Source organism: Megalops cyprinoides, chromosome 4 (assembly GCF_013368585.1).
Source record: "Megalops cyprinoides isolate fMegCyp1 chromosome 4, fMegCyp1.pri, whole genome shotgun sequence".
NCBI lineage: Eukaryota > Metazoa > Chordata > Actinopteri > Elopiformes > Megalopidae > Megalops > Megalops cyprinoides.
The window spans coordinates 24822796-24966182 of record NC_050586.1 but is presented as its reverse complement, the minus strand read 5'-3'; the positions used below and the strand labels follow the sequence as shown (position 1 = coordinate 24966182).

At 38.8% G+C, this 143387-nt stretch overlaps 12 protein-coding genes across 15 annotated transcripts in view; 6 read left to right on the top strand and 6 right to left on the bottom strand.

Moving 5' to 3' along the window:
* The window catches only part of LOC118776919 (E3 ubiquitin-protein ligase KCMF1), a 12745-nt gene extending 9559 nt beyond the window's left edge, over window positions 1–3186 (bottom strand). The window contains exon 1 of one of the 2 annotated variants that reach the window (XM_036527564.1): window positions 3019–3186. In XM_036527564.1, the coding sequence (XP_036383457.1) occupies window positions 3019–3037 (19 nt within the window). In that variant the 5' untranslated portion in view covers window positions 3038–3186. Of the gene's footprint in view, window positions 1–1505; window positions 1627–3018 lie in introns of those variants that run through there. The other variant, XM_036527563.1, reaches the window with a different exon arrangement.
* Window positions 3187–8392: 5206 nt separating this feature from the next.
* On the top strand, window positions 8393–15208 carry lipg (lipase, endothelial). Its single transcript, XM_036526257.1, has 10 exons — window positions 8393–8630; window positions 10143–10339; window positions 10964–11143; window positions 11899–12010; window positions 12293–12517; window positions 12871–13113; window positions 13248–13368; window positions 13669–13893; window positions 14133–14237; window positions 14679–15208. The coding sequence occupies exons 1-10, from the start codon at window positions 8546–8548 to the stop codon at window positions 14689–14691; spliced, it is 1506 nt and encodes a 501-aa protein (XP_036382150.1). The 5' UTR covers window positions 8393–8545; the 3' UTR covers window positions 14692–15208.
* Window positions 15209–44559: 29351 nt separating this feature from the next.
* On the top strand, window positions 44560–49058 carry tor2a (torsin family 2, member A). Its single transcript, XM_036527358.1, has 5 exons — window positions 44560–44884; window positions 45282–45547; window positions 46414–46589; window positions 46984–47111; window positions 47609–49058. Exons 1-5 carry the CDS (start codon window positions 44734–44736, stop codon window positions 47842–47844), a joined length of 957 nt encoding a protein of 318 aa, XP_036383251.1. The 5' UTR covers window positions 44560–44733; the 3' UTR covers window positions 47845–49058.
* A 2416-nt stretch (window positions 49059–51474) lies between these two features.
* On the bottom strand, window positions 51475–57472 carry med27 (mediator complex subunit 27). Its single transcript, XM_036527691.1, has 8 exons — window positions 57257–57472; window positions 56368–56512; window positions 55694–55824; window positions 55035–55128; window positions 53261–53368; window positions 53083–53124; window positions 52591–52668; window positions 51475–51939 (listed from the first exon to the last, which is right to left on the bottom strand). The coding sequence occupies exons 1-8, from the start codon at window positions 57457–57459 to the stop codon at window positions 51805–51807; spliced, it is 936 nt and encodes a 311-aa protein (XP_036383584.1). The 5' UTR covers window positions 57460–57472; the 3' UTR covers window positions 51475–51804.
* Window positions 57473–60454: 2982 nt separating this feature from the next.
* Window positions 60455–63314, top strand: sirt4 (sirtuin 4). The gene is made up of 3 exons (XM_036527653.1): window positions 60455–60964; window positions 61778–62072; window positions 62509–63314. The coding sequence occupies exons 1-3, from the start codon at window positions 60480–60482 to the stop codon at window positions 62659–62661; spliced, it is 933 nt and encodes a 310-aa protein (XP_036383546.1). The 5' UTR covers window positions 60455–60479; the 3' UTR covers window positions 62662–63314.
* Window positions 63315–66116: 2802 nt separating this feature from the next.
* si:ch211-148l7.4 (uncharacterized protein LOC563603 homolog) lies at window positions 66117–69017 on the top strand. Its single transcript, XM_036527774.1, has 2 exons — window positions 66117–66183; window positions 66953–69017. Exon 2 carries the CDS (start codon window positions 66960–66962, stop codon window positions 68631–68633), a length of 1674 nt encoding a protein of 557 aa, XP_036383667.1. The 5' UTR covers window positions 66117–66183; window positions 66953–66959; the 3' UTR covers window positions 68634–69017.
* A 3222-nt stretch (window positions 69018–72239) lies between these two features.
* Window positions 72240–74574, bottom strand: LOC118776800 (scavenger receptor class B member 1-like). Its single transcript, XM_036527369.1, has 3 exons — window positions 74485–74574; window positions 74003–74149; window positions 72240–73127 (listed from the first exon to the last, which is right to left on the bottom strand). Exons 1-3 carry the CDS (start codon window positions 74506–74508, stop codon window positions 73029–73031), a joined length of 270 nt encoding a protein of 89 aa, XP_036383262.1. The 5' UTR covers window positions 74509–74574; the 3' UTR covers window positions 72240–73028.
* A 3178-nt stretch (window positions 74575–77752) lies between these two features.
* On the bottom strand, window positions 77753–92049 carry LOC118776799 (scavenger receptor class B member 1-like). The gene is made up of 9 exons (XM_036527368.1): window positions 91877–92049; window positions 87145–87305; window positions 85739–85880; window positions 84854–85057; window positions 84479–84574; window positions 83664–83779; window positions 82223–82389; window positions 81908–82026; window positions 77753–78701 (listed from the first exon to the last, which is right to left on the bottom strand). Exons 1-9 carry the CDS (start codon window positions 91973–91975, stop codon window positions 78624–78626), a joined length of 1182 nt encoding a protein of 393 aa, XP_036383261.1. The 5' UTR covers window positions 91976–92049; the 3' UTR covers window positions 77753–78623.
* A 1464-nt stretch (window positions 92050–93513) lies between these two features.
* Window positions 93514–96783, top strand: snrpg (small nuclear ribonucleoprotein polypeptide G). Of its 2 annotated transcripts, none has more exons than XM_036527400.1 (4): window positions 93514–93738; window positions 94072–94094; window positions 95585–95709; window positions 96582–96781. In XM_036527400.1, exons 1-4 carry the CDS (start codon window positions 93707–93709, stop codon window positions 96630–96632), a joined length of 231 nt encoding a protein of 76 aa, XP_036383293.1. In that variant the 5' UTR covers window positions 93514–93706; the 3' UTR covers window positions 96633–96781. The 2 variants fall into 2 exon arrangements, with proteins under 2 accessions (XP_036383293.1, XP_036383294.1); XM_036527401.1 differs by lacking the exon at window positions 93514–93738 and adding an exon at window positions 93790–93837 and having other exon boundaries at window positions 96582–96783.
* A 3212-nt stretch (window positions 96784–99995) lies between these two features.
* On the top strand, window positions 99996–110269 carry LOC118776958 (pyridoxal phosphate binding protein). The gene is made up of 8 exons (XM_036527617.1): window positions 99996–100129; window positions 104833–104940; window positions 106858–106893; window positions 106984–107059; window positions 108156–108296; window positions 108819–108961; window positions 109111–109209; window positions 109469–110269. Exons 1-8 carry the CDS (start codon window positions 100040–100042, stop codon window positions 109616–109618), a joined length of 843 nt encoding a protein of 280 aa, XP_036383510.1. The 5' UTR covers window positions 99996–100039; the 3' UTR covers window positions 109619–110269.
* Window positions 110270–113209: 2940 nt separating this feature from the next.
* On the bottom strand, window positions 113210–120725 carry tmed4 (transmembrane p24 trafficking protein 4). The gene is made up of 5 exons (XM_036526952.1): window positions 120417–120725; window positions 116718–116818; window positions 116198–116323; window positions 115382–115528; window positions 113210–115194 (listed from the first exon to the last, which is right to left on the bottom strand). The coding sequence occupies exons 1-5, from the start codon at window positions 120556–120558 to the stop codon at window positions 115045–115047; spliced, it is 666 nt and encodes a 221-aa protein (XP_036382845.1). The 5' UTR covers window positions 120559–120725; the 3' UTR covers window positions 113210–115044.
* A 3231-nt stretch (window positions 120726–123956) lies between these two features.
* Window positions 123957–142787, bottom strand: LOC118776801 (sodium-dependent phosphate transporter 1-B-like). Of its 2 annotated transcripts, none has more exons than XM_036527371.1 (10): window positions 142141–142787; window positions 141876–142016; window positions 138132–138217; window positions 133713–133809; window positions 128586–128705; window positions 127121–127322; window positions 125888–126379; window positions 124863–125048; window positions 124567–124651; window positions 123957–124487 (listed from the first exon to the last, which is right to left on the bottom strand). In XM_036527371.1, exons 1-10 carry the CDS (start codon window positions 142487–142489, stop codon window positions 124332–124334), a joined length of 1914 nt encoding a protein of 637 aa, XP_036383264.1. In that variant the 5' UTR covers window positions 142490–142787; the 3' UTR covers window positions 123957–124331. The 2 variants fall into 2 exon arrangements, with proteins under 2 accessions (XP_036383264.1, XP_036383263.1); XM_036527370.1 differs by having other exon boundaries at window positions 125888–126401; window positions 127125–127322.
* Between the last annotated feature and the right edge of the window lie 600 nt (window positions 142788–143387).

Below are 143387 nucleotides of genomic sequence, written 5' to 3'. Positions count from 1 at the left end.
CTTCTTCAAGGGGTGATAATTGTTAAATCGTTTATTTCACAATCTTTGTGAGTAACATGGATATCACCCATTTGTACAATACCCTTGAGTTCTGTTATTACTCAAAAGAACCAGGCACAGATCATTTAAGGGAGACAATATGTTCAACAGTCTTTAACAATACCAACAATTCAAAAACTGCAAAAGCACACTTCACACACACCACAGGGGTCTCAGGAAAACACCTATCTCAGTAAACAGGGAGTGTTTCTCAGTCTCTAAAAAATAAAAGGGAATGTCATGTATGTGTTCATACAAGTAAGCAATGTAGCTACAGTTGTGCTCCATGTCCTCAAAATGAACCAATGTTCAACACAAACATATCCATTTAGAACAGCATCCTTCCTACACGTCAACACAAATGATGGAGACGTTTTTCCTATGTAGCTGAGATTATAAGGTTCCAGTGTTCCTTGTTTTCACAAAGCCCACGACAAAAATCTGAACATCAGCATTCAACAATAATGGGTGGATAAGTGGAAGACATGTCCAGAGATGTTCATTTGTAGTGCTAACAGACATACATCAAACCCATTAAATGAGTGAGACATCTATGGTCAATGGAGTCAACAAAGTGTATCCATAAAGATCATAAACAAGATCAATCCATTGCTGAAAAGGGGTCTGGATCAGGCTGCCATCCACTCAAAGCTGCTATTGCAGACACCCACTAGCCTCAACAGGCAGCAAAATACAGGGCCAGGCTTTCATCTGCCTATGGTTGGTCTACCAGGGTACCTCACCATGACTCTACTCTGACTTTAACTCTTCTCTAAACTTCCAGCACAAAAGAACAGAAGTGCATCCATTCAAGTTGTAGATTTACTGATCAATTATCTGTATACACATTACCACGATCTAGCATCACCTTCACAGAAAGCATTCCTACAAACAGGCATGAACCTTTTCTTAACTCTAACTGTTTTTTTAACTAATTCATCACAAGTTTTCAGTATCAACAATGTCCTCTGAGGAGTGAGTCATTCTCAACATGTTTGTGAATTTAAGAACCAAATCACAAATATTGTTCTGTATATTACTGACAACATCTAAGATGTAAAATCAACTCACACAATATGTGTGTGTGTGTATATAACAGAAGCTACTTTGTATGGGTTCGATGCAATTCAACTTAAGTAGGCCTACTTTTCGGTGACAAGAAGCTGTTCAGTGCAAAGGCCTTGTTCTAACAGAACAGGGGGTGTCCTCTTCTGTTTCAACTGTTAGGAACTCGTAATACTGTCAAGCGTGTGCATCCGACGCGGTTTAACTATAAGGTTAGATTAGTTCTCTGATTCAGCAAAGATCAAACAAATTTCAACGTTTTTCTTTGCATGCCAAAGTGGACTGACGAGGAAAATTTCCACCTTTTCCTTGAATTAGGTTCTGTATGTTTTTTCGCGCACTCCAAAATGTCGTAACTTTCCATTTTAAACGGTGCTCCATATACCTCAGTCTACACACACCTTTTCCTTCCAACGCTGCCAGCTGGTCTCTGTTGGCAATTAGCTGCTGCCTTTTATTGTCCACATACTTCATGTTATATCCACAATAACTCAATTTTACGTTCTGTTAAAGACGGCAATTCTTACTTAGGCGAGCTTGCTAGCAACTATACTGAACGATTAGTTGATATTTACAGCGTATTCTTTAATCAATGCCCTTGTTAATGCAAAACTTTTTGCTACAGCGAGCTGACGTTAGTTCAGAGAAGGTGTACCAGGTCAAGTACGTGGATGTTACATATTTAGCAACCTTGCCAAATGAAAGCCTTATGAAATCAACAGATGCATTAATCCTGACAAAACATAACGTTAGCTATCAAAAATTAACTATGCAACACACCACACTAGGAAACTGGCTAACAACAGTTACCACCTAGCTAAGAGAAGCTTGCCAGCTATTACTGAAATTTCTTTGCTTGGAGTTCGCGTTAGGTTAAGTTAGTGAAAGCCAGCTAGCTAGCCAACAAACCAAGCAACTTAGCTAAGTTAGCTAACTTTCACGTCATTAGTGAGCTAATACTTTTGGGACAAAATGTACGTCTTACTTGTCTGCTGGCTAGTTAGCAAGATCCTAAGTTTCCCAACACTAGCGACACAAAAATGGCATTGACTACCCACCACAAACTTAGATAATTAGTTACCTAGCGAACCACACGCCCTGCCTGATATCGATAGCTTGCAAACTTATAATAACTATGTAACACCATTTAATGTACTTAATAACAACGGGGATTGGTAACTGAACGGTTGTTTGCGAAATCATGTTGACCATTATTATTAAGGCAAACACAGACAGCTAGCTAGCAAGCTACCTAGGTTCGCAAAAATATCCGGACATGACGGACCTTTAGTCAGCTAGATCGAACTAGCTAACGTTAGCAAGCCAGCGAGTAGTATGTGCCCTTTTGCTACAAAGGAAGAAGAGCAGCTAATGTTAGCTAGCTATCAAAGTTAACTAGTTGACTAAGTAAGTAGCTAACTCTCTTGCTAAAGAATTTATTTTCGAAGAAGGCCGCTGTCAGGCCTCATCCTTGCAACGGCCACCTTGATGACAGTGCATTCACCGCCTCGGTGGCCGAAGACCAGGGACATCAGAAATCCACAATTTCACCCGGTAGCAACAAACATTAAAAACGAATTTTACGCATGTCGAGAACCCGAAGAATATAATTCCTGTCCTATCCAACTAGCCAGCTAGCTAACTATGTTCCGCTAGCTTCCGGGGTTCTCCACGAAGCTATATCTATGTGTCGTCCTTGCGCTTATTCGGCGCAGTCATGGTTTCAGCTTGCTGGCTATAGCTAGCACGGCAGAGGGGGTTGGGAAAAAGTGGCAAATTGCATGGCGGCCGCCATCATGCGCCTTATCCAATGTATTTCAATACAAAACATGGCAACCCTCGGCTAAGAGCTAACAAGCTAACTACCGTCGTTGGCCACTTCGCCGCCACGGTAGTTGTGTTTTCTTCTCTTACCTTCATGTCGGGACATCATACAGACGCTGACACAGCCCCCTCCTCGGGCTCGCGGGCACGGATCACACAGGAAGATACCGCTTTTGAGAAGTGTAGCCTGGGCTCGCTCTCTCTTGCCTCTTTTCTCATGAAGGATCCGGAGCTTCCAGCTCTTTACCTCCCCCTCGCCGTCTGTCACCGCTTTTCTGACGAAGTGCTGCTGGACTGTACACCAACCGCTAGAGGGAGTCGCTGGCAACTTGCTTGCACGTTTAACGTTAGCTAATGCAGTGTCTGCAGTTGAATTGTCCGTTAGTGCTGATATAGGACCATTTTTGTTCATCTTATAATGATGAAGGTCGTTGGAGAATTCGGTTCTAGATCAGCACTAACGGGCGGAGTATGCACCGTGTAAGTGAAGATCTGAACATTTCATTACTTTTATTTAGCAGATGCTCTTATTCGGGGAGGCTTCCAGAAGTGTATCCGTCTGAAGTTAAACGAGCAAAAGTGTCAGATCAGACTTACAGCGCTCAAAGACTAGTGAGTGTGAGCACAACACCATTCAGGCACTACCACAAGTTAACTTGAACTAATCTGAAACCAGACAGGCTGGAAAACTAATGGAAGTGAAGTACATACACTAACATATATCTCATTACATTAAATTACATGCATTTAGCAGACGCTCTTATCTAGAACAATTTCCAGCACAAGAGAACAGAAGTGAATCCCTCAAAGCTGTATGCGCAACAGTGCCAATCCTGGTTGACAACACTCCCAAATCAGCAAGTGCATGAAAAGCAGCATTAAAGAATCACAAGTTAACTTGTGCTAATCTGAAACAAAGGCAGCCTACAAATTATGGGAAGTTGTTAAATACATACACTACCATAAATCATACATGATGCTAATAAATCACATAATATCCACAATATATGACAATAATACAAGTAGGTAAGTAGTTATTAATATAAGTAGTAGAAGAGGCAGGTGTAACAAAAAGCATCTGACCTCTCCAAGGCAGGCCACCCAGATCTGTGAAAGGCACTTAGGGATAAAATGAGGAAATAAAACCCAAAGAAAATGTTCAGTTGTATGTACCAAAGATTGATAAATTAGAACTGTAAAATTACAGCTCTCTTTGTACTCAGTAGATTAGCACTGCACCTGTCTCAGTCTAGTCATTTAATAATCCCCTACTTTCCTCATTCAGTAAATAAATTTCACTCGCTCCAAATCAGCTCAGCTGGGCCTTTTGGTGCTTAATGGAAACATGCAACCAGGCAAACATATAATGGCCAATGGAGCTTGATGTAACATTTCTACATAGTTGTGTATAACAATGACAGGGAATAACAATAAAAGATGATCACGAGCAAAAGCAAAAGTAATTAGCAATAATGTTTGCTGGTCTTTAGTTGCTCATTTCAGGGCAGCAGGTATAGGTGAGTGATTAGGTCACTGACAGACAGGATTGATTGGCACAAAATAGATTATAGTTTAATTAAATGTACACCATAGAGTATTCACCATTTGTGTGGTTAAGGAGTTAGCTGGCTAGCTAATTTGACCACATTTTAAAATATTTATTTCCACAGACATATTATGATGTGATGTCATGATTCAGTTGCAAGTTTGGTGCTAAAACAAGGGCAAGATAATGTAATGAAGTGAATTATAGAATCCAATTCAAGCTGAGCTCTGTCAGAAGAAAACAAAGGCATAGGCAGGCATTAATGGCAGCTACATTTCTCTGATACTAGGAATGAATGCATGTAATATCATATCAGGACTTAAAAATGACAAAACCATAAAACTCCAAGAGCACATTGAAAACTCTTTGGACGTGTTAGGATTGTTGAGGTTAATGTAGGAGATGATGACACTCAAAATCTCTACACCAAAAATTCTACAGTGGCTTTATAGTGTCAGACTTGCAAGGTTCACAGAGTCAGATTTTCTGCTATTTTGAGTTTTTGAAAGTGCTTAAACAACTTCTCGTGATCTAATTGACTAAAACTGTGGTACATACAGCTGTTGTCCTATATTCCATTCAATTAATAGTGGTCTCTCCAGTGATTCAGTTGGCAAAGTGCTCACCTTGAGTCTAGACTGAGCCCTTTCGCCTGGGTTTGAAACCGAGTTTACATAGGCTTTATTCTTTAAATGCCAATGATTCTGTAAGGGGATAGCAGTTGCTCAGATGACGTCACTGAAATAGCATCTAGCCTCCAACTAGCACCCATTTCACTGTGGTGCACTGTGGGACTTTTAGTGCAAGTGTAGCAGAGTTTTCATGTACCTCACTTCAGTACTCCCGCATGAGGCTGTCCTTGTGAGATGACCCTAATGTGCAACTGGACATTCCAAAAAAAAAAAAGCATAAAAATAAAGATAAAAAGTGAATACAAAAAAAAAACAGTCTGCAGTATTCACAACATGTCAAATTGTTGATATCTTAGAGTAGTGTTTTATATTTCATACTGACTGGAAATATAATTCAAGGACTGTATGTTAATATCATTTCATGATGCTTTGTGTTTTTAATTGATCCCTTGGTTGATGGCTTTGTGGGATTGACATGCAAACTTGATTAGTTTTGAGTACTGAGTTTACACTTAGCATTCTTCTTATTATTATTATTATTATTATTATTATTAATAATAATAGAAACAATATGAAGTAGAAGTGACATTTTTTTACGTATATGGTTTTCACTGTTAATTAGTAATTAGCTGTATTGCAACCTCTTTCCAGGGATTCAACAGCCATTGCCCTCTCTATTGTCCTTCTGAAATCTTACTTAAGCCAATTACTGCACTGTATAAGAAATGTAGAACCAATCATAAGAACGTAAAGTTTAACAAAGCCTGGTTAAGGGGATTAGTTATGGATCAGCTCTTCAACTTTTGTCTCTTCTTTTGCTGTATTAGTTAATGGATGCAGATCTAATAGCAGCAAAAGTGCGATACCACTGGAGAGTGTTAACTGCAGCATCAGGGACATTCACAAACATAAAATATCACACACACATATGCACACTCATGCACATCCACACACACACAAATACACTTGCACACACAGACAACCATGCTCACACATACACACACACATGCACACTGTGAGTTAAAACACAGTCACATGCACACACACAAGAGCAGTCACACACATGTGCGCGTGCACGCACACACACACACACAATAATTATTGAGCAGTTTTACCAGAACTGTCAGGACCTTGTAGAAGTAAACAGAGGTAAGTATATCACCACTTCAAAAAATGTCATGAAATTACTTTTCCTATAATCTAGAGGATGTGTTTAACAAGGTGTATTTTGTGTTGATTTACTCTTCTGAACAGTTTACTCGGTTCTGGATTAGGAATTCTAAAAATTATTTAAAGAAACATACACAGTAAACACAAAATGCATCTCAGGTTCAAAGTCTCACAGAAAATGATGCTGTGCACTATGAATTAAGCACAATGTCAAGGACATTCTAGGTGAGTAGGCTACACTAGACAGTACAAACACCATCTTATGCATAATGCACATTCTGCCCAGTTGTGATTTTTTTTTTCTTGTTAATTCTTTTTCCGTGCCCTTCGAATTCTGCTGTATAGGAGATGAGGTATGAAAAATACTAGATTGTAAAAGGAATTATTATTATTATTATTATTAGAGAGCCCCATATTGTGCAAATTTACGGCTTGAGTTTACACCGTTCAAAACTGCCACGAGATGGCAGTCTTTCAAGAGAAATCACGAGTCTTAGGGTATCGGAAGATGTTTTTTTTCTCTTTCCCTCTTTGATGGTCACCTCTTTCCACTACCTCTGTCAGGACGGATCTGCACTGAAATTCTGAACTGTGGTTTTGCCGTCAATATTCCATGAATTGATCAGCTAGAACATAATTACTTCACGCAAGTAAAATGACCTAACAGATGGAATATTCTAAAGCATAATTGGTTATCAATAAGATTGTATCTGACAGATATAATTGGATTATATAAACACCACTTAATTAGACAAAAAAAAATCAGGAAACACCTTGTAAATCTGTTTTACTAGTTGAAATATTGGTACAGTAGTAAATTAGATACTCATTACAATATTTCGCTAAATGTAATTTGCTTAGTATTAAAAATGGGATGTTTAGTTTGTTAGTATTGGAATATTTTACATGTACTGCAGATAATTTATAATCCCCCATTTTTAAGACATTAAAACAATAAACAATATTTTGGAGGATATTTTATCATTTTCCCTCAGACTTCACAATTTATCAGACTAATTTAAGATTAAATAATTTATCGCTAGCTGGTATAGTATCCATAGGTAAGACATTTCTAGAGTAACAATATTTGAGTCCATTTTAGTGTACTGCATTTGCATTAACCTTCATTTGTGTTAAAGCAATTTAAATTGTAGCGAGACAATACAAATATTTATTCACACACATATTTAGTGCTGCATTCCAGGAGAGATTATTGCAGGGACGTCACGTGATGGGGTGATTCTGAACACCAATGAAGGGAAATGAAGGTGAAGATCTTTTCAATAACACTGACAGAATTCATTCAAAGTGAACTAACAGTGAAGTCATTGTACAGATGCTTTTGCGTGAATCCAGCTTCCAGTTTTCACCGATTCAAAAAAGCCGAAGAGTTGATCCAATAATCTGGCACAGAGCCAACTTCGAAGCCTCTCATCCTTAGTTATTCCCCCCCCCCCCCCCCCCCCCCCTTTTCGCCACATTTTCCCATGGAAACTTCCCATGGCCAGCTATATACGACAGAGGTCATAACTAACACCCATGTAACATTTAAATACAAGTAAACAAATATATGTATGAATGTTGGATTTGTGAATGTCTAATGGTTCGTTACAAATAAACCGGGATCCTCCGTCTTAAAATGCATTTATTTACGAATTAATCTGTAAAAAATAACATACCCCTAATAACGACTGTGTTCTTGTACGCAGATAGTTACTCTCCACAGTCGGAAATCAGTAGGTTACATCGAAAATATGATAGCAGTATAATTTGGTCTTGAGAAAGTGTTGTAGCAGTTTCCACATTTTAGGAGTTGATATATTACGACTTATATGTTACTTTTGTCCTCTATATGTTCCAGGCCATCTAAGGCAAAGGAACATGGTGATAGCAATGTGTTTGTTTTCAACAACAGAGGCAAGAAGGGTTAAGGACGCAACGTGAGTACTACAAATTCATTCAATGTTCGTATGCCACGCCTTTAACGTAAACTCGGGGGCTTGACCAATTGGGAACTGAGGATCCTGTCGGAAAGATCTGCTGATGGTCAGATGACCGAAAGAAAACTATTTAAAACTCTAATGAGCAATACGCCGTATGTTCATGCTGAGGATTGGCAAGACGCTGAAGCGAGTAGAGTGGTCCCGCATATTCACGTCTTTAGCCAAATTCTCACAGTACACAGGACTGTGCTCAATATAACAATAGCCTACGTAGAAAGTGTTTTATTACAGGACGAGGGATTCGCATTTGTCCTTTTAAGAGAGAAATGAAATATAATACTTTGTGTATTCCTTTACTTTGGGCAGTTATAGTTTTCACCTCGGAAGTTGGAGGGAGCAAACACTTAAAAGGTAAGAGCTTGGCTGAAACGAGCAAATGAATGATCACGGCGAGTGCCAATAAATTTGGCACCGTTTATTTAAACGAACTTGTCAAGGAAGCGTGGTTCATGTGATACAATGGATTTAAATGATGGCAACATGATTTTCACTTTTGAGACAATATGATATTGAACTCTTTAGAGACGTTTACTCTAGATCCTTAAATAACACTGCATTTCATGGGAAAAATGGTACAGCATGAACGTAATCGCTTACGTGTAGGATGTTAAGGTAACTGAGAAACCTCGTTTGCGGGTTCCGCACTGTGCTGACCTTGAGCGTTTCTTTCGTCTGTCTTTGGTTCATTCCTGTCCCAGTCATTCTGAGAGCGTGAACTTACATGTTCTCTTAACGGAAATTCATCGAAAATCTACGCCATAGATTTCCACAATTTATAATTCAACTAAATCTAAACAGTTGCTCGTCTGAAACCTGAAAAACAGCAGTACATAGCATGCTTCACACTAGTCACTTCTGCTGTCTGAAAAAATGTTTATGTTGAAGTCATTTTGGGGGCTGATAAGTTTTACATTAAAAAAAAATCTTTTAAAGTGGTATAAGAGATCACCATTCTCTCTTGCAAGGGTCTCGCAGGATATTCTGTAACTTTCAAGTCTTTAAAGCGTTTCCCCTCCTTTGTGTGACGAAACGTATGTAGACTGTGTCGTCTACATTATTTAACGTTAGTCTTTATTTTCAGATAAATATTTAGTTTGATGACCATTGCTCTAGGTCTAAATGTAGAAGTCGTCCGTAACAAACTAAATTGAAACAACGGCTGTGTATAAAAACGCTAAAGACAAACTGTTACACCCAAGTGCCACAGTGAAGGAACACGTGTGCGGTTAGGTTTTCTTTGCTGTGTTCAAACATTGGGATGTGTGTGAATTTCTACGCGGTTATTTTTTTCCCCTTTTAAAACACTGGGGTATGTATTAATGGGATCAGTGAGCAGAACGGGATGCAGAATCGGTAGCACAATCAGAGCGATGCTTTTAGCGACATTAGTTCGGGTCAGTTAGAGAGACGGTGCGAGCATGGTGGCGTCTCTTGGTTATTGCATCTTGTCCAATATGCTATCCTTTCACAAATGTAATGTCGGCTGCTTGCATGAGCACTTTTCCTCGGGTGACCCTGCCAGAACGGCAGGATGCCACGATAGTCTGACCTTTCCCACAGCCTCTGCTGGACGACAGCTACTGGCAGGAATCCCGTGCACAGACCTGCAATTTGCTGTCCTCCCCTGTAGTTGTGCCAGGATGTTGTAACTTATTGTATGACCTGATACTTACAGAAGCAGAGAAATTGTGGGTTCCTTTGGCTTCAGTCAAAGAGCACTCTATCCAGAGCAATCTCAATGAAAAGGGAGAAATGAGTAATGGATAATGTATATCAGGTCAGCATATTCCAACTTGCGTAAATGCTTGTGTTTTTGATGCGAGCTAAACATAATTCTAAATGCATACATTTACTTGGTTGCAGATGATTTGGCTGAAAAACACCTGGGTATGGATGAAAATAGGGTCAATGTTCTCCAGTCCAAGATTAAGTTCAACATGAGGAAATTCCTGGATTTGGATGAGGAGGGGTGCTACCTGCAGCCAGGCAAGAGGGAATGTCTGGAGGAGTGTGGCTTCAATGCCACAGCCAAGACCATCCTGGTCATTCATGGCTGGACGGTGAGTGCTTGCTTGCTGTAAGTCGTTTTGATTGGGCCTGTTCTGAATGTTTGAAGGACTTTGCAAAATCTGTCATATTTCTTTGTCCTTAGTCTTTAGCAGTGGGGAAGAAGGTAAATACTGAAATGCATGAAGTGCTTTGTTCAAAAGTTGTGTATTGGCAATTCAGATGTACAGTTAAAGATATTGTTAGCCATTCCATGGAAGTGGAAGTGAATGTGTGAAGAAGTCAGTCTTGCTGAAAGGACAGAGTAAATGTCTCTGCACAGTGTTGGAGTTGGAGGTTTGAAGGAGGTCAGTAAAGGGCTGTGCAACAGTAGTTCCACTGCTGATCCCTCTGGTAATCTCCTTCAGTGTTTGCACTACATTCCTCAGCTCCTCAGGTTGCTCCTGAATTGAAACCGGAAAATTCTGAATTGCCTTTCTGTTGAAATGTGTAGTTATGCACTTTTGGTGCAAATTTGTGTTAGTGTGTATTTTGGATGCGTGTGTATGTTTAATGGTCTCTGTATAATTCCTCTGGTTTGAGCTATTTGTGGTGGTATTGCCAGATAACTGCAAACTGGAGGTAACTGATGAAGGGAGTGAATTCAGTAACTGAATTTTTTTGCCTCCTCTCTCCAGATGAGTGGTATGTTTGAGAACTGGATGCACCAGTTGGTGTCAGCAATAAAGAAGCGGGAGACTGAAGCTAACGTGGTGGTGGTAGACTGGCTCTCACTTGCGCACCAGCTCTACCCCGACGCTGTTAACAACACCAAACTGGTCGGCCTCAGTATTGCTACTCTGCTGGACTGGCTCCAGGTATGTCAGTGTGTTAGTGTGCCAGTAAGCTTCATGGAGTCTATAGTATCTCACAGTGCCACGAGTCTGCAGGCTTTGTTGCAGACCATTTACAGTTTAAAGGGACTATCTCTGCAATCAAGCAATGTCACTTAAGGCAATGTTCAAAGATTAAAACTCTAGTCTTACAAATTCTATGAGGACATGTTTGAGTTAACCTTCTGGATGCTGCACAAATTTAGACTGCTTTAAATATAGCACCCTGGAAAGGGAAGTTACTTTATGAGGTGCAGCCTTTGGGTAATTAATAAACAGATTAAGGGATCAGGTTTGAATTTAAGACCCAACCATAGAAAAACCCTCATCTGTGAGTTTCTGTCAGTGAAGCGGAGAGGGTCAGGGAACGATAGGATTTAATGACCCAATGCCAGGGAACTGCTACACTCCTTTGCCTCTACTTGGGTGGTTTTAAATGGGGTTTGTGTAATGTATACAGTTTTCCTTTGACTACCAGAAATGTCATCCACTCCCTAAACAAATGGTTTCCTGACATCCAGGTGTTAGCACATCCTGTAGCCTGCCTCTGAGGGGGTTCCCCAGTACCCTGCGTCACACTGTGTTCCTTCCCCAGTGCATGTTTCTTAGTATTGCGTTGCAGAAATAAGTGTTGTAAATGCAGCCACAGTGTGCAGATTAGATTTGTTTTATTCTTGTTGTATGGAGTCTCCATAAGTCACCAGGAGAAATTGCCTCACAGCTGTTCATACGCCTTGCAGGATGAGTCTCAGCTGCCCCTGGAGAACGTGCACATGATTGGCTACAGCCTGGGAGCGCATGTCGCCGGTTACGCAGGCACTTTCGTGCATGGAACAGTTGGCAGGATCACTGGTAAGAGGAATTTTCCGTGTTGCAATTCCTAAACCTGCCAGACTCACTGGAGCAATGCACACTCAGCCTACTTCTGAGTGCTATTGATAAGAATATTTGAGCTGTGGTGTTACATAAGAGAATTTGCTGTATTCAGCTCTGAGGATTTGCAGATATGGCTCAATACTCGGTTCATGGTCTGAGTTCTGGCCTTGCTGTGGTGTCCAATGGCCAGTGTGAGGTTTTGTGGCAGCTTCGTGTACGATGGGAGGGTCTGTCTGATCGTCTGAGTCTGACTTGCAGGATTGGACCCGGCTGGACCAATGTTTGAGGGAGTGGAGTCAGACCGACGGCTGTCCCCAGATGATGCTGACTTTGTAGATGTTCTTCACACCTATACTCGGGAGGCTCTGGGTGTGAGCATTGGGATCCAGCAGCCGATTGGGGATATTGATATCTACCCTAACGGTGGAGACGTACAGCCTGGCTGTGGGCTGGGACATGTGCTGTCTACTGCAGCTGCTGGAAGTGAGTACTTTCTCAGCTCAGCTCCTATCACTCCGCACCCTCTTAAATCTGAAGTGTTTTATTAAAGCAAGAGATTACCGTTCATCATTCAGATTAGGTATCCAGAGAAATACTTTTTATGGAAGGGTTGCTTTTCAGTATATACAACAGAGTTAAGCTGTCTCGGAGATTGCCACTAATGTGAAAATGTGTAAATAAGGTAACCATGTTAAAAACATCAGTCAGGACAACCCCTGCAGTGAAAGCATTGAATAGTCCTTTTTATGTTTTCCATTCATTTAGTTGGAGTTAAACAATAAAGCCTGGTGTCCATCCATCAAGATGACGGCTGTCTGACTGAATTTTTTCCACAGACTTCATGGATGTAATGGAGTGTGAGCATGAACGAGCAGTGCACCTGTTCGTCGACTCTTTGCTCAACAAAGACCACCTGAGCTTTGCCTACCAGTGCACAGGGCCAGACCGCTTCAAGAAGGGCATCTGTCTGAGCTGCCGGAAGAACCGCTGCAACAACATGGGCTACAATGCTAAGAAAATGCGCAAGAGGAGGAACAGCAAGATGTACCTGAAGACTCGAGCTGACACTCCCTTTGGAGGTACAGAACAGAACTTTTGGAGGTTTGCCATTTTAAGTCAAACTTCTCTAAACACAGTTTTGGTCCAGAAGGTAGAATGGCTGAAATTATGTCACAGCAAAGTTCTTGGCACTGATTCATCATTTCTCTTTTAGGCTACCATTACCAAATGAAGATGCATGTGTTCAACAAGAAGCAGGCTGATGACGCCGATCCCACCTTTACTGTGAAATTGTACGGTGCCCGCAACGACACTGAAGACTTAAGCGTAGACATGTGAGTATAAAGTATTTGAATGCTAAAGTGGTGCAGAGTACTACACACACATTGTGATTAGTACATGAACCCAAATCTGGCATATTTGGGTTCATGTACTGCTTCTCCAGCTGATCCATGTAAGCCTTGAAGTAAAATTAAATTGAATTGCACAAATGCATTTATCCCTTGTGAAAGTCCTGGAGCATTTTGTGTTCCATTTATTTTATTAAAGTGACAATACAAAGTAAGTAGTCTACGTCCAACGTTGTAACCTTTGTCTCTTGCCAATGGTGTGACGCTTGTGCATTTCTCTCCCAGACCTGAAGGAGTTGGCCTGAACTTTACAAACACCTTCCTTGTCTTTACGGAGGAGGACATTGGTGACTTGTTGAAAATTAAGCTCACGTGGGAAGGGCCTGTCCAGTCCTGGTCCTCCATGTGGAAAACATTAAAGAACTCACTCTGGTCCTGGTCCAGCCAATCCACTAACAAGGTGTTGGAGGTTCGTCGGATCCGCGTAAAGTGTGGAGAAACTCAAAAGAAGTGAGTGACAGGACATCTGATTTCTTCCATACCTGCAGTAGTTTAGCTTGTTTCAAAGATTAAATGGGAACAAAAACTAGAGAGAGAAATCCACATGGGATCATTTATACAATGATCTGTAATCATTGTATTGGTTGATCAATCATCGGTCCTGAGACAGTCAATATTACAGCTTGCTTTTAGCTTTGTTTAAAGCTGCTCTCACCCATGGCAGAATACTTAACCTGATCTTAATGCAGGTTCACCTTTTGTGCTGATGACCCCAACTCAACTGAGATATCATCTGGGAATGAGCTGACATTCGTAAAATGTCGTGATGGCTGGGAGGTGAAGCCAAGAAAAAGGTACAGGATGTTTTTCCAAGGCTGTGAACTGTTTCAACAGTGCCCCTTGCGATAGCTTTTAACATGTAACTATGTTGACATAAAAAGGATGTAACCAAAATATGATTTGAATATATGCCCGCAAGGAGTGATTACTTGGATCAGTATTTAAAAGAAAATCTAAATGTTGTCATTTCTCAACAATACTGATGCTGTAGGACCTAAGAAACATTTAATCTCAATTATTGATAAATGTGAGTGAAGTGCAATTTAATGGGTATTCCACAGCTCTACTGCAAGAACTCTTATCAGTCAAGATGCCTGTCTGTAGTTATGATGCCATTAGCATTGCCTTGTTGTACACCTTCAGGCAAAATTAGTCTTAGTTCAGTAAAGGTTGGGAGCCTAAAGTAAACACTGCAATGTTTAAAAAATATACATTTCCTTGAATCTGTTTTGCAGATTGCACTTTTAACTCCGAACTATGCACTGAAGAAAATGGAAAGCACCAGCCTGGAGCCACTGTTACTGAAGGGGACCTGTGTGAGGATGTGAGAACGCACTTTTAGACAGAGCTCTCAGTCAGTGGGGCTATCTCTGACATGGTCCTCACTGTCCAATTGCCTGCCTGCTAACACTGAGCAGGCCATGGGCAGTATGTCACATTGTCGTTATACTAAATTATGAAGAAGGAAGCACTGTAAGACCAAGTACATTCATCACCCGGGAGCTGTATTACAGAAACATCCTATCTCAGGCATACAAGAGAATCTGGAGAGGAATTTCTCTTGGAATGTGGTCCATGGAGCACACTTGATGCCAAAGCACAGGATTCTCTGTATACACATGTGCCTCTTGCAAGTACTGCAAAAACGTCAGTTACATACATGTGTATGCGGTATGACCAATTTATTTTTCGGGGGAATTAATTGAACAATGTTCAGTTTGAATACACTGTATTATTGAAGGACATATTCAGTAAAGTAAATGCACAGGACATGAGCGTTGATTTATTTTCATGTATTGTAATTTATTTTGTGCGCTATGGTATTATGTGGTTGTGTGTGTATATAATGTAAATACCTTTTTGGAAAATTAAAATTGATTTCTCATTTGTAATGGTCCAAATCAGAATTTTTGTGTTGAGACATTTGAATGCAGTGTATCAGTAACACATCCATCGACTCTCCTCCTGTTACATGGGGTACTGCTGAGTTGATAGTTCATTCACCCACTTCCAGTCCATTAAATATTATCGCTCAGAAATGGCTGTATATCAGTCAATGCTATAGTGCATAGAGCCACCTGTAGGGCTGGGCTAGAGTACATAGAGCTACTTATAAGGCAATGTATTTGGCAAGGTGCCATTGAAAGGTTTATTGTGCCAAGCTGGGAGAAGAGACTTCTGTCACCACTTTTGCCTGGTTGCACCACCAGATTTTGAAAGTCCTGTTTGGGTAAACCATGCGGGTGAGGTCTTAAATCCTCTGAACACTTTCCCAGACAATGAAATTATGCATTTCTCTGAAGACTGTCCTGTTTCAACATGCAGATTACCGCAAAATTCCTGTGTGAATCATCTCCATGGCATGTCTGTGAGCAGTTCTTTTTGATAGTCACCCTTCTGACGTGGACATGCTGACTCAGTTACAGTAGACCTTTCTTTGTGCATACTCTTGCCTTCTAATCTGAAATGCATTTTTGCTGCGCACGGGACCCCATCCAGGCCACACCAATACTGGGTGCCAGATGAGTGGTTGACATAATCATCATATATAAATGTTAAGCAGCAACATGGATAAAATGTGCAAAGACAAGGTCATGGTTAAAGAATACAGTGCATAAAGAAGTTTCCTTTTAGTTAAACATAAAGGGATGCTAGAAGAAACTAAATCATAACAGCTGGTTTTAAAGAGCAAATTTAAAGGCTGCTAGCTACAGGCACATCTATAGGTCCTCAAACTATAGCAGCACTTGCTGGGGAAAAAAAAACACCCAAGGAATTTGGTGATGGAATACACAGAGTCAGCGCACACATGTATGAATAATTGCAATTAAACAAATTTAAAAGAACTTCTCATTAAAAATGGTCTTTGAAGGCTCCCTTGCAACATAAGGTGTTCTCCTGCCTCTTCCAGTTACTTTTTCCCACCTATTATATTTATAAGGAAGTATTTTTCAGTCATTTCAGTTTTTACTGTTTTGTTCATTTACACAGTTTGTCCTGCCTAAGCAGCATAACATGTATATATACTATATTTCTGAAATATTTTAGCTATGTTCTTGTGCCAGAATTACAGTACTCTACTTTGTCACTAGCTAATTGCTAATGATGCTTCATTTGAAAAACTTTCCTGATGATCCTACTCTCTATAGCTGCAACGGTCTTACATTTGCATACCTATCATTATCTAAAGGAGAAGTTGCACTTCTCCCCTACAGCACTGTCACTTAGCCACCACGCAACATTCCTACGCACAATCTCAACATTTTCAGGAACATTCTCAGCGTTTTTTGGCAAATCACACTGAGTGAGTAAAGGTGATCTTCCACACAGGTGGACTGTGTGGTGATGAATGGAGACTAGACAGATCTCAACGATAGAAATATCATCACTGTAAGAAAACCAGAACCAGAAATGCCAGAAGCATCTGAGGAAATGCAGCAGATCATGGCAGCAGGGTATTTGCGAAGAAGCTGGGGGAGGGGTTGAGGTAGTTGTAAGGGCTGTATAGTTCTGGTTAAACATTTTTAAATAAAGCCTGTAGTGTAATCAGGAAGGAACACAGGGGAGTACATGTACCTCACATAACATGAAATTTAAGTAAAATACATCTGGAGGTGCCCAAGGGAGAAGCATCAGTAAGTTGTACCACCACACTCATCTGACTCAGGAACACACTCTCACACTGTCAACTGTTCAAGTGACTCAACGGGAGCTTTATGTAAATAGTTATATAACATACTTTACCTTTACCTAAATAGCAAAGAGACAGCTGTGGTTCTATAATACAACTACGGGCACTTCTCTTGCCAAGTACATGTTTACAGATAGACTTGCAGGGTTGGATACTTTTGCTGAAGAAAAGGTTTAATAGTAAAATTGATAGTGAACTTAATAGTAATTGGCATTTCATAATCCTCTGTCACCTCCACTGTATTCACAACCATTTCAATCCTCATACAGAATCTGCATATCAGAGCAGCCGTTTACAGAAAATGGCCTGGAGGAGTTTGCACAACAACCTAGGGAAACACTGGCAGGACCAGCCTTTTTTCAGTAGGCTTTTTTTTTTAAAAGACACTATCAAGAGTGATACTGGCCTAATTCTGAAACTACAGCTACAACTTTCAGTTACAGGGGTTCAAACAAAGTTTTTTCTGCAGTTCCTATTTTCAGAAATGTTCACACCTAATTTCATATCAGCCAGTTCTCCAATTTTCTAGATTCTTGTGATATATTTTATGCATCTCATAACTTACAGGATATAGTTTTCATATGTGACTTTATTTGGCCTGAAATACTGTGATCCTGAAAAACGTCTGTAGTTTCAATGTGCCTATCTGTCAACATGAGATTCACTGAGGTTTTCTAAGTTCACTTTCAGCATCATAGCAGAGTGTTAGGCCTCAATGGGGACTTCAGACATTCTCCATAGGCAGTTTTGTCATGTTAATTTGAGTTTAGTAGCTCCAATGTGGGCCAGAGAAGCAGGAACCTAACCCCTGACCTCTGTGGTGGGAGAAGTTCTACTCAGTAGCATTCTTGCTCCTCCTCCTGTCTAACCCCAGTCTTTTGTCTCTGCAGATGCAGTATCCAAAGCAGTCCATCTTGACTAGATGCACTCCACTGACTTCCACGAGGTCAGAAAATGAGTTGATAGTTTTGGGGATGAGAAATATTTTAAGGGACATGTGTGTAGGACATACTGGTGTGTGATATATTAAAAATGTTCCTTTAATACTTTGTGTATTTAATAAACCTGTGCTATCATTAAATTTTCACCAAACATATTGAGGACACTGGCCATCCCGTATGCTTTTGAGTGTGGCTTAAGTCCCATCCAAATGGGTGGGAAGCCAATGAAGATTCCCATTCAGACACTGCAGGGGATTGGTATGTTCTTTAGCAGACAGCTTACATAGCTCATGAGCTTGTGTATTTTGATATTTATTCAACCAGTTTGGATTAAATGCCTTGCTCAAATGTACTACGGCCCATTGAATTCAAAACTGACACCTCACAGTTACAAGTCAGCCTTCCACGCAAAAAACATTTATGAAAATTAATTTTGGAAATGTACTCCAGGTCCAAAACTCTTAGAAATATGAGCTACCACCATCCATCCTTTGAAGATGACTGGTAAAAGGCTGGGAAGGGAAGAGCACAGGAAACCCTGGAAGGCCACCACCCACCACTGCCATTTGGCAAGAGGAACGTGTCTACCCTGTTAGGCAGAAAGATGGAGTCTTATCAAAGCTCAATCAGTCATAACTTGCCTCTATACAACATCCGCAAGTATGAGTCAGAAAAGGGCCCGCCATTCTCAATGACAAGCAAACAACACACCCTTATCGTTTATGACAAACATTTCAGACTTTTGGCTTCAACATTTCCTAGTTCTCTCCTCACACAGTCCCCTCCATCACATGTCTAGACAGGTTATGGCCTTGCCAGTACACAAATATCCAATAAGCCATATTTGCAAAAATCGCATTTGGCTTTAAAGTTTTAAATATCGACAGATGATGACGATAACTTTCATTTTTAAACAAACTTTTATGAGGAGCTAAATATAACCAATTTTTAAATCAGATTTAATCTAAATCTGATTGAAGTGTAACCCTAAATATAGCTTTTTCTAAATCTTCAGTTGAAAATCACAGGTGACAAAAGATAATTTCAATTGTCAATTTAAATGTAGGTTTTAACAAATAAACACTTAGTGAAAAATAAATGGCTCACATGTTAAGTCTGGGATTTCCAAAAACTAAAAAAAAAAAAAAAAAAAAATCTGAGCCACAAAATTAAATATTTACGAAAAAATGATTTCTTGTACTACATATTAGATATGCTAATTGATGCCACCCATTGGAGACTGACAGCAGTGTGAGGCAAACAATGGGTGGGTGAGCTGAAGAGGGGTTGTAGGACTTGGGCTGAAACTGAGATATGCTTACAATAGCAAAGATGTGCAAAATGATGGATCACTGTTACTCACAGACCCTTTACTTTCCCATAGGGAAAAATAATTATAACTAATAACTAATAAGACTGATACAATACAATACAATACAATAGTTTAGACTGATAAGCTGAGAAATCTTTGAACAAATGAGGATGTACTGTAAAATGGCAGGATTCGGGAGACAATACCTGAATAATACATACATTTTTTCTCATATTTTGTCACATAATAGAGCAATACTTTACTTTTGCAAGTTATGTTACCTCATCATGTAATAATGTTATACTTTTAGATTTTTTTTAGTTTGGCAGCAATATACTACTAAACGTGGAACATTTGCCTCTGGAACATTTTGTCCATTGGCCTTGAAAGCAGTGCTTATCTATGCTGACATACAGGCACAATCTGCTGATAATCAAAGACACAAATAAACAGAATACTGCATGTTAGTGCATGATAATTAATGACACTGGTGTAGTTGATGGTACATGTTCTCCTTAAAACCCTTGGTGGGAGGGACAAGGTGGCAGACGGATCCAACGCTATGTGTAACAACCCCTCTGTCAGCTGCTTGTAGTAACTGAACAGTGGAATGTTTCACAGAGCACTGGCCATAACAAGGCTGGGCTGCTGACATAACCATGGTAATGGTGACGTAGTCTGGACTCGTTTCCAGTATAACTCATGTGTTCCTTTTGTTGCTCGTCAACACGACATGGTATCATGTGACATGTGACAGGTGTGTTGCTTGTCAGCTCTGTATACACGTTAATGAGAAACATCCAACAATGACCATCCCATGACCTTACCTATCAGGCACATACAGTCAAAAATCTGCCCTTCAAATCTATGAACATCACTGAGGTAGACATTAACTTCCGTTGTGTATTTTTTCAGGAGGCATTCATAACAAGTATTTATTATGCTGTTCTGTGGAGGCTTCACACTTTGGAGTAACTTTGTGTAGTGTTGTCTAATACCCAAATATCTTTGAATTTAAATGAACAAATAGCTCAAATGAAACTGGTAAGACTAGAGTTTCATTAAGAGCCTGAGGCTGAATACTGACATCAGTTGCAAAGGTTAGATTCTGCGGACCATACACTTCATGTTCTTCATGTTCTTCTCTAATCAGCTTGTACATCTGTTAGGCGGACCATAGATGATAGGGGTCTTAAATATGCTGGCACACACAGGTAGCAGTAAATAAATATAATTCATTGTCACATGATTTAGACTGTCTGTAAATAAGCGAGCACAGTGTGCATGCTGCTCTTTTCCCGTCCCATTTTTAGTGACGCACATTCTGTCTCTCAGTTTATGGTCACCTGAGCACCACCAGGGCAAGCAGAGCTTGCATGCGCATGTGTGTGTATGTGTATGTGAGCATGTGTATGTGTGTGTGTGTGTGTGTGTGTGTGTGTGTGTGTCTGTGTCTGTGTCTGTGGGTTTGTGTAAGTATGTGGGTATGTGTTTGTGTTGGTGTGTGTATTTGTGTGCATGTGTGAGTGTGTGTTTTGTGTGAATCTGTGGTCGTGTTTGTGGGTGGAAGCAGATGTGCATGTGTTTGCTTCCAGGAAAGTTCTCAGACATCTTGATACTTAAAATTCACTTTCCAAAATATTTTGGAAGGTTTATTCTCCTGGAGCCACCTCAAGATCAGCATAAACAGCAATTCAAACCTATCTGGTCTGTATACAAACAGTTTGGTCTGATAAGTAGAGATTTCAGGTAATGGAACTCCCCTGGGCTATTTCTTCCAGAAGCCCTAACCTCCACAGAGTTCCACAGTACAGTTTACATTCTGGCCTGCATCATGGAGAGGATTGTCTCTTTAGGAAGTTTTGCTGAGATGAGATAGAGCAAATGCAAGGAGAGTTAATACCTGGGATTTTACACAGTTTTGATTCTTTTGTCTCTGGAGCAACATTTCAAACAACAATGCAAATCCAGAACTCATTTAGATTTCAAATTCTTTTGTTTGCTATGTACTTAGAGGGTTTAGATATAAAGGACTAAAAATGAAAGGTTTTATTGTCAATCCATCAAAACCTGGTAAATTCTCTCTGTACAGACCAGCTGCCACTGCTTACAGTTCCTTTTGCTTCTTTGTTTATGAAGACCATTTCAAGGAACAATGCGTTCCACAGAGACAGAGGACAATATGAAGTCTGTGGCCTCTCTTTTTTTTCTGTAGTTTCTCAGTCTCAGTTTCTGGTGGATAGGATCCAACATAACATAAGAGACTCAGTTTTATATATTGAAAACTTTATAAAGTCGAGGCTGTATAATCAAGTGTTGATTAAATCGATGAAATAGAACCAAAATGAGAATTGTGACCAGCTATGCTGTGCAGAACAGAGAGAAACAAGGCAGAGAATAAGAAAACTGAGGTTTCATGAAAAGGCTGTTGAGTGAGTGTCAATCACCCATAAAGAACAAAGGAATTATTGTATAGCAGCATGCCACAACACTGACATTACGGCCAGTGCTGGATTGCTGTTTGCCCAGTCATAATGCAAACTTTCAAACATACGATTCCATGATCATAGTTCATGTTTTGGAAAAGGACAAGTAATAGACAAACAAACTTCAGCTAAGTGAAATATATGACATCCTCTGGGACTTCTGTTCTGGGGTCACAGGTCACAGCAGCTACAGATGGGGGGGGGGGGGGGGGGGGGGATGTGGGACATGGGACAGATTCTTGCCTGTTTAGCAGGATACTAACATTCTACTCTTTGTGCCAAATGTGTGTCACTAGAGAGACAGCTCACTGCATTCATACTGAACATACTGAACATACTGAAAAAAATTTAAATGAGTGTGGTGAGGTGGGGTAAATCCAGGGAAGGAACTAGGATGCTCTTGATCTCAATAGAACAATCTGGCTCAGTATGTAACCAGAACTCCTCCCCTTTGCTGTTGTGGGTGTGGCTTGATATGGCCTGACTGTGGCTGTGTTCCAATCATTTTGGCATTAGTACTTACCCTTAAAATGGCACCGAGTCACGTGGTTGAGGGTATCCCAACCTGCAAAAGGAACTTCCACTTGCCCTCAGGTGCTCCCTGCCATGCACGGTGAAGATCAGTGTGGGGAGGATATAATTTTTTTAAGAAGTATTGTTGAACGCTCCTTTCAAATTTGTGTTTAATATCTTTCAACATTATGTTTTTAAAGTTTATGATTCTGATCTGATTTCCAGATGTCACTGCAATGATTTTGTACAATTCCATTTTTTTAAATTGTTCTTGCTTCATCATAAGCCACGGCATTGGAATAATTACATCCCAAATCACACCCTTCCCCTCCCTCCTCAGGTATGTACTTGTGTGATGTCGCATGAAGCATGGACTCACTCACTTGTGGATTGGGACGCAGCCTGTGACTGCATTGTGGAGCCAGACCTCCTCCGCTGCACTGCAAAGGGGGTGTGGCCTGACTGTGGCTGCAATATCTTGCTCTGTCCAAAGAGACAAATTCTATCCTAATTTAAAGGAAGCTCTATGTAGCAGATTGTTCCTATTTGCTATTTTCCCTCTGGTATTATCCTCTCCAACACATCCTACACTCATTTTGCTCTATGAGGAAACCTAAATAAGGGTGGCCACCAGATAGTTCATGTTTTTCTCACAAAAATGTAAAAATATCAACAAATCAATCATAAATTACTGAGAACAATGGTAAATGCAGCCTATTTCACTGATGAATAAAATCACAGTGAATGCAGTGTCTAATGCAGAAGTTCCTTTGTATTCATTGGTTTTCTCATGTTAAAAAAACAGCCTGTCCCTAACTGAATGTTCTTGAACACTGATGTTGTTACATACACTTATCTTCATACATTTCAGTTACTGAATGTTTAGCCATTTAGTAGGAAAGCACTGATAATGGTTTTTCAAACACTTTTTCAGAACAGTATTGTCCTTCTCTATTTAGACATAACACAGAAGCACCCATAAAACAAAACAAAAAAAAACAGCCTGCAGTTCAGGCAGAGGAATGAAGAATGCCATAGTCCATTACAGATTCTCAACAGCCGAGTGTGTGTTCAGCAGAACAATGTCAGATTCATATTTCGGCTCAGAGATACTCAGAGACTACAATAGAATTTTCATGCTGACCTATGGAAACTGTTTCACATCACACCATTTTCAAAATGCAAGATTTTCTCATGGGAAACTGTCTGAAACCAAAGAAAGGAATGTGAGAAAAATGCATATTTGCTGAAAAATGTTAATCTGCAGTGAAAAGGCTTAATTATCACGTGTAAATAAAATATTCAGGTCAGATCCCATATGAAGTAGATGAAATTAGGAAATTACACTGAAATTGTTGTCATTGATAAACTGACAACAGGTAAATGGTTATGATTAGATTGTTAGTGAGACTGAAAACTGGCACTTTTGTTTATTTTGTACGTTGTTGATTAGCTGTCTTATGCTAGAATGAAATCAACATAACATGTTTTTATATTTTTGATTTTTGTGTCAGATGATAAAATGTTGTACAATTTTCCTATTTTCAATTAAAACACACAAAAAACCCGTACAAATATGCACCACTTGTCCACTAATAATAATGGCCACTAAAACCAGAATTTGTTCAATGTGAGCTGGTGTTGAGTGTGAACAAAGAAAGAGCCATAGTCGTATGGCCATAGTCATGGTCATAATAGCTTCAACAGCATGAAAATCTCATGTTGACTTCATTTGATTCAAGGTTGAAGATGGTTAGACACATTCAAACTTCAAGAAGACTTTAGACATCGAGAATCACAATTACTAAATTGATGTCTAGAGAGGTTGTTATGTTATTCAGAACTGGAAATACAACCTAGAAATATAACTAATATGTGTTTATAATAACTAAAATAACATTGTTAACAATAAGTTATAGGTGAAATAGCTTATTTTTCACGTCAGAAGTTCTCTGACATTCACTCTTTCTGACTTTGAAATGAACTACACCACAAGAGTGTATGTTTAAACATATGGGTTTATAAAATATAGTAACAACAGGAATAAGACATTTAAGAAACACAAATATGAAAGTTGAGGCCACTTAATGTTTAGTTACATATAGTTTCAGATCAACAGTGCAGTTTGGAACTGGGGGCTCCCGAGTGGCTCAGTTGGTAAAAGCACTCGTTCTGAGTGTAGACTGAACGTGATGGCCTTGTCACTAGCCGACAATGACCGGGAGCTCACAAGCAGCACACATTGGCTTCGTTCCGCGGGGATAGGGGTGGGTACATCGGCAGGGGCTTCGGTCAGCAACAGCGACCCCTGCTGGTCAATCGGGCGTCTGTGGTCCACGTGCCAAAGCAGCATACGAAATGTCTTCCTCCAACTCAACTCTGTGCTAGCTTAGCTTGTGGACCGCAGTGCGAAAAGAAGCAGCGGCTGACATCACGTGTCTCGGAGGAGGGTGCATTGAGAGTGGGGGTTGTGCAATGGGACCGAACAATGACAAATTGGACATTCCAGAATTCGGGGAATTGGCCATTCCAAATTGGGGAGAAAAAGGAAAATATATATATATATATTTCATAGCAGTTACTGCAGACTATTTCTACATTGGTTAGCTCCCTAGTCACCTACCATTTACCTAGGTAGGTAAATGATAATTTCACTGGACTCTATAATTAATAGTATAAATGTTCTACATGCAAACATGGAACAGTACCCAGCCCTCAAGTTTGGAAAGAGTGTGAGGGCATTTATATGAGGCACAAATATAGTTTGTCTCTTTCAGCAAACAGAGATAGGGTTAGATAGAGTTCCAGCATGGCAGTTATACCAACGTTATTTCAGGAAATGAGGAAATGAGGGCAATGTACAGTGAAGGAAGTATATTTTGGTTTTATATAGCAAAATTCACACTGAAGTATGTTGACTTCAATTTATAAAATGAGTTCATCACTAACTCAGGGCTGTAGTCAGCCTTACACCTTTCTCATCTTTTCATCTAAGTGTTCTAGTATCATGCTGTCAAAATCACTAATCCTTAACAATTGCACGGCATGGTCTTCTGTTGCTCACCAGGGCCCTCAGGAGGCTTTCATTATTACACTTCCCACTCAGCTCTTTCCCTGGAGGTAATAAACCCTATGATCCTTCCTAGAAATTTCAGTATTAATTTGCAAAAACCCCCTCTGTTTGATGGTTTCATTCCATTACTTTAGTCATTCAGTTTCACTCTGGGTCAGCCCATCACTACACACAAGGCTGGCAAACAACTCAAACTTGTATTAAATAAACAGTCCAGCACACATTGCCTTGAAGTGACCCCACTTCAACTCCCTGACCATTAGTATCTCTCCTTCTCACTCCCCTCAACTCCCACACCAATAGTCACATTAATTCAAAATATGCGACTCCTATCTCCCACAGCCTACTCAGATGAGGTGATGTCCTCTCTTCCAAATATGGAGGCATTTTCTCAGCTTCTCTGCAGTGTCCTCACTGGTTATGACAGTTTTATCCACTCTTGACTCATTGTGTACTTATCTTTAGGCCTTCAAAGCCATCCTCTATATCCATGGTTGACTGTAGCACTACATGCTGTCAGGAATAAAATGCAAACCTGCTCAATGACCTGGCCAGACATCAACACCCTCTGTCAGCATTTGACTTAACTATCTCCTCAAAGCTATCTCCTTTCAAATAAAAAGTTCAAGTGGCTTCCAGTAGCCTTCTGAGACTATTCTGTATCTGCTCCTCCCTTCTCAGCCCTCCCCCACCACCACCTCCTATTATCCATCTTGCTAATGAATGTGCATCCTACTTCAAATCTACAGTGACATAACTGGCCACTGGCCCCCAACCACCCATACATTCCCCTAGTCAGACTACAGATGACTCCAGTACCAACTTACCTGCTCTCTCAGCATTCTAAGTTATTTCCAATACCAACCTCCTCCTTCTCATAACAGCTAATAGGTTTACCATATGCTCTTTCCATGTATTTCTTCTTTGATGAGCTCATCTCTGCCCTCTGCATGTGTTCCAAGAGGCAGTAGTCACATCACTAATTAAGGAACCAATCTTGGACCCCTAACTGATCCAAGATAACAGACCTGCGCCCCCCTTCTTATTTTTTTCAAAATCCCTGGAGTGGGTTACATTCAACCAGCTATCACGTTTCCTTGTTCAACATGACCTACTTGATCCTAACTAGTCTAGTTTCAAAGTGGGTCATTCACCAGAAACTGTTCTTCTCTCTTTATCTAACGCACTCTGTTCTCTTACAGCCACATCTGTGTCATCTGTTTTAATACTCCTGGATCTATCTGCTGCTTTAGCGCATCAGATCCTTCTGGCAACGCTGGCCACACTAGACACTTCAGGAACTATCCACAGGTGGTTAGCTAGTTTAGCTAGGCCAAGGAGTGCTTCATGAGCATACACCTGTGGAAAATGAAGAATAAGCTACACAGCTATGTCTATTTCATCTTGCAAAATTTTGAATTGAACCAATTTCAGCTAAAGTAGTGAGATCATTTGGCATGTTTTCATCAGTAGTCACAATGGTTGTTCGCCAGTTTTATTTCAACTGTTGATTTAAACAAAACAATCCAACAATGTCAACCCACATAAGATTAAATGTCATGTGAAGGAAGAAGAAGTACATTGATAACCCTAACCTTAACCCTAACTATAACTAAAATCCAAAGCGCGATCAAAATCATAACTTTTAAAGTTACATTACAGTTGCTGAGCAGACCCTCTTACTCAGAGAGACACCTTACCATTTTTACATATTTTATACAGCTTGATATTAAAGAGGGTAAAATAGCAGTGCACCACCTAGACAACATACTGGCAACCTTATTGGTTAATTTGTGTTGAATATTTGCACCCTTACTACTATTAATGTAAAAGGAACAATCATTTCCTTAATTTATTGAATAGTTAAATCTTGTACCACAGCCTACATAAAATATACCATCTCTGGCTCTGCCCACATTTACCAAACTCATTTCCTGTTTTTGTTATTGTCTTTTCTTCCAAGTCAAATCCATAGAGCTTGTGTGTTGTGCTGATAACTGACAGTGCTCCGTAATGCAATTAATGACAGATGATTCAGTGAGTCACACATCCAGTTATGATATAAGAAAGAATATCAATATTCAGATTCAGGAGGCCTGAGTTGATTAAGCATACCTACAACATATCAACATAGAGAAATTACAATAGGACAAGTTTTTGTCTATTCCCAGATTTTATTGTGGTTCAGCACTGCAATGAAAGTACAAACCATGAACAGATGGAACAACTTTTTCTTTTTACAAAGGTCTTTGGCCTTTGAAAGTTCACTTGTGTCATGACCAATGCTTGCATATATTCACATGCACTTACTCACTCTGTAGTAAGTAACTGTGTCATATCTGGATCAGTTCAGTGCAGAAATAAACTGTCACAAATGTCTGAAATGTAACCCAATGTACACTGACAGATGTTAGCTGGAAAAAAAAAAAAACTTTCCGCTTCTGGGTGTTAAATTACTCACATGAAATAGTATTTCAAACAGCTTAGATGGAAAAAGGGTCTTGATTGGCTCAGAAGAACTGCCTGATTCTGAGCTGCCTCTGATTGGCTAAAAAATGTATGGCCTCACCTTAAAGAGGGTTACTAAAGTTCAGTGACATTCTGGGTGTGTGGTTTTGGTCTTGCACTCACTGAGTTTGGAAGAGATTTTCTCAGAGGTAACACGTGCCCCTCCTTACTTGTGGCTGGCAGTTACATACCAGCATCAGATTAGAGAGAACTGAAGAGGACCATTTTTCCTAGTCATAACCAGGATATTGACAAGAATTATCTTTCATTAACAAATTCGGTCTTTTTAAGTCTCTCCTTCAGCTAGTCAAGTAGGCCTACAGGTCTCTGGTCTAGAACAGAACAGAACCTTAAATGCTGAAATTAGTTAACATTGTGAGACTTCTGTAAGATGACTAAGGTGAGAGGCCTTTCATCTCCTCCTCTCACTCCATGCTTCATCATGTGTGCATACATACATGTGCTCAGATACAAACATGCTCACGCACACACACACATACATACACCAACACGCATATACACATATACACAGAGTAGACATCCTGCTGTTTCCTAAGGCCTAAATGCTCCTTCACTGCTCTGAAGGCCCCCCGGAAATAAACACTGAAAAAGATTGGAGCACATAGGTGACTTTGGAGGGACAGACAACAAGCCCAAAGCGGTGAATATTTGCCGAGAGATTCAGCACTCTGGTGCTTGTGGTCTGCTGAACATTTGGCATTGATCTGTTAATTCTTTCTACAAGTCTACTTCAAACACAAGGACCATATTAACAACACTGCCATGCCAAACTGGCATTAGTCCACGAAACCGCTGACTAAGCAGTCGAAAAGGCAAAGCATGTCCTGCAGGGACTGTGTAAAGCAGACAATACATCTGTACGGGCAACAAGAACTTTCACCCTAGAAAGGGAAATCTGGAGTACACTCAAAGCTGGGAATTATTTTCATGCTGTGTGCATCTTTATTCTACCTGAATGATGGTACTGACCTGTTAACCACTCAAGGGGATAATAACGAGGACACACCAAAGTGCCATTCATTTGGCAGTGTTCTGGGTTATGAAGTCGTCTGGTTGTCTGTTATGTCAGTATATCTCAGCTGAATGTAAATATTTTTATATAAATTGTTGAATGGGATTGGAATACTAATTTTATCAGTTTAGATTACCATACTTAAATAATTGAAAAAGTTTTTTTCCTGCTTCTTCACCAAATTTGGAATGGCTGATTGTGCACTTACAAACACCTCTATGCCTGTAGGAGAGTGCCTCTGACACCCTCAGATGCAACCAGGCCGCTACTTTTCACACTGCAATTCCCACAGGGGGGTGGGTACCAATCAGAGGGTTGACCCATGCCTGCTGACATAACCATGGGACTTTGCAGATCCCTCATGAGAAAATAAAGGGTGTCGCAGCAGTGAGACAAGGGAATCCTGGCTGACCTAACCACCCCTAACTGCCCTGCAAAACAAAGCCAGTCTGCGCTGCCCTCAGTCACACTCAGTAGATGTCTGAGTCACCTTGTTCTGAAAAATGGGAGACTGAGGTTTTGAGAAGGAATAACTCAGTCTGTTTACAGATCATGAATCACCAGAAAATTCAGCGTCAATTACGTTACATTACGTTACATTTAACTTTAGAAGTGTTCGACTATTTCATAAAAATTACTTGTATAGATTGCTATAATTCTTCCATCACACTGGGGTGCACAGAGACCAGGGGGCAAGCCCTGTTAGTGCACTGATGTGAGAATGGCAGAGCCCGTCCCGCCAGTGTTTGAAGAGAGAAGCCTGTTAAATCCAGATAAAAGAGGAGGCCAGGATTCAAGGCACAGCTTGGGTGAGAAATGCAGTAAGTGCAAACACACCACCACCCCCCATTACCTCCAGCTGCAGTGAGAGTGAACTCGGCATGTTTGGAAGCACTTACTGTGTACAATGGAGCAATCTATCACAAAATCTAATATTTATTCTATCTGTACTTTTACCTATATTAAATTGTTTGCTTCAAGGTCAAGGGGTGAACTATGGTAGAAAGATGCAGCAGAAAATTTTGTGGTGTGGATTATCTATCTATCTAGCTATCTATCTCTATGTGTCAATCATGCTTATTTAAAAATATATCTATTAAGACAACAATAATTTATGGTGCTTTCTGTGAAACATTAATTCCATGAAAGATACTGTGCTAGAACATTCTCCTTTTATGACAGAATTTATTGTGAAACCAAGGATGTTTTGCACTTAACATGCAGAGTTCTGTCATTTTGTTCGCATCTGTGAGGTCTTCAGTGTTATGACACACAATGTGTATAACATGTAGTCTTAATCAGACCGGCACATGAGACCTGACTAAAACCCCTTTCTGATCCTCTGGCACATCATGTGATCCACCCTGTGCCCCTGTTCAGCATGATCTGGCAAATGATCAACATCTGGATAAGTCCTCTGCTGTAGGACAAGTCCTGCCTGTATCTCCACTCACTGAAACACTGCCCTCCATTGAAACCACAGGTGTTTGACCCCATTCACTGCAGTACTGCATTCCACTGAAACCATAGGCCTGTGTCCTACTCACTGCAACATTATAAAGTTTATACTTCTGTACATCACTGAGAGTTAGGCCCTTTACCCCATACCTATATAGCACTGAGAGTTAGTTCGTTTAGTAATGTCTAATGAACTAAAAGATTCTGCCCAGTCAGGTTTGCGTCATTGCTCATTTTTTTTTTCTGAGGGGCTAAAAAAAGGCTTGTGCCATCTATGTACACCTCTCTGAGAAGGGCGTGTAAGTGATACACTCAGACCTTCACGGAGCGGTCAGCTGACACTTAAAGAGAAAGAATGTTAAAGATGCAGTGAGTAGCTGCAGTTTCATGCTGTTGAATGAGCAATATGATGAAATATTAATTTCAGTATTCTTGCACAAAAAGGTTCAGGAATGGGGCAAGAAGGTGGCTCAACTGATTTTGGCGCTTGCTAGAATCACACAGTTATACTAGGTTTAGAGTAATAACGTACAAAAACTGAATTTTGCTTTTACTTTTTTTAAGTTAGTAAAGTTATTATATATCAGTTTTTTTTCTGTTGAAACCAGCTAGCTATGATATTCAAAACTGCTGTTGAAGAGCATTGAAGGACGTGGCTCACATGATAGCACGACAGACCATCTGTCAGTAAAGTAAACCCTTTGAATACAATGAAGTGCTGAATATGTTCACAAAGGTTTAAAAAAAGCATGTGGGAAAATAAAAAGTGTATGTGTATTCATCATTGGTTCCAAAGGCCAATAATACATCATTAGTGTACAAAATTCAAATTCAGTGCATCCTGGTTTATATGAAAGACTATCGCTAAGATATAATACAAATACCTGGTTACATGCTATGCAAACACAATGTGTTTCCTACTTTGATGAGTTTACATAACAGTACTCTCAATCTTCTAGCCTGCTCTCTCTCCTTGTGATGTAGTCTGCACAGAAGAAGCAGTCTCCAAATGTTTACTCCTTAGAAACACAAACAGTTACCTGCAGCAGTGAATGGATGTTGCATGTTGACTATCAAAAAGTAGAGTAAGATTACATACACACTTACAACTGTTGGGCCAAATACTGTATCTAGTGGATGTATTTACTACAGCTATTGCTGGCATACAATGGAACACAGTGTATGACATCTTCCTCGTGTTCATGAAGCCACTTTTGAATCCATATAGCTTTGGGCAGGGGGGCATTTTCGTCTTGGAATATGGCAGTATCTCGAGGAAACAATGTTTGAACCATAGGGTGCACCTGGTCGCCTAAAAATTATTTCTTGACTGTAATTCTGTCATGCAGAGTAATAATTGGACACAATAACTCTAACAAGATAGCAACCCACACCATAAAAGATGCACCACCATGTTTAACCGTTGTAAACAGGCAATGTGGGTCGAAGGCTTCCTCTGCCTTTCTCCTAACATGAACCCATATGCAGGAAAAAGGATGAAAGATGACTCATCAGTCCACATTACTTTCTTCCACTGCTCAGAAGTCTAGCTTTGATGCTTAGTACACCAGGTTGTGGGTTGCTGTGCCCTAGTCTCAGTTACAAGCAGTTTCCGAATGGCAGCCCTACCATAAATATCTGCTTTGTGAAGCTCACAACAGACAGTATTTGTTGAGACTGGTTCCTGGTGCAGATTTAGTTCTGTGGTCATTTTAGTTTGTGATTTTTAGCAGCTATCCTGTTAAGTGTCCATCATTCCCTGTCAGTGAGGCACCAACCATTTTTCAGCTTTTAAAATCTGTTGCATTTCTCATGTTGCTTTCAAAACTCACATATAAAAGTACTGATTTTAAAACATCTTTTATAGCAGGAATATATTGGTAAGTTAATTGACTAATTGATGAGTTAATATATGAGATATTTTCTTTAAAAACACTGAAACTGAAAAAAATATTCCAAGGTGACATTTGTTTTATGTTAGAAAATATTTTTAAGAAGAAGTTTATAGAATTGAAATTGAAATTGAATTGAAAAAATGTCCAAATGAGGACACTATTGCCTTACTATTGCCCTCTATGAACCATTAAAGTAACTGTCACATTTTCTGGATAAAACCCTACTCTGTTTAAGGAACTTTGTTCAGGCAGGGAATCTGAAGGAAAGATTTGAAAATGAAGACTTAAGAGCATTATGCTGAAGTTAGAGATAAAATGCATAGTCATTCCCCAACTCCTGTCAGCTGTCATCTTTCAGCTCCCCATCTGGATCAGTGCTATTAAAAATTGTTGTGTATTTTTTGTGTTCTTGTTTTCTTGTTGCTGCCTTTACTCTGGGACTCATTGCGCTGTTTTGAAGTTGGATCTTGTTAGTTGCACTATACCCTGTAGTTGTATAAATTAGTTTAGTACTGTGTCCTCAAACAGACTCTGCTCTCAGCTGAGAACTACTGTCTCGTTGTGGAACTGTACACATCCTGTCCCTGTACTGTCGCTATACTTACTGTATGCACTTTTGTACGTCACTTTGGAAAAGCGTCTGCTAAATAAATAAATGTAAATGTAAATACTGCAGGAGAACCTGCTCTGCTTCAGTCTGCTAAAAACTGAAGCTTGGGAGAAAGTTTCAGCAGAACAATGATCACATGCACAAAGCTAAAGCTGCAGTAGAGTGCATTTGTGGGAATCAAGAACAAAAATGTTAATGTCCTACAGCAGCTCAGTCAAAGTATTGATCTCAATCCCATTGAGAATCTATGGCACTATTTGAAAACTGTGGTCCACAAGCATCATCCAGCCAACCTGGGACAAATCTGCCAAAAGGAATGGGAAAATATCACTCCCAAAAAGTGTGCAGGAGCTGGTAGATACTTACCCCGAAAGATATGAACCTGTTATTGCGGCAGAAGGTGGCTCTAATTAACTTAATTTGTGGGAGTGAATATTAATGCAAACAGTATATTTAAATTTTTTATTCTTCTCAAAAATATTGTCTAACATAAAATAATTACAAGAATTAATTTTGATTTTCAGTGTTTTTAAATAAAATATCACACGGACCAAAATGTAACATATTGTTTATAATTCAGTAAAATGTGAGAATTGTTTCTGTGGCTTGAGCTTGTGAACTGAATAACAATAACAAAAACAATAATACCTTTAGTTTGATGCACTCCCTGTTTGAGTTTTACTAAGATAATGAGAACAGCAGCTGGCATTCCTGGTTTTGCATTGAACTCTTAATATAATTGAGTATTTAAAGCTCAGCAGTGAAATCCAAGATTGAATTTAGTCATAACGAATGCAAGGGGGTATATAAAAATGTAAAAAGTAGAGGCCCAAGCCTTGAGCCTTGCAGAGCTCCATACTGCACTGTGTCCATTTCAGAACCAATTTCTGTTGCCTAGAGAAGGGAATTGGTAACATTTTGTGTAAATTTGTGTAGCTTTATCATTGCTGTCAATATAAAATGTTTTGGACACCTTTGTGTGTTGTGGCTTTTTCTGAATGACAACACAAGAAAGACAACTGTGTTCTTTCTATATGAATGTAACAATACCCACAAAGTCAGCGATATGGGATGGTAAATGTACTTGGATCCAAAAATAATTTGATGTGTGAATATTTCTTTAAAATTACTAAGGTCTACAAAAATTCTAGAATTCCATTCTCTACCTTTGATAATTCCTCAAAAAATTTCAGTTACGTTTTCAACCCCACCACAGCATGAAAACAGCTTTAGTCAGAGTGGTTAAGTACCTGCAGGTAAATTCAGATTCTGGCAGTGTTAGTGTTTTGGTCTTGCTAGACTTAAGTTCAAGGTTTGTCATAGTGGGTCATGATAGAGTGGGACTTTCTGGGATAGTGTTAACATTGTTTAAAGTCTTTTTGTTGCTTTAGGAGAATCTAGATCTAAAAAGTAGATAACAAGCAGTCATCATTCCATCCCCAGGCTCAGCGATGTAACAGACGGCTGGGCCCCAGCAGCCCTTGGAGCTGGGACAGAGGCAAGTCCTTCCCACACTGTTGCCAAGCTACCTGAAAAAAGAGAGAAAACACTGTGCTACATTTGTTTGGAACAGTGCCTCTATAGTGCGCATGGAGGAATGTGGGGAAAAACAGTTGGTTGTAACTTAGCATCATGTTGATATTTTTAAAATATAATTTTTAATGAGGAGATCTGCCTAGGTAGGTTCTGCCATTCTGCTTATAGTCTACAGTGTATATAGCACTGTTTCAAGCATCATTTTAAACACTTCAAGGGTCTCTGTTTTTACTATAAATCCTGGTACGCCATTCCATGCATTTATGACTGTCTGAGTGAAAAAATACTTTGTAATGTCACTGTGACATTTACCATGAACAAATCCACCTCTGCTGTCCTCTTTCCCTGCTGTTAGAAGTAATTTTTATAGCTTCTGTGGTCTGCTCATATCGCAGTCCAACAATTTGGATAGGTGTTTATTTGTCTGCTGGTACTGCTAACTCCTCTGCTGAAAAATGTGACATTCTTCCACGCTCTGTTGCTTGTGTGGGTACAAGCTGATCGCTATGCCTAGCACACAATGGAGCAACTTAATGAGCCAGCCTGCAGTCATGTCAATTAGTTTAATGAGTTGTAGTGAAGCACTCACCAAATTTAGGAAGTGTGGTCCCACATAATTAAGACTGAGAATCTTAGCCACAAGGTGTTTTGATTCTCTTCATAACTTATATGTTTGCTACCTGGAACCAGGTATATATATATATATATATATATATATATATATATATATATAGGAGGAAGAGAAAGACAGCACTCTGACTTTGCTGCCTGCTCTCCAATGCCATAAATGCAAGGGTGAAAACCACACCCTACATTATGCAAGCAGCATACATAACCCCCATACAGAATGGTAGGAATAAAAGAATGTAACTAATTATTGTCTTTCATTTTTAAAACTTAAAATGTGCTTATGATATGCTGTCAATTATTTTGGTGTCATAAATGAGTGGGAAGGCAACAGCTATTGATACATGAAAAGCATCTGTCCTCTTGAATAGAATCTATTTCATGTTTCCCATGAAGATGATGTGCATTGTTCACGATTGCCCCACTCGGTGAAGATGCTCATTCCAAATGTAGGCTACAGTCCAAGCCATCACAAGATTTTGTCCAGGCTGTAACACTAGCGAACAGAGACTGGGAGTTTGCAGCCAAACAAATTTGGCTTTGTTCCACTGAGGGAGCATGGGTTACATCAGCCAGGATACCCTCATTGCACTGCTCGTTAGCACCCTCTAGAGATTCATCTGGTGCCTGCAAATTATTCAGATGATGTCAGTGGAGATGTGGCTATTTTCTCTTTTGCAGAACTGAAACAAGACTGAAAAAAGAATGAATAGAGTCCACACACTACACTAATGCTCCCAAGTCCTTCTACTTGCATAGGGATGATGTTGGCAATGTTCCCTGGAGATCCTTGTCAGCCGTCTGTATCGAAAAACAAACCCCCAAAGGCATGAGAGTTCAGACTGTGTTTCTTCTTTTTCCTTCTAGCCACAACCATGACACCATTAAATTATATTACCATAAAATGTGGCTCTGAAACTGGAAAAGCATTTAATTGCTAAATTGGCCATGTTACTTAATGATTACTTGGATAAGCAGTTATTATATAACGGCATTGGGAACCCTGTTATGTCATCTAATGTAACACTACTTTAACTACATTGCAATATTAGGAGATAAGGAATGTTTATGAATTCCAAATTAACTTGAATTTAAGTGTAGTGTTGGCAGCGTTCAGTACAGTTACTGCATTAGGGATATTGCACATAAAAAATATATCAGTATTATTCAGATGTGACTTCTCTGAATATGGCTTAAATTATGGCTGAATAAATTCCAGATATATTCTTTCTATTCTAATGATTTTCCCTTTTCTTGAAGATTTTGACAATTTCTTTGCAAATAAACAGTAGTTTTACATTTAACATGCCTATCAACATTCCCCTCAGGCACTCAGAGCATTGCACATTTGCTTTGGTTGTTGTGATAGTTTGCAGCCAGTTCTGATCTGACATTTTACTTTGAATGCTGACTTCTGTTTCCAGTGAAAGCACAAGATGTGATTCGGCACCTCCACAGGTCTACAGTATGAATTGCCTGTGTGTCGCTGTGTGAAAGTGTGTACACACAGTACACGTCTGATGTTGTGTGTTGTGTAAACTCTCAGTGGGCGAGGGCTGGAAGGTGACACCACGTGCTGCTGAACCTGCTGAATGCCCCGGGACTAAATAAAGACCACGCTGCCGTTGGTGACAAATGCTGATGAACTCGGTGAACTGAAGACGCACAGGCAACTCCCCTTCCACGCTGCCCACTGGCCTGCCTCACACGCTGACAATACAGTCTCTTATTGCAGGAGGTCATCTTCTTATGCTGGTCAAGGTATGGCAGAGCAGTGGAATAATTTATACATCTATTGGCTCTCCCAAACATACAATTTTAATAAAGTGTGTTTTCCAAATGACGATTCTGGGACAACTGGTTAGTATGTTTGATAACTGCAATTCCAATTCAGAACAGTTTTTATCAATGCATATTAAACAAAGAAAGAAGGAAAAAGAATTTAAAGAAATATAAACTGCTAATATCACTTTCAACTCTTAATTTCATGTGAAAGTGCTGTGTTTGTGAAAGTGAGAATGACCATGAGCAGGACTGCTCAAAAGATCCAAGCTGAGAAAGATCCCATACATATGTCAAGGTCAAAGACAGACACGATTGCTATCCCTGTCTTTGACAATGAGGCTTATAATATCCTGCAGTAAGCAGCAAACGTGCCATCCATACATTGAGTTCAGCTGAACAGCAATTTCAACGATGTCATTATCAATATAAGATTTAGGTAAAAGTTCGAGGTGACTGAAATAGAGAACATAACAGCAGGTAAACCCCCTGAACTTGAATCAAAACATGCCATGTGAGTGATACTTATAATAGTATTGTTAAATAGACAGGGTAATAAGGTAAATGTATTTTAAAATATGTTGATGAATTCTTTGTCAGTTTTATCAAGAAAGCTTTTGCCAAAATATGGTTAGAACTTCAAAAACTAAAATCTCATTTCATTACTTGATTTAATTGGCAAAAATGTAACGAAACTGTATCTGCTTGGTGTAGATAGATATTGTGTTTCTACGGCATAGACATTTACATTTACATTTATTCATTTAGCAGACGCTTTTATCCAAAGCGACTTACATAGGTTACAGTTCTTTTACAATGTTATCCATTTATACAGCTGGATATTTACTGAGGCAATTGTGGGTTAAGTACCTTGCCCAAGGGTACAGCAGCAGTGTCCCAGCGGGGATCGAACCGGCAACCTTTTGGTTACGAGTCCTGCTCCTTAACCACTATGCTACACTGCCGCCCTCAAACCCAGGGCAGTATTGTGGTAATGGGAATGTTTTTCTTATTATTTTTAAAAGGGTGTCTTTGTCACCTCAAGTGTTCACATTTATGCAAGAGCCTGTTGACTCTACAGCCCATCAGCCAACATCTACATAATGAGCAACAAGCATTTATAAAATGAACATCAAGGATTATAGATTGACATGGTTAACATAAAGCACATACACGATGAGTATTAAGCATATACAAGCTAAGTACATGATGAATATTAAGCATTAAGCATCTAAATGATGAACATTCATGGCTAAGCAGGACATTCTCCCTGAATATTCATCCAACAAAGGTGAAATGACAAGTCATATTTCCAATTGTTTTTTTTTTTATTCAGTATGGATTTGTTTTGTTTTTAGGGTGAAAAAGATCATATTTTTTCACCTCTGGATGGACTGGATAAGTTCTTATTTCAGGTCACAATACCTTCTCAACGCAAACAGTATACAACCTGTGTAAAACATCAATTCCCACTGTATTGCAGTAAAAATCCAGGATCTGGATCTTAAGGACCAGATAAAGTTTTATCGAGTTGTATGAAGATTCTTGGTAACAATAATATTTATAACCTTGCTGAAGTGTGTGAAACACACAGGAGACTACAGTTGACTGGGGAACTCTCCAGCTTTTCAGTTGAAATACAGAGGAAATTTGCTTGTACATCTGAACTCTTCTGAGCATGCTCAGATTTATTCCCCTCAATGCTCTTTCAATCCCCTGTGAAAGTTCAGTTAGAAAGGCTTTTCTGTTTTGTTCCCCATCAATCAGAGAGACAGAGACCCTTTAGTCTCTGTCCGACACCTCTATCTCTGCAGCTCTGTAGCTGTTTTTGAAGGAGCAGAAGTTCTCAGCACCAGGATACCTAGAAACTGAGCTGTGGCTGCTGCCGGTTTCCATGGCTTCCCAATCAAAGGGCTGTTTTTTTTCAGACAAAGATGTTTGCAAAGTGCTGATGAAAAGACTCCTCTGTATCTGTAATCTGAGGGAAGATTTTGCTGCTGCAACTCCAGAATTGTTGATTTTTCAGTCTAGGGAAAACACACACAAAACAGCATGTCTGGAGCTGGCAGCATGCCATGTAGTGGTTAGGGAGTTCTCTAAAGAGGGTCACAGAGGGGTGCACAGAGCACACTGCACAGGGAAATGCTCATACACAGGCATGAACACACGCACACACATGCACAGACAAGCACAACACACATATAACTCATACACTCCCATACAGATATAGACACTCTGTTACAAATATAAACACAATTACAAACACACACAAATTAGGCTGAACACACTACCAGCTCCTGTACACTCTCACTCATTCACACATGTATAAAGCAAACTAACTCATACTAACTCTCTCTTTCAGTCACACACACACACAAAAACCATAAATACATACACAAATTGAACACAGATAATAACACAAAAATATCTGATCCATGAAAAAATGGGCAAAAGCACCATGACAAGGCTTTGCCAATGTGCAGGCTTTGAATGGCTGAGCTTATATGGTTCAGTGTGTCATGTCTACAACCTCTGGGATACATTCAAATTCAAATCAAATCAAATTTATTTGTTATAGTGCATTTTTACAATTTGGATTGTCACAAAATGCTGTACCTTGATTTCTGGGGCAAATTACAACACATTACATCTGAGCGCCTGGGTGTGTCAGCACACACTGTCTTCGTTTCCATGTCTTTACTCACCATTCAGGTATGCTCAGGTATTCTCTGTGCACCTGCCCCTGTGCAGTCTCACCACTCCCTGACGACACACAGGAAGAGGTCAGGATTAACCCCTATTCTAAACAGTCTAATCACTGTAGTGCCTATGAGATTGACGGTCTCTGCTACTACAAAATTAATCTTTATTTATTCACTCATTCAAATGCTTTTCCTCCTTTATGTGACCTTGTTTTGAATCAATTGTACATTAGACTTGTCTTGCTGCCACATTCTCTGCAGTAGTGCGGGAGCACTGAAGCAAGTTGAATGCAATCCTCTAATGCAATCACACAGCTAATGGCTATTTTTCACACTACAAGTCACACTAAACAGCGCACCACAATGAAATGGGTGCCAAGTGGTGGCTAGGCACTACTCCATTGATGCCACCCGTGTAATTTGCACATACCTGACGGATTGCACTGTGACTAAGAATGTTAAAATGAGGATTCCCTGGCTAACCTATTCCTGGTGGAAAAAAGGCCAATTTGTTCTGCCTCTGTGGGCTCCCAATCATTGTTGGCAGGTGACATGGTTCAAACCTGGGCCAAAGGGCTCAGCCTGCATTCAACACTAAATTAATCTTTGTTGTTGTTTTTTTATTTGTATGAATATTTAAACTTTTTCCTAATGATGAACACTAACAACCTTGGCCTGTGGCCAGGTACAAGCCCATTGTCGGACACTAAGCCAATACTAACCTGCTTTGATTATATGGAAATTAATTTCTATTTTATCTATTTGTACATGTACATTACACCAGTTGTACTCAAAGTAGCTAATTTGATGTTTGTTAGCCTGTCAATGTAAGTTTTGATTTTCTGTCAGAGTGTAAACTCTCAGGCTGTTTTCTCAAGTTTCCTCTCTCATGCTGGGGAGGCGGACCACATTACTGTGACGGACAATGGAAGAATTCCGGTAATCTGGCACCACCATGTGGTTCTACAGGGGCGAGACTGGTGTGCATCTTCCACTGGATTATTATCATGATCTGTTTAGAGGAAGAAGGTGATGGTGTCAAAGAGGTGCACCACAAACTCCCTATGGATAATACTCCCCAAACCTCAGACAGGACAACTGCAGATAATTGGGCAAATAGCTACTAAATGGTTATACCCACATCAAGCTGGCATGTCATTGGTCTGGTAGTAAGAGCTGACTTTCAAACTATGTGTCAAAAGTGATGGCTGCTCCCTGCAAAACTACAACGCTGTTCTAGTCCAATCGCCCAGGGAATGATGACATACTAAACTGCAACATGGTCTTATAAGTTTTATAAGTGTTTCTATTTCTGTTTTCAATGGTCAAGCTCAGCTTTTCATTAAAATGCTGACCAGCTTCTGTGAATAACTTTTTCCTCAGTGGTTTCTAAATTCATAGCTCAACATATATCTGAAGATGGGCTGCATATTCTGGGCAGGGAATTGTCTGATGTGGTCAACACTTTGCCAAGGAGAGCAATGCTCACTGAATTTCCCTAAGCCCAAGGTTTGGCTTGGCAAGACTTGTGAGTGACCATCACTCTCTCATTGAGCTGTGCAGCACTTTTTCCGCTGGGTGTTCTGGTGGGTGTTTGGCCACCAGGAAGCAGGGGAATGGCTCCTCCATATCTGCAAGCAATCATCAGCAAATCACACCGGCCAATCCATTCTGCTCTAAACCTCAGGGAGCCTGGCTATTCCCCCCTTTGAGACCACACATCCTGCTCATGCCCCCCGTATGCTCTGGTCCCCTTCTGGTGAGGTGTAATTGTCTATTTGCTCCTGAGATATCCACTGTTACTATTGTGACTCCCTTGTCTTCAGGTTTGATTACTATATGTTTGCTCCCTGCCAATTGTTTGAGTCTTTGGGTTTCGCCTCTGGTGACACTGAGACTGTGCATGTGCGTGTGTGCTGAGGAAACTGCATTGACATGTGCACGGAAAATAGATCTCCCTCCATTTTATGATTTTAAATGCATTTACCAATTTTAGTCTTATACAGACCTGTAGACTGAAAACCTAGTTTTAAACTTGTACATACTTTAGTCTTTTAGATGCTTGGTGAAATGAGTAACAAGAAGGCTCACTTTCCCATTCACCTAAGACAAAGAAAGAAGACACTTTTTGAATGCAGTTATGGGAGCTGATTGATCAGCTTGCTTGAGGAGAGGCCAGAACTATACAATATAATAGAGAAACTATACAGCAACAAACTCATGAGATTCCACCTCCATTGGGAGTTTGAGGATCATCTAGCCAGCATTTTTTAGATAAATCAAAGCCACTTGTCCTATGTTATCAAGCAGGTTACATTATTTAAATAAGTAATAAACAGACAGAGATAATGCTATTGCTTCTGATGAAGAAGGTAGCTAGCATGGGCTGATTATCAGCTAGCAGAGGAGAAGTTATCTACAACTGCAGATACTGTGGCCCCCCTGATGTGACGAATTTGTTCTTCAGGTGCAGACTCAGAAGGTAGAGGCATTTATTTGTCAATGAACTATCTTCCATTGTCTGGCCTGTGTGTTCTTGCACTTCTTTATCAAAGCAATAATTGTCCAATTATACCATCAGACAGACTCCATATCTTTACACAGCCCCGGATGTACTGTCTTATATGGCTCCTGGGTGCACTAATAAACGCCATTCTGCAGACCGGAAAACATACAATCCAACCTCCTCTCTGATCACTCTCAAACCAGACCATGCCTGCAGTGTGTGGCACAGCCCCATGTTGCCTCCCCACCTAAAACATAACAAAAAGGTAAGGACAGGTGGTGGACTAGCAGGTATTTATGCATACATTTGCATTGCAAAGACATGCAAAAACTTGTATTTACCCTGGTACTGATATGTGATGCTCCTGTGGATTGTGTCACCTTGAATTTTCAAAATTTCTATGTCTTGTAATAACTTATTGATGATGAAAAGACCGGGATATTTTGACAAGGGATTTCAACCTGATCACATTCAAAGTCATAGGTTTCATTAACCTGGTGCATCTTCTTGAGATCAATCAGCATGCTACTGGGCCAACACATAAGGTCATCCATATTTCATCTACTCTTCATCTTGCTGTGTCTTTCCTGTGTATTTTTATCTATATTAAAGATCAATGTATAACACACTCTTAGGAAGCAGTTTTTAAATTTTGCAACAGCTGACAAGATTATAATCCTGTGAGTTTCTCCCCTGTACCACTAAATTCCCTTTCCTGTCATGAACTAGTGGATAGCTTTGCACTCTTAAACTACCCTACATATCAAAGTGAACCTGGATATCGCAGCTACCCTAGATATCATAGAGACACTAGATGTCATATCTGCATAGTAAATGTTCCGTACAAACACAAAGCCCCAGGGAAGACAAAAAAGGAACTGTTACAAATCAGAACATAAATGGAAAACTGTAGATACATTGTGACATCCTTAACAACACAACTACATCAAAACAAAAATGCATAAATCTTATTTAATCCAATTCCAGATTCACATGTAAGGGGTTTTCAACATGCTTCGCAGAAAATATAACCACAGATTGAATATAATACAGACAAGTGCAGATTCAGTATTAGATATTCCAGGTTTACTAGTTGAAGCTGTTCGAAATTATTTTGATCTGTTTGATGGGCAGACATTGGTACCAGATTTTTAAAAATTGTTATTGATCAATTGTCCAATTGAACTATCTGAACCTCACAGACATTTCTAATAGAGAGTGATTCTTTATCTTTAAACAATTCCTTAATCTTGGATCACAGATTGTATTTACTCAGAAAGTTCCATGAATAAACGTGACCTGAGTTCTGCCATTTTGGATGAACATCAATGTACAGATTTGCCTTTCTTCACATGCACGCTGGGAAAATGGTCGTTATTGCTAAGCAGTGTAAGTTCACTTCGAACACACAAGAAATATTTTTGCTAAACTTAATACTACAGATATTACTACTAAATGTAAGATTACACACGTGAATGAACCACATAGTTTGCTCATTCAGGAATGAGCTATGAGTGGAATACGTGCCAGTACCTCAGTGCTGATTGTATGAAACTAGATGCATGAAGTTGAATTGAAGCAGATTTTGAACTAGGTTGCTGCTGAGTTGCAACGGGTGCTACACAGCTCAAAAGTACAACTTTGTTGGAAGCAATAAAAGTTGCACATAGGCTCCTTCGTGTAATATCAGTCCTATTTCAGCACGTGCAGGTAACAACAATCAGAAGAGTTCATAAAAGAATGTTGTTTGTTCAGTGGGGTTATTATGTCCATGCAAATATCAAAGCATTCCTTTAGTATATGGTACATACTGTCAGTGGTGAGCTGGAAACGGGAAGGGGAAACACTACCTTTAAATCTATCATTACTTTCAACCTGTTCGCCTTTATCCTCCTTGATTAACAATAAAACAAATAATTCACAGAATAATCGACACCAATCGCGTAGAGTAAATGATTATGATCGCGAAAGATCGCAGATTGTCTGTAGTTTGTGTGCTTGCGAAAGCTACAACGTAAGAACAACCTATATACAATGGGCTACTATTACAAAAATATTATTCTATATTATTAGCCGATTAAAGAATTTACAGCTAACTAACTGAAGACCCACTGTAATTGCAGTTACAGCTGAATTCCTTTGTAATATTGAAGGAGACAAAGTGATGTTTTAACATCAACTTCACTTTTTCAAAATAATATCAGAGTGCATTAAGAATTAGCTGTGATGAATACACCGTTTAACGTTTTCATTACATTAATTTAGCAGACGCTCTTATCTAGCACATTCCATTTTCAAAATCACAAATAACTGAGCAAAAGGGTGAATTGCAAGTATTTCTTATAATCTTATAATAAAGTATTTCTTCTTGCATTTATTTTACGCTGTTTCTAAAATGTAACTTGGGTTATTGACTCGAAACGGATTGATAGGTGCATGCTTGCTTTGACTTACTCCACTTTTATTTTGGTAGAAAATGCGACGTTTTGCCGTAACCGGAAACTCGCCACCGGAAGTCTATTTGTTGTTATCTTCAAGGAGCTGCTTGAGTCTGGTCTTCTTCCCTCCTTCGTTTACGTCATTGTTCACAGTGCAATGAGGAAATCTTCTGCACACCATGGGAGTCTGTGACATATTGTCGAGGATACGCGCTGTAACTGTTATATTTTATTGCTGTCCTCCTCCAGTGGTGACAGCTTTTCAGCTGAAAAGTATTTACTGTACAATATCCGATAGCTGCGACTGTGATTTTAAGCCAGATGTACAAGGTAAGCACAAGATGAGTACAACCGGTGCGAAAAGGTGTAAATTCAATTCCAGACAGTTTTTCGTACAAGCTTTCCTTGATAACTTCCTTTGCGCAGACGTGGAAATAGAAGTTCTACATGTACAGCATATCCCGTAAAAACGTCACCGGAAGATCTGCTGACCTAGACTCTTCCGGAGTATGTTGTGCCGAAACCGATTGACATGTACATCTAGTCTCTTAACTCATACATTGAACGGTGTGCTAATTACTTTTATGTACTAGTCGTAACTTTTGTACGTTGTCTTGTTGTAATTTGAAAGTGTTTGGTTCAAGATCAAATAGAACAGCAACATTAAAATCTTTACTGTAAGCATGAAAGCATGTACATTTAATCTGTCTGTCCTCTATATCTCCAGGGCTGGAGTGGGATCTTTACAAGAACCTGTATGGGCAGCACCTGGCACAGGAAGTGGTGTCAGAAGCTGTGGCAGATTTTTTGAAGAAGGAGAGTCCTGACATACCACTGGTGATGTCTTTTCATGGGGCTTCTGGCACAGGCAAGACGCTAGTCAGCTCCATGCTGGGCAGACACCTGTATGGTGCTGCAATGGGCAGCCCCTACATCCACCAGTTCATCCCAACCCTACACTTCCCCCTGCCTGACCGGGTGAAGCGATATAGGGTAACAGTTCCCTTCCTCGCCCAACAAAGTCGCACACACTCTCCTGTATTGCCATTGCCTTACATCCTAACGCTTAGTGATCAGCTTTGCTAAATTGGTACAGCATTACTTTTGGTGTTACGGTTTACAGCTGTAACCCTACAGGGTTAGACATGCTCAATATCTGCTGGCTGTAATGAAAACAGAACCGCAAGGATTTCTTGCTTTGACTAACATTGATAATATCAACAATAGACAGTAAGAGGATCTACAGTGCCTTCTTTCTCTGTGATGTTGTATTTAAAAACACTGAACTCAAAATTAATTATATTAAGGTGGCATTTGTTTTATGTTAGAAAATATTTTTTAAGAAAAAATAACTAATTTTTATACAAGAATAAGCCAATATAAAGGTGCATATGCCCAGCAGCAGCTCAGTAAATATTATTTGCCAAGCTGACCACTGAGTAAGGTGCACTCTGTTGTTTACACATGTGCAAAGCTACACCTTTCCTGTACAGCTGGTGTACCTAGTTGTTTACAAGCAGATGGCACTTCTCATATGGCGTGCATGGTCATATAGTGTCTCACACATGTTTAAATAGCTGTCTTTAGCCATAAATGTAATATAAAACATCTGTACAACTGTAAAACTCATAAATGACAGATTAGTCATTTGGAGAAATGTTTTTGGGATATCTTTTACAATATCAGAAGTGGTTGTTGAAATCTGATGCACAAACTTTTCCATCTCTTAAAAAAACCTTGATTTGCTTCATGACTGGCAAAATATTTCCAAATCACAGTTCAAAATCACTAAAAAGTAATCATACAGAATTTTTCTTTTCACCATTAACAGCTCTTTCTCTCTTTTCCTCTGCCTGCAGTCTGAGCTCAAAACCTGGGTGGAGGGAAATCTGACGACCTGTAAACACTCCATATTCATCTTTGATGAGATGGAGACAATGCCTCCTGGTGTGATTGATGTACTAGCTCCATTCCTGGGTCCCTCTCATGTTGTATTCCAGACTAACTACCGCAAGGCCATTTACATCTTCATCAGGTGGGGGAGCACTGGTAAACATCATAACAAAGCACCAAGGAAACAGCTACAAACCCTCAAGCAAATGTCTTATCATTTGAAGCTGATGAATGTCTTCATGGCCCAGCCTCTTAATGCCTTCAGATGATGAACTTAGTTTATGAGTTTATTAAAATGTGGTCTTAACCATTGTGTGAGCAAAGGTTACGAGCTGGAGCAATGTTTTTATAATCCATGTAAACCAAGGGCTGTACTCAGAAAGATTCTAACCTTAAGGCAACATTGGATGCAAGTGAGCATAAATACTTATTTCACTCTACGGGTGGGTGACACATGTTGATGTTATATCACACTACAGGTATACTGTAACAGTATGTTTTGATTACCACTGATGAGATCGTTTGTGTGGTTACAGCACTACTGGGGAGGATATCATAAACAAACTTACCTTGGAGACGAGGCATGCAGGGAAGGAACGAGAGGATATCCAGCTTCTGGACCTGGAGGCCGCCCTATCGCAGGCTGTGTTTAACAACAAGAACAGTAAGAGACTGAGAACAGATGTCAGTTCAGGGTCACTTACCTGGACTTTGAACTATACACTGTTTTTTTCCATGCGTACCAACTCAGACGAGGAGTGTTGTGTCAAAAATTATCATTATCAGAATAGAGACAAAACTCTGTTCTGAATCCACAGCGTACCCTGTGAAGGAAAGTTCTCATCAATAACAGACATGCCATTGGAGGCAGTTGGGCTTAATTTAGTAATTGTACTTGAAATTTCTATTTTCTCAATTTTTCTATTTCTATTTACAAACCGGGCTCTACCGACATAAGGATAGCCATGTTTCCTACATAAATGGTGCCCTCTCTGAAGATAGGCATAGTTCCTATTCCACATCACAACATGTACTGAGAGTGTAATAAAAATCTTCTGGTAAGACATAGTCAGCATGCAAGGAATGTTACATATTGCATATGAGTACGATTTTGCTGCCTGTGTGTAGGTTTCTTTGTAATAATGGTCTCTTCCCTTTTAGGTGGGTTCTTCCGATCAAAGATCATTTCTGATAAATCGATCACTTACTTCGTGCCCTTCCTGCCACTGAACCGACGCCATGTGGAGCGCTGTGCCCGCCGGGAGCTGTGCCAACGTGGCGAATGCCAGCGCAGGGATGTGATTGAGGCAGTGGGGAGCGCAATGACCTACACGCCTCAGCTCTTCTCTAGTACTGGCTGCAAGTCAGTCCCAGCCAAAGTCAACCTCTTCCTGTGAGTAATACAGGGAAGACTCCTCTGTAATATTAAGTTATAGCAGTGGCATCCACTGGATATCCATCAGTTTGGGGTTGTGATTCCAACCCAGCTCCTAATTACTTAAACGGACCCTTTGATTGAGAGGGAACTAGAATCACCTGTTTTTTAAGTGTCACTGCCATTCACCTGTTGGTTAAAGGGTAGGGATATCTGCAACCTTTAAGACTGTGGAAGTCCAGGGCAAGGAGTGGCCAGATTTTAGTCCACACAGGTGTGGACAGGCCATTTGGAACTTCTGTGCACCTCACAAACACCCTGTACAAAGATCAGGTATGCTCTGAGACTAACAGGACAATAAAGTTGAATTGTAACGCCCCACAGTTCTATATTTCTCTTTATTTTATCCCATAAAAATGCTATGAAATGGGATACAGCTGGGGCAGTTCAGATTCAATTAATATTTTGGCCAAGGTGAGCAATGCAGTTTCAATGAATGTTTGAAAGCATTTGTTGATGCTGTCTGTCTGATGCTGGCCATAGGGATTTTTGAGAGAACTGTGCATCAGGTTTAAGAGATTCCTTAACATCTCATAGCAGGCATGGTCTTCACTAGAGTGTGGTCATGCACAACCGTCATTCATTCTTTTCCAGAGAGGGCTCATCGTGCCACCTATCTCTGTTAGTCAGAAACATTTTCAGACATTTCAAGGTGCTTCATTTCACATTTTAACTTTGTATAAAGTTTAAATTTGTAAAACACAATTTACTCATGACTCAAAATTTTAAGGAGCATGTATACTATAATCTTGTGCAATATCTAAACTTGGCCAGATGCAGTTTTATCTCAGTGTTGCTGGGGGGATTTGTTGTTTACCTTTCCTCCAAGTGTATCTTTTCCCATGCCAGCACTGGATTGATACGGTACTCAACATAGCAAAGAACTAGGTAAAAAGTAGGTAAGAAGTATTTTTTCTAAGGGTATGCATTGAGGAATTGGGATGGTTTGTTTGCACATTGTGGCACACACCTTTATCCATAACTTTATCATATAAGTACTTTTTAATTTTTTTGTTTGTATAGCTTTTCTGCCTTGACTGGAAAAAGGTATGCATAGGTTTATTACATTGCTCCCTCTCAGTTCCTTTTATATTGCTCATTTGCATGGCATGACTCAAGTGGAAAAAATGGACCATTTTCCACCATATAGAAACTACAATCAGTGTTGGTGTAAGATTACCAGGATTTGAAATTATAAGTTGGTGTTACCTGTATTTCAATTCATGTGTGTGTGTGTGTGTGTGTGTGTGTGTGTGTGTGTGTGTGTGAGAGAGAGAAACTAAAAACACACACTGGTGATCTTTGCCATGTGCATTCTTGAGATGCCCATGAGTGCAATGATCCCCACATACTGTATTGTACTGATAATAGATTTATGTGCAAAATCTGCCACTAAAATCTTTTGTATCTGATGTGATGTAACAAGGTGAAAAACAAGTGATGAACGATTGATTACATAATACTGAAAAAAGCATTGGTTGGTTGGTCAAAGAATTCCTTTAAGTGGTAGTCCTCTTGGCTACCAAAAATGCAACTCTGATAGCACAGAAGGATTTTAATACTCCAGATGTTTTATGGCATATCATTAAAGAAATTAGCAATGGGAAAACTGTAAAGCATGAGCAAATTTGGGGCAGTAGATGAGAGGAACTTACTTTGTAGGACACATTGCTGGAAAAGTTCTTTTCCAAAAAGGTATTTGCAGAATATGTTCAATAAAAGCTTGATTTATCATTATTTGTCTGTTTATTAAGATATTGTCATAAACTTATCTAAAGTATTTCTTGAAAACAATGCCAAGAACAGTATAAAATATGTATTTTTGTTGACACGCACCCTCATCAGTTGTTTTTATTGACTACATTTATGTATTGCTGTTTTAGAGATTTTAGGTGTTTGTTAGTCTATGGTAAACATTTGCCATACATGTCACAAAAAAGATCCCATAATGTTCCAAAATAATGTTCGTATGGAATTTATTCCACTGTACCTAAAATATTTAAACTGAAACAAAATCTTATGTACAGGTATGTTCCTTTCAAAAATAATATGCCTAATATGTCATTACTGCAAGTAGATAAAATGGATTGAACAGGCCTAGAGTATGTGTATAGGTGATGTGTTCCTCATAAGAGTGAATCTTAGTTTGATGATAAAGGTTATATGTGGCTAAATAACACTGTTGGCAGGAATTTGGCTTACGTAATTGTAGATATTGTAGCCTAATCTGATTCACGTATTATGGCGGACAAACATATACAGAAATAATACAAAAAATGTTGGTACATATGCACAATTTGCTGTCCTTGAGTGTCCTTGAAGCTTTACCAGTTGAAATACAGTATGCATGGTATGGTTAAAAATGTGGTTACTATTATCACTTTGTGGATGCAAAAGTACTGAAAGATGCAAGATGAAAAGTACTGAACTCCCAGTGTGTTCATGTGATTCCACAATATTTATCTGTGCATTTTTAGCAGTGTACCCCCCGCCCCCCTCACCACACCTGTGATGACATTTGGCTTTGCTGTGATGTGTTTCTGCCCCATGGAAGAGGTGTTGGTAAAATTCATTAAGGCTCATTGAGGCTATTTAAAATCAGTTATCAAGAATGCTTGACATGACTTGAACATGACTCAACTGAAATGAAATATATGTGCTCCCTACTAATATTGGTGCTGCAACAAAATGCAGTACATTTGTAATAATAATGAAAAGCTACATTACAAACCTCTTTGTAGGGAATAAAATTCATAAAATAACACAGTACCAAACAGCTTTGGTATGACTGTTCTTAATTCTCCCTGTCTTATCCATCTTCAGTCTTATAAACGTACAGGGTTACATTTTTAATGATTTTTCCCCATTTATGCAACCCTATTTTGGAAATGCAAATAGTATTCTTGGCTAGTCTCATAACCACTGCCTTCATGCAGAAGCACTGAGGCGAGACGAGTCCAATCTTATGATACACTTGTACACAACTAGCTGCAATTCTTCATACTGTGTAAGTCACAAAGCGCATTACAGCAGAACGGGCACTCGTTAGAAGATGCTACTGCTCCATTTCATCCAAGCCACTTGCAGGCACCTGACATACTCACCCCTATGCCCTGGCAGAACAAAGCCAATTTGTTCCACTCCGCTTGGCTCCAGGTCTTTGTCAGCCAATGCCACGGCTAGGATCAAACCTGGGCCTTAGAGTTCAGCTTGCATTCTGAGCATTGTTCAATTTCCCTTCTTGGAATTTTACCATGGCTGTACAGTAAAATGTATGGATTACTGTAGCGATTACCACATTGGTGCTGAATAGGGGCATTACATATTACCACATTTCTTGCATTTCAGTATGTGATGACAACATGATGACAATAATCTTGTCTTCAGTATTTGTATTTTATTTTGACAGTGGCTTTTATAAAGTACTGATGCAATACAAAACCTGTTCTAGAAATGAATCATTCCATCTATAACTTACTCATTTTAACAATTCTGGGGTTATGTCTTTTTTCCTCTTCAGTCCTTGTTTGTACAAAATATTTGCCATAATTTTTATTTACAAATAAAAAATGCAGTTTTAACACAAAAAATAATGCAATACATGTTGAGTGAAAGTAAAACAAAAAATGCAAACATCAACTAGTCCTACAAAGACCATAGTTGAGTAGCAAACTCAATGTTGTGAGCTTTAAGGGTTTTCAAATAACTTCTTAAATGCTGAGTAGACAGAGACCTGTATTTGTAAATGTCTTATTAACTGTTCACAATGTACAACCTGTTCTCTTGAGCTTGGCAGACATATTACATGTTGAGAAATCAACAACACAATTTCCCCATCAACCAAAGTAGTAATCAGACCATGTATTAGACTAATGTGATTAGTCCAATCACGTGTGGCCCATGTGATCACCCCTGGCATTCTTCACTGCCTGCAGCTATCATGGAAAGCCTCCAGTGTGCGGAAGTCCCTCCAGGTTGGAGGTAGGCCATCCTGCAGGTATCGCCCACAGCGCTGACAAGGTGTTTGGAACAGCTTGATGTAGCTTCGCAGCCAGGTCTGTGAACCACACAGAGGAGATTCAAACACATTCAAGCTACCTAAAATAGGATGTAAGAATAACTATTTGAGCAAATTATTGGGTTTGTCAGGGTTAGGCAATGACAATAATGACAATAACTCATTAAGCTCAATAGAGAGTCAGAGAGGGGTAAAATAAGCACTGCTAGAGAGAGAGAGAAGTGCAGTATGATGATCTGTATGAATCCGGTTGTTCTCACACTTTATTGTTAACAAAATACCCACTCAAACTGAGAGATGGTGAAGGGTGATGAGCTTTTCCCCATTATGATACTTATGACTGCTTAACTTGGGAAAGATTAACAAACTAGACTTTCAGGGACCATGACAAAGAATGATCACAGGATACTGAAATTATAATTTCAGATGATTAACTATACAGAATAAGTTTTCCAAGAGTGTTGTTTATCTTTTGAGTTGTACATTATTGATGTTTTTTGACATTTCAAGGTCAGCTTCTTCAAGATTCATAACCTGCTATACATCTTTATATAGTGTGAATGAGTGTTATTGATTATATAAAGCACAGTGGCAATTAAGTATATTCAAGTATATTCACTTTCAAATCCACATATAACCCCTGCATATTATAGAAACATTTATAAATTGGGATGGGTCTTCATTACTTACCATGAAAGACCGTACCACAACATCGGGCATCTGGGGGAGCTGATAGTGCAGCAGAGCAGTAGTGGCATGATCTGTGACCTTCAAGAAAGCAGAGAGGAAGCATTCAAGTCAAATTTTTTAGATAGTTTGCAGCCAATTACATTTTACATCCTTGTTAGGCTATACAGTAAAAAAAAAATAACTGCAGCCAATGTTCTAGGCAATCAGCTGCTACTCAGTGAAAATGGGTAAATAGATAACCACACTACTGATGCCTGTGCTATATATACTTATATATTCACACACATACATATAGGTAAAAACTTGCAATGAAATTCCATTACATAAGCTACACCAGACATTGCCCTCTGTGAGCCTTACCTGAGCCTAAAAGGTTGGTCATTCAGTAAGATTTTATTTGTTTTTTTTCTACCAATGTAATGACTGCAATCTCCCTACACTAGGATTGGTTGTTCTGAGGCTCAGATAAGTCAAAAATAAAAGTTTTCTCACCTTCTGAAACACTTGGTAGTTGGACTTCGACCAGATGTCAAGCTGAAAAAGAATGATATTTTCAACAAACCACTACCCCATGATAGTGCATTAAGCGCTGGCAAATTACTACCATTAGGTGACTCCATGCATGTCTGATAGCATTGTCTGATTCAAACAAACAGGTTCTAAAACCTACCTTACCATCCTCTGTGTATATGTTCTCGTTGAATGCCCTTACAATAGTCCGGTCTATAAACAGGCTCCGCATCACCACAACAGCTTTTAGCACTTTCCCCAAAGTCACCTGAGAAACATCACATGGAGAAAGATGGAGAAGAGAGAGTTGCTTGAGTTAATGCAATAAAATATCTTCACTGATAACTGTACACAGGGCATTCTGTTTATTCTGCTATTCTGTTTTATCTGTTTCAGAGGTCAGTCGTACTTTTCAAAGGGTGTAGGCCCTCCAAAACAGTTTTGGAAGGGGGGGGGGGGGGGGTTGCCATTGTTACTATAGTTTTTTAAGGGGGTGTTGCTATGTTAGACTTTAAAAACGCCTGGTCTAGCTATAACAACTTAAGGTGAGCATTTTCTTGTCAGCAATTTAAAGTTAGGCAAACATCACATAATCGATCAATTCATTACATATTCATAAGCCAGGGAAAAAAATGCCCAGTGTCTCCTCCAGGACATTTAACTTGACAAACTTAGCTGCTTTGGTCATAGGCATCTGCTTGGAAATGTGTTTTAAAAAACATATACTTTTTCTCACTACAATGGATTCCAGTTTCATAATGTAACATTAAACACTTCTGTTCACAATAGTTTTCAAACACCAATCAATTGCATTGTGCCATACATGTAGAAAATAACATAGGTAGTCTTGCTAATGATGCTAATTTTCCTTCATTGTCTACATAATAACTACTTTTATATTTCTAGCCTTAACATTATGTTAACAACATTATGTTAATATATATAGCTCTTGGGGATTTTTAATATGCTAACAGCACAACAGGAGAAATGCTACACAATGAACTATGTCTGGGTACTATGGTCAATGGCTAATTGATAGAAAATGAATTAAATATTTAACCTCCATTCTTGCAGTTGTATTACTGCATTAATCCTTAGAGAAATCAGTGCATTAAAAAATGTTTATTTGAATATTATTACTGGTGGGACTCCCTGTGCGATAGCAGTACAATTGCCAGCATATACAGTGACAAAACACTGCAAAACGAACAACTAACAAAACACTTATTACACTTTGGAGCTGTGCAATAAATGACTTTAATTTTATTATAGTTAATCTTAGGGCCTTTGAGCCTTTGAGGGTGCTTACAAACTAGTTGCTTGTGCAAATTGCTCCAAGATTATTTATGCTGGAGTGCCTACAGGGACGCCTGGAGGATAATGATTCAAATACCAGCTGTAAGCCCCACAGGTCATGTAGTCCAAACATGAGCAGGAACTTTATAGAAGCAGTGATACAAAGCTGCCTTGAAAAGAAAATCAATCAAAGCAAAGTCAGTATTCAGTCATTTTGGATGTGTAGGTTATGAGAGGTAGTCATGTGTAAATGTATGGTTTGAATAGGGACCTGGGAGGTCACATTGTTCCCTGCTCATAAAAAAAAAAAAAAAACTGAACCCTTTTCTGGAAAAACTCCCTTTGAGGTCTACAAATGGAAGTCTGAACAGATGCTGGATTTTGATATAAGAAATATGCAGGAACTAATATAGACATGTACTAAAGGTATCTTTCAGTAAGTGGTTAATGACACTCATCTGAGGGGAAGGAAGAACACACATCCTCCAGTAAAGCGAAGAGCATATGTGAACAGCTGCTGAAGTAGTCTGGGAATATTTTTTTCTCTTACAGGATATCATCTTGCAGTCACAAAGAGCATATCTGACTGCGTGTGTGGGGTAGCTGTGAAAAAGATGGGACACTGGGAGAAGTGTTACCAGAAGCACTGCTGATGTCCCGTTGGGTCGAAAGAGTTCAATTGACATATCAGGAAACATTCGGCCAATTCTTGATATCACATCATCCACATACCTAGAGGACACAAGGAGAACATGCACGTCTATCAGTACCGATATTTTAGTTGTTGTAAAAAAAAAAAAAAAAAAAAGGGTTATAGAAGTGACAACTACTGTCAATCCATAGTCAATGTCTTCACATGAATTACCAAAAACTAAATTCAGTGCAATTAACAGACTAATCTAACTCGCAGAGGCATGCATGATGGTACATAAAGAACTGCAAAATAGCTAGACACTGACTGAATGGCACCTCTGACGGTGACATAGTGACACTGACCCAAGAGCATTTGCACCTGCACGTGGGTAGAGTCTGTGTGAGCCCGCATGCAATTACAGAACTGACAGCTGACAAAGCAACTGACATCTTCACACCAACACGTGTATAATACGGATGATGCGCTAAATGTCAAGCATACAGCAGAGATCACTTGATACATTTGTCTTTACCTATTCCATGTGTCATACACCTGATACAGCGCTTGACCCCTTAATTGACGTATTTGTGTTTTACATTATTGCCACTGCTGTGAACAGTTGTAGGAAAGCGTCTGAGCTGGAAGGTGGGAGCCTGAGCTTACTGTGGTGGCAGGACAAGGGTGCTGGGCTGGACTTTGGGTCGTCTCTTGGCAGAGGCTCCCATCTGATTAGCCGAGCGCTTGAGCGACTGCTGGTTGAGAAGACTGGAAGCAAGACCGGCATGATACTGTAACTAAACAGAGACACAGAGGGATTGGAGGCAGGATCACTCAGGGTGGAAAAAATACAAACCGTCAGTATCAAACTATGTGAAATTTCATGTTTATCCCGCAACATGTGAAATGTGCAAGTGTCTCAGAAAAGGTAAGTATCCCTTTATATACTCTCAAATATCCCAATATGAGCATACGGTTATTAATAAACTGATTCAAGAGCACTTCAGAAGGAAAATTATGCAACCAAAAATGTTTTTGAAATGGTTGAAGTGAAAATGTTTACATTTTAACTCAAAACAGGCAAACATGTTGTTCAAACAGAACTACATTAAAGTATGTATTCAAAATTAATTTGCGAAACAAGGAGTAGAAAGAGTGCTTAAAAAGGTAATGTAAACATGTGATCAAAACTGGAGTGCAGCCATATGCAGAAACATACATGTATACGTTATTATGCAGGAAAAACAAAATATTTGCATCTGAATGCGTTGAGCCTTTTAACTTTCACACCACACAACAAAGACAATCACCCTAAAAACTGGATGCTTGATTTGGATTACCTTATTTGACCATTTGTAAGCCTGTAGTAGTTGGCTATAGAGTGGAGTCTTGTCCTGAACTGGATCCAAACTCAGCAAACCACTGTTGTGAAGAGGATGACTTTCAGAAGGTCGGCCAACCAGGTTGCTAAGCCGTTCCAACTCACTGTGAAAAAATATGAAATTATTAATTGTCTGTTATGAGCTGTATATTTCTAAAAAGAAATCCATCATTTCAATTATTTACATTTTATTTTTCATAATTTGTCATTTACATTTACATGTTTTTCTTAACAAAGGCTTTTACAGCAACTAAAGCCATTAACATCAATTTATATTTAGTAGATTTACATTTATAGATATTTAGTAAGGCAATTCAGGTTACCCGACCTAGAAGTTTAACCCTGCTTTCTACCAATACACCACACTGCTGCTCCTATTATGTATAATAAGCAGAGCAGTACTGTATGGTCACTACAACACAGTCAAAATAGCTGTTTTATCTCTATCATCTGGATAGATGGATGAGGTGGACTATTCAAAGTGTCATGAAAGAATGATACATTACCACCTTGTTAATGGATACTGTTAGTTTGTCTAGCCACATAAACATTTCTGAACAAATGAAGCAGCACAAGTAAATTAGGGTATTCTTTAACAAAGGAAATAAAATATCACATAACATTGTGTATATATATAATCAGCGCAGTGCTGAACAGTGACAGTAACGTTATGTCACATCCTTGGCCATTCACCTGTGTCGATTACGAGAACATTTGAACAGTCACAACTGAGCCATGAGCTAGTTATTTCGGATTTAACTGTGTGTAATAAATTGGGTTTTACTTCCTAGCTAATAAATCAGGCATCCAGCTATTAATTTGCATTGCTCGAGCAACCAGTCACTCACTTCAGGTCGCGGTTCACTGCCTGCAGATTGTCTTGAAACTCTGTGATAAACACCTTTTCCCGCCCTTCCAGGGTTTCTTTATTTTTCATTCCATCTTTCAAAGTGTCGAAAACCCGAGTTACACTTGAACGGAGCGCCTGAATGGCATTTATTGCTTGCGAAAATGCTTCTAAATTCACTCCCACATTCATTACGTCGGCCATTTTTCTTAGGCTGTTTTCTTCGGCGCAGAGGAAATGTCGTAGTAGGTAGAGGGCGTCTGGGAAGTGTAGTTTTATTTCTCGTTGATTAATGACTGGTGGAACCAGATTAAAGGAACATACCGAAACCCACCGTATAGGATGTGGAACGGGTAATATTAAGAGGTCAGATACCTTCCCCTAATCATGTAAAATAAATGCATCTGACACTTGACTATGTACCTGTAGCCCTCTGTTATGCAGCTGAAATCTGTCCTTAGCAAGTAATCAAGATCTGTTAAAACAGAATTTGTAGAAGTCCAAAATTTCCTTTCTGGCAGGTTAACTTGAGCTAAGACTGACCAAGCACATAGAAACATGGGGTTTCAACATTTATATGTTGTCTTTTCTGTTTGCCAATCACATCTGCTGTGTCATCTGTGGTGCCTATTAGGTTTTTTGCAACAGCCGAATATGTATGTGCCATACATACTATAGGTGCACAGTTGTGGCTCAAGCCTAGAAACACTTTGTAAGACAGTTTAAACTCACTAGTTTTGATTGGAGGGGGTCCTCCTGAGCACACTGAACCCTGTTTTCATTGATACATTTTCTTTAAGTTTTTACTATAGCCCAATAAAAAAATAAATAAATAATAAATATGTACCTATACAGGCAATTCAGCTGCAGTAAAAGCCCAGCAGCACTATGTAAGACTAAGCTTTCAGTTCAGACTCACTAGTTTTGGTTAGAGGGCATATTGCTCAGTACCTTGAATCCCCTTTTCATTAATTCACTTTGTTTTGCTACAAATACGTGTGTCATACGCCTTAAGCCATGCTTGTCTCCTAATAAGCCATGTAAAATGTTCTCAAAAGCTCCAAATGTCTACGATTTCACATTTACATCATTCTTGTATACTGCAATTGATACAGAGAATGGTTTCGTGGCAAAACATAGTATTTGAGAGCTGTATCACACTTTGCGCGAACTTTTAGTTTGACGTATGTTACAAAAATCGCGACCCGGAAGTACTCCTTTCTATCTTGAAGGAGCATGATGGGTTGTCGGCATTTGCCTGTATGGTTTTGTAAGATATTTTGTAACAGTAAACGTTGTTTTGTGTCATCTAAACGTATAAAGGTAAGGTTGTTATTTTACAGCATATGACCATCAGATGCTGAGTTCTGTGTACGCTACATTTACACTGCCATTGGTAACAGTTAACGTAATTTTGCCATCCTAAACTTGTCATAACCTTGTCTTTTGGTTTGGTAATTTACATGTAGTTTGAGATGAATGGCATGTTTATAGGCATATCTGTCTTAGTAACTACTTCCTTAAGCGATGTGGAATATTTTCTAGTAAGCGATAATGTGCTGTTCGGGAACGAAAAAAAAAAACTTTATTGAACAAATCCTTTCAGTGTACTGTATTTAATGGTTCACTATTCTAAAAGTTTAGTTTATTTGACTCCTCAGACAGGCAATATGCTTTGAGCGACAAGCTATAGAAATCTACAACCTATAGAAAGTCAAAAAATAACCGTGAGCAGAGGAAAAAGTTACACTGGGGTGGAATGCTGTCTAAGCAGCATATCAGAACTGGTAGACACCCCCAGCAAGTCAACCTTGCACGAGTCACAAGTCATAGGGTCTAAGTCTCAAGTCAAATCTCAAGTCCCATTAAAGTGAGCCAAGTCAAGTAAGAAGTAGGATCCAATCAAGTTAATTTTCCAAGCTGTTTAAATGTCAGTATTATATTAATTTAGAAATAAACAGAACAGCCCATTCATTGCACTTATATTTGTGTAAGCAGTGTTCATTTCCTCATGATATCTTTGAGAAAATACAGATGAAGCCTGATATTAAAGTACAGAATGATTTGCTTTGATTCACTTGTCATCTCAAAGCAGTTATTTCATTTGTCCAAAAAACAAAGTGAGAGGCAAAAAAAAGACCCTGTAGTGTGAAACGTACACCCATAGGCTGTGTTATGATTATAATTTCCCCCCAAAAATCTGTCAAGAACAATTCATGTCTAACACTGTGAAGTCTTGGAACAATTTACAGTTAAAAGCAAAAATGCCATTGGCCAAGATGTGTTTAATACTGGTTACAAACAGGCCTGATGTATTTTTAGCTGTGTATTGCAAAATGTGAATTGAAGAGTGCATGGTATTTTGCTGTATCACCAAGACACAGGCACTATTCCCACTCAAGGCATATCCTGCACTGTCCAGTGCCACAAATTTACAGTTACAAATTACATTTTTAAAAAAATCTGCTTTGATAGAACTCTGAGAGTCCACACACAGGTCGTATGTGGGTTGCGTGGCTAACACACAGGCCCAAATTGGACCTGAAAACATGTGACTTTGTGTTTTTTTTCTGCATTGTTCTAAAAACATCCAAACTGGGTCATTTTTGAAGGAAAAAAAATCAGAATTGGGCCACTTTGAGCTGCAGTCTGCACATAGCCTAAAATGTTACTCTTGTCATGGCACAAGCAGAGGGTTCATTTCACTATTCACTTCCAAGATGCCAAGACCAGATAACATAGTATGGTTCTGTGGCCAGAATGTTACTACACAAAAGTAAGGCTGCTATAGAGTCTAGAGACTTATCAAGAGCTAGACCCAGCACAGAGGGTTAACACAAAACTTCTGATTCTAACGTTAGTCTACCATAGAGATAAAGTCGTTAGCTAACATTACCTAGCCTAAAGTTTAAAAAAACTTAATTTAAAACTTACTCTTCATCTATTCATCTGAGTGGGTATTTAAATGATGCTCAAAGTTCGAGGTGATGAACTGCAAATCTGTACCTCTGCAACCACATGTTTTATATACTGCTACTCTCTTGTTCGTCCTGCCTGTTCTGCTATCAGGTGCTTTGTTCACCTTTGTCCTGTTTGACCTATTGAGTTTATATTAGAAGGTTTATGCTGCAGTGATGTGTGCATCTCTTCTCCCCCTTTAGGTTTTGACCATTGCAAGTTCTGTGTGAAGACCAGAATTGTTCTTAAACCCTGTTTGCCTGAAGATGTTGCTGCGTTGGAGATTGGTGCGATGGCTTGTGGATACCAGAAGGTTCAGTTCCGCAGTGTCTGCCAGCAGTCTGTGCTTTGTGCCAGCCAGTGTACCTATAAGCTTGGAGGCACTGGAACAGCTTCAGAGCTTTGTGACACAAACCAAAAGACTCTTTGTGATCACTGGTGCTGGGCTCTCCACTGAATCAGGCATACCTGACTACCGGTCAGAAGGAGTTGGACTGTATGCTCGCACAGACAGACGACCCATCCAGCATGCTGAGTTTCTGCGGAGTTTCAAGGCTCGCCAGCGCTACTGGGCTCGCAACTATGTTGGATGGCCTCAGTTCTCTTCGCACGGGCCAAACTCGGCACACCTAGCATTGCGCAGCTGGGAAGCTCTGGGGAAGGTGCACTGGCTCGTGACCCAGAACGTTGATGCGCTACATTCTAAGGCGGGACATCAGCAGTTGACTGAGCTACACGGCTGCGCGCACAGGTAGGAGGGTGGCTAGGTAGGTGACCCACCATGATACGTAAATTCTGTGTACAGTGTTAGCAACCAGCCTCCTCATTGAAAGTTTTCATTTTTTTTATTTTGTTAGTTCTGTGTATAAAAAAATGCTCTTCATGATGATTGTCTGGAAAATTAATAATCAATTAATATAACTAGTTTCAGATGAAGCCAGCATTAGGGCCAGATTTTTATGGACTTAATTCACATCTCAAATGATTATAATCTATTTGTCATGACTGTTTTGCTTTGTGTGAAATGTATTTAGAATTACAAATAAAATGTATGTTAGTAAGATTAATCAGATTGTTTTATCAACAGTAGCAGGAATAAATTAGTATTTTTAGTAATTTTATACATACTATATAGGTATTTATCTATATGTATATGCCAACATGACTGAAAGTACATGAATTAGTCATGAGATTATTTTAGGTATTATTTTAAAGCAACAATAGCACAAATAGATTAGTAGTACTAACGTAGACTATTGTAATGTGTCACTGTCTGCTGTCATTGTAGCGGGAAGGAGACACGGGAGTAATCAAAGAGCACATCGAGTAAAAAGTATACTTTGTGTGGCACCTTAAATCTCATCCTCTTCTACCAACAGTTCAAACTGATGCAGTTCAACCATTTCCGCACCACATGAGTATATACAGTGCTCTTTCTCAGAATTGAACACTGTGAATTTGCAGCTCAGTTCTCCATCTGCAAATCTCATCACCCATGGGTTTTCATGCATGCTTGTGGTTGCTGTTGGGTTAGATTTACCTGGTTTGATTTTGTGCTCCTTAGGGTGGTGTGTCTGGACTGCGGGTCCGTTTCTGACCGGGAAACATTACAGGCCCGCTTTGCGGCCCTGAACCATGGATGGGCAGCAGAGGCAACGGATGTGGCGCCGGATGGGGATGTCTTCCTCTCTGATGAGCAGGTCCAGCAATTTCAAGTCCCGTCATGTGAAGACTGCAGGGGCATGCTGAAGCCAGAGGTCACATTCTTTGGGGACACTGTGGCCCGGAAAACAGTTGACTTTGTGCACCAAAGACTGGCGGAATCAGATGGAGTGCTTGTCGTCGGCTCCTCCTTGCAGGTGTGTTGATAACTACAGATACACTAATCTAATTTGTTGCACTTCAGGTAGAAATTGCATTATCATTCCATGGCGGTATGAGGCTGATAATTAGGCTCTGTGGTAATGGATGTTCTTAATGTTTTCCTGTGAGCCACTGGTATTCTTCAAAATGAACCCCAGTTACCATCTGGAAACTCACGTGCTACAGTAGCATGGCCTTTGCAATTTAGATGTACCAACAAACATCTGAATTAAACAAATAGTCATCTGATATATTGCAAAATTAAGATGAATTTGTCAAGAGTTAAAAAGCCCTTTATACCAATTATTAATCAAAAGAACTGAGAGTACACACCCCAGATTCAGATCCAGGGCTCGCTAGCCTACCATGCATATGGCTTAAAAGTACTGTGTGTGCCTGTAAGTACGTTTACTAGCATGTCTATGTCTACAGGTTTATTCTGCGTACAGATTCATTCTGGCAGCTAGTGAAAGCAAAATTCCAATTGCCATCCTGAACATTGGACCGACCAGAGCAGACCACCTGTCCAGCCTGCGAATTAGTGCCCGCTGTGGGGAGGTACTGCCTTCCATCCTCCCTCTTTGACGGTACCGGGGGAGCCATAAGTTTGGCATGCTCACCATCTGGAGCAAGACAAGAAGATGAGGCTGGCATCATGAAGGACAGTACACCCAAGAAAAGGCCTGTTTTTGTCAAACTACAATAATGTCAGCTTGTGTAATTATTTGCCAGAATAAGGTTACAGTTTTCTGTAGAAAAACAACAGGGATTTCAGGATACAATTCAATGAAAAATGAGAAATCATTGCAGCGGAAAGAACAGCAAGTTATATTTTGCTGTTTTTATTTGTAATGTAGTGCTTACACTGTAAATAGAAATAATGATAGAGGAACATTTAATTGTGTGCTATAAAGATAACAGGTACAGAATTCTATTTTTTTCTGAGATACGCTACTATCACTACCCATCCGGGTAACTGTTAACTGAGTTGTCTCAGAAAGAGTCAGCACAGCAAATTTGCAATTGTATTCTAACAGGACAGCACAATGTTGTGGTAAAGCTAATGTGGTTACGGTAATGAAACACTACAGTTTGGTATAGCCAAGCAAACTACATTCTGCAGAACTGTAGAAAATCTGTAGCAACAATTTTAACGGACAGAAGTTCACCCACATCACACAGACACATTTTCTGTCTGTGAACTTGACGGTGATTTGAAAAAATAATTCACATAGTGGTTGTAATCTAGTTCAGTGACAACTGTTACTAAAGGAGATACTGAACATTCAAAGAAATATCACTGTATTTATAGAAGCTGACATGGAGGTAAACATGGAGGTTTTTTTCATGAAATGTTTAATACTGATTTTATCAATCATTAATGACTGTGATAATGAGTAACTTTTACTGTTGTATAAATGAGCATTTAGACTGACAGCAATCAAAAAGGTGATTTAAGCTGTTTTATATTGACAAAAGGGAAAAAACAATATACCTCACATCAAGATAACATGATCTTACTGTATGGCAAACACAGACCAGGTGTGTGTCTGTCAATATGTAAGTGGTGTTCTCATATTTATTGACAACCATGGTTAAATAGGAATAAAGATATTATATAGCTGCAAAATATATTCTTATTAGTTTTTTCTGCTTATGAAAAATGTTATAATTTCCCTTGTGAATGCTATTGCTAAGTTCACAAATATATATGTGGCATGCGTCTGTGTGTGTGGAATGGCAAGGGGAAAACAACGAAGCCCTCTCGGACACAGAAGGAGCTGGCGGACATGGGCAACGTGAACATAATGACCGCTGTTGCAAGCATCAGCTATAAAAGACCTTTTGTATCTGCACTGAAGGGCCGGGGAAAGCAGTGAGAAGATAAAAGCGAGGAAGTGAAAGAGACGAAAGTCCATAAGTCATCAGGACCCTAAAAGGTCTTGTTTTCTGTTTACCTTTCTCTACTGTTTATTCTTTTTGTATATTTTAGTTCATTATTTTCTGTTGGTGAACCCATAAGGGTGAGCCATAGATGAGTTCTCCTTAATAAACGCTGGTCCACAGACCGGAAAACCGAGAATCCAACCTCCCATCTCATCACTCCTGAAACAGACAAGTTGTGTCATGTGAGTTGGGACACTCAGTAAGGGGATAAAATGATTTACCCCCTGTTTGCTGTCTGGGAGGTTCCCCAAGCCTCCACAAGGTTTTCCCCCCTTTGAGTTGCTATATGGCCGTTGACTCAGGGGGATTTTGAATCTTACAAGGGAGAATTGGGAGAGAAATCTAAATTCTGCTAAAAATTAGTCTCAGTATATTTTAGACCTGCAAGTAAAATTGCATTCACTGAGCCAATTAGCACAGGAACACAGGAAAGACAGAGACAGCAATACAATGGGGAGGCACATCTGTGTGTTTTCAATCCAGAAGACAAAGTCCTTATTCTTCTTCCCTCCTCCACGTCTGAATTGCTGGTGCAGTGGTAAGGGCCGTTTGAAGTTAAACAATGCATTGGAGATTATGAAGTCATTTGCCCTGATAGGGGGGCAGCACATCAAATTTACCTCCTCCTTCCTTTCGGAGGCTCTCTTTCTAGGGGGACGTATCATGAAATAATGAGTAAAATAGGGACATTATGAAACATTTTAGTGTTTGCTTTTTGGATGCATTTTCCTTATTTGTTTATGTGCTGTATTTGTCTTCAATGGCAGCAGGCAGTGTGCATTGAGATGACAGCATTCAGTTTAAGTCAATGGTTAAGAAGTATCGCTATTTTGTATTAGTGATGGGCATTTTGGTTGTTTTTACTGAACTGAATCATTTTAGTTCAGTACAAAGATCCAGTTCACTGATACGTTCATTGATTTGTTAAGTATCCAACAACAATATTAGCAAATGAACCTAAATGACAAATGGTGTGGTTAATACATAGGGTGGATGACATTCAGTTTCAGTCTCAATGCAACCATAACTAGTTTCATTGATTTTCATTCCTTCCTTAGTTCTATTAAGTATTTACATCAGTGAAGATCTTGAATGGTGGTAGTTGATGATGAAAAAGCAGTGTCTACATAAATAAACATACTGCTAGATGGCTGCACTTCTCTGAAGTGAAATACTGATGTATACCATAAAATAGATCCTTTTTTGTGAAAAACAGAACTCTTTTGATACTGCATGCCACTACACAACTTAAGAAATTGCTGACATATTCTTATGAAAAATAATCAAGAATAACAAAGAAATGTTGTAGTCTCAGTATTACAAGCTAATTTAATCTTTAGATTTTTCCAGGATAGCGCAGTTACCTTATATTAAAATAGAACACAGAATCACCATGGATGGAGTTGCCCTGTGGTGAGAGAAGGAAGCACGCTGAGCAAACGAAACAAGATTCACATAGTCATAGGATGAATGCACTGGATGCACTGGAAGAATTGAATGAATCAGTAATGAGTCAGTGACCTGCACAAGACCCACATCCTCACAAAGATGATCAAACAAACCGTATGCACTAAACAAATCACTGTAGTGCTTGGAGCCTTTATATTCAATAATTCTACTAGTTCTGATATGTTGACAGCAGCCTGCCCCAGTGTAACTTTTTTCTCCACTCATGGTCAGTTTTACAGTTGTCATTGTCAGTTAAAGAAAATTGGGGAATTGCCTGATTGGTCGGTCAAATGAACAAATTTTAGAAAGAGGAAAATGACAACATTGGATCAACACTAACCCCAGAAAGAATTCCAATACCCTAAATATTACATGCTTGACATTGCTGATTCTGTGCACTCTGTACATTGCATGTATGCCCTATTCCATTATGTGCACGTTGTAACATTAGTATTTTAGCTTATTATTTACTATGTTAGAAAATATTTTCTGAAAACACATTTCAGCGGAAAGAAACGGGTTGACAGCTGGTTACTTTTATTTTGATATCGGGGAACCGGAAACAGATGGTTGTTTCGAATTGCAGTTACCTGTTTCACATAAGTGACTTTGGTACTTGTAGTCATTTAAGCGAGCTAGCCGCCGTGTGAAGTTGTTGCGTTGTTTATCGAAACACGTGGCATACAAGAGACGAGAAAACATAAAACGAAAGTAAGTTCAGCTGGCTAATAATTATGTATAAGAAAGTATACTGTATACAGTATACATGACTGTGTTTCTTTGTTATCAGACTTTGCATTTCAGAATATGGTTTTGAATAGAGGTTTGAGATTTAGCAAAAATAAATTCTAGCCATCTGGCTAACAAATGGTTGTAGCTAACTGCTAGCTGCTTGAGTTCAAAAGACTTAAAAAGTAATTTAGCGTGATGAGTTTTGAGGAGGCTTGCTAGCCCAATGGCAAGGCTGCTTGATTAGTAATTTAAAGTAGTGTTCTATGGGATATTCGGTAATGTTGGTGAAAGTTTTGGAAACGCTTTTCCTTGGAGAGAGGATGTGGTTTCTAGGAACGGTGCTTGTTGTTTAGACTGTAAAGTCGGCGTTAATTTCAGAAGTACGAAAATAAAAATCGCGGGACCTAAATTTCTTGTCGTCGAAGTTACTACGGTACATTGAAAGAAAGCTTTTGCCACTTTTTCACTAGACATAGCTAGAGGCTTCTGCTTCTGATTCTGCTTGCCATATCACAGTATAGAGTAAACGCTTCAATGAATTAAGCGTAAAATGACGAGATAAGGAGAGGCATTCACCACTTGCTTTTTCAACGAATTATGCGTGTACTTCGCTACACGCCCCATTCTGTGGCGTCTTGGTTGCTCAGAATTTTCACCCACATATGAATAGAGTTTTATTTACTGTGTTTGTTTTAAAAATACAAAGAAATGAACCTGTCACTCTTAATGCAAACCCTTGGTGTTGTAGAGAGAAGATGGATGCAGTCCCCATTGGAGTGGGTGCAGTGAGACTTCAGGATGCCTTTGGAAACTGCACTACCAAAACAGACTCCTCTCAGCTGGCCAAGCTTGGAGCTCAGGCAGTGCAGCAGGGAGAAAAGCGAAGTCCAAAGCCGCAGGTACCTAAAGATGTGTTTAGGTGCAATGAGTGTGGCCGGAGCTTTCTTGAGCTGGCGGCGCTTGTGCGCCACCAGCAGAGAGACCATGCCTTGCGCAAGCCACACCGCTGCTATGTCTGTGGACAAGAGTTTGCCCTGCTCTCCAGCCTGCAGCTCCACAAGCGCTCCCATGCCACCCTGCAGTGCCAGCTCTGCCAGCGAAGCTTCTCATGTACAGCCAGCCTTACCAATCACATACTACAACAGCACACCGCTGTCCCAGAGAACCAGGGCCTGGAGGTATGGCCATTCACCTGCCAGATCCCATGCCAAGATAGCGGTCCTTATGCTTGCGCCCTTTGTGGGAGAGCCTTCAGCCACAAGCCAGCACTCCTCCACCACCAGCAGGCGGGCTGCCATACGCTGGGAGACAAACGTGCACTGTGGCCTCACACAGCCTTGCCCACAGCCCCTCATCTGATGCCACAGGTGCCGACCCCTTCCTCCTCAGCCCCGCCCTCATTTACATCCAACCCCCCACCCCCCACCAGGTCCCATCTCTGTTCATTGTGTCCCAGAGGGTTCCGCTCTCGGGCAGGCTTAGCCTGCCACCAACGCCTCAGACACCCTCTGGAGTGGAAAAGGGCGCAGGCCAGGTTCTGGAAGCAGGGTGGTGACAGGTTCCCTTGTCCATCTTGTGATAAGGTTTTCTGCCACTCACTCTCTCTTTCTCAGCACCAGACACGGTGCCATACAAAGAAGGTGAAGCGGAAGAAAAGGAGAAAGCAAAGACACACGGGCAACTTGTTCCCCTGCCGCTCTTGCGACATGGTCTTTTCACAGACCTCTAAACTCTACTTACACAGGAAAGAGCAACACCGTAGGCAAGAGGTAGATGGGGAGCGAAGAGTCACAGTAGTTGGAAGGAAGACAAAGAGAAGAGAACTATATCCATGCCACTTTTGCAACAAAGTCTTTTCTGACCATTTATCACACTGGGCACACCTCAAGACCCACCATGCGCAAAAACAGAAAAGGATGCAGAGAGGCAAAAGGGCCCGCAAGTCAGTTGAGCAGGTAGCCCACAGACAGCTCTTCCAGTGCCCACATTGCGACAAGGCTTATCGTCACCGCTGCAACCTAAGCAGACATTACCACACGCACTTGAAATCCAGCCAAAAGAGGAACCCTGTGCTGAAGCAACCGAAAGACACTGGAGACGATCCAGAGAGGAAGGAGGGAAGAAAGGGGGTGAAGGATGACCAAGAGTGTAAGATACGGCAAGCGCAGGAGGGTGAGGAGTCGTTCCCCTGTTCGTCCTGTGAGGAGGTGTTCAGCCAACACTCTGCCTTGAGCAAGCATGAGGAGGTGCATCAGACCACGGAGGGGATGAGACGCTGTAGCGTGTGCAGCCACGGCATGGGTTCCCTCAGATGGGCAGAAGGACAGGTTACGGGGTTCTATCACTGTGTGCCATGCAGACATGTTTTCCAAACACTGAGCGTCTTCCTCCAGCACTGCCAAATGCATCTCTTCCGCACAGATGAGTAGGGTGCAGTAGATGCCGGTGACACAGCCAACTTGAGTCACATGCAATATTCTTGATCGCTCGTAACATTTGGTAGAAATCTGACATGCTAAGCAAACCAAAAAGATTCACATTGAATTCTGCCCATCTTAGCATATAGAAATGCACTCATGAGTGTCACATTTAACCAGCCTAATTGCGATTCACACCTCCACATTCCTCTGTCATCGGAGATTGAAGAAATTGTCAAGCCTGTCGTCAGGGTTGTGTAGCAAAGCTTGCCCCGGTATTAATGGCAGCCATTAACTTTAAGGCTGAATTCATAATGGCTCAGGGTTTGTTTTCAAATACAAAAGCTCAAGACAGTGCAAAGGTAAGGGTTATAATCATAGTAGCACTGTAGAATCTTCCAGGGAGGGACTGGTCTTTAACTGCATCAACCCAATTTGCTCTAATACTGTGAAATTGTTTTGAAACATCAGAATGTTTCAAAAGACAGATTCTTACGGCATACCTGCCTGTTGTGGTCTGTAATCATTTAGTTACGAAATGTCAAACAAGTTCTTTACTACTGTAAAATACTTTTACTTTATTGTCTTTATATTCAAACATATGTTTAAGAGTCTTGTTTTCACAAATACACTACTTTATTTTGAACTGTTTCTGTTGCTTTAGGTTTTCCAGTTGTAGAAAACATTTTTGCAAAGAGTGAAACCATTATTTTTATGAATAGTTATAAGAAATCTGACCACTTTCAATTTGTGTGTGTTTAATTATTGATGTTTTTATGGTTATATGTTTTCAAGATATTTAGTTTGATTTTGTGGTTGTACCTTCCTTTATCAGCTTGTTCTGAAACACTGGTAATTATCATGATTGAGGGATGTCCTGCAATATGAAAGCAAGTTACTGGCTTGTTTTTGCTTCTATAAAAATCACCATGCACAGGCTATCCCACAAGTGTTACACAAGTGTTACAAAACTTTCTATATTTAGATTTAATTTGGTGGTTGCCTGTCATCCTTTCAATAAATCTTTTTGGGTCTGCTCTTGAGATACCTTTGGCACATGTACAAACAAGTAGGACAACTGTTGCAGCATTTGTTTAGTGTTAATGTAGACCATACATAAATTTATTTTGAAGTGTACCTGTAGTCTTTCTTTATACATGTATTTGTACAGCCACTTGGAATTTGAAATTAATTTTAATTACTGCAGAAATCCAGATCTGATTTGTAAAATTACACCCATAAGTCCACCAAATATCCATATCGGTTACTCTCTATACAGTATAAATCAAACTTATCAAGCTCTATCATCTCAATTACTCTCTTTCGTTTCCTCTGAAAAGAGCTAATGTTCCTAATGCACACCGGTTGACTCTGTTTTAACTCTGTCTGTATGATCGTAAACAATTTAAAGTATATTTTATTTTATCCCTAATCCAAGAATGGCAGTACAGTGACATACTGATGACCTTACCCTTTCATTTGTGCTTTGAATAAAACATAAAAGGTATTATGTAGAATGTGAGTTGACATTATAAAGGTCATTAAGTTTTCTTTACTTTTCCCAGTATTATCTTACCACCACTGATGGAGTCAACTTTTCATTTTACAATTTCTTTGATTTTGCTTATTTTTAATTATTATAGGATTTTCCTTGGGCATTTGATTTGTAGTGGCCAACCAAAATCAGTCAGCTCTAACCTGAGTAATTGCAGCTTTTGAATTTGTCTTATTTAACTGCTGAAATGTAAATGATGGGGTAACTAAATATTTCAGCAAACTGTAAATTTAATAATTAACTTTTCAACAATACCTAGTTGGACAAAACTTGGGAACCTCATTATTGCTACCTCTTCCAGCAATGCTACCAGTTGTTTAACTATATCAAGTTTAAGTATTGATGAAAATGTTTCAAACTTATTCTTTTGTGGAATTTAATAAGAATTAGCCTAGCAGTCCTGTGGAATGCAATGCAACATACAGTTTCGGTATACATAAGTTTTATCCCATTTGTGGTAAACTTCCAGAGCTGTAAAGCCAGCAGGCAAAATGAGTTGGACTTTTTTTGGGGGAGAATAGAATACAAACCTAGTGAATATTAAAGTCAGTATATTTTTGTGATTTTATATTGCTATTACCATTACCCAATATGAAATGATAAAGTTGCAAGATCTAGCAGGTGTACTATAACAGAGGATTGCAGTTAAGCTCTTTTGTTACTGCACCTTTCAATGAATAAACATGTGCAGTAGTATTTGTATGCATTAAACACATTTTGAAGTCATTGGGAGTTCTTTGTTTTGTGCATCCTGCAAATTTTTGATTAATCATATCCTCAGTGTTTGTTTTTCTGGAGTTAACAGAAATGAAATTACATAAAACTAAGTTTGTGATGTGATGTAATTTGATAAATTGTAATTGAGGTCATTTTGTACAAGCAGTCTATCACAGGACGATTCTTTAATGCCTGGTCTTTGGAGGCAAATAAGACATGTTTGAAGATGTTAGAATGAAATCTTTGTATTGTTTCATACGGTTTCAGCAGATTCAGTAGTTTGAGTGGGCCAAGGTGTCTTTGCATTATTCAGTTGCATTCATTTCAGTGAAAAGGAGTAAAAAGGTTTTGAGTGGTTACATAAAATTATGCCTCACTTTGTAACACTGTATTTTTCCAAAAATGTATTTTTGTTTCTCTTTCCAAATAAACCTTTGAATTTAATGTGTGATGAAGACCAATGTCAAAATGTCGTGGTAAATTGGTAAATACATACCTGATGAATCGTATGTTTGAAGTCCATGTCATATTGAAGAACACCACTGCCACAAACTCAGTTGATATCTCATGTTGGAATTTTTTATTGTGCATCTTAATCCAGTTTCCTTCGAAATCAGACGTGGGGGTCCAGTGACATTTATTACAATAAAGCACCGCAAACATGTATTTCTTTCAAAACAATGCTAAAAATGTTAGTCCGCATCAGTAGTATTTAATTATCAGCTCATTTAATTAATTACAGCAGTCTGAACAAGAGTTGGCATAAACATTGCTATTACACATATTACTGTGATGGTGATAAACACCGACCACAACATTAAGGGACAATTTTAAATAGTGTAATTGCACTCTAAAATCAGTTTTGATGGGAGAATTATAAGTTGTATATTTAATAGGAGAAACAAGGGAAACTCTTGCACAAACATCAAAATGATACTGGAAATAATTGCTTGCATTTCTTGAAAATGTGCAAAAAATATGCTGACTTTAGCCCCATGTATATGGCACTCTACAATACATATTTGAGAAAAAAAATGTGAATGCCTTTCATTGTTTCCAGTCTAGTTCAGCTTGTGCAGAATGAACAGCTTTTTGTCACCCCGCATGCTTAAAATTAATGCTTTGGAGCAAGTTCAGCTTGATATTTAAGGTCAAGTATACTTTGGAGAGCTGAATTATATATAGGCTTTTAAAATATAAAGGCAGAAATATTCTTTTGAAAATAGAAAACAAACTGATTATTTTGAAGATACTGAAAATAGTATTTGCATTTTTCAAAAAATGATGCAAGTTTCCTTGATGCAAAATCACTTGTACAGACCTTCTGGAAATGGGAAAATACTGGGCTTAATAAAAGTTTTTACTTCAAGGCAAATACCCTAAAATATGACCAAATAATGTACTTGTTTTGTTGCAGTATCAAGTAAAAGTAACTAAGTAAAAAAAGTTTCACTCAACTACAAAATGGTGGTGTACCTCATACAGGAAGGGCCCTTGACATACCATGTCATACCAGGTGTGGCATAATCTAGCTCTTGTAGCCTGTCACCAGGGCTCAGCTGGTGCACCGATGAACATGTAGTAAAATTCTGCAGTAGAAACATACATTTTGTATTTATTTAATGACAACCTTATTTTCAATACTGGAACATTTCACAGATATGACAAACATCCATTCCAAAGATACTGTGTAAAAAGAAAATACAGTCCTTCTTTCACAAGACAAGATGTTGTGCCACAGCATTCTGTTCTGAATCCATAATTTGTTAAGATTACACATCTTCCTGCATTGGTTATGTATAAAGGACCTGTGAGGTATTGTATTGTTAACAGTCCATCAGTCTCCAACTATGATGAGGGATGTGAGTGAGTAAACAAAAACATAGTTTTAAACCAGGTTCAAAACACCAGTCTGAGTACTGAGCACAGTCTGAAAATACCACTAGTTTCCTCTGCTAAAACTGATCTGCTGGTCAAAGTGATCTGTATGCATCATAGCTGTCCTTTGTTTCTGCTGAGTTACTTCCCTTCATCTCCGGTGATTTGAATGGATGTAAGCTGCTGACTTGGGCAACACACCCAATCCTGACAGGCGTAGATGTGAAGTGAATGGGATGTAAAGGCGTGTAGGTTACTCAGTCCGCTGTGTCTTGTAGTAGGGAGGCTCTTTCAGAAGTTGAATTACTTTGGTCTGTATCAGGCAGGAGCAAAGTAGCCTTCTCACTTGCGCTCTTCTGTACCGTAAGCAGACAAAATACAAGACTGATATAGTAACCCATTACAACCCAGCATTAAAGTCAACACTACTTACCAAACTGGTCAGAGATCTTTTGACCTAAGAACAGTCTTAGATTTAGATTCAGAGCATACAGAGTAAAGAATTATTGAAAGCAAAGTAGTGTACAAGAATTCTGATGCATTTTTTTAAAGCCAGCCATGCTGTGTTACATCACATGGAACACAGTGTCTCTTCAGATTAACTAAAAAAGCACAACCAAAGTTAGAAATGCACAATGAGAATTTCCAGACAAAGCAAAGACATGAACAAAGGGCAGGGCTTAAAGAATAGAGAACACAGGTGAAAAACATTAACTAGATGAGATAGAGAACTGAGATTCTACTGTGCTGGCTTCAAAATATGATGCAATTGAAATCAATCATATAACAATCATATGTAATCAAGAGAACAGTTTCTTTTGCACTTGGAGACTTTGTATCAAGGAAAAAAAAACATTATTCGTGGCATTCCACAAGGCGGTGGAACCTTTATTATTCTCTTTTCATGTTCCAAGCTACTTAACTCATAAATGCCTCAGTAAATATTCAGCCGTGTAGATGGATAAAATTGTAACCAATCTAAGTCACTCTGGATAAGAGCCAAATGTCAATAATGTGTCTCAGACCTGTAGGATGGAAAAGTTGACACATCTACTGTCAAATCTCAATTAGAATTTCACTGCTATAAGTAAATGAGGGATATATAGTTAAGTTACCCATAGATTTCATATTTTATTTCAAGATTTTTTATTTTGTTTATTTTGTATTATTATGTTGCATTACCTCACTATTAAAGATGATGATCCCTCTGAGCATACAGGAGGTAGCTTACCTTCTTGCGTAGATGTAGTATTATGGCCACAAGGATGCTGCCAACACCTAGCCCAATAAGGATGTACTGCACACATTTCATCATGGCAGGAAGCACCACCAGAGCAGTGCGGAAGGTGGTGAGCACTGGGCCATCAATGAACGCGCTCTGTTAAAGAGAAATTGCATTGATTTTTGCATTGCTTCACTAATAGAAGTCCCTGTCATAGAGAGTGCCAAAATGAAACAGTGCCTCCATGGGGAAAAGGAAAAAGGAAAAATATTCATATGTCTTCCTTATGCTGGCCCTGATGTGACATCCATTCAGGGCGGCAATTTTTTGTTTCTATATGTTGAATCTGCACCTCAGGGCTACAAGTTTTTGTTTTTGCAATTTATTTTGTATTTGTGCTTTGCACTTCATGGCCACCTTACTTTCCTCTTTGTAATGCATAAGACTAAATGCTGTAAACGTCTGTCTTCTGACTCAGTGTAAAGTCTCACCTCTTCCAACCACACAATGGGCATCACCACTTCAGAAATCTTGTCCGTTTCCCTGATAAGACAATATAAAATTAAAGTATGTGAAAAAGACACGCAAAATGTATTCCTTTGAAAAATCAGGATTACAAATACTATAAATTTTAATTTTAAAAAATTTAACTGAGACTGAGCATTAGAGTAAGAGTTACGTATACTGTATGTATTTGGCTGCACCCAGAAAGTGCACAAATAGGTCTAGAGGTTTTAGAGGCAATAATATATACTGCAGTTTCTAGCCACATACTGTAGATCATGTGACAGTTTTAGGCCCTTTTTCTACATGGATGAAAAGCACTTAAAAGTGTCTCAGAATAAGTTTTAAGTCATCCAAAGCCCAGTGGACACAAAATGTTATATATTCAAGGTTGAATCCATCCATTCTATAGATTGCCTGAGATATAAATAGCATGGTATATATTCTGTAGGGATACCTCAAAAACAGGAATAATTTGAAAAACATTGTTAAGTAATAAAGAAACTAAAGAAACATCAAATGCACTTTAACATGAAATACAAATTTATTTAATCAAAATATAAAACCGATTACGATGGGCAACATTCATCTTTCACTCAGATCTAGTATGATCGCCACTGTCTCAACTGGAGTTGTGTCCTCAATATATTGTGATTTTGTTTTTTATTTTAACAGAATACAGCATATGGCCCATTTCTGTCCGTTTTGTGGTGTGCTTAGCATGAAAAGGGAGCTTGGTTATGGGGTACAGCAGAGACACAATGACAGAGGACATCAGGTCACAAGTCCAAAGCCCTGTTAAATAAGAAATTAAATAGCTAGTCAGCCATGGTGGTGACCTATTAAACTTAAGATATTCTAATCAGGGATGTGTATTTGGAAACTATGCTACACATGGCCACAAACAACATAGTTGTAAGCATCTTACACTATTTTTTCTTTTATGTACACATTTGGCATCGCCTGGCTAGGCCACTTCATTGGATCATCACATAACATTTTTGGTCCCGGTGTGGATAAAGAATTAAAGTGATGACAGTGGATTACTCTAAATTTGGTTGCCAATTCATAAAAATGAAAGGGGTTTGTTTACACTTGACATGAACTGTACTTTTTCCAAAAAGTATGTGTATGCATTCACCAACTTTGGCAATGTTTGTAAACACAGAAAGGGACCAATGTCTGAAATGTATTTAGCTGTTTAGTGGGATCCAGTGTTGAGACAGCTGTGTGTTTTTTGTCATTTCAGTATTTCAAATTGGAGTTCACAGCAAGCAGCCATCTAGCAATGCATTTATTAATGTAGCAATCACTCTTTAGAAAATAACTACTTCTTCACTGCTGTAAATATTTGGTGGAATTAAGGCAGGAAGGACAATCATACAGTTTTTATTGATAGCAATTTCGTTTTTATGCTTGTCTGTTTGGTTGAATTTAAATGGAATGTCTGTCTTGTGGATTAATCAGACTATTTATCATGTAGGTTTATTTATTAACTATCTTAAATCAAACAAGAGTATCATCAAGCCAACAGTCAGACAAGGAAGCACACATACTGAGGGAACCAGACAAACGGAACGAGGTAAACACAGTGGTGTACTGAAATAACTGGAGGAAATGAAGAAATCGGTGAGATTCGTAATCTTCGTAGTCACGCTAGAAGACCTAGAGCAGTGTTATTCAGTGTTAGCCTAATTTACAGCCAGAATTAGTTTTTAATACATGAAGATAATTAATGTGAAAGATTAAACATCAAAGAAATGTCAAAACCATGGGGCAACTGACTGTCCTCTCATGATAGGGTCACTCCTCTCAAACACAATCCCTGCTTGTACTGGTCCCTCAGTGGTGGAATGAACTCCCAACGGGGGTCAAGACAGCAGAATCACTGGCCATCTTCCAATGCAGACTGAAGACTCAACTCTTCAGACTGCATCTCGGTTACACCTCAACCCCTGCCCCCTAACACCTGCTACTTGTAGTACTTGCTGTTTATTTTATGTGTAGTATGCAATTTGTTTTGGATTCTGTGATCTAGTGACTGATATATAGCAGTATACTTGGCTTCCTTTGTCTAGTCAGGTTGCACAAGCTAACTTAGGGTAGGGCTTGAATAGTGTTATGCTCACACTCACTGGTCTAGTGTTGTTAATCTGGTCTGACACTGTTGCTCATTCAACCTGAATGGATACACTTACGTTCTATTGTGCTGGAAGTCACTCTGGGTAAGAGCGTCTGCTAAATGACTGTAATGTAATGTAATGTAACACCAAATCCATTATTTATTGTGCTAGCACATGCGCACTGCAATCAATTACTAGGGGGTGGTGGTAAGTGAATGAGTCAGTGACTCTGTGACCTGGGTCTTCATACTGAACTGAATGAAGCACACTGGTTCAGTAAAAAAAAAGAATTAAAATGTCCATCAATAATGAGGACTAAAAACTATTGGCCACAAGACTCCCGGCTGAGAGATTTGGCTTTTCAGGGCAATTTACATTTATACACCACTGGCAATTCTGTACTATCAGTTTAAGAGCAACGTGGGTGTGTAAATTAAATCTGAATCCCAAAAACTGACAAAATCATGAGTGCTCAAAAATGCTCAGCACCCTTATGTCTGATTCGGCCCCTGTCTGGGGGCCATATATTGCAAATATTGCATTCACATAAATACAAATTAACACTGACAATGAACACCTTATTTTCTTGTATTGTACTGAACTGTAATAGTAGTTGGGTTGGTTTACTGGTAATAAACTTGTGAAACACACACTTCTATTACTCATGTGATGGGAACCTGTGACATTACTGCAAATGTTTATGCTTTGCTTAGTGGAGTCTTGGGGATTTGGGGGCATTGAAAATTGCTGTCAGCCTTGTTCTTGCCATTGTTCTCACCTGACAAGTGTTGTCATGTGTGAGACAATGACCTACCTTATGAGATTTGCTTGGTTAGCTAGATGGATTAATTCTACTCCAAAGACAATATACTGTTACAGCTATTCATAATATAAATGTATTATATGAATCTGCTCATACCTTTTTATTGCATTATTTGGCAAGACATTTTATATTAGCCTATTCCATCTACCTGAATGACTCATTAAATTGTGCATTTGTTGATTCAGGAATTACTGTCTTCTAAGTATATTTCCTGATTTCAAATCCCCTGGTTCACATCTTAGCATGGCAACTTTCAATAGAGGATATTAGATAAATGCAGCACAGTGCTGTTAGGAGACTGTAACTCACTCTGAAATTAATGACAGGTTTATTTGTAAATACAATCTGCTAGTCTAGGGCTGGCTATGTGTGTGTCTTCTTCAGGTATTGCACTTAAGAAACGTGCAAAGTTTAAAATGACGTTTGTGTGGAGGGTTATCCACATTGGTTAAGGCATCCGGTCTGCAGGCTGAGCTCTACAGCCCATGACTTTGCAGGTTTAAGGCACGACTGTCATAACAGAATACCCAAGATTCTGCAGTGGCAGAACACAGCTGACTTCATTTTACCAGGGGTAGGGTGAGTTCTGTGGCCAGGATCTCCTCTTCCCACCACTTATTAACACCCTCTAGCAGAACCTGAGGTGCTTGTGAGTTACTTGGATGATGTTAGGGAAGATGCATCTATCCTCCAGTCTGCACTTGCTCTGCTGTGGTGTACTGTGGGACTTGTAGTGAGAAAAACAACCACTGGCTCCAGTGTATTGGATGTTTGCATTCACCATGCTTCAGCACTCCTGTGGGAGTACAGTGAGTGTTGCAAAAAGGTGAGCTTAAAATAGAACAACTGGTAATTCAAAAATGGTGAAATTTGGTGAAATGGTGAAATTCTCCTGTGACCAAAATAATCTATTTGCTTAGGGCCTAGCAGTCATTTAATCACACAATTCACATTTAATTACCTGCTATGTAAAAAAACGGTGTAGCAGAAACAGGTGGGATTTCACAAAGGATGACCCCTGTGACATTTTACTAAGGTTGTATTACTGTGCTGTGAATGCAACATGAAAATGCATCCGCCATGGAATTCTATCTCACTGCTTGACTCCTGATTGATGTTGTTAGTATAGCCATTTATTACATTTATTAACCCATAAGAAGGTACAAAACAGTTGTCATGCTTACGTGATTCCCTCCACCATCTTGATGTATAGATTGATTTGCAGCCGGATAGCTGCCCTCAGAGGCGCACCTGTCTCCTACACAGAATATAAGGACATGACACATAAAATTAGGGGTAGCACTTTATTTGACATTTGGTTACTGTAAAACTAGTATGTTCAATCTTTTTGCCTGTATATATACATCATACAAAGAACAATCTTGTCTCCATAATGTTGCTTTCCATTTCTTTGCAGAAAACGCTATCAATTTCTTCATTATAGTCAATAGGAAAACTGGTAAGTTGCAGTGCATTTGTCTCCATATTGGTTTCACTGGCTTCAGCTAAGGCTAAAGAAAGTACACTCCACTTCAATTCCAATTCCTTTCAGTTCAGTGGGCTCTGTAACTAAATTTACTGTCTGTAGTGCTCTTTTGTTAAAGTGTAGATTGGTGAAAAAATCATCCTGCGGCAGCAACAGACAGCTTTTAAAAGGAAATGTTTGCCTACATTTAAACACGTGCAACAGCTAAATAAAAGAAAAACACATTTTTCCACCTTCTGTGAAGGACATTTCCTTATTATTTTAGATGTGTGTGAATTCCTCTTACACTTATAGAACCTACCAAGTTCTCTACCTAGTACCGGTGTAGCTGCAGCTAACCGAGTACATTTCAAGGAAGAAAACATCATGCTGGTTGGTCTTATAACTGGCCTCAAAGAGCTAAAATTCAGTATTAATGCTTTCTTGAACCCTTTGGTTCATTAATTGTGTAGTGGAGGGGGATAATTATGCCAGACAACTCCATCCTGGGGTGCCAGCTTTACCGAGTAGCTCTACTCTGCCTGCCATTAGATATATCAGCTGCCCACAAGTGTGGAGGCTTCATGGGACACAAAGCTCTTAGTGGTCAGCTGTATATCTTATTTGCAAAAACATCAGATCCATACATCTGTTGACACAAAAACATATGTAATGTGCATGATGTTTTGTCTTATCACAGTGATGAAATGATTACTTTGTTTTTTCTTCCCTCTGGGATGCACTAAGTGTCTCAAGAAAATTAACAAGACACATTTTGGGCTATTCTGGACTTGAATGGACCTCTCTGGTTCCACATATGTCAGAAGAGCACATACAGTATGCCAAAATGGTCAAACAGGGAAAAACACAGCTCAGAAAAGGATCAGAGTCCAGTATGGTGTAAGGTAGTCAGAACTGTTTTGTTTAAGTAACTGCAATTCCATCAGGTTTGTTATTATTGATCCAATAGATAACCTTCTCCTGCAAACACACAAGCATATGTTCAGACTATGAACTGAACTGAGTTTTAACCAGCTATAACCCCCAGCCATAATCCTGAAGTGTTGCAAAGAGTAATAGATGCTATAAAGCTACTTCACAAAATTGGAAGAATTTCTTGTATAACTGCATCTATACTTAGTGGACTTACTGCTGACCAGTGGAAGGACTGGACAACTATTTACCCTTTGTTTTGTCTGAAAGAGCTAATTAGTGACAGGGATTATGGCGTGTGGTTTGGCATTGTGTAGGCATGTATTATTCTGTGCTCCAGAATTATCTGCCACACCAGGCTGGAAAAAAAAAGATGATTTACCTGCAGGCAGTTCTATCCAAGTTTTTAAATCTGTATGGATCACAGCACTGCACCCATACCATGAAGCTGATCTATAGTTGAAAGACTGTACTGACTGTACGTACTGATTATGGGCCAGTGTATTTTTCCCAGTTTTTCTCATTTTTAGCATTTGGGATGTTCAGTCAGTATCATAACAACAACAGGAACATTGATGTTCAGATTATGAGGTGGTTTTAACATAGTCAACAGCACAGTATGCAAATAAGATAGTTGGTTCCATTCTCTCAATAATACCACTAATACAATGTACGTTAAGTATAATACCCAGGTGTCATCTTAAAGACGTCTGATGCTTATTCAGTACAACCACTGTCTCTCTTCTCCCAGAAGATGTGGCTGCAGGAGTCAGGTCTCTAACACCCCACATGCACATCTCATGGTATATATCCTGGAATTTATGGGATGTGTTTTGGAGCCATGTGTTGTTGATACACAGCATAAATGTTCAGGTATGTAACATATTGCCTGGAATATTCAACATGTACATTCCTCTTTTCATGCAGTGTATGGACTCAGGCCATCTGGTGGGGGAGAGAGTTGCACCATGCATGACGCCCATCCTTATGAAGCCATAAAACAACAGTGCCATATGGAAAACAAACTGCTCAAGTGTGCTCAAGTTAAGAAGACACAGGCGTCCTAGTGTCCAGCCATCCATGTTTAAACTTAATGCTTCTGATGCACCTAGTACTTCAAAAGGGAGCTCTAGCACTGGTCACTCGGAGGTTACTGGAGATTCTCACGTCCTTTGACAACATACAGCCACACAGGCTCCATTGTCCAATCAGATCACATGGCAATTGAAGGCCCAAGTTTTCAACAAGCGACTGAACAGTGTGTCCATATGGAGAATGTAACCTTTGATGTGATGGAATGGAATGATGCAGCAAGAACAATGGAACTTCCGAAAGGGCAGTACCTCCCCTGAAACAGATTTGCCCACATTTTAATCTTACCCAGCTGTGAAATAGGACTCTCTAGGCTCTGGAATGGGGAGACTCTCCCCAACAACAGATGCAACCACCACTGGCTCTAGAAGGAAAACCTCTTGTGGATAACAGATGTGCCGGCATTATTACTTCACTGTCATAGCTTTGCAAACTGCTGGTCCTCGACTCAATCTGTGGCCTTTTATATGATCACCAAGAGATTTGTACATTATGAAGAGAAACCAAGAGACCAGTTGACTTAAGCAAACTACAAACAACTGCAGCTACACCCAGCCTCCTGGCAAACTCATTCACATGTTTTGGTAGAGTTCTGTCTCATGCTGGAGTGAAATCACCATTTCCATGCCATTCAGACTCCACAACTTTATTTGTGTACTTGATATATCCCTGCTGTTTTTTTCTTCCAATTTTATACTATATGTAAACTGTGACTGTGCTCATTTTTCTATAAATGTGTGTGTGAGACAGTGACAAACCAGAGACATCTGGGAAAGTAGAAATTTCTGACGCACTATTGTTGCACCCTGTGTAGGCTGTTGCCTTTGAATTGTTATTCCGCTGCATGAAGAGTCACCATTAAGGCAGTCTCTGCTGAGTTTACATAGGCATTGCATGATAGTAGTGAACATAACTCAGGTGTTTTACACAAACATTAAAAGCTCAGAACTCATGGAAGTTATATGGTCACTTACAGGGTGGATGTCAATAAACAGCCCATGCTCTTCCTCATTGGGGTCTAGACCCAGAACAGAGTCCCACAAGGCAGGGTCTCCATTGAAGAAGTGTGGATGGGAGATAAACACTGGCGCACCTGTGAATGGTAACACAATCTTTTTCACAGATTGCCCAGCACAACACTCAGTTGAAGGATTGTGTTGACCTGTGGTGTGCTACAATTCAGTGTGAGCGGAAAAAGTATTACCTGGGGACAGGTAATAAATGTCTCTGTTCATACTGTGTCTATATATGTTTGTAATACTTTTGGGGCTACTGGCATTTGAACTCACCGTTTCTGCAGCTACTGACATTCATAATTCCTGACTGTCTGCAGGGACAAAAGCCCTCATTGGGAGCGTAGTCTAAGCCATTGGCAAAGAGAGTTTTAGGAGCCACAAAGCGGAACACGGGGATGCCCTTCACCTCCCCTTGCCCCTGGTAAACCAGCTCCATTGACCTACAAACATGAAAATAATTTTGTTTTACCAACTACCGCAATGAAATGGTTATGAAAACTATTTATGCTTTTACCTTATAAATAGAGCCTTGCATTTTCAGAAATCAGTCTTTATAATCTTTAATTCCGTCCTCCCAAAGCAAGATGCCAGTACAATCTCCTAATCAAGTTACCAGTTTGGCAACCATTAATAATCTTTCCCATTGTTGTACTGGAATTAATCAATAAGGGGCCAATGGCGACTTGCGATGTGTGCATGTAAGCAAGCTTGTATTGCCGGTACCTTTCATAATTTAGATTAAGGACCATACAAGGACTACTTCTGTAAATTCTGAAAAACCCACCAGATGATTTTTGAGCAATTCATGCAAGACTGCAAAACTCTAAATTTCAATAATGTGTCTGAGGGCCCATGTGACCAAAAAAAAGGTGCAAGAACATCATGAACCAACACTGTCTATGCTTGACTACACATTTGTACACTGACAACTATACCTCCGATACTATCTACATGGTGCTAATAATTATGAAGAAAACTTTGAATCAAGTACACTGTTATGTTATTACTTTCTAAAATAAAAATTTCCAGAGCAGTTTACGTTACAGAGTGAACAACTCTGTACCACCAATTTTAACATTATTAAGGTGGGTAAAACAGGTTTTCCTCTAATTCACAACACTTCAGATATTTCATCAAATTTCCCAGTTAGCCTGGATTTTTACTGTTTTTTTCCCTTTGGAAAATCCAAATTTTTGTACAGCGCTTTGTGACAATATGGATTGTAACACTGCATGGTCACAAATAAATTTGATTTTATTTCAACAGTTGTATCAATAATGCATTAAGATGTGTGAGGAAAACTGGATGGCCCTGCAGTCCAAGCCATGTTCCTTGTTCATAAGAAGATTAGTTATGCATCCTCTCATCAGGAAATGGGCATACACAGTTATATGAAAAGATACGCATCGAAAGCCAAGGCAGGAAGGTATTGAGATGGTCTTCATAACTTCCAGCAGAACAACTTAATTCTTACATGCTCTACACTGGTATGTTCCTCTCACACTGTGGAACTAAAAATCATGTGCGTTACCACAGATTGCCAGCTTCTGCTGAATAATCTAAACCCAACACTGGGAAAGAAAGTATGGTAAAGTCCAATAATGAGACTAATGAGAGAGTCATGAGGAGAATGGCATTAAGATTATACGCAGACCAGGGAGGAACGTGTACACAATGTTAGGATGTCACAAGTAGGGTCATCTGTATGACTTACCTACAAGCGTCTGGACTGAAGAAGGACAGGGTAGACTCTGAGGTTAGGAAGGGGTGCCATACTTCACCAATAGTTCCATTGATCATGTTGCACTGTTTGCTTCTCCAGTAGTTAACCTGTACAATTCAGAAGGCAAGTGAGCACAATGGAAATTTGGAAATTTTCTTTTCTGAGAGAAACTTTTGAACAGCCCTACAGTAAATCAGAGAGATGTGAATTCAATTTTGAAATTTTCCAATCCTTTCGCATATTCACCATTTCGTCACAATGACTCCTGCACATGTGCAACACATATTTGGGTGGAGATAAGATGGAAAACAAAACTGAGGGTCACTTGGAGACACAGTTATCAAACAGAGGTTTTACTGAGGCCACAGGCATAATGTAACCTCAGGTTAAAAGTAAGTGTTTACGTAATATCAAGTCAAATGTGTCTTACAGAGTATCCTGGTCTCATGCCAGAATTTGTGTCCTACTGCTGTAAATATGGAACATGTATTTCACAGAGAGAACCAAGGTTACACAGTAATTGTCATAATTCAAGAGGAATTTAAACTGAAAATCATTTTAGTTAGCTATTTTTCTTACAAGGGAGGAATATTTGCACAGGACAAATGGCTTATACCACTGTGGTTAAACACTGAGTATTAGGTTGTGTATTCCATGTTTTCTTTCCTTCTGTGTATCTGAGAGAGCTGGAGTGAATATACTGAAATAAATATTCTCAGTAGCATTGCTTCATTAATTCTTCTTTGATCAAAAATAACAATTCACAATTCACAAGCAATGAGATAAAGCAATAGATCTGTACTCACCTCCTTCATGCCATTCCACAAATCCACTTGGTGAACTTTTCTGATGTCATCCTGGCCAGTGAACACGGTGAACAGCCCTGTGTAGGAATTATTGAACTGCACACAGACATGGACAGGCAGGTGAACAGAGATTGACCAAAGCCAGAAGACAAATCAGAAATATCTGTAATTTCAATCAATGTCATTTCATTTCATTTCTTCTCCTCAACTTAAAAAAACCACCAAAGTTACGCAACTACATGGTGAACCATCAAAATTATTAGGTCAGTCCCTGTGCTATGACAGTTCTGACACATAAACACAATTATTGCAATAAACGTTGATGACCCTTTGGCATCCATGTTATCCCTGGCCAACACATGCAAGGACACTCACATCAGCAAGGAGGCCAAACCTGCCCCTGGTGGGAAGAAGGCCTGGGAGGTACATGTTTAAGAAATCCACCAGTTTGCTGTCATAGCCCCACATCAGCTCGCCAACAGTCTTGGTCAGAAATGGCCCTTCGTTGAAGTTCTTGAACATGGAGCTCACCAACACCCGCACAGCAAGAGGCATTTCCTCCAACATCACTGCAGCACCCTAGTGGATAGGCAGACCAGTTTGTACATGAGATGTAATCAATATGTTGATTAATTGACTGTCAGTCACAAGCATGCATATCGACAGTAAAATTTAATCTGTGATGGTTTAGTTGGAGTTGGAGAATAACCACTACTTATGTCATCAGAGCAACTCATAGACACCTGAGGAATATCAGGGTGCCTGAGATCAGTGACACGAGCAACCCCTGCTAACATACCCATCCCTTTATCTGGGAGAACAAAGCCAAATTGTTTCACCACCGTGGGCTCCTAGTCACTGTTGATTGATGGCACAGATGGAACAAAATCCAGTTTGTAGTATTCAAGTGGATTTAAAGCATTTAATGAACAATTTCTTCGACATTCCAAATTCAGTAATCTAAATGAACACTTGCTTCCATCAGAGCCAGTTTAGGCTTGGGTGACATTCTACAAAATTTACACTAACTTAGTCAGCTCAAACAGTTAAGCAAATCTGTTAAAAGGTGGATTCTGCTGCATTTTGAATAGGTCCTGAATAAAATTTGGTTGATGCCTTACCCAGGAACTCCTGACATTTAAATATGGCAGCCTGTGGGGTTCCAACCATTCCAACCTGTATTAATAAACTTAATGTGGAACAACAACACACAAACAATGTAAATTTGTTGCTGCATTTAGCCATTTTATGCCCACATACCAGCACCAGCATGTTGGGAATGGTGACAATGTCAGACTCGTCACCCACGGACATATTCCTCATGAAGTGGTACTGCCGGTATTCTTGGAATGACACTGTCTTGTTCTCATGAAATGTGATGTTCTCTTTCTTGCAGTATTCCCTGCAAGAGAAGGATGCCAAATAGGTGAAAGAAGATAACACTGCACTTCACTGGACCCAGTCACAGCTATAAATGACTTAAGAGGCTAATCCAAGCCTAGTGCTTTAATCCCTATTTCTTTTCCGTCACTATTACCATGTTTACATTAACATGTAATGTAAACATGTTCACCTTGTTGTGAAGTTTTCAATGCTTTGCGACAATTTCATTGTAAAAATGTACTATGGCTGTAAAATTTGATTCATTCATAATTACTTTTCATAGTGTCAATATTACCTCCGAGTTGTAGCCAAACTGGTCCAAACAGTGGTAGGTGTAAACGTGGTTCAATAATGGATCAGGTTTTCAAAATTGTTCACGCATACCTCCTATCATTGAACATGGCAGTAAATAAATGTATTTGCATTCTGTTTATTGTGTCATTGGATGACTGCTATTTTTAATTAGCTATGTTGCAATGAACTGTTTTCTAGGTTTCTTAACAATGCATAGTTACAGGCTGGTGGGGCATACCCATATCCATACAGGAATGAGAGTTAAGCCCTTTGTTTGATGAGTTTTTCAATTTGAGACTGTTTCCCACGTACATGAACATGCTTCTCGTGGCTGCGTCCACAAGTTACTTCATTTAGAGCCAGTCAGCTTGTTAGCTAGTTAACTAGCATATGTTAAATAGTCATCCAACTCGCAGGCTACCTACATCATTACCTTGTTAGTTAATTCTTTTTTTCTACAGTGCATTTTAGTTTCTTTTTTTCTCTTTAATTTTGGTATTAGCTCTATCCTACCTAGAGGGGATGGTCTTACTTCCCTGTAGCACAGATTCAAAGAATGTGACCTCACCTGGGCAGAGGGAGATCGGAGTGCCTAATGAAGATGTCCAAACATAAGTGTTCATTTTGAATTACATTTATAAATACCTGGTCAGTGAACACAAGATTAACTGGATTAAATAAAGGTTGTGGTGTTGCACAACAGCTCTGTACAATTGTGGTATTTAAAAAAAATGCATAACATTATTTCCACTGAGGAAAAATCAGAGTGGTTGGTGACTCATTTCATCTATCAGCCACCCTGTATGGTGGATCAGAAAGTTCATTTCAGACCTGTACCCTGTTAAACTTAATGCTTTTCACTCTGGCTCGATATATATGTCAATAGGGCAAACGTGTCCAACATATTGCCAGAGTAAATCAAATGAGAAGAGCAAATTTCACTGGTATGCAAGATATTTTAGACATACAAGCTAGGAGAGTTCTTGTACCTGTAGACATATGGCCCTCTCTGTTCCACCATTGGCTTTTCACCCTGTAGTACTTCATTGGGGTTCAGCACATTGAAGAAATAGACTGACATGAAGATTGGCATGGGAATGTCCTTCCACAAAGTGTAGAACAGCTCATTCTTTGGACTGATCTCCAAATTCTGGAAAAAGCAAAAGGCATACACATATTACACTCCTGAAAGTAATGTAGCCCCCTTCATGGCTGACTTGAATATTTGTAAAATAGACAGCAACCACAAATATTTATATAAGGTATAATTGCCATGTAAGTGTTTTGTTTAATATACCTATGAATATTTTCACAGCTGATATTAGCAAAAGACTATTCAATAGCTCACAACCGTTGTCCACCATGTTCAGCTAAATTCACAAAGCCTGATATACGAGTCACTATGATTTTTCAATTTTATATGTTTATTTAAAAAAAATTAATGATGCTTCAATCCACATTTGACCATCATAAGATAATGGTGAGACATCCATACAAACACAAACATGTCAATTTTCTTGTGAATGTCATCCTAGGTAATGAAGGAGGGGAATGTCACAGGTAACTTTAAATCATAATCAATACACATCCAGTTCACTTTATTATAAAATGTTTATTTCAACGAATACAATGCAAATATATATTGGAGACAGAAAACATTTGTAAAATATATTTTATTTTATTACAAGAACAAGAAATACAATACAAATTATGGACAAATTGCAGAATATATACCAATAAGGAAAAAAGTCCAAGGCTTGAAAGGAAAAGGAAAATAAAAAAAGAAAATTACACTTTCACTTACATGTTAGGTACATTAATCAACACTTCAGACATTCTCTTGACTGATTTAGAATTGTAGAATTTTAAATATTTGAAGTAAGTTAATTAATGAAATAATTTAAAAGGTTTCTTTTTACCCCATTCACATCTGTGTACATGAAATTTGAAGAAAATGACAGCATACATAATTTATTCCATTATAATTACTAAATGTAAAATCAGAAAAAAATCTAATATTATCAAAAGGAAAAGGAATATCAAGCCTCTATACCTCTAATGCATATCTCTCAAGAATGTGTTGCCACAAGGACATGAGAACAAAACATGTTCAGAAGACTGTATGTAATTAACTGCCTAAAAAGCAATGCATGGCTTGGTGCTGGAATACATCTCTGAGCTCCTGCCGCCTTATCACATCAGTTTCCCACGTCATTCTCCAGACAAGGCATTGCTGGCTGTTCCTGGGCTGAAAACCAGAGGAGGACCCTGCTCTCTCTATCAAAGCACCCAGACTGTGGAACATTCTTCCAGTATATACTAAGGGCTGTGTTAGTGTCCTCTTTTAAAACCTTTTGAAAAACACTATTTAATAGAATTCCTTTTACTATATTTTCACTTTGTACTTTTATGAGTCTCTTTTATCTTTTTTTTTTCTCTTAAACTAGTCTTATCTCATTGCTTTTATATTCACTCCATTCTAGTATTTTGTGTTTATTTTAATATCTCATCTCTCTATAATTCAGTTGCCATTACTTTCACACCTCTTGGTTTATAACATTTTATTTTGTGAAGCACTTTGTGCTGTACTGCTGGAAATGTGCTATACAAATAAAGCTTATTATCATTGAATTGTGTCTGGCTGGACTTAAAGATACATTTTTTGTTAGTAACTGATTCCCTATTTTACATGAACACAACAATGTAATTTTCATCATATAAGCACAGAAAGCTCCAGTACTATGGTATTTATGTACTGCCAAACGCATAATTGACAAAGCTCTGCACCACTTCTTAAATTTATCTCGGTAGCATGGAAGTACTGTATTGCATTTTGATGACATTACCCCTACAAAAATTGGTGGAAGCACCTGGGGCCAGTTTCACAAAGCAGGATTACTGAGTTAGCCAGCTAACTTCAGTGAGATGTTCCCCTTAACTCATTCCATAAATCAAGCTCAAACCATAGTCGACTAAGTTACAAAGTGACATATCTCTTATCCCAAACCTGCCACTAGTTAGGCAAAACTGCTGGCCTGGAAACCCAGGCTCTCCTAGGTTTGCCTATGGAATAAATGGATCTTCCCCAGGTATTGGACCCAGGAATGCTACACGGCTCTAGAACTGGGTTGGGCCTGTTAAATTTTTAAATAGGCAGTGGCCCAGGCTGCAAGGAAATGAAGTGACCAAGCGAGTCCATACTTCACACGCCATCACACAAGTATGTACTTGAGGAGGTACTTTGAGGAGAAACCTCTAAGAACAGGGAAGGGTGTTATTTGGGAGTGAACTGAGACAGACTCCAAACAAAAAGTTACACCTATCCATGGAAACCACAGAAGAGACGACCTTTGGAAATCACGTCGGAACTTTAGCTAACAATGATGAAAAACTTCGCTAATCTTAAAATGGGTTTACTGCACAGCTGTGAAAAACTGCTCTTCAGCACTAAATTGTCTCATTATTTTCAAGAACGATTTGGAAACCGAGGGACAAATTAAATAAACCTGCAGAAATTAAAGTTAGATGGGAAATAAGAACATGGACAAATGCGCAAAACATTACTTTAACAAGAGCGTCATTAAACTTCAAGTTTGAGGTTGGCAATACAACAATTTAAAGGTATTACTGACGTCATTGAGCTTACTAGTGCATTGTTGCCAAGGGCCGTCATTGGTAAATCTGGCTTTACCGCACAAAAAATCTCGGGACCGGTAGAAAACTTTTTGTTTTTCTAACAATCGCTGACTGATAGCCAGGTGAAGATCGAGGTGATTTTGATTAGTTTGAGCCTTGAAATCTGGCTGCTTTACTTTTTGGCAGTTGCTCCGGATAAGAACGTCTGGCAAGTGAATTTACCTAAATTCGAAGTTGTTTGTCACAGTTTCTCCTCACTTCTAATTAAAAAGCACTGCAGTTGTTGGGTTCAGCATTCGATGCTATGAGAAACGTTCATTCATACGGTAAAATTAAAATACTATATGTGGTAACATCTTGTTTTTCAGTGTCCCTAAGGTCGAAGGGAATACTCCTAAAATTCGCAAACGCGCACTCCAGGAAGCGGAATGAAAGGGACCTGGGACCCCTGGCACATGATACATGCTTACACCCTCGCTCAAAGGGTCCAACTGAAAATAAGTGAAAGGTCCTTTTGCAGATTGGTATACCCTCCACCACGTGAGTGAATACCATTTTGAGGGGAAATGTTAAGCCGAGTAAGCAAAAATGCCATTGGGGGGCAGCTGTAGTGTCCATATTTAGCCAAGGAACTAAACGTTGGAACATAACAAAATACTATGAAACCAACGTCAGGAAGCGAGATTATCTGACTTTGTTCAGACAAGTAGCTAGCAGATATGTACATCCTAAAATATTATGGCTGAGAAGTCGGCGTTTCTGTGCGATTGTGTTATATCAAGTCATGTTTTTAAAGTAACAGTAAACATGTTAGTCCATCCTGTTATCGGTTTTTATCTTTCTGAATCAGTAGTAAGGGTCTGTTAACAAATTCACTATTAAGACACTGTTCAATTTCTGCCTAATCTGATCTACGTAGAGTTATTTTGCAGTAAGTGAGCTAATAGGTTACTGTACTTGTGTAACTTCGACCCATAGTGCATACCTAGCAATTTAACGCAATGCACGCTCCTAGTTAGGTAGGGGGCTATCGAACAGCAAAGGTAATTAGAGGCAGAGTGACGATCGTGCCTGGCAGTTTGGAAAGCAGTGCTATTCTGTCAGCTCTCAATTTAAGCTCAGTTGTTCATCAAACATGCAAGGCGCAGCATTCGCCAGTTTTTCCCAATTTCGCAGCGGCTGTTGCCGCACTTTGACTTGAGTGCGGACTCGCCGCACTCAATTCTGTCGCCAGGATTCGAGGACAGATTAAAGGGCCAAGAAGGGAAACAGATATAAATCACAATCCACCCATCAGATATGCGAAGACAGCTATCCATCTTACTAACGTTATTTTGCTAGACGGCTAATTATGCAGAAGGATGTGCAGGAGCCCACTGCCTACATGACGTCCTTGAACGGCTCATTTCTTTATTAAAAATCCGAGCAGTTAGTTTCGACATATTTCAGTATCTCACTCACCATTGTAACAGTGTTTCTGGATTGCTAACTCCTTGTTGTATCTGTGGAGTTTCGTATTCCAAAACAGAAGAAACCTTTTATGAGCACTCTTGCAGGTTACCCTGTATAACCAAGCACCATTACTTGAGTGAAGACTTTTGAATGCGAATACAGACAGGATGTCGAAGCTGATATAAGTAAAAACATTCAGCGAGGTCTAGTTACCGGTATCTATAATTTTTGAGTAATGAGACCCCGCATGGATATAAAGTGGAAGGTGTTAATAAATTTACAGAATCTTTACGTTGTATATACGACGTATAGCCATATGTTGCAACAGAACACTACAATAGGACTTCTAATGGAGAAATCAAATGGACCGTTTAAGGACATCACGCAAAGGCTAATATTCCTGCTCACCGTTATGTGTAATTAAAGTACGGAGGTAGCCTGTCAACTAAGACGTAAATTAACAGTTAATTATAAATTATTTTAAATCATCAAACGTTCGATTTTAAAACATCTACCATCTTGTTTCTTCACCAGATTCTTAAAAATGGTATTCAGACGGTTCTGAGAACGTTGTATCGTGAAATTTGGAAAAATGGTTCTCTCTGGGGTACCAACCCGTGGAGCAATTCATACCGTAACTATTTGCCTGTTGATAAATATCGGTCCCACGACGACAAGAATAGTCCCAAAAGTCAGTATTAGAAGTCCTGCAACTGAAAGACCGACTATCATCTTCGATGTTGATTTGTTCAATACGGTATTGCTTGGACCATTGAATATAAACAGCAACTGAGTTAACACCAGTACTGACGTCAAGTCAGCAATAATAATAAATACTTCCGGGTATAAATACGAAATACGAAAAACGTCAAAATAAAAGTTCGAATTTACGCGCGAAATATAATAGTAAAGGCTTCGACTATTGCGTTTTGACGGTCTGACCTATGAAACAATAAACCACAAAGAAATGACCTTCGAATTTTATCAACTACAATATGGAGATCACGTATATGTAAAATCTGAGCAGGCACTGGCAAAAAAAAAAAAAAAAAAACATCACGGCGCAGTGCTCATTGTCTGTAATGGAGTGGATGCAAATCCACAACATGACAATGGAATATTGGATGGAAGATAGATTTATATATGATATATAGATATATATATGATCTGTAGTTTCAATCTCTTGAAAAAAACACACAAATATTATTTCTAAGGTTAAACCACAATCTTAAGAATTCACTTGAATGATGAACGTCATTCATTATCTTACCGTATATTAACTCGTAAAGGATAGTTTGTTAAAAGGAAAGAATATCTCGTAATTATTGTGTGTCTCCAGGGGTATAAACCCTTTGACAGTCTTGTTTAAACATATTGTTACATTTTCTACAAAAAAGGAGATCCCTTGGATTAAAGGTAGGGTGACCAGAGTTTAAAACCCATAACTGGGACAGGAAACATCTCACCCTAAACGCTATTGGCATATATTGGCTAATCGAACAATTTATCAACAACAGCCCCGAACAATTTACCCGTCCAGCAGGTTGAAATCTATAATGTAGTACAAATAGACAGCATTACTTGTTTTAAATAAGTAATGCTGCTTATTTATAACAAGGCTCAATTGTATTTTTGAAATCTCCTGTAAGACGTCTTCTGAACTTTCAAAAGGTCTTCATTGTAATGTATAAAAGTTTTGACACGGAAGATAAGTTCCTCACCTAATGCACTACACAAAGTTTTAAATTTAAATTTATATTTAAAAAATCTTTTGCAGGGATTTTCAAGTTTAATTAACCCTTTGCTCACAGCGGAAAATTTACGATGGTCCTTCTGAACCCCATTTCCGCTTCTGTCGCATCTCACTATACGTCGTATTAGGTAGCCTTCTTTCAGCCGGTGTAAAATAATATCAATAGTCAAGGGATTTTGTAAGACTTTGTGCATTTTAAATATATAGTCAAACGTCTCGATCTTATAATAAGTCTTTATTGCTAGGTAGCACGTAATTAACAGGTATTACACAAACAAAGGGTATGTACAGTATTTTGGAAACGTTGCAATTAGTTAGCCAATTTCGCCATGTCTGCGGATACCAGTACAATGTAATTCGTGAAGGAACAAATATAGCTTGGTCAGTAGGCTATATAACTATGTAGAAATCGCTAATAAGGGCAAGTGTTCATGTGGTTAGTCCGTGTAGTAGTTAGCTACGAATACCACCTAATCTGAAATTACTCGACGCGACGGAAGCGGAAATGGGAGCCGAAAGGACCAGCGCGGTATGCATGTTAGGCTGCATGGTAGTAAGTGTTCGTTTGAAAACGTCAGATACTCGCCACCAAATCTACCGAAAAAGGCGCAAGAGGCCAGGAAGAAGGTTTCATTGTGCTTTCAGTAACGTGGTACCTTTGTCCACCGTGAGAAAGCTAGTAAGGTAGTGATATCCTAAAATAATCGAAGATGAGCAAAGCACATCCACCAGAGTTAAAGAAGTGAGTATTGTATACCATGCTAGGCAAAATGGGCGGGTTTTCTGTCTTTCACTGAGTATAATATTTCTTGACTAGTTATCGTCTCTGTCCGCTTTTTAGGTAAAACGTTAATTGGTTTTAGTTAGTTAGCTAGTTTAGATCGTGTGTTGTCGGATGTGACGGGTTAATTATGGAAGATAAATATTTATGCCATTGTTAATATATATGCTCACGCCATGTTTTAAATCTCACTTTGTATAGTAGTCAGATAGATGCGTGGTAGCTATGTTAAAATGGTTGTTTCTTTTAGTTTTTTATGAATATGTTTGCCATTGACGTTATTGTCTTTTCCAGGTTCATGGATAAGAAGCTTTCATGTAAGTATGACCTGTATGGCGAGTCCGTTTAACGTGTACTTTGGTTGATGGGTAGCTAACTCTTAAAGTTACTATGTGATGCATGTGCTCCTCCTCTGAACTTTGGATGGGTTCTTATTTGTCCGTTTATTCGTACAATTGACTTTAAATTTGATTTTCTGACAGCGCAGTTAATCCAGAGCCATTCACTTTGAATGGGATTTGGAGGTCCTTGGTCTAGGATCTTTCAGGTAGAACTGAAACATCACTGTGTTGATGTGGGTGCACTGGTGGTGCAGATGAATAAGTACTTGTACCCTTGTCAGCATAGGCAGATGCTGGCATTGGGTCTCCAGCACACTAGAGGGTCGTCCTCCCCATCAAAGACCTAAACTGCAATTTCGTCTGCCTCTTTCTGTTCAGTTGTGTGAGTTGTTCTGTGCCATGTTCGCGCTTCTTTTGTAAACGTTCACAGTGCTAGCAAAGACTTACTCTTGATTAATGCTCATGTAGGACTAATCAGAATGTTTGTAAACGAAGCTGTTTTGGCACCACCGGGAAGAAAACATTCCGGTCCCCAGTTTTTGTTTCTGATTTCCCCTGGGAATGAGCCAGTTTATAACATGGTAATATTTCATTTTACTAGCAAATCATCTCAGAAACCCAATTGGGAGTCCCTGTTTTGAAGAAATAGACATTGTTTTCCATATAATGCAATGGTAGCAAAGTAGGTTTTGATCACTGTGATGATGTCAAGTTGATGTGTCCTATTCTAAAAAAAAAAAAAAAAAAGTCTGTGGACAGTGTTGATAATATATTGTTGCTAATTTGTAATATTCTGGTGTACTGTGTTTCTGGTGTATGGCCAACCCTAGTTTTCGTAACAGTGTGAGTAGTTCTTGATTGCATATTCAGTGTATATAGTTATTTTATGGGTATGTCAGCAGGGGTTGCTCATCTCTCCACCCTTGTGGAGTGTGATTCATCAGGTACTTGCAGGTTGCCACACCCATCTGCACTACGTCCCCCATGTGTTGCCATGTTAGTTTACTGGAGGATTGCATTCACCATGGGTGAGAGAGTCCAGTGGACATTGCAGTGAAAGACAATGTTGAATTGGCAATTCTAAAAAAAAAAAAGGGTGGGGGATACAGCTGCACATGGGAAGCCAGTGGTATCAATAAGAAGCCATGCCCACAAAGAGAATGAAAAGCCTGTATCAGACCCGTAGGCAATTCAAGCCTTGTTTTAATATGGATGCTTAATCCAGTACTGCTCAGCAGTAGTGTGCAGGCATTGAAAACAACAGTGAACCTTACTGAAGATGGACATCTTCATGGGGACACAACATATAAGTGGGTATTTGCCAGTACTAGCCCTGATGTTGGACTTGAGATGCACCAGCATGGCTTGTAATTTTAAACTGAGGGAGGTGGGGTAGCATGTGCAAAACTTTATATTTGAAGAATTTCCACTTGTGCTCCTTTGTTACAAACTTATTTTCTTTGTAGTAAAATTGAACGGTGGTCGCCATGTCCAGGGGATACTGCGTGGATTTGACCCCTTCATGAACCTGGTTATGGACGACTGTCTGGAAATGGCACCCGGAGGGCAGCAGAACAGCATTGGCATGGTGGTCAGTAATTCTTTTTGGACTTGAATTCATTTTCCATGATGTCATACCAAATACAACTTTTATAAGTTAAATATTTAAATACTCATTTTCAAGTACTAATATAATGAAAGGGGCCTTGGGTTCTGTAAAGTTAAAAATTAAGTATATGCATTCTTATGCATTTAAGGAGTTATTTCTTCTTCATATTTGCAAATGTGAATTTATTATCCAATTCAAGTTGAAACACTCTGACAGCACATTAGTGGGAAAACAAGATGCTTAGAATGGAGGTAAAAGTTTATGTGCAGTCCATAGCAGGGAATGTTATATTAATGATATATCAGAAGTCATCATGTCAAGTCTGATTTGTAATGTTTGCTGACCAGCTGTGTTACATAGACATCTCTTACTCTGTGCACTTCACTAGCCTCATTAAGCAGATAGTTTTTACCTTAAGCACATTGTGATAATTTGGAGGGTTGTACTTCACTGGCTTTCGTTAAATACTAAGTAGCTAAACCATTGTGAGCTTAGGAGTCTGATGGTCAGTTGCACACCATCAGTCTTCTAATGGTGTGCATTTGTATTTACAGGTACAGATGAAAGCAGGAATAGGATGATGAGACGTAGTTTAATACAAAAAAATCATTACAGCCGTACTGTAGCTGGCAAGCTGGTACACTCACATTAATTGATTCATTCATTTATATCATAAGGAAATTAAATGTGGCGGGGGTATATGCGTTGTGTTATCTATCCACTGTGATGTCTTCCACAAGTGATTCTCAGCAGTACTGCAGAATATTTAAAGCACTTCATTGTAATCCACAATAAATAATAGACTTCATGTTAAATACAAAAATTAATTTTTTTGTTTGTTTTGTTTTCTACAGGTAATAAGGGGAAACAGCATCATCATGTTGGAGGCTCTAGAGAGAGTATGAGGGCCTAGTCTTGGCCACCATTGGAGGCACAACCTTATGATCATAGCTTTTTTTTCTACAGCCTTTGGGTTGATTTGTTATTACATAAACTAATTCACCTCTCTCTAAAGTGTTTCCCCTGCTGACTGCAGTGCTTCAGTTGAATATTCTGTAACTTACATTTTTGTATTGTTGTTAGTACATGTTAGGAGTTTAAATTTGATTGAATGGATTTGTTTTATCAAGCTTGAGCTTTTTGCAGTTTCAGAAAAAGGCAGTAAATATTTGATACTGGAAATGTAGGAGTGTTTATGGGAAATATTCTAAGCTGTGAAATGGTATAAATCGCTTGGATAAACTAGCTCATCCTTATTTGTTCTCTTCAGAGAGGGTTCAAGTAATGTGAGGCAAGCTGATTTTGAGTGGCATTTCGTAGCAGAAGTCCATGTACTTTCCACCCCTCCATTTTTTTCTTTTCTGAATTGCAGGAAGAAAATGGTAAAACTGTTTTGATTCTTTACATTAAAAAATAAAAATAAAGTCATTTTCTTGTTTTTGTAGTCACTGAATACAGTTCCCTTTCCTTGTAACAAATACTGATGCAAGTATCAACCATATGTAGTTAAACCCAGCAGCAGCAGAATCAAACTAGTGACCCACAGGGATTTAAACCTGTATTTCAGTCATTATCTTCCAGGTGTGGCTGCAGGTATGGGAGAGTCAATCTCGAGGTTCAGAATTGGTGTCAGGATTAAAATATTCCAACAAAGGTGTTAGTTCTGCATATCCTACAACTAAATAATTAAAATACCTCAAATTGATTAAAAAATAAAATAAAATACTAATCCAGAAAAGAACTCTGTCAACAGTTATTGATGATTAACTATGCAGTTAAACCATTGTGCAGTGTTTCACTCAGCCTCTGCTAAAGGTAATGCATACCCTGGTTTGAATGAATTGAATTAATACAAACTCATATGACAGCTATTGACAGGCTATTTGCAGGCTAATTTATTGTGCTCTATCAGAGAAAATTATGCTGTGTAATTTGTCCTAAAATCTCCAGAGGTGTCACATGAGTCTTGTTTCATTTAGTTAGAATTAATCACCAAAAGTAAATTGCTGTGGTGTTTCACTGGCATATATTTTCAAACCCACATTGTTTCATTGGCTCCGGAGCCACAGTGCTTGTTGGAAGATCCATTACAAGTAATCCAGACAAGTCAGGCCGTCGTCAGCAGCTGTCTTCATGTAACCCCCGCCAATGGAGAGTAGAGAGGAGAGAGATCTGGTTAGTCTGACCCCCTGCAATCTACTAACAGCATAAAGAAATGGAGGATCCTATGAGTGCAGTCAGAGGGTGAGCACATTATAATGGTTACAATGGAATAGACCAAAATGCACAGAAATCATGTGCTTGATATATTATACTATTCCACTCCAGCCATCGCAATAAACCTGATGTTTTATGTAATTGTGCATTTGGCTTACGTTTTTTCTAAGAGGAGATTTTGCTATATTGCTTGGGTCATCCACTATGGCCACATTTCACAGCAAAATGGCTTCACTTTTATGAAATTACTCAAGGTGCTTGAGGTGACTCTTGAATGTAGTGTTTTTAATGGGACCACTTAAACTCTGTCTCAAGCCACTGACACACCTCATTGCTTGTCCTACTTGTGAAAGATTTCTACAAAAAAGAGGCAAGCTCTTTTCACTTTACATGCTACCGCTTAGAGACAACATACATAAACATGGAGTAAATTGAAGATATCAAGATTTCCTGCCGTGAAGCATACCTTATACACATGAAGCTTTGAATGATATCTATAAAAAATAAAAACTGGCATTTTCAGATGGAATCAGCTACAAATTGTCAAAATTAGGCTTTTGCTTTCCATAAGAGACAAAGAAAACCTTGCCTATGTGTTTTTAAATTAGGTTTTTATATACATACAGAGAGAATGTTTGTTTGCTCTTTGGGTTGCAAACTGATGTAAAAAATAAACTACACAACTGTACATCTGAGTTTGCAGATGTTTATTTAAATTTTAACTTAAATACTTAAATGCATCTCTGTAATTATTATTTCTTGAATAAATTGAAAATGTCTGCAGCCTAACTAAAATATACTGAATTTCACGGTAAACATCCCCTCTGTGACGGTCAAATCAGTTAGGTTAGAAGTCTGATCTAACTTCTTAGAAACCTTATGGCCTTTCATATAAAGTTAGAATGATTTTATTGTTGTAAATAAAATCAATTCAACAGATCAATAACATAATCATATTGTAGTCGTATAACAAACCTTAACCAAAACCCAGCTTATCTGTGATTTTGACTTAATGTACATTTAAGCTTGTACCACCTGACCATCAGTAAACCTAAACATCATCTTGACCGTCTTATTTTGATCTTAATCATCAACAAACCAGCACTGGTCAGCGCTGAAATTTTCCGCAGGACCGTTAGAAGTTGGGAACTAACAATAACTTTAGTCGTAATATACGAAGCTTGCTTACCCTTAATAAAAAACACTTAGAGAAATCATAGAGAAAGCAGCACTGTAAATAATACCACCATCTGCAGCTAGCAATACAACGTGTTTTTATTTTGATAGCTATCTGATTTCGTTCAGTCCCTTCCGTTATTGTTGGCTATTCCTGACTGACCCATCAGTGCAGATGCCTATTTGAGACTAAGAGGAAGGCAACATAGTCCAAACTTCATTGCAGAGTCGTGTCAAGACAGAACATAACCTGATGTTAAAAACCAGGACAAACACATCAATGATAACGTGTTATTTTTGTTGAAAACGCTAGTTACATTATAGTCAATTGCACACTGCCAAGTTTCCCACTCGTCTTTCAAATACAACAACAGACAGCCTCTGTTCCCCATCCTAGTTCTATTCAAATGAATGGATTGAGGTGGTCTTGTGTAAACAGGGGAAACAGGAAATTCCTGCGTTCACAGCCTGGTACAAAACCCCGAGTTTGTTATGTAAGTGTCCTAAAAGGGGGGACCACGAAGAGAAGCAATTCGTCCAAAGTACATTACTGTGCCGTGTCAAGACGAAACACACATTTTTCATATGCTTACATGTATTGTGAATATAACTGGGATCTAAACATCAATATGAATTCAACGGGTTTGTAACAGCAAGCGTTTCTCCATTTCAGCTCGCAAGAATTCGGTAGGTCGCACTCTACGTCGCCATCTTGACTTCTGCAATTCCAGCAACAGAAACTTCCGGTAGTGTTCCGTTCAGCGCTCATTTAAAGACAGTGGAGAAGCGGATTGGTAGCGTGGCCTCCGGCCGGAACAAGGGAGAGGAGGTTTATAACTGGTTGTATAATGTGTCTATCACAGGCGTCACGGTGCTAGAAGACGAACGTACTGTATAGGACCACTTGACAGCTCATGTTATGTGGAAAGCCGGAATGTCGTCGGAGATCGGTAAAGCGTTACAGGCAGTGGTGGACCGCGTGAAGCAGGCTGCTGCCCGTAGACCGCAGGTTTGTCACTTGCTTACGATTTGCCTGTGAATTGTGACTACTCAGTCCGATGTAGGAAAAGTCACGAGTTGAAGGCACATAAAGGGTTTCCAGGCAAGCAGTGCACCTTTAAAACCTTTGGACTGACCCGCAGCGTGTTCTACATGCTAGTTAGTTAGCAAGCAAGCCAACTAGCCAAAATAGTAGCCAGCTAGTTAGCTGTCATTATCTATTTAGATGCGTTGTGCATAGCTGGTAATAGCTTGCAATTCCTCACCACAAATATGCATTTCAGACGCAAGCACCTAGCTAGTTATGAACAAGACAGGTAGCGGAGTGGTTGTGTGAAATGGTCGGCTAACGTTACAGATATCGCATGGTAGCTGACCAGGTTAGATGACATCTGCTATCAGTGTTAGCTGTAAAGTTTGCTCGTTGCTACGTAACTAATGCCATTTGCTAAACATTTGGCTTTGTTAATGTTAGTTTCATACATTAGGCGGGCGATCCCTTTATTCATTTTGACATGTCTTCACCGTCTAGTGGGCGTTGAGACCAGTTGGATTTATTCGTCCTAGCGGACGGGCATTGCAAAATGCTTTTGTTGACAGTGCCCGTTGAAAAATGAATGTCTTTGAATATGAAGTCAAACAGATATGTGGAATCTGTACAGATTCACATATCTGTTTCAATTTCGAGATAGGTATATAAAATACGAAGTAAATTTTATTGTTATGGATGTAGCTAACAGTCCACCGCAAAAAACACAGTGACTTCAGCCTACGAAAACGCCATTAGTCATTGATAGCAAGTACTGATTCCGTACAAGTCTGTTTAAACACTTAAAAATAGGTCTAACATTAAAATGATTGGCATGAAAATGACGGTAAGTTTCACGAAACAATTTGGGCTACTTTACCTTACACAATAGCACTCCACAAACGGCATACCAAAGCAAACCTCTCCTGTTTATTAAATTCTTTCACTCAAGGGTCCGATTCTTTAATTTTTGTGTCACATCCAAGTGTAAAATGTAGGAAAGAGTGTAAGGCACCTGCCATTCTGTGCTGTCTGATTGTTGGAGATTCTGTAGGTAAATATTGTACTTGTGCTGTATATGTAAGAATAAATATATTCCAAAATGTTTTTTGTTTTGTTTTGTTGCTGCATTAGGACTTAGCTAGCAGCCTATACTACTTTAGATAAAACTGGTTCACTACTACCTAGTGCGTTAGGGGAATATGGTGAAAGCTGGCTCTTGGTGGCTCTCGAGTCTCGACGTATATGGTGAGATAGCTAGCCGAAAAAGATTTGGATTGCTGGTTTACAAGGTAATAACTCAGGTGGCCTGCGGGCTGTCTATCTACTTATCGTTCTAGTTAGCTAGCTAACAAGCTGACTGGCTTGAAGTGAAGTAACTTGTGGACCTATCCATTGGAAGGGTGTGCAGCCAGCGCGAAGTGGTGTCAAATTGAAAATCCCACTCTAGCCAGCTGACCGAGTGTGCAACCCTGGTAACTGGTAGCTAACATGCTAGACTTTTTCAAGCCAATTTAAAGTTTGTCCTCAAACCTTAGTGTATAATGTATAAAAAATGTACTCAACAGACATCTTAATGCCTTAACTGGGGGCATCCCATCAGTGGTTGAGGCTTCAGACAGGCTGGTATCTTTTGTTAATTGCACGAATGGAGCAAGGAGTGTAAGTACATTAAACCCCACTGATTCTAATGAGAGTCGTGGGCAGCTCAAAATCTTCGAGAGCTCATTTCTGTCCAGCAAGCATTGCAACATATAGAATGTACTGTTCCATTCAGTGGCAACATCTTATTGAAGCATCTTTGCCTGCCTTCACAGTGAGAGTTTGCATCTTGCAAGTCCTTGAAAAGATCAGCTGTCTTCCTGCTTGTTGCAACTATATCCAAGATGCTCCTCTGTGACAGTGCACCCTTGTTCACAGCTAGCTTAATGTTTTCTTGCCACAGCTATCTTGGGATCCCACATTCCTCTGTGGCCTTCGCTATTTTGTGCATATTATCTCTCAGTACTGCACAGACATTTTTTTGAGTGCTTTCCATGTTTTAAACTGATACTGTTACCCCTACTGATCTAATACTGTTGAATAGCACAGAGAATGCTGCACCTGTGTGAGATCCAGAGTATTCTTGTGTATTTACTGCCTTCTGCAATTCAAAGTTGCCGTTGATCCGTGGGGCAGTTAAACTTTGCATACCAACTGGACTCACATTGGGGGGTCTGGATGTTTGTGGGAAAGTTTATGGCTGTGACATTGACAGTAAGGAGCTTATTTATTTGTGTTGCAACCATATTGTGCAGCTCGGGTAAGTGAAAAAATAACAGTGTCAGTTCAGCATGTAACAAAGATCAAGGTGCCCAGCCATCTGATGAAACCCCACATCTGTAGCAGAAAATGGGTGATCATCTAGTGCAATAAATTTATTCACCTTTGCAGGGATAGCCTTAGCTTATGGATTGTTTTGATTACATTTTTTTCAAGGAGCCGATCAACAGGGACCCCAGCAGCAGTTTTTGGTTCACGTAGTGTAATAGCAGTGTATTTCTCAGAGTGATGTCCCTTCAAATGGCTTATTAAATTTGTCGTATTAAAAGTTTTTATCTTGGCTCCCTCCGGGTAGAACAATGGTGGAATATGTTACGAATAACAAATTTGATGTCACTTTTGCTAACTTTAAACCTTAAAACCTTCCACACTGCAGACATTTTTAGCCATTAACAAGTACTCCCATGCCATTAACTACTACTCCTATAACTGTTTATCGGGAACATAATGCATCATCTAGATATAGATAAGGCTTTCATGTTATTGTGCAGCCCTACCCTACACGGCAATATCCCTCAGTGCCTTTTCCAAGCATGCACCTAGTTAGCAAAGAAGCTAACATTAGCTAGCTGAATGGTAACTTTAGTGGCTAACATATACAAATATGACTTCGGTCAATGTTCATTGAACAGCCTCATAGTCGATGGTACTCTCACTGGCTGTTTAGTTCATATGTGAGACAAAGCTCTGTCAGAGCAAAATGCATGATATTTGACAGCTTGATTGCCATCCAGGTAGCTAGTTTAGTGTACTTTTTCAGTCTCCTCAGCTAGCCTGTAGTTTAATTTAAAATGCATATACACGAAAGCAGTGCAACTCTGCTGAAAAGCAACCCACATTGAGTTAGCCAGTTGTATTTAAGACATAATAAATCCTCCAGCTTTTGATGAACTGTAATAATAATATCCTTGTAAGAAATGTACTTCCATGTGCAGTATTAGGCATATATTGTACTTATTGAGACAAATGATCGTTCTGTAAATACGGATTTGGTAGATGGGTACATGGGTGAAAGTTCACCTGGTGGATAGAGCCATAGGGAACCAGGGAGAAGGATAGGTTTGAATCTCACTGTGAGGGTGAAGAGGATTTTAGAGGGGGAGAGTCCAGGAACCTTGTATACCAGCTTCCAAATCTACTGGCATGAACGTACCACTTCTCAAAGGACTACACCTACGTCTTTGGGGAACATCTCCTCCCACACAGCCCAAGCAGTATGATTTTGGCAAAGCAGGTTACCACTGTCTAGTCCGTTTCTTGCATGTGTGTTATTTTTTCCAGTATGAATTTAGCTTCTGGCTTGCATCTTACAGTAGCATTTGTTTGCACTGTTATGCAAGTAGGGCTCAAGGGAATTTTTCCTCCACCCATATGGAGAGGCTAAACTGCCGACCCTATGTATATACATTTCAGTCATGGAATGTATTACAGCCTGTAGCACCCGCTAACCTCTTCTGGACATCTGTAACACAATTTTTACACATCCATGCTGACTATGTTTATTTAGTACTGTGGTAATTATAAATTTAATAATTGATTTTCTTTCAAAAAAGCATTCCATGAATGTAGTCATTAATAGTACAGCTCTAGAAGAAACACTGTGATCTCCTATGACAGCAATATTTGTTACTTAAGCCTTTAAACAAGTCACAATAGTTACAACACTTTCTAGCACTGAGAAATGGAAAATTTCTCTCAGCATGTCTTCTGAATGCACCAACCATATTAATTTAATGAAAGGCCATACAGGGGGACAAAAAGGGGACACCAAAAGCACTCTACTTGGAGTGTGTGCCGAAGTGAGGTGCTGTTGAAGTGCTATTGGTCTCCTTTTTCTGGTCAAAATTTAAAAATGTTTTGCATTAGTACTTTCACTGTCGTGACAGTTTGGTTCCAGGTTTAATTTCTATATATTAAGTTTAATTATTAGAAATATCAAAATATTCCCATCTGTACTGGTGAATGGCCATATTATTTCTTATTTGCAGTATGCAATTTTTTAGATGGTAGGTATTTTACACTGGCTTGTCAAGCATGACTTACTTTACACTGGCTTGTCAAGAACAACATATAACGATACATGCCTACAATTGAGGAATGCTTTGACCTCAGCTGAATAATTTATTTGGAGGTTTCATGACTTCAGTGTAGGCCAAGTATTTTACAGGAATACTCGGAACTCGGAAAACAGGTTTTTTACTGATCTAGCTATCAATGGTCTTTGAATGACTGTTTTAGTCAAATTTTGATATTTTTATTTATATTGCACTTGCAAATGTGAACAAATTGGTTGTGTTTATTTGAAACTTACTGGTGTCATAAGGAAAAGGTCCTTTTTAACTTTCTTGTACCTCACCTCCCAGACATTGCCAAATGTGACTCCGCGTTTGGTTGCAGTCAGTAAGACAAAATCACCGGAGAAGGTGGTGGACGCATACCAACAAGGGCAGCGCAACTTTGGGGAGAACTATGTGAGTGACTATATCCTGCTTGAACTCTCAGAGGCCACTTGCACTTTAGTCAATTCAGAATGTTTTGCCCTTCACAAGTATTGATTAAAGATATATATCTCTCTCTGTTTTAAAGGGTATCTCCACTGATAAAATACATATTCATAGCATTTCCTTCTGCATAACATCATCCAAAAAGTAGTATCCTGTCATCTTTTATCTTAAAAAATAGCCACATCATTTCATGGAAGAGACAAGTTAAGTTTGAAGTTGGGGTGAGTTTGAAATCTGACTAGCAGTACCGCTGCCCTTGTAAAAACCCTGTAAAACACAAAACCAGTAAATACATTGCTCATTGAAAAACGCACCCCCTGTTGTTTGAATTCATTTTTTAAATGTCTGCCAGATAACCTTGCAACCATGGTTTTCATAAATTTCTTAACAATTGATGCCCGTCTTTCAAATTTTAAGCCTAGCAATCATTTCAAAGTCATTTACAAGGGTGCATAAAATTTGAGCTAACAGATGGTAAGCATTATGAGCTGGTAAATAGTTTGTAAAATTATAAACTGTAACATCACAGTTTAAGTACAGCAAAATGGTGTTGTGTTACTGACAAAACTAATGGGCAGAAAGCTACTGTGTTCTTAATAGCACCAATGGGTTTTTCCCAATTTTACACCTCTTGAAGATGTCGATAACAGATAATTTTCCAGTGTCTCAATTTTAGACCCATAAATGCTCATGCAAACCTTCCAGAGACCAAGAATTTCTTTATCTCCCTTTGCTCTCATAATAAAACACCTTTCAGTCCTGGTTATGCACGCAGTCATGTCATAGTCATTTTAAAGACAAAAAAAAGATTATAGCAATCTACAAACAATCAGCAGATTAAAAGATAGCTATGGCTAGTAAAATTAACATGCAATCTTTCTAGATAGTGTAGAACTTGATGTTACAATTATTTCTGTCTTTTTTAAAGTACATGTGCAACATTTCAGATCACATTGGCTATTGGTCATTACAAAAGATTGAACAGAAGGAACTTAAAAAAACTACATTTTACCAGTGGAGGTACCTGTTAAGTGCACATACTGCATAGAGGTAGCTGATACAACAGAACCGCTCTAGTAACTTGAGAAAGTGGGTTATACTCCATGCAAGGAGACATGATGAGGCTGAGCACAAAATGGCCATCAGCCGTCATGGCTGTTATCATAAGCAATTCTTGAGAATGTTGCAGAATGTACAGACATACACAATTCATTTTGCAAGATATTTTTGCAAAAAATTAAGGAAATGTCTAAACTGGTATCTTTAGGAGTAACCGTCAAATTTTGTGTGGTAACATATCCCGTAAACACAGAACATATATAAAAATCCATAATTTTTATTGGATTGAAATTCAGTTCACTATTTGGATTCAATTTAGTGTGTGTACGTGTAGTGTCACAGTGATTGATCAAATGCTGCATTTGCTCACTTGCATGTCAAAGTGCAAAAATCGTAAGTTGATTGTCTCATGGCAGCTATGGTTTTTCTAGAAAGACTTCTTTGAGTGTAGTACAGGGATTGCACATATCAAGTTTTATGCCCATGAATAATGGCTCATAGTTGATGTTTACATTTGACAGATAAACAATGTCCAACAAATGGCTTGTAGCAGCCATATTTTTAGCCATATTTGCATTTCCTTTGCAATTTAGAGAAGAACAGGCCTATGTGTACAAAGTTTATTCTGAATCGGTGACAGTTGCAATGAAAAAATATGCAAACCAATGACTGCATAAATACTTTTATAAGGAACTAAATTTTTGAAGTACAGCAGAATCTGCTTGTAAGTCATGCCTGTGAAAATGGCAAAAATTATATTTAATTGAATAGTGGCCGGTCAAAATGTGTATTTTAACATTGCTTTCTTGTTTCAAATTGTATCAGGTTAATGAACTTGTGGAGAAATCTTCAGATCCTCAGGTTGGTTAAAGTTTCATTTGTTTTCACATTTTTGCTTTATCTTTCATTAATTTGTCATCTGATTGTTTAATGTCACATTTTTAATTTCAGATTTTGTCATTATGTCCAGATATTAAGTGGCATTTCATTGGACACCTACAGAAGAATAATGTCAACAAACTCTTGAGTAAGTCCCTCTTACATTCTGTGTTTCTTCCATCTCAGTTTGGTTCAGAACAGTTTCTGGCATGAAGATGACCAACTGTTAAAACGTACTGATATTCAAGCTTGCACAGATATGCAGATTAACTGTGCCAACTGAATTTCCAAAGCAATATTAATCATGTATTCCAAATTTGTGGAGGATGTACAAAATGCTGTGAATAAAACTTTTTATTCTTTGTGAAAATCTTGATAAATGTTGAATATAGGGTCTATGCAGTGTTGAGAATATTAATTTTTTTTATACATATGCATAATTTCAGGTGTTCCAAGCCATAAGTGTCGATAGAGCTTCTTGTTAAATCAAATTCCTTATATTATTATAAAAAACTCAAAAATGGAGGACATGGTCATATACATTGTTGGTAGGCAATGTGAAAGAACGTTCAGCTGATCACAGAATTGGTGAGCAGAGAGTCCAAAGGCAATTGAATATGATTATAATTGATGTTTTAATTTTTTAAAAAAGCAGAAGGCATTCCATTAAAGTTATGGTTTAGGATGTAATCTCAGTTTTGTCTGAGTTTAGATGGAGAAAGGTGTGATTATGTCTTTCAGACCGGCTTCCATGTTAGAGAGTTGCGCAGCTTCATTGGGTTTGACTGATATATTCAAGCCTTATTAGTGTTGTTGATGAATAGTGTCAATAGCACCAGTCTATTACTACACTTATTATTAAGTTATTGACTAACAGCTTTCTATAATACTTTTAAGAGGAATGGGAGGTTTGAGATGGAGATGGGCCAGTAGTTAGATCATTTTAGGTTGGGCCTCTTTAGGAAAGGCTTAATAACTTCTACTTTGAATGACTGAGGTATGTATCCTGATGTTAGGGAGGTAGTGATAACATTTAGTCACAGCAGAAACTGTCCATGCTTGCATCTGAGGGAGAGGATTTTCAGATCATGTGGCACATCAAACATTCAGTGAAAAACATTGCACACTGAAAAATAGTTAGGTAATATTTAGGTGATGTAACAGGGCATCAGTAAGTATCAATTCTGAATTGAAAAATTGGATAGGAAGATGTCAAGATGTAAAAAACCATCCTCTTTACACAGGTGTTCCTAATCTATTCATGGTGGAGACACTGGATTCTGCGAAGCTGGCAGACAGAGTTAACAGCTCCTGGCAGAGACTGCGGACAGTCAACACCCAGAGGTTAAAGGTCATGGTGCAGATCAACACCAGTGGCGAGGAGAGTGAGTATCAATACAAACTAAAAACATAGAAAACCTTGGCCAGAATTTGTTAGGTCAGCACATGGCACATGTCCCTGACGTCATCTGAGCAGCTCAACTCATATGTGTCCGAAGGAGCTACAGGATGCCACGAGTGGTCAGCTGAGGGAATCCTGCTGACTTACCCACTCTGGCAAAACTGAGCTACCATGGAGCTTCCGGAGGGATTTTTAGCATTCCAGGCAGAATTTTTGCAATTCCTTCATATTTCCTCCTTTTTTGCTTGCTTTTAAGACTGTTTTTTGACATCACACTATGGGTGTGATGTCTAGCCCATTGATTTTGTTTTCACGTATTTATTTCCTTGTGGACTTTGCATGCTTTTATTAACATGCTGGAATATATTTTGACTGAGATTGTACTTTTTAGCAGGGTGAAATATGTCCTGGGGCTAGCTGTAAAATGTTGGTCTTAAGTGCTAAGTCTGCCTGTTTGACTTGGTGAATTTCTTCACAATTCAGCTCGCTCTTCTCTCTCTCCCAGGTAAGCATGGTTTGCCTCCTGAGGAGACAGTGAATACGGTCAAGCACATTATCTCCCGCTGTCCTGCCCTACACTTTATTGGGCTGATGACTATTGGTCGTTATGGCTATGACCTCAGCGAGGGCCCCAACCCAGACTTCCAGGTATATACCTATATGCAATGCTTTTCATTTTTTCAAAAGTTTTTTTTTCCAACATAGTTAAGTAAAAATGTTAATAAAGTTCAATTAACCATATAATTCAAGAATGTATGAGGCTACAATTGACAATTCAAATAAAGTATGTGGTGTAGATGCTGCTGGGCCGTCGTCGGGAGCTGTGTGAGAGTCTGCAGCTTCCAATAGAGGAAGTGGAACTCAGTATGGGCATGTCTACTGATTTTGAGCATGCGGTGAGTATCGCTTTTTAAAGTCCCAAACATGCACCAAAAATCACACTCATCAAAATTGAGCTGTCATGCAGCACGCAATCCCATACATAGTGTGATCAAGTGTACAATACTGCTGTCTCAACACTGACCCAGGTTGCTGTGATATCAGGTAATATGCAGCCTGCACTCAGGACTTCTGCATTTCTGCCTGTTACAACACATCTGCACAAACTGATTGATACTCATCTTTTTCCCTCAATGTCCTTTTTTTCTTGCCCAGATTGAAGTTGGTTCTACCAATGTCCGTGTGGGCAGTACCATCTTTGGAGAAAGAGAATATCCAAACACACCCAGCCCAGAGAAAAGGTCAAAGGTCGTGACTGAGGAGGCAGCTGAAAAAATGAAACACCTTACGGTTACAGAACAGTGAACCTTGTTCTAACCTTAAAACCTAAAAACTCTTAAAAATTGGGGCATGAATTGGATCATGTCAGTTCTTTTGAAAACGGACTAGATTTATCACAAAATTTAACAAAGCTCATTTTTCAATTCCCAGATTATATGATGTCCTCACTCTTTTATGTACTTTTCTCCTCCATGACACTCATTGCAACCTTACACTCTAATTCTACCTATTTTTTAGTTTCTGCATCCATCTTTCCTGTTTCCATCTCTTTCAAAGATTGTCCTTTTTTCCCCATGTTTCTTCCTCTTGTTTGTGTATCTTCTGGAACATTTTTGTGTGTTGAGTACAAATTTGTAACAATGATAATACAACCATATTGCTTCATGATTTTTCTCTGTTTGGGTTATTTTCCATTTTCAGCTTTGTGGTTAATTGTCAGTCATTGACAAAAGTTAGCAAGTGGTGAAATGTAATGACTGAGTGTTCCCGTGTGCTGTGTTACAGGTGTAAAATGACAATGGCATTCATATTTGGTGTAAATATTTGCAAAGTTTTACATGTTTCCCATGATAGGAACAGCTACTGATAAAGGAACTTTTTTTCAATCTTGCAAACATCACATTTGGTCTCATCTTAATATTCTTTTGGTAACTTAATGTCTTTCATGTGGGGAAAGAAAGAGGCAAAAAAACCTCATGAGGTGTTGTTTGTGGCATAATACAAAACTGCATACACGTGCCCGCTCGTGAAATGTAGCTTGTGATGCATATACCTGATCTTCATGCACACACATGCACAGAACACAAGCATTGCATGTATTTATGTCTTGGTGCTACATATTAACAGAATTTTGTTTTAAAACATTTCTGTTTTATGTAGCTTCCAGTTTCAACCTAAAATGATTGTTAAATGCAAATATTGTATGTCTCGTTCAAGCTCTGTGGACCAAAGTGACATTCATTTTTTTTCTCTTGTTTCAATGACATCGGGACACAAGCTGAACAATAAAAATGAGTTTTGGAACATCTTTCTATATATACTGAATATAATGCAATGAAATTTAATTAATAGATTTCTGTGTTCAGTATTGTACTGTAGAAAAGGAGTGAAAATACTTATGAGTATGTGAGCAAAAAAAATGACAGGCATTTTTGTTTAAAGATAAATTAGTATGAATTAATTAATCAGTCATTTTTTTACAATCAGCACATTTTTATAATCAAAATTGTCACAAACCACTATATATGCAGCATAGTGCATAGTGCAGAGGGAATTTAAAAATCCAGAAAATGAAACAGCCAATTGGGGAAAGAGGTTGACATAAGGTTGCTGCTTCTGTATGTGCCTCTATATCTCAGCAGATATCAACATCTTCCCTTGCAAACACATCTGACTCTTAATACAACACGCTTCTGACTGTTCTTGGTTCATCTTCCTGAAGATGTGATATGTTAACAGGTGGGTGTCTTTCATTTCCCTGTTCACTGTTTTTTCATTGTCTGTCTGAGTTGTGCATGCTATACTGACTCAAAGGTCCCTGATTACCGTGAGGACTGATTATAGGTCTCGCAACAACTATCTGCTCTATCCTCCCCCTCACTGTTCTGTGAGAGAGGTAGATATCATGCTGTGGAAGACTCTGGATAGGAATCTTTTAAACTGAATGAACCACTGGGGACATCAACTATGTCTAGGATCAGTTCCAGACCATCTGGGCAACTTTCCATAGCTTGTCTGAACATCACTGCCCCTTCCTCTTGCCAGGATCTCATTCTGCATTTTCACCTTCACTTCTCAAAGCAGTGAGGACATTTCCCTTGCTGGACACACTCTTCAGGTTCTCGGCACCATACTGTTGTGACACAGTACACACTGTTTGAGACACGTTATCCCATACAAAAACTACTATGGGGGTTCTTTGTCCATCTGTTTAGCATTATTTGACCATTTCAAGTGATCTATACCAAGATCATCTTTCTTAGTTAGCATGTCCTTGAAGTTATCTGTTTTGGTTACCTTTGGAACTGTTCTGATTATCTCTGACTCAATAAACCCTTCTTTGAGACCCTCTTCTTCTTGTTTACAGGTACTGTTGAATGAAATATCAGGCCCAGAATCAGAGAAGCAGAGGTTTGGCAACCATTAATATTAAATCCCATATGGGGCAGAAAAGCTGCTCCATCACTGATTTGTGATTCTTGCTACCTATTGTTAAAGGGCTTCTTTAGCTAGAGATATTGCCATAAAGGAGCAGTTAGACAGAATAATTAGCAAATGGTGCTTGCATGTGCAGGTTGATCTTTTGGTAGTCTTGTGGTTTGACGTGGTCATCTGAATGAAAACTCCTGGCATTATCTTGATTCAAGGTGGGGAACACATGCAGCTGAACACACTTTCATCTTCATACAAAAAATTATATATTGAGAATATAATTTGAGAATATGTTTTTTGTAATATGTAAATTATTGCCATTTTAGTATATTGCAATACATTCCTGTTTTTAAACACATTTGCATTTACAAGACATTCTTGGGCTGAACAACATAATTTTCAATATATTTTCATATTATATAATATATTTCATTTCAGATAAACCAGTTCAGCATTGTAACACAATATGTTAGCATAACCAATGCAGTAGTAACAGAATTTTTACCATTTTGCCTGTATTCATACACCTATTTAAGATGAATGAATGAATTTCCTGTGCTATACAATTTGAGTGGAGAAAGTTTGCTGTATTTTACAGTTTGAGGCATTCTACAAGAACTCTAACCTAAGAATGCCTCGTAGTATACGCCCCTCTTGGACTTTTAGTCTCTATTCTTGAATTACCAGCTGTATTTCCACCAGTAGTTAAAGATCTAGACATTATTATTAATAATATAAATATATATTATTATAAGGAATATATATTACAGATGTATATATAACATATATACATAATATATATAATATATATATATATAATAGATGATATATATAATAGATGATATAATGATATAACATTATATAATAGATGATATAACAATATATTAATAATAGCACCCCCTACAGGCCACATGTTTATGAATTTGAAATGAGTTTTTGACTGGGATGATTTTCAGCCTTGCCACTACCAGTTTGCATATGGATATCTTTATGAATGTTCACAGGAAAGGAGCAAACGTTTGCAATGTTTTTGCAATGTTTTATTGGCTGTTTATAATTTTTCTACAGCTAAGTATGTTTTTATTGGCTGAATCATTTTAACATACACCTAAAAGGCAAAAAATACAAATGCCTACAATAAGCACAATGGGCACAATTTTCCTTGTGATATTACTGATATTCCCTGTGAATGGTGAGTCATTTTGGGAAAAAAAGAGCACGGTATTAAAAGGGTAGCATTTAAAGGCAACCTTAGCAAGGTTCTGTACAGCAGCAGCTAACTTTTAAAGGTAAAACATAAGAGTTGTAATGACACCCACAGAGAAACTTGCATCATTTTCCTGGAATTTTCAGAACATAACAATAAATGAATTTAAAGTGTAACAAAAACGTATTTATGATTTAGTTTGTGAACACAATATTGAGAAAGAGGCAGAGATTAATGCTTCAATATATTTGAACATAAAAGTTTAATATGGAAATTCCTCATTAATAAATTGCATTGAAACTGTGACCTCAGATGTGTATTTAGTTGGATCAGTGTACACTACTTAAGTTACCACTGGGCTGTTTTTGATTAAATATAGGAATGGTTCTCAAACATGTATTTTAGATAATGTCAAGTTCTTGAAATTTTCATTTCATACTAAGCTACTATCTTTTCTGAAAATTTGACAGTATGCCTTCACATATTTCTGCAAGTGAGCACCCTGAGTGTGAACAGTTCCACAGTTTATCTGAAACCATCACATAATTCACATTTATTGTGAAATCTGTTCCCCAGTTTGTATGTACACCATGATAAATAGTCACATCTATATTCCATGTACACCCATTCTTAGTACCTGACTTGTCAGCTAATGTCAGATCCAAGGGTCCTTGTCAGAGCTGAGACGTCCCCTCTGTAACTGTTTGATTTACTCTTTTTAATATTTCAAGTTACTTCATTGAAAACACATCCAAACAGGATGTCTGTATCACAAAACCTGACCAACATGCCACCTGACTGTAAAGGAGGATGCTGTTGCCCGAAAATATGTAACAAATATATTTACATTCATATATACACTTTCATGTCTGTAGTACAACACAACAGGGACAGTTAAATCCATTCATATCCCCTGTATAATAAGATGGTTTATGTTTAATGATGCAAGTCTTCAGTATTTGTTGCATAAAACTAAAAAATGTAAGAACTGTATTTCTGTAATAGTCTGCCCAAAACTTGCCTCTGTATCTAATTGTAGTGCTCAAAAAAAATCGTACCCTAGGAATCAATCTGCCTTGGAATTAATATATTATTTCACAATTCCTCCTTGCTGAATTTCTCATGCTAATTTAGATGACGCTCCTATAATAGGTGTTTATTATGACTAATGGTAGGAGATTGCAGTGGATTAACAGAAACATTGATTCCGTTCTTGTAACAGATGGGTTACAAATTAGGTCATGTAACTGGATGATTATCCAAATGTAAACTACATTTTGTGACCAGGTTTGGGCTTCTCCATGGAAGGGACCAACTATCTAGGTAAAATGTCAACACAACACAAAACAACATAACACAAAAGCCAATCACAGTTGCTAATTGATGAATTAAACCTCTTTTTGGGGTTGTTTTTCTTGAAGTGCACCTATGATAATGCACCTGCAATGTTCAACAGCTGTAATTTCTTTACCACCATAACCCAGAAGGTAAATAAACTTTTTCTCGCAGATCTTATACAATTATGACTTTATCCATGATTTTGAAAGATTTAATGTGTCCTTTCCTCGTATAAGCAACATCCAAAGCGACTTCTTAAAGCTTCTATTAAGTACATAGAATTTTCCATTTCCTTCATCAACTGCAACTAGATTCACTGATGAGATATTTTGGCACACACAGTGCTTTCATCAGTGTACAGTACATTACATTACATTACTTCATCTAGGAGACACTCATACCCAGAGCGATTTACAAATAGTACTTGCACAGAACGGTTTACTTAAACCTTATGAAGACACCCTCTGTGTTAAAATGTTATTTTTTATTTTTGAGATTCACATGATGTGAAACCTGGTAGAAAAACATAAACGCACCACCTTTTTAATGTCCATAAAGATATTTGGTCTAAAACGTATTTATTTGATTTTCAATGAAATGGCTCTTTCACCAGGTGTTTGTGTACATGCATGGTTGTTAATTTGTCTGTGTATTTGTACATCGTGTTTGTCTGTTTGTATATCTGTATGCCCATATCATGAAACTGTCCACAAGTATGTCTGTATTTCCCTGTCTAAACATGCTATGATGTGTGTTACACCAGCTTTTTGGCCTCAAAGAAGCTCTTGAGGTGTCTCATCTGCCAGACTCCTGTGATGATGAGGATGAGAGTCTGAGCAATGGACCACCAAAGCACTCGCTGGTTTGTGCTCTCACTGGTCATACGGAACCGCTCCTCTCGATACTGAGAAAGAGACAGAAAGACAGAAACATTCAGTTATGTGAATATGCCTCATCATAAATGAATAATGAATGAAAAATAATGAAGTATTAATAGGCTTCACCACATAAGCCATGTGCAGTAGTTATCGAAATAAATACAATACTTTTAAAAAGTGCAGATACTCTTTTATTCTGTTGCTCAGACTCACCCGTTGATAGTTCTGCTCCTTCTGGATCTGTTCTACTTGGTCAAGTAACTGTCGGACCCTCAGCTGCAATTCTGTGAGTTTGTCTTTTGCAGCAATCTCTGGATAGTTGTTGGTGTGTTCTCCGACCTGAATATCCAAGTGTACTCTCTGTGGAAAACATCATCATTATGATAAATAGATTCATTAAATCTGAACAATGTCTGTTACGTAAGCCATAAATGTATACCTGCAATTTCATCGTCTCTCAGTGACCACATTGTTTTATCAAGGAAACTTTAATCACTGCATTTTTAAAGCCTTGTACAAAGATGTTGTTTACCAAATTTCAGGCCATTCCAAGCAATAGTTCATGAAATGCACTCATTTCACATAATACATGCAACATTGATTAACAATAACAACTGCCAAATTTGGTACCAGTAACCATGTGTTACTTGTCTTCACCATATTTGAAGACACATTTTCAGGTATGGTAGAGCATATGCGTATAAAATTTTTATCAGTCATTATTTGCATCTAATGCATGAAAACTGTAAATTCATGACAACAGTTTTGTTTGAAGAAGAAACATATGAGTTACTGCTAAAAATGTGCTTCCAAAGAACAAATTGTACCATGTCAACACTTCAAACTGTTGATGGAAGTCATGTTGCTTAAAGTCAGTACAAAATACAATACAACAAATGCAACATGTGTCCTAAGGGCATCACATTTGTTGTGACTGAACTTCTCACAGCACCTCTTTAGGTTGACCAAATGTAGTCAAATCTGACATGTTTTTGGAGTGGTGGAATAATGAAAAACAGTCTCTCTTACAAGCTTTCCACCAGCAAAGAGGGCCATCTTGGTAGAATTAGAATGCAGGCAGATCTGGTGCTCTCCAGGTGTGTGTGATGTAAAGGTAAAACGACCATCTGAACCATACTGACGTGACAGGACAATCTGGGCGGGGAACAAGGAAAGAGAGACAGAGATAGACTCTTGTCCATTAAACTATGACATCATTTATATCCATTCACATCAATTATACTTTCCATTATTATCTTTCATTTTCAACACTTGCCCCAATCAGATTTGTTTTTTTTTTTTACTTATACAGTATGTCACTTATTGTTACTCTTTGAAATACCCAAACACTGTTTATGAGTTATTAACTTATTTACATACACCATATACGGTACATTAGCTTTTGCATAAAACAATTTATCTATAGCTGAATTTGCAATGCAATTTAGACATCCATATCAGAGTAACATTTAAGGTTGCAAAAAGCAAAGCTACAGACAAGACCAAAAATAAATTCATCAGAGCTGCTTCCCAGTGAGTGATACCTTACCTTGGTATCTGGGTCCTTGATCTCCACATGCATTCCCAGACCAGGTGTTGAGGGGAGAAAAGACCCTGTTTGCTTGTCCCATAACTGGGTTCTGTACTTCCCTGTTGGAAAAAATAGAAACAAGCATGCAAATAATTATTATGGTAATGTATCTTTAAAGGCACACATGCTCATCAGGCTTTCCTGTACTTCACTATACATATTTTGGCATACACATACATATATTCACAGAAGAATTCAGGCTGAAGAAGAATTCAGGCTGTTCTGGTGGCAAAGGGAGGGTCTGACCCAGCACTAATTGAGTGTCCTTAATAAATTGGCCACTGGGTGTAGAACCCAGTAAGCATCGTCTATTGAGTCCACTGTTTCTGTCGCAACGAAAATTCAATTTAAAAAGATTACCACTAACATGTTAGTTGTACTTTTTGTTTGGAAAACTGGCAGGCCCTGACTGGCAATATAATACTATAACCATGCATTCCAAATGACCATATTGCATATTTCCTTCTTGTGAGTTATCATGAGTTATCAGTCTAGCACATGCACATTTGTGCATTCATGAGATATAATCCCGGCTAAAGAAAATACGTTTGTGATTTGTACAGAGTGAGGTGTGACAATCATTGATTGTTTTATTTTACATGTCACAGTGTCTGACTGCGACATTGCCGTTGCCAATCAGTGGTAGGTGGGGATCTTATGGACCCTCACACAGATAAACATCCTGCTGAAAGACCCACCCCTACAAAATAAGCAAGTAGAATGGCTGATACATACGCTGAATTGGGTTGATGTGTGGCAAAATTAAACTATTGTTGTATGGGATTCACATTCCTCTTGGATGCTAACAAAAGTAGTTCATGAATAATTTTTTTTTACTGCAAAAGCAATTGCTATATTCTACTGTCTCTTGTGATATTGGTAGTATTGCCAAATCAGATCATGTCCCAGTGTTTATGAGGTTTCTACGTGGAGATTTAATTCAAAATTGCTAAGTGCATGAATCTCAACCAAGTGGGAGAAAACGTAAGTGAATATCCACATTTTCGGCGCTACGCCGTGAAAACCCCGCCCATTTCAGTTGAACTCCAATTTGCATTGGAGCCGGTTACCCAATCTGACTAAACGCGTCTGCCCAGTCAGACTAAGAAAGGCCACGGACAGCCCAGCGGAGACGAGGCAATAGGGGAATTTCCTAATATTCTCTTCAGCAAAGCAATCAGAAACAGCAGAAGACAAACAAATGCTTGGTAAATTAAACTTTTTAAAGTTCGTCTAAGTATGCCATAAAATGGCTAATTCTTGTACTAATTATATGTCCAGTCTTGAAGGTTGCATCATTTTCGCATAGTTTTGGTCCCAATATTGTGACTTTCAACTTTAACCCTTTGCCATTGTGATCTGTGACCCCTAGATCTCGCATTCTTTGCAAATAATTTTTGTGGTTAATTTAATTCAGTATTTGCATCCTGTTCTCCACGCTGGTATACTATTGCCACCTATGACATCTACATTTGATTTGTTACACATTACTGTTGATGCTATGTGTGGACTCTGCCACCGCGCTCCGGTGGGACCGACGTGGGTCTGCTTCTGTATAAAAGAACCCGGGATTCATTTTTTGAAAATCGCGCACTCTTTTCAGACTCACGACCGTCTGTTGATGGTTACCCCTACTCTCAAAAAAGCCTGTCATAACGGGCAGAGAAGCTCTACTCCTGTGTACATACAATGACCGACTTCGAATTCAAGATCCTTTCTCTAAATCAATCACGATTCCACTCAATCGAGTAACCAACGCTTCACAAAGTGGGGGGTCGTAAGATTGCAGGGAACTGCATTTAGATTTGCATTATATACTGACACATAAAATAAAATAAGAGCCTGAACAGTGTGTATTGAAAGAAAAAAATTAGGCTGTTGCAATTTTAATTATAGAAGTTCACATTTTATTACACAACAAAAATATCAACGTAACTAGCGCCGTTAGACAAAGAAAAATGGATGATGAGGCAAGGGAGGAGGACGGTCGACAGATAGGACCTTCAACTTTAACTGAGCAGGAAAAGGGGAAAATCGCATGTCATCTCCCTAAAATTTCTTAACTGAACTCTGTTGGTAACGTTATCTTGTAATCCTCCGTACATTTTGCATATTTATCGAGCAAACAGTATATTCGAGACTGGCAGGTAGCACAGTCGAGTCAAGCAGCGGCGACGTGCAAAACCGGGATTGTACTGGGGGCAAAACGGATTTAAATCCTGGCTTGAACCCGGGTTTCTGTGTAAAAGTGGTTCTAGTTTGTTTCATAGCAGCCACTCAAATCGCATGATGCCAAACAAAGCCGCCACAAAGATACACCGGAAACACTGAAATTGATGGGGGAAACTACACTTGGATCCATACTCCCTAATCTGTATACTAATCTATCCGGAAGATACAAAACCATCTGATTTTCACAACACCTGCTCAGAGGTGATGTTTGTGAAAATGCATATTAATCTCATTAACACTATTAAGCGGTTGCTGACCATGACCACTGTCTTGGCACCACTGGCAGCCAAGTGTCATGAGCAAAATATCCGTTTACTCGTGACAGGTCCTCTTGATTTCCAACTGCATTTTTAAAGACACAGTATAAACTGTTGGATACATACAGCACATTCTTTAGCCCTTCATCCACAAAACATTATATGACTGTTTAAAATCCAAACAGATTGCATTTGATCATTTTTTGAAAAACCAAAGCTGTAGTTGCCAGTAGTTGTTACTTCATATAATACTTGAATCCGACTGGATTGGTCACCTTGTATAATCATGGTTAAAGCTGGCTACTAATCTTCGCTCTCCCGTGTAGCAGCACCATATGCTGACATCCCAGCAAAATTAGTTGTTCATGCCAGAAGGGATATCAAACCGGTAACACTCTTTGCATTGAGTATGTTTACCTTCATGCAGAAGAAATAAATTCTGTCTCCCCTATATGGATCTGGATGTAGTGGTCTTACTCTGTAGACACTTTTTGCACAGATCGATGAGGTAAATCGAGAAAGGCAAGTTAATTAATCAGAAGGCGTATCTTAAAATGAGTTGACTGTAGATCTTTAGAAACACAACGAGACGTTTCCAGCTAGCTGGCTATGTAGAGAGCACTGAAATTTCGCTTTCTTACCAGCCGGAATCACTCAAAAATATCTATCAAGCAAGCAAGGTTTACACTTTTCTACACATGAAGTCACTGCTACGTATTTACACGCATTGATGTAAATTGGCGTCATTCGTCTTCTAGGTGCAACGTTTTACGTCTGGACAAGGAGGAGGAGTAAAAATGCGTGGCAAGTCAGATGTGGCCCCTGCCCGGTTGAGTAGCGAGTTACTACAGTAACTCGAATAATTGATGTCCACGTTTAGCAAGCGAGCGAACTCTTTTCGACAGTTCTGTTGCAGCACGTTAGCAAGCTTGACTTACTGTTGCGAATGGTTGAGTACTAATCAAGAATCCATTCTGCATTTTCAAGAGGCGTGGAAACAATGGTCAACACAAATTAAAACAAGGTATGTCCATGAAGAGAAACAAAGAATGCCACCAACCAAGGACGGAAACAGCCGCCTTCTTTAATTCAACTGATGCATGTTGTGCTACAAAGACGACGTGGTATGTAAACAACAACTACACCTTACAGGCACAAGCGAACTCACCTATTACCATGGTCTCATCGGGAATTTCCTCTATGAAACATTTTTTCTCGATCTCCCCTATGTGAAAGTACAGCGCGTGGCTAGGAGTCAGCGGGGCGAGCAAAATTATACAGACGGGCCACGAGAAACTGACGGAGAGCATCCTGACATGTACAATAACCCGGCCATGTACAGCAACGTCAACCTAACCTGCCACTCGCTTATGCGCACAGTAGCATTTTTCGGTCGAATGACGTATAGTATAAGAAGATTCCAGCTCGACGTCACAAAACGAGCCACTTTATTTCCGGGTGGATAACTTCCGCCGTAACTTTTGTTATGCAGCGCCGCCCAACAATGTGATATCCGGTTGCGTATTTCTGCTTAAAATCACGGGGCATCTTCTACCAAAATAAGAGTTCATTGACAAAGCCACATTAACATTAACCACTTAGCTGATGTTAATTAACATGTTAACGTAAGCCGTTTTCGTCCATCCGTGCTAAGGATGAAGAAAAGAGAGGCTGAACCGTTTTTAGTGTTTGATTGTGTTTAATTACCTCATGCCGCAAATGCTCTAGGTTATAAGGTTTTCCATAATGAAGTATCCCTCAAATTATCAAGTACCCTGTCCACAAATTCCCATCATCACATTACCTATAATGCCTTAGTCAGTTTCACATTCAGAGAGGTTTCAAGACGATGCTAAAGCATTACAAAAGAGTGCTTGTAGAAAAAGATTTTGCTTAAATTTAAATAGAGAATATACTTGGTTGAGGTTGGTGGTGGTATGGAAAACAAGGTTTTTAACTATGTTTCCATACTTTAACTAAAGTGGGTACAATCAGAAAATGTCATTCATACCAGATTTAGAGCATTGCAGTTGTTGAGGGGGTTACCGTTTGACCTGAACACCCTTAAAACCGGCCTAATGGGCTCTCTCGCTATACCTGAATTCAGTGCCTCTTCACACAAGCTCTCCTCCAGGCCACATTTTGTCGGGTGCCGACCTGCATCCTGAAAGCAATGATGCATCGAATTCCCCTCAGCATAACATTCCATAACACTCAGGAAACACTTCAGCACACCAGTTTTTTTTTTTTTTTAATCATCGTGCCTTCCCGAATATGATAGGAACAACTGACTGCACACATGGGCAGGTGATCCCCCATCTCAAAACAAACGTGTACAGGAATAGGAAACATACACATTCAATACCCATGCAGTGTGTGATTCCATGGACTTCATAACAAATGTTGTATTCTAATTCCCTGGGAGCACACACAACACATTCATCTTCAGGAACAGCTGCCTTTTCTCAAAGGTGAGAGACAATGACTGGGGAGATGGTAGGAGAAGAAAAACATTTACTCAAAATGAAAAGACAGTAGCTTACATTTTTATCATTTGTTTAAGGTGACAGTGCCTCTCTCTTTCACCCATTGATCCTAACACCAGTGCTGAACCCTGCTTCACTTGCAGAGGCAAGATACAACACAGCCCATGTCTGTGCAAGAGATGTGATGGAGCACACTTCTGGGATCCCAAAAAGTCAGTTTTGTTGTCTAGACTGTGCTGGTGGAGGCTTGCTTTACAGTCCTGAGAAAGTGTGCTAGCTAAGTGTGGTGTGTTGCATGCTGTGAAGAATGGCATACTTGATTAACTGTTTTAAGAGGAGGATATACAGCCACAGAATAAGGCTCTCTAACCTTGTGAAAGGAATGAGAAGTAGACACATACAGTATTAACTGCCAATATTTCTGGAGTTTGAGGTTGTGTACTCAACATTTTTTCCACCCTCAAAAATATTATTAATTTCAGTTTAACCTTAATCTTCACTCTTTATACTGGGCTGTTATTTCCCCAAAGCACAACCAGGTCAGTCTTGACTGTAGGCTTGCTTTGCCTTTCCCATGTAAAGAATTTGAATTAAATTTCCACATCAAGTTAAGCTGCTTATTAGTTTGAGGCCCCATTATGTCATCATAGGCAAGAATTCTAGTTTGTAAGAGTTTCTTGAACTTTTTCAGATTATAATGACTTATAAATAAAATATATAGAATGATGATCGTTTCAAGTTTGTTTATTTCAATTCGCGAATGGTTAACATTGTACTGGATCACAGAATTCACTCTGCCAGCAATTTCCTTCCACATATTTCATCTTGTTAGTGCACTCATACTGCAGTCCAACAATATCGAACAGTGCTTCTTTGTCTCTCTGACAAGTACCACTAGCTCCTCTGTGAAAAACTTTGTTACGCTCCATTGCGCATGTTGTGCGTTGATACCATGTCTTAAACAGCACATGTTGCTGCAATTTAATGAGCCAGTTTGCAGTAATGACAATTAGTTTAATGAAGTGTAGTAAAACCATTCAATAAATTTACGAAGTGTAGCACCACACCATTAAGATGCATGGCCACAAAGTGCTTGAGTCTTAGTACATCAACTTCTAAACTGGAAATAAGTCACATAACATTTCTAAGAATCTACTCATTTCTTGATTATGCTCCCAATACAATGATTTTAGTATGAAGTCATGTTGACTTCCACAAAGTATATGTGCTTAATTTCTTCCACACAAGAGAGACAAAAATTTTGATTCCACCCACCATGTTGGACCTGCTGGGTGGCTGCACAGCCAGTGTGCATACATATTTTGGTACATTATACTTAATGGTTTAGACCTCTCATCGTAACAGATATTTCATATAATTCTTGCATGAACATAAGCATGCTGTTATCCATGAGAAGAGGTGAAATGCAGTTCAGTTTATAAAGAATTTAGTGGGGGGGGGGGAGCAATTAACTATAGGCTATTCAGCCTGGATAACAGGAATGTCAGAAGATTTAAAAAACACAAAGAATATGAAAATGAAAAATAATTTCATGATAAAACCTGAACCATTTTAACAATATTTTATGTCCAGTTATAAGTGGAAATGTTTTATTTGTATACACTGATAATATATCAAGCACTTGAGACCACTTTGTTATCTAATGACAGCATTAACAGCAAATGTACAGTTCTTTCAAGTCCAGTGACGACCAAAATTAATATCTTCCCCAGTCCAACAGCATCTCAGATGCTCATCTACATATCAGATCAAAAATAAAAATCCCATGTTATATATCCTGAAATGTACTGAAAGTTTTCTCATCAAAAATTATAACTAATCTCATTACAGGTCCAAAAGTTATTAATTCAGTTATCCAATTTCATACTCAATACAAAGCTAGAGTGGAATCTATTACTGCAGACTTAAGTAGACCTATTCAAAAAATATTACACTTCACACAACAATTTGGTCAAATCTTATCTTACATACACTGACATTTAAAATTATTATTAAAACAAATTTTCATCCTTTTTATATAAAACAAACAACAAGGCAATATTAAACAAAAATACAATTCTCAATTTAAACTGACCACCAGTCTTCCCAGAAAAAATGACAGCCACCTCAAGTATCACTGGAATGCCTACAGATTATATATGTATACTGTCACCTGGAGAGGTTTTTTGCAAAGACTGTCTAGAGACTGTGCTATTATTTCAAAGTGTTCTTAGCTATCTGTATTATGCCCGTTTAATTTTTTCTTGCATGTAAATAACCAGACTGTGCATACTTTTTCAGCATGCCGTTCCATACTAAGCAATACACAATTCCAGTTTTTAAGGCTTCAGCAAGGTTCCTCTCATTCAAAATGTAAATACAACAAAAATCTTACACATAAAACATGATTACAGAATACAAATAAGCACTAGGATTAAGCTTTTGGTCTGGGTTGATTAGCTACAGTACATACAAAGGTTATTATGGAATGTCCATAATAAAAAAAACATCCATTTTTGTTGTAAAAACAGAACACCAACAACCCCAGTTAAAACAACATTAAACTTGTTATGCCTAGGAGGGGGTCACTCAGGCTTTTACAGAATTACATAGGTGAAAAGAGCCATGATGGCAGCGCTGATGAGGCCAGAAACGGGCACTGTGACGAACCAGGCTATGAAGATGTTGCGGAACAGGCGCCAGTCAACTGCCTTCTTGGAGCGCAACCAGCCGACAGCCACAACTGAGCCCACCTGTGCACATATAATAGGGAGTAAGAACTCTTCACACAAGACCACAAACAGCTTCACTGAGTTCCTCTGCCAAATGTACCTTGCAATGCGTGGTGCTGACTGGAAGACCAATGTTGGAGGCGACCACCACTGTCACAGCTGAGGCCAGTTCAATACTGAAACCACTGTGAGGAAACACATAATTGGGGGGGGGGAGGGATCAGGCACAGGGTGAGTAACTACGTTTCTAGCTTTCTCAATTTAAGCATGGATGTAGACACTATACAATGGTTTTTAAAACAAAGCATTAGTACAGATTAAGATTTTTTTAAACATACAACAATGAATGAAAGCAATGAAAAAAGTGATGTTTTGGGAAATGGTAAGGGGTGGTACCTGGAAGGAGTTATTGGGGTTAGGTCCTTGCCCATAGTCTGGATTACCCTGCGGCCCCACACCCACAACCCAGCACAGATGCCTACTCCTCCATACAGCAGCAACCAGATGGGTGTGGGAGCGCTGGAGGTCACACTTCCTGTGATATACACCAGCCAGAGGGCCACCAAAGGGCCAATAGCATTACTGTAGTAGAAAACAGGAGAAAGAAAATGAGTTTCTGCGTTTGGCTACTGGGTTTTCAAATCAATGCATTGGTCCTGGGGTGACATACGCTCCACTTGTATGCTAGATAATTTGTGCCTCTGATGCAAATACTTCCATTCTGAACAAGCGTAACGCATACACATGTTGTACCAAGACTAATGGAAAAAAGCCAGTGACAGACTTTTCTCTTTCAGCTGAACAGTTAACCAATTCATTTGACCAATACCACCATAATAAGATTAAAACATTACATGCAACAGACCTGTGTTTGAATACATTTGCATATGTCAGTATCAAATTCACTACCTGTCTTAAACACAGAAATACTTTCCAGTAATAATTTCCAACATAACAGTAATAATTTCTAACATAACACAGTCATCATCTGAGAAGAGATGTAGGATTGTACAATTTTTACTGGCAGAGGAAGCAGTATATTTGTACATCACCACTGGTTTTTGTTTTAGCCTCTGTGACAATCTTAACTGTGCTGCAATGAGCAGTATTTAGCATTGTATTTTAGCATGTACAGCATTATAGAATATTTAGCATTGTAAAATGTTTAAATGAGGGCATCAAAATGTTAGTTGGCTTTTATGATACTCACTATTAATAATTTCCTAATTTTCCTTATCAGTAAAAACATGTAAAGAGAAATGACTCTTGGTAGCATCATGTGTAATCAAATTATTTGAAAATCTTAAGTTACTAATCAAACTGAACATTTCCACGTTGAATGGTTTGGAAAAGGAAAAAAGTTTGTCAATTTTCGAACTGTAAAACTGTGCTTGTGACTGACGATTTGTAATACTAAGTACCTGACATCGTTGCCCCCATGAGCAAAGGAGCCAAAGCAGGCGGTGAGGATCTGCAGGAACTGGAAGAGCACAGACACCTCTTGCCGATCAACCTCCAGCCCATCCTCCTCCAGTGACTCCTGGCTGCCAGCTTCAGATGCCATTTCCAGCACCACCACCTCACCCTCTCCTACACCATCAGGTGGCCCACCCACAGCCACTGCATTGCAGTAGCTGGTGTAACTGTCTGTGCGCACTCGTTTCTTCTCTTTATTTCCATCCTCAGTAGGCTTATCTCCTTCCTTCTGCTTGAAGTCACCATGCAGGCCATAGATAGCCATGGTATACGACGTGTAGCTGTTGTTGCGGCGGATGGTCCCGTCTCCAGGCTCGCCCATGCAGTCACCCACTTTAGCTAGGTGCAGTTTATGCAGCAGATCCTTGTACAGACCAGAGTCCTTGTGCACTGTGTGGTACTGACTATAGCCATTGTTGGGGATGTAAGAATGGTTGCTGAACTGATCCCTCCTCTGGACTAGAAATGCAACAAGAAACATCAGAACTGTAATATCTATATCTATACACAGATACACAGACATGCAGACACGCAGAAACACAGACACACACACAGACAGATACGCACAGACACACACACACAAACTGTTCTTTTCCAAAACACCAAATTGCAGGGATCCATGTGTACAAAATGTACTGGTTCTCTGGTGTTTAAATCACATATCATTGTATCAAGGAAACTTTTGTAGTAAAGCATGATATCCAACAAACTTGTTTTTTTTAATGAATATGTATGTAAATCATTTGTTTGGTTCAAATGGAATCTTAAACCCGCTCCTGCGTCAGATGCAAGTTGCATGACAAGAGCTAGCTGTACAATTAAAACATTTCATTATTCAACCCCTTTATTTCATCTATCAGAATTTTTTTCTTAATTTCTGACTATATCTTAAATCAAAAGTGACTAGCTAATTTGATGACAATTTATTTTTGTTTACATTTCTACTGAACTGAACAGCTGGTCGAATGGGTTGTTTAGCTAGCTAGCTACAATGCTAAAAGACCAAATCACAAGTGCTTCACTTTCATTGCAATAAAGTTACAACTTTGCACTGTGCATTTAAATACAAAATGAAACTTCTCATACAGTAAACACACTAAACATCAAATAATTGGGGACAAAAACTACTGAAAGACTTACAGCAGGACTAAAGTATTAACTGCAGGTGTCAGAGAGACTCACCACTGAGATCATTACTATCCGAGTCCTTGCTGTCCTTAGCATCCAAGTCCTCAGAGTCTCCAATGTCAAAGGCAACCCTGCTCTCCTCGGCAGGAGGCAGCTGATCAGGCTGAGAGGTGGTTTTGGGAGGCTCATCAGGGGCACAGTTCAGAGTGTTCTGCATTAGAGGGCTCTGAGAGGGCTTGGACTTGACTTCGCCTGCCAAAAAAGTTTGAAATGAGATCAAAGAATCAGACACACAGAAGAATACAAAAATAAAATAAAAACAAAACTTAGTACAATTGGTAAAATTGGTAAACCTACGTAAAAACAAATTCTATGTTTCCAGTACATATGGTATTTGTCCCTTCATACAACCTATTTTTGGAATTGCCCTTCTGCACATAAGGCTCCTCTTACCACAACACCCTTTGCAGTGGTACAGGAGTGGTGAAGTGAGACACATGCAATCCTCTGACACACTTGCATGTAAGCCAAGGATGCACACAAGACACTTGGGTAACCTTTACCTTAAATGTTCTACAAAGAAGGAAAGCCAAGTATTTAACAAAAATGGTTTTGTTAAGTCCAATTTTATCAAAATTTCATCACCATTCAGATCTAAACTCGCCATTAGTCCACCTATGAAAACACACCTACAGGATAAGCTTCCACGACATGAAAGACACCAAAAAATTAGTGTTACAAATACAGACTCTTACTAAATTAAGTTGATGGTCTGTCCACTACCTATGCATTCTCTTGCTCTTACACTCTAAAATGTTCCATTTGAGATGCACATGATTGGCATGATGCACAGAGATACCCAAGCAAAGACAGGGAGTCCAGCTGTTAACTTCACTGGTAAGTCTGCTTGTGTTGTGTGTGAACCATAAAGCCTGTGTGGATAAATAGCAGAACCACCACAGACTTCTACAACCAAAATATTTTACTGCAGGGGGAAAAACCAAAAGGCAACAACAAAAACTCTGTGCCTGACCTGGGAGCCAGCTCTCTGAATTTTTTATGGGAACATGGACGGGAAAACGGGAAAAGAAACCATGTTAAAATTGTCCCACAAAAAAAAACCTTACAGGCTATAATGACCAGCAAAAAATATCCTATGACAAAATAGGCAGTCTGAATATTAATGAAACTAAAAATCCTCTTTAACTCACATGGCTAATAAATGGAGGCTGACAGGATTTTAATAGCACACTCAACACTGAGATATTGAGTGGTGGACTCTGGTCTTGTGTGTAGCTAGCACATGCATGGGCTATTTCTGCCTTCTTACACATTCATAACCACAACTTTACAGATACTATATATACAATATACAACTATATACATTATTTTTCTAAACATTGAAATTTGGATGAAATCTGAATGCTTATTTTTTGATGTAAACTGGAATTCACTGACTTGGTGGTGAGTAAAAAAGCAAGGCAAACAGAAGAGGCAGACAGGAAAGAAACTTACATTCAATCTTCTTCCTGAGACGGGGACAGACTGCAAACCATACCACAATTGCTGTGACGAAAGCACAAGCAACTGAAATGAGCAACGTGCCCCACCAAGGGATCCTGTCAAATCCCAGCACTACAGATGTGACAAGGGGAGAGAAAGCAAAAGGGGTATTTGAGACAAAGGCAGACATTTAAACAATTCTTACTATCCAGACTCCAGCTACTCTGGGTGTTTTAAGTAGCTGTCGGCCTTAATTAAAGTTAATGCATTTCAGACTGATTTGCTCATCTCTTTAAACAAAGCCATAAAAGCTTAGCTAGCTGGCTAGCTTGACTTCACTGAACTCTTTTGAAAAATTCTCTGCAAACATTTGTACTGTCTGTGAATTTGTGATCAAAATGTTCAAACATTACAAACGAGTCCAGTTAACATCCACTTGCTTAACGTGTTTTGGTGGTTCACATTCCTAAGCACTATGCAACAGAATAAAAGTATCTTATGCTCCAAATTACTGATTATGCTACAACACATTGCTTTGGTTACTCCCCGTTTCTACAACTTGACTCTCTTCCAAGCAAGAGGTACAACCTCTCTGAATTATCAATGTTTAGCACTCCCAGAAGTATTTACCCCTTATGCATTCATGAAGAATTCCATCCTGAATTTGGTTTTCTAGTCAATACTTTGGTTCTCACACTATTTACTCACCTTAATAAAATCTTGCTGCAGTGGTATGAACTGTGCATTTTGTGCACATGCAAAAATATTTCAGTGATCTCGTAAGTAAATTTATATTAATACCACTTTTCTTCCTTTAAAATGCATTTACTGTTGCAAGATGCAAAATGTTTACTGACATTATCTGAACATTTCTAACTTATACTTATTCACATCTAACTTGTTAAATTTTGATTGTTATTGGCTAAAGAAAGGTGCAGACAACTCACTTAAAATCTGTGCTGTTTGCACACCTGTGTCACAATCTTTTTACAAGTGGGCAAACCAATTGTTTCAACATTTGTGCTGAATATTTTTGTGTTTTTTTTTCAATAAACACCAATATCCCTTTGGGTTGGTGATACACATGGCAACAGTACTATATGATTACTTAATTTGCACATTAAGCTCCCTTATCAAGGGTAACTAACATTACTATAACAAAAATATCTTCATCACACATCTTCATCACACTAGCTAAACCACATCAATGTGGTTTAGCTAGCTAGCAGAAAACCACTGAATTTCACTCTTTTAAACTTGCACGTTAATATATCAATACAACTTACAACAAAACATAAAAATGTTTGTATTGATTCAATTAAGACATCACATAACCAACCTTGGCAAACAAGGCATGGAAAAAAGGAAAGTTCTGATACAACTGTATGTTGAAACAATTCAGTCTATTAGAAACAGTGTAAAACAAAAGTATTTGTCCTTTAAAAAGCATTGCTTGTGATGTACTCTGCCTTACTCGTTAGTCGATTTGGATAAAAGCGTCTGCAAACTTGGAGAATTATGTACTTTGGATTATGCTTTGCTGCAGACCACATCACAGCTTAAAGGCCGTTGCATACCAAGCCTGATGCAAATTTATTGTACAAAATTTCAAAAATAGTTGTATCTGAAATTTGACAGATGAAACCAACCACTCACATGGCAAGCAAGAAAAAAAGAAGGCAATTCTGGGTCACCCCATATGAAAAAAGAAGTAGAAACCCAGGGAATGTCATTGGCTTGTCCAGTATCTGAAATTGTCTTGTTCAGTGTTGAAGACCTACTTCAGAAAGTCTGTGGGGGAGTGTCTGAGACACTTTTACAAATGATAACACCTTACTAGCTACTTACTGTATTGATATCACCATTTAACATTGCCTTTATCTTACTATATCTTCACTATAATTGTCCTAGCATTAATTTTAACAACTGTTCACTTTAACTGGTGTAGCTTGGTAGCCAGCCATCTCAACACCTACCTCAAACCTCATCCTATCTGCGCTTATTTCTTTTGATAACCTCCATCATGGATGTAGCCCTCGACAGCATACTGCTCTCTTTTACCATAAGATGAAATTAAACAGCTGTTTTTCCCAAAAGCTATTTAGTATCTCCCTTGGAAGTCTGCTCAGGAAAACAGCCATTCTCTCCACAATTTCTTGCGTAATTTCTGCAGTGCACATTGCGTGGGTTCTGTTGTCCTGTTTAACAGCAACAGAAGGGGGTGGGGATTAGAGAAAGGTCAGTTGTTGTACAGCATTTTGTACTGTGGACAGACTCAACTCCCAATCAAGGCATAGAATACTGCCCCGTATGTTACACCTTGGCTGCACAATCTGGTTCCACTTCACATTCCCTCACAGGCTTAGTCACTGGTATTCAGAGGAATTTGTTGAAAATGTCATTACAGCATAATTAAGAGGTTTCAGTGAGTCCTACTGCAAAGGAAAACACTTTTGACATTTTTAAGACAAACTGTCTTATGCAGCCCTCTCAATTATGTGGGACAGACTGTCTGCGCTATGCTGTAATTACGAACACACCACTGCCAAATGTTTAAATTCAGACAGCTGAATATCCATGGAAGGCAGAAGAATATCAATTTACTCACAGGGGTGGTGACAAATGCTAGACCTAAAAAAAAAATCATTTTTTGCCAAACACACTGAAAAGAATTCTTTTTTAGGTGGTGTTGAAGAGTTATGTAGTTTGTTTGCCAAAAATCCTAGCGTGGGAGAGGATGGTCAAATATTTTAAAAAAAAAACAACAAACAAAAAAAAAGCCAGTTTTTTCATGTCTAAACTACACTTCTTAAAATTCTTCATGAGGTATGAGGAACACACTCATACTTTACACACTTTAATACAGCCTTGTATTAAAATGACTGTATAAATTAAGTTTCTAATTATAATCATAATTATTTATTTCCTCATTCTAGCAGCAGATTATTATCAGCTAACATATGAAATAGGTAAGCGATCAACCAAGTGCAGTCAAAAGTCAGGACTATCCTATCCCATTTAAGCATGTAGGTATGGTTGTTCTGAATACATGCATGCATCTCTACACCTCTCTGTGCTGTGTTCTCATGTCAGCTATTGTCACTATATGCACACACACTTAAAGATGCACCAGTCTGATTTGTCACACTTCTTATGACAGTGGCACCACCATGCCTTGGTGGCAAAGTTGATTCTATGGTAATGATATGGTAATGAGTTTTCCCTGTGAGCTGTTGATGCCATACAAAATGACTGCCATGTGGCACCTGGAAGCACATAAGCTACTGTAACATGGCTCTCACAATTTAGATGAAATAATTAACATATCCAAATGAGAAAAATGAAAAATAACAGGATACATTCACAGAGGCTTCAATCTTGAAGATATTCAAGTTTTACTGTGCCACCAACAGATAGCATACTCATATATAAAAGATACTGAAGATAATGCAAAAAAACTAGGGCCAATCCCTTCGTTACTGTAAAACTTTGTTCACTTTGACACATTTTGTTCAATGTGATATTATTAACCTGCAGTGCTACTGTTATAATAGTTTATACATCTCCCAAAGCCAAATAAGCTCGTTTTGGGAATCACATGCTGTGACTCAATATTTCAACTCAAAGGCAAGAGTTCTGTAGTGCAGACATCAAAACCACACCGAACAAACAACTCTACTGGCAGCTGTGGTTAGCTAACTAGATTATAACTGTTAAAGTTTATTTATCTTTGCTTAATCTTATCGATCACTGTACAGCTGTTATCAGTATCTGTACAGCTGTTGTACAGTTTAGTCGCAGTTTGTTAGGAATATATGCACAGTAATTATTGCAGCCTACTGCTGACATGTACTGTGCAGTAAAAAGCCTATTATCAAAGCAATTGCTTTTACTACAATTGGTGGATTTTGAAAAAATAACAGGAATGTTAACCGTGATAGTCACACTGCCAATTTTCACTCGGGCCCTTAACATATCCACATAATGATCCACATTATTATTCTATTAGATAGGCTGCAAAAATTGTGGGATATAAATTAACATTGGTCAGTTAGGGACTCTCCCATATTTTGTTCTATTCACATTTTTAGAGCTCCTTCAAAACAAAGAAGCAGCAGTATAAGCAACTGCCTGTGTGATTTCCCGAGGCAACCTCTCCTGTCAAGTCACTTAAATGATGACAGTGGAGTGTGTGACAGTCTTCATTCTCTATGCAGCCCTCGCTCGCGCTGCAGTAATGGTGGCGAGCTGTGGAGAGCTCACGTGGATTGGGAAGCTGCTGTGTTCTCAAATTCATTCTCATCTGCTTTGCGAAAGATGGGCATTTCCTCCCTCTTACAGGAGGAAAGAGAACGATTAATAAATTCGCATTAGCCCATCTATGTACACGGCAGCAGTGCCAGGGGACACAAATTAAACCAGAGTGTGTACGTGAGCTTCTTTTTCCCCCCACATGCACTCTCATGTTTGTGTGTGCTTGGTTTTAGTGTCTGTTTGCACATGTATAGTGTTGTATGTGTGTAAGTGCGTGTATCAGTATGTCTTGACATACACCGGCCTGCAGCCTTCACTTAAGGGCCCAGGCCAGTTGACTTCTTGAATAGTTCAGTCCTGCAAGTGAAAGAAAACAAAGGGGCGAAAATTGTGTGTTTAATAAGGTTTTTCCAACTGGGCAACTGAAAAAATAAACCTAAGATACCAAAATTTAAAGCTTCCAATTATTCTTTTGAAAACATGTAATGTCATTCCAGAATATGACTGGGTTAAGAGGTTAAAATATCTAACTTCTTTATTCCTCCTCCTTTACTCCTTTTTTTCACCTGGTCCTTTCAAGAGGAAGACATGCAGAGACACCTGGTTCAAAAATAAGAATGAGATCCCCACTGACATTGCACCCCAAACTTGGTGGATTCCTCTGTGCTTCCTTTTTAAAAATGTGCCTTTAACAGAATGAGATACATAGAAGAAACCCACAAAAGCTTAACATAACCCTATCACCTTAAAATAGCCCTTTCTAGAATACCATTAACATACTAAGATTTATTCTGAGTAGGCGTAAACACAACATACATCTTTTTGAGTTATAGTTTAAGGCAGGAGGAGAGATAAGTAAGGTGAGGTGCACTGTTTGATACTTACATGGAGCTCCTGTAAACATAATGGAGAAGAGGTTGATTCCCATAGTAACAGCATAGAAGAGCGGTAGAGCCTTCAGGCCATTAGGCACAGGGTTCTCCTACAGAAAGAAGGATTTATTTAGTGACACAGAACTGAACTCCAAGCCACAAAAGGTATTGTTTAACAATACTCAAAATGTCCACGATTTCTCTCAAGCATTTCATGAGCATACAATCAGCCTTGTATTAGTGACTGTCAAAAACTGGTATGAGAAGTTTAATGCATGTATTTTATATGTAGAATTATCAACTATTCAGAAATATTTAAACCAAAGAACAGGAGATTTCCTATTCCATTTCAAGGAGGTTTTTAGCAACCTATCCAGTGATTGTTAATGGCTCACTGTCCATAGGGATTTTTCCTGCTAACCTGAAAACAGCTATTGTCTCACCTTCACTGAAAAAGGCTAGGTTACATACCTTTCTTTTAAGTAATTTTCAATCCTTTCAAACCACCCTTTTCTTGGCAAGCTACTTTAAAGGATTGTTTTAAAGCAACTCAGCCAGTTTATCAATAACAATAAAAAGCTCATTCTGAAGAAGTTTCAATTAGGTTTTCATTCCTGTCAATGTACAGAGATTGCTCTGTTTGAAGTGGTTAATGTGTCACAACTTAACTCACTTGGTGCTACCTGTTAAAGTTCTAGTGTGCTAAAGGTGTCAAAAGTCAACAAAACGTGTGCATAATGAAAGCTTCATTTTTGTCCAATAAAAATGCTGTTACTAAGGCAAGAATTTAAAAAAAATGTAAATGTTATCTGTATGCTGCGAGTTGAAAAATTTGCATATATGCTAATGATTTATAATATCATGAGTACTAGCATATTTCAGTGAGGGAGAGAAAATGGAGATAGAGAGGAGGAATTTTATGGAGAGAGAGAGAGAGAGAGAGAGAGAGAGAGAGAAAACAAAAACGGTGTAAGGGAAGAAACTGGCAGACAGGGAGAGTGGCGCCAAATGGCTAGCCAGACAGGCCCTGAAAGATGATCTCAGGTATCAGCACTCAGCCTGGGCCTCAGCGCATTTGTTGTACTGAAGATCCTACTGATTACTTTCTGTCCATGTTCACACCAGATATCATTGTCCTGATGTCCTCAAAAAATCAGTACATAGAGGCTATAAAAGCAGTGGGACACTAGCACCACATACCTATCTTAGCCAGTGCAACGTGGCCATTTTCAATAAGATGCTTGTGTTTCTGGCAATTAAGATTACCCTGAGCCTTAGGAAAAAGCCAACAATCACAGACAACTAGAGCTCCAAAAATAAGTCATTGACCTGGACCCAAAATTTTTCGAGTATGATGTCCCAGAATCTGTGTCAAATGATAAGCCCACACCTTCATTTTAGTGACAACGCTTTGCAAGTGGAGAGAGATTAAGGAGGATATATATATATATATATATATATATATATATATATATATATATATATATAAGGATTGATATTAATCCACTCCAAAATACACTCAAATTTTACACCCAATTATTAAGTTGATGGTTTCCTATTATGGGCGAGTTTTTCCAGGCAATATATCCCTTGAAGGCACCACAGGTCGAGTTACACGTATCTGTGGCATGTATACATTCAACAGGTTTATCAGCTTGATAGGAGTAAGGGGATAAGACATAATGCTGTTGTTAGCCTTTTGAAGAGCGCAGGTGTGCTGGGGAGGGGGAATGTTATTTTTACCAACAACTTTTATACTTCGCCTGCACTGTATAAATGCCTGCACACACTGGAGCATGCGCGACTGTTCGTGTTAATCACAAGGGGATGCCCCATGAGTTGAAAAACTCTTGAAACTAAAGCCAGTGGACTCCCCAGTGTTTTACATCATCCATGACGATGATAGTGATGACGGTGATGGTGCTGCGGATGAGTACGACATTGGTAATGGTTACTGATGACAATTTTAGCATAAAATAAATAACAATAGCATTCTTGCTGTAAGTAAGTTATCAACTGACTATTTTATGACAGTACTTGAGCTTATATATGTAGTTATATCCGTTTCATGCATCATGCCAGCTGCCCCCTAATCTGACCAGGCCGCTCCACTGCAAGGGGACCTCAAATGAAGGAGACAGCAATGAGCGCAAGTGCACACGCATGCACGCATGTGCGCACACGCTTACAACCGACGTTCAGTTCTCTTCAGATTTCTGTGTTTTGAGATTTTATGAAACATTGCTTCATCATCATCCACAAAACCCCAAGTGTTTACAATCCATATTCTATTGCTGTTGTGAATTTCCTGCTTTGATATCTGTGGATTTATTTTTATCTACTGAGGATATATTGATGAAATAATTCATTGTTTACAAATGTATGCAAATGACCAAAGGTCATATTCATTTTTCATTTTTACAAATCTATACAAAGGTTATATTTGTCGTATAAATGACTATGCTGCCGACCCTGATGAAACTTCAAATAGCACTTGATTGTTTATATGTGGAATGGTACATTTTTAAATTTGACAACCCACCACACATTCTCCATTTTCTCTCTCAATAGAGAGACACCCCTAAAAAATACTGGTTGTTGCCTCTCGAAATGTGTACAAGACAATTCAGAGAGAGTACTGTGTACCATTTATTGTCCAAACCTATACAAATCCCCTGTATGGATATTGTTCGTTTTACACATTTGTTTAATGAATGACATGAATGAATGTGTCAATATTCAAAGATAGATATCACCAATGCATCCATATTCTTGTTCGGTTTAGCTGAAAGCACCGTAAATAAATGATTTGTGTTACAAATAACAACATTATTAGACTGTTTTATTGATAACAAGGCAATTGCATTTCACAAACAATATGTGAGTCTGTGAAAGTTTCATAGTGTTCCATACTGTTTATTACTGTCATGTGAGGCAAGAGGCATAAGCCTTTTATAGATGCTGTTTCATGCATTTACTGTGTAACTCTGTGCTAAAAACAAAATATAGGGTTTTATTAGATGTTTTTTCAAGTCCACAAGCTGAACTTTAACATTTACAATGCTGGCAGCTATATTGACTTTACACTGTTGGGGATCAGTGTTTCAAACTTTCTGGCAGTTAATGAGTTAATGCAGATGTTAGCCACCTTACTGTTTTGATTCATATGGTCTGTCAGACCGTAAGATTTTTCAGCTACTTAAAAATAAAGTAGGACTAACTGAGATGGTCTGAATGGTTTACTTACTGATAGAATAATGTTTGTTGCTCTTGGTGAATCCGTGTGTAAAAAAATCATCTTGTAGAGTCTCAGATGGCCCATTCTTATCCCTTTACTGTTCTCACTGTACTTGCTCCCACTCAGTGATGTTATTCATAGTAATGGTGTGTCCTTTCACAGGAATGCCAATGATACCCAGCTGTATGTAACTCTTAAACTGGGGTAAAGCTTTTCAACTGCCTGTTTTTGAGGAGAAGGGTGTATTAAATAAAAAAAAAAATCAAACTTCTACTTCTGTAAAGCACTTTGTACAGCCATGTATGAAAGGTGCAATAGAAATAAAGTTCTAAATCGATACCTATTCTAATTTACATTCTGTTCTGGCTTTTGTCAGCTAGTAACTCTGATTGAAAATGTAGTTTTTAGTTTGGTATTTTATATTTTATATGATACATACACATAAACATATATATAATGTAAATATACATACACATAAACTGTTTTATAATTGTCTATAAACTTGTTTTATAATTATTTTACAACCGTCAAGTTACAAACAAGTGTGTGAAGGGACTACTATGCAGAGTAATGCTGCAGACTAACAATGTCCCTTTTTGTAGAGAATGCAATACAAATATTTTACATTTAGTTTCTTCTGTATCTACTGTTCTATTGTTTTGGGGCTTGTACAGCATTTCTCAAGTCAAAGACTTTTCAAGGGCCTTCAATAGCTATTTGAAATCTTAACATTCTTTTTCAAAGTGAATAAGCTTCTCAGTCAAATGTATCAATACATATAATAACAATTATTATAACAATGCAATTCTATTTATTTATGCAATGCTATGTTATTTTAATGGAATTTTAATGATCAGTAAACTGTAAAGCTCTGGAATGTTATATGTATTTATACTAGTACTAGTATGTATTTATACAACACTCAGCTGAGTGCTGCCAACATCAAATGTTGTAGCTGAAACATAGAATGTCAACTAAAGCATTTACAGAGGTTATTTAGCAGACAGCCTTCTTAACAATCTGCTCCACCCACATGCTCTGAAGTGAACTACAGTCAAACAGGAAGACGGCAGTCCCAAATAAAATTTCTGACTGGAACTAGACTAGTCTAGAACATACTGGTTTATTGAGGATATAAACTGATTGTAAAACTCATACCTAACAACAAAAGTTTTGATATTGTTCTCTCCTTACCTTATCTAAGATGAACATACGCACAAAGTAAAAAAGAACAGCAGACATGATGCCAGAGAGCAGAGGAGAAAGGAACCAGGATGCCACTGTGGAGGGAAACAATGTAAATATTAGTAAATAATCACTGAGATTCTCATTAATACTGAATATAAAATAAGTACCAAAATTACCTTCCTTAGTTACTGTAAGTGTCTGTTTCAAAAAATGTATAATTGATTAAGTATGATTTCTGCCAATAGTCCAACTTAGTTTTCATACTGCTTTTCAGACTGTTGTAGGCAAAAATATCCAACTCCTGTAAAAGATCATCACCTCGACAGTCAGAGGGATGACTGGGGACCAGCGAAGAGGTGATTTAGCCTGCTGAATGTCAAGATTAATGAAATTCAAAGAAAAACACCAAACGCAAAAATAACCAAAACGCATTACGTGTCAAGAGAACAACTCTTCTTTAGTACATTATGGACTGGACTCTTAACTTTCAAGTGTTACAACACTGCTAAAGATTATCTACTTCAGGTTAACCTACTGTTTCACTGACACCGTAGTGAGACATTTATTGTAACCCATCTACACTGCAGTCCCCATGTACATGCTGCTGCTATTTGCCCTCAGAGTTTAGCAGTAATATGACATTAAATAACCTACAACGTGTGAATCTCCGGCAGGTCAACGTCATGGCATACTATCATTCCTGTCATACATTTTATGTGCTGTAAAATTGAAATAAACAAATTATTAGAAAGGCTGACATTATTGTTTTTGTTTACATTTATTTATATGCATTCATTTTTTGACACTTGGAACGCCGGGCAGAAGCTCACATGTTCACAGACCTATGTGTTGAGATCATAGGTTGTATCATGATAAGATGATGAACTGGTGGTTTATACCCTTTGACACCCCATCATATGCTGAAGGCTTCCAACAAACCATACATATATTCTTGTCATTTACCTCAACAAACTCCAGTGCGAGTGTTTTGTAACAGGGTCTTCAAAGTTATACGAAAAAGGAGCTACATTAATCACATTCAAAATTCTATGATGAAAGCAGCTGGTAGCCAAAAAAAAAAAAACTGTACCTATTGGTGAGTACACCAGACCACATAATGAAATTGGCAAACCATCAATATTTGTTCATTTGTACAACGTGGTTGCAGAGCACAGCAAACATAGCCTGTAATACCACATTTATTGGATGTGATGTATCCAGTGTAGTGTATCAATGTTTAACAGTTACAGTACAATATATTTTGCAACAAATACAAAGGCACCAACATCCAAGTACAAATAGATGCTATCTTTCAAAATTAGGCATCCCTCTACAATAATAAAGATATTTATTAAGCCAAGGGATGCTTTCTATTAGAGTTTTTGGAGAATTAAATCGTGGAAATTCAGGGTGTTCAGGAGGAGAGGGTGACCCGATTTCCATGTACCAGTAGATGTCACTGTGGTTAGAAAGCTCATGGACTTCAAGATAGTGGATTTATTTGGAAATAACTGATTCAAATGGTTCATTGTGTGGGTTCATTTTCATCATTACTGAAACAGTGGGCTTTGGTCTAGTGTGCAGCTAGTGTATATGTAGGCCTAAGCTACTACTGACGTCTTGCAACACACAACAACAGCCCTTCAGAAAATTTTTCTGCCTGCTAACTTAGATGCCAAGTCACTATGCACTGGTCTCTCAGTAAATATTTTAAAAACTCTACATGACAGCACTCTGTGGGTATGGTGGATTAAAGTTCCGCACAGTCTGTGAGACTTTGCTCACAAAATTCAGACAAATTTACCATCTCCGTGTTAAATGTGCTTGCTGAAAGGGGTTCATTCTCTAAAACAGAATAAAAACGCCAGTAAGCAGTTGCCTCTAAGAGGACAAAATTGCAAGATTTATGAAAATTTCTAGATGCCCAATGGACTTTGAAACTCTCAACATTTCTAAAGCAGCACTACACTGTGCAGTCGAGGCCAAAATGCACAGATTTCTGATCAAGCTGCAACCTTTGTTATTGAAAATGGATGCAATATTCTTTGTTGGGCCTATAAATAATTTCCATCTAAATTTAAGGCAGCAGAAGATATTCATTTTGTTTTTGAAAATAGCTGTAATATTTTAATTTTCATTAGGCCTATACAGATGACCAATCTTATTGCCTGGTTTTCAGGCTGCAAAAAGTAATGGCTACATGTGATCTTTGTTTTACAATCAACTGCCTATTAAAAATATTTTCAGCAGAAACTTGATTGATGACAGAACAGGTTTACAGTGAGGGGTAAGCTAATTGAATAATAAACAGGGATAATTGAAGTACACTTGGTTTTTACAATTCAGTTCACATACTTAAATGGCAAACTACTCAATTTTTGGCACACAAGGTACTACTTAGTGGTTGATGCAACCAGAAACACAAGCCTAAACACTGTAAATGTATTTAAAAATGTTTTTTAAAAAATTAAAAACATATTGTACTCTATTTACAGGGTTTTAAAACACCCTCATAATCAAATAATATTATAGACAAAATAATGGAAACACCAAATGAAAAAGTACTGCTTTTTTGAAGTCAGTTATTCTTAGGACTGAAGCCATTCTGAGGGCAAAGGATGACCCAGCTCCTTTTTTTAAGTATTCATATATTGTTTGGTGTAGAGCTCAACATTAATGGTTGTCCAGTTGCACGGGGCAACCAAATCTCACTGATCAAGAGGTTTTGGCAATCATTCCGCGTTGCCCAGTTACCCACCTTGACAACCAAACAATGATTAAAAAAACCACTGAAAACTACTTTTTCTTCTAAATAAAATAGCTTCCCCTCTCACTGCCTTGAAATGCCAGTCCACCCTCATAATATTAGCCTGCTACCATTGCAAAAAAACTGGCAACAATAATATCTCCTGTCCTCCTTAAAACCTGACACAACATATTTTTATCCAGAAAAAAACGCCACTGTGGCACTCATAAGACCTTATATATCCCATATGCAAAATTCTTGTTGTAACTACATAATCTGATTGGTTTATAACTGATAGTACTGTTGCCAGTCAATACATGCACACCGTGATTGGAGTAGCCAACATATCTCTGATCTGCTTGCCTCTACGCTGCAAATCACTCGTGACTCAAGCGCACTGCTCTGCTGAACATCTCACTGTTCTGAGCCTTGTCATCAAGCAAACAAAAAGTCCTTGCCAGGAATAAATTTTATTTATACTAAATTATATTAAAACTTTTTCCCCACCTTCAGATGACTGAATGTTATTATTTTACAGCTTCGAAAGTGTGCCCAAACAAAAGAACCCAAGTGTGGATGCACATATATTGCAATAAATATGAAACCTACATCTGAACTGGACCATTTAGCTGAAACTGATGGAGGTGAGGATTCTCTTGTCAACAATGTACAACTGCAGATGTCTGGGGGGTCAAAGTGTATGTTAAAACACGGCTACCATACTGTTCATTAGGGCAGCCAAAACTAATGACTGGTTGCCCAGCATGTGGCGTTTCCATTATTTTGTATTACTGCACTTCCTCCTACTGTATTAATATCTATAATATCTATTAATATCTATACATTATGCTAGTGCCAGTTCTAGTGAAGTTTAGTTGTTTTTTTTGAGGGGGGGTTATGGCAATAGGTTCTCTTGATAATTAAACAAAATACATGCATTTATAATGCAGCTGTGGTGCATCATGAGCTACCCAATTTACATGACCAGTTGGAGGTATACTCACCAATTCTTAGTAGCTCCAACCACTTCACCCCTTGATGACCTTTGGCAACCAAGGAGAAACCAATGGTAGCTCCCACAATGCAGTGTGTTCCAGAGATGGGGAGCTTCAAAAATGATGCCAGCAACTGCCATACAGCAGAACCTGAAGAACATACACATCCGGATGCATTTCACCATAACAATACAAATATCCACATCCTTTGTTACCATGAGCGTCTCCTGAATCAGGAGACACACTTCATTTATGAGCTTATCTGTTCACTCACCAAACATGGCACTGATGGAGCCTGCCATCAGTACTGGCTCTGACCCATTATACATATTGACATCAATGATCCCCTGGCGGATGGTCTCACTGACTTTGGCACCTAACAGCATGGAGCCTGTTGTTTCGAAGACTGTGGCCAGGATGCAGGCCTGGCGCAAGGTAACCACCCCAGAACCCACTGCCGTCCCAAAGGAGTTGGCCACATCATTGGCACCCACCGAAAACGCAAGGATGAAGGCAATGACAAAGCCCACCACCAGCAGCCACAGGTAGTCAGATAGGGGCTGCTGGGTAGCCACTGCGAATGTAGTGGCTGCCACTAGAGACATTACAGTACTTGACTCCATCAGTGAAAACTTAGATTTAACTTACTATTGCACTTTTTGCTACTTTTGAGGGACTTTCTTTTCAACTGAAATCTATTTCACAAAAATAAAATATGATATTGCTACAGTTACACAGAGGAGTTGAGTGATTTTCCTCTTTGCTGCAAGAGGAAAATTAATGTGCAAATTTGAACAGCAATTCTTGTTTCTGGTTTCAACAACCAAAAGTGGATGGGACAGGGGTTACTGTTATCCTCTGTACATACTACTTCTTTTGAGGAGATTGTTTAGCTTTGGACTGACTAAGCAGGCTACACTGACATCCATTGTGCAACAAGCCCCTCTTGTAAACGGCTCCACATTCTGGAAAAAAGAAAGAAAGAAACAATCACCATGAAATGCAACACAGTTCATACCCACAACAGGTGCACATTAATAATTAAGTATAGTCCAAAGAAAAAATAAAATAAAATGAGGTCATAAAGAATTAAGAATTGTGAATTTGAAATTACTCAGTTTAATCTGTTAACAGTCATGCAGCTTAATTGTCAAATATTACAAATAAACAATTAACTGAAGATAACCATGTTTAATAATTACTACTGACTAATTACAATAGTTTTTTTCCTGTAATTTCTTGTGCAATTCTCCATTCACTGCTCAAAATACTTAAAAGGGATCAAAAAAGTTCTCAAAAAGTACATTAAAACAAAATCAGAAAAAGTAGGCTACCAGTAGTCTTCAAAGTTTCAAACTAGATGAGGAGCAGGGTTGCAAATGCATTGGGAGGTGTGTGTGTGGGTGGGGTGGGGCACTGAAATTTAAATGAACAAAAAATTTCCCATTGAAATTTTTCACGGGAAGTTCCTCTCAGCAGGTTTGGTAGTTATTTTCTTTTTTTCCCCCCCCAATGCTGCAC

Coding starts and splice junctions, on each gene's coding strand:
- lipg (XM_036526257.1), top strand. CDS start 8,546: ATGAAATATAATACTTTGTGTATTCCTTTACTTTGGGCAGTTATAGTT. Junction 10,340..10,963: donor TGGTCATTCATGGCTGGACG/GTGAGTGCTTGC, acceptor TCCTCTCTCCAG/ATGAGTGGTATGTTTGAGAA. Junction 11,144..11,898: donor CTCTGCTGGACTGGCTCCAG/GTATGTCAGTGT, acceptor TACGCCTTGCAG/GATGAGTCTCAGCTGCCCCT.
- LOC118776800 (XM_036527369.1), bottom strand. CDS start 74,508: ATGCCCATTGTGTGGTTGGAAGAG. Junction 74,150..74,484: donor CCATTGTGTGGTTGGAAGAG/GTGAGACTTTAC, acceptor TCTCTTTAACAG/AGCGCGTTCATTGATGGCCC. Junction 73,128..74,002: donor TACTACATCTACGCAAGAAG/GTAAGCTACCTC, acceptor CTTACGGTACAG/AAGAGCGCAAGTGAGAAGGC.
- si:ch211-148l7.4 (XM_036527774.1), top strand. CDS start 66,960: ATGGATGCAGTCCCCATTGGAGTGGGTGCAGTGAGACTTCAGGATGCC.
- LOC118776801 (XM_036527370.1), bottom strand. CDS start 142,489: ATGGAGTCAAGTACTGTAATGTCTCTAGTGGCAGCCACTACATTCGCA. Junction 142,017..142,140: donor CTCCATCAGTGCCATGTTTG/GTGAGTGAACAG, acceptor TATGTTCTTCAG/GTTCTGCTGTATGGCAGTTG. Junction 126,402..127,124: donor GGATAGTAATGATCTCAGTG/GTGAGTCTCTCT, acceptor TTGCATTTCTAG/TCCAGAGGAGGGATCAGTTC.
- sirt4 (XM_036527653.1), top strand. CDS start 60,480: ATGTTGCTGCGTTGGAGATTGGTGCGATGGCTTGTGGATACCAGAAGG. Junction 60,965..61,777: donor CTACACGGCTGCGCGCACAG/GTAGGAGGGTGG, acceptor TGTGCTCCTTAG/GGTGGTGTGTCTGGACTGCG. Junction 62,073..62,508: donor TCGTCGGCTCCTCCTTGCAG/GTGTGTTGATAA, acceptor CTATGTCTACAG/GTTTATTCTGCGTACAGATT.
- tmed4 (XM_036526952.1), bottom strand. CDS start 120,558: ATGCTCTCCGTCAGTTTCTCGTGGCCCGTCTGTATAATTTTGCTCGCC. Junction 116,819..120,416: donor CGATGAGACCATGGTAATAG/GTGAGTTCGCTT, acceptor TTTTTCCAACAG/GGAAGTACAGAACCCAGTTA. Junction 116,324..116,717: donor TCAAGGACCCAGATACCAAG/GTAAGGTATCAC, acceptor TTCCCCGCCCAG/ATTGTCCTGTCACGTCAGTA.
- snrpg (XM_036527400.1), top strand. CDS start 93,707: ATGAGCAAAGCACATCCACCAGAGTTAAAGAA. Junction 93,739..94,071: donor CATCCACCAGAGTTAAAGAA/GTGAGTATTGTA, acceptor TGTCTTTTCCAG/GTTCATGGATAAGAAGCTTT. Junction 94,095..95,584: donor CATGGATAAGAAGCTTTCAT/GTAAGTATGACC, acceptor TTTTCTTTGTAG/TAAAATTGAACGGTGGTCGC.
- LOC118776799 (XM_036527368.1), bottom strand. CDS start 91,975: ATGATAGTCGGTCTTTCAGTTGCAGGACTTCTAATACTGACTTTTGGG. Junction 87,306..91,876: donor TCAACAGGCAAATAGTTACG/GTATGAATTGCT, acceptor TGCTTTTTCCAG/AATTTGGAGATCAGTCCAAA. Junction 83,780..84,478: donor TGTGGAATGGCATGAAGGAG/GTGAGTACAGAT, acceptor TGAATTGTACAG/GTTAACTACTGGAGAAGCAA.
- tor2a (XM_036527358.1), top strand. CDS start 44,734: ATGGGAGTCTGTGACATATTGTCGAGGATACGCGCTGTAACTGTTATA. Junction 45,548..46,413: donor ACCGGGTGAAGCGATATAGG/GTAACAGTTCCC, acceptor CTCTGCCTGCAG/TCTGAGCTCAAAACCTGGGT. Junction 47,112..47,608: donor TGTGTTTAACAACAAGAACA/GTAAGAGACTGA, acceptor CTTCCCTTTTAG/GTGGGTTCTTCCGATCAAAG.
- LOC118776958 (XM_036527617.1), top strand. CDS start 100,040: ATGTGGAAAGCCGGAATGTCGTCGGAGATCGGTAAAGCGTTACAGGCA. Junction 108,297..108,818: donor CAACACCAGTGGCGAGGAGA/GTGAGTATCAAT, acceptor TCTCTCTCCCAG/GTAAGCATGGTTTGCCTCCT. Junction 108,962..109,110: donor GCCCCAACCCAGACTTCCAG/GTATATACCTAT, acceptor TATGTGGTGTAG/ATGCTGCTGGGCCGTCGTCG.
- med27 (XM_036527691.1), bottom strand. CDS start 57,459: ATGGCCGACGTAATGAATGTGGGAGTGAATTTAGAAGCATTTTCGCAA. Junction 56,513..57,256: donor GCAGTGAACCGCGACCTGAA/GTGAGTGACTGG, acceptor ATTTTTTCACAG/TGAGTTGGAACGGCTTAGCA. Junction 53,125..53,260: donor TATACACAGAGGATGGTAAG/GTAGGTTTTAGA, acceptor ATTCTTTTTCAG/CTTGACATCTGGTCGAAGTC.